The 144,179-nt window shown below is 44.1% G+C and overlaps 1 protein-coding gene across 4 annotated transcripts; it reads right to left on the bottom strand.

Annotated features, from left to right (window-relative positions):
- Positions 1–32,200: 32,200 nt before the first annotated feature.
- On the bottom strand, positions 32,201–132,782 carry LOC142584350 (uncharacterized). Of its 4 annotated transcripts, XR_012828769.1 has the most exons (5): positions 132,597–132,782; positions 129,973–130,161; positions 127,332–127,575; positions 73,997–74,126; positions 32,201–32,524 (listed from the first exon to the last, which is right to left on the bottom strand). XR_012828769.1 is itself a non-coding variant. In XM_075694504.1 (4 exons), the coding sequence occupies exons 1-3, from the start codon at positions 132,631–132,633 to the stop codon at positions 127,379–127,381; spliced, it is 423 nt and encodes a 140-aa protein (XP_075550619.1). In that variant the 5' UTR covers positions 132,634–132,781; the 3' UTR covers positions 32,201–32,524; positions 127,332–127,378. The 4 variants fall into 4 exon arrangements, 3 of the variants coding, with proteins under 3 accessions (XP_075550619.1, XP_075550621.1, XP_075550620.1); XM_075694504.1 differs by lacking the exon at positions 73,997–74,126 and having other exon boundaries at positions 132,597–132,781; XM_075694506.1 differs by lacking the exons at positions 32,201–32,524; positions 73,997–74,126 and adding an exon at positions 56,174–56,226.
- Between the last annotated feature and the right edge of the window lie 11,397 nt (positions 132,783–144,179).

Below are 144,179 nucleotides of genomic sequence, written 5' to 3'. Positions count from 1 at the left end.
ACCATTTTTGTTGTTTCGGGAATGAAACTTGCGCTGCTTTCTCTTCTTTTTATGCACGAAATAATATGCGAAACTTCGCATATTATTACGTGCGCCATATATAACTCGATGTAATTTACGGGCGAAGTCACGTAGTTCATTGGAAGCGCAGAAGGAAGAGCATGAATGAAAAAAGAAAATATATGGCTACTTTGTGCTGGGAAGCTAGAGAGACGTCAAAAAATATCACAACGCTGTGAAATGACAAAGAAAGCTCTGTCTAGTATTGAAAAGCCTTCACAAGCCATGGGAGCTCCTCCGCGAATAATACAGCTGCAAAACATTGAGGAGTTTCAACTGGTCGAAACGACGCTGGACAAATGAAAGCGCGCGTGTGAAGCTTTGCCATTAAGTGCAGGGACGCGGAATAAGAACTGGGATTGCGCTAAAGCACTTGTGACGTAAATGAAGCGGACTTGCTGAAACGGAATAATGCTGTGACTCTCCCCTTAGGAGCATAATGAGTGCACGCTGTAATCTGAAGCGCATAGAGCTGTTTTCGCGCTTATTGGGGACAGATAATGGTGCGCGCATTTCGTAAACCTTGTTTGAAAGTCGACAAAACAGCTCTACAATCTTTCCTTGTCCGGGCAAGAGGCTTGGAAAGGACGTACTCGGCGGAATTCGGGGCGCATCTCAGTCTGTATCGCGATGGTTGCGACGGCTGCAACGCAGGGACGAAGGGCGGCGTGCGGCACCGCTAAATCGATTGAATGACAAGGTTCTGCTCCATTAGGCACATCGTGCTGGTAGTTTCAGTTCTTCGCCAAGTAAATCCTTATTGGAGTTTTCATTGCGATGCTGGATGGTCACCTGACAACTTCCGCTTACACGAGAGATCGTCACTTCTTAATATAGAAGGTGTACTTTTGCAATGAAAATTCGAAACCACTTCCCCGTCCCAATACGTCTGATCACTCCCATGTCTGCATCTGTGGTAGCACAAAAGACGCAGGAAAAAGCGCAAAATACTTCAGCAGCCACGGAAGGCTAAAATGAAGGTCACGAGTTGTCGAATCGCTTTCAAGTATTTGGAAACTCTGGGTGAACTTGGTTTCTTTTTTTTTTTAGTCACGTAAAGATAGCGGTACATCAACTTCTTCCAGGCAAGGTACTTGTTGCAGGTAAAGAATTGCACAAATTGTTATTCTGGATTTCGTACGTTCTATTGATAACGAAACGTAAATATACGTTAGAAAGCAAATAAGAAAAGGAAAAGCTCTCAGTTTGGCGAATAGAAGCTCCGTTCCCGACTTTTTGTTGCTTTTGTTGTTATCATTTCTACTTCGACATTCCTGGGCCTGAACGGCAAGCAGTGCGAAAACTAAGTTGCATAATGAATAAGCCGGGCTTTCCTTCCTATCAAAGTCATTGTTAGCAGTTTCTCTAAAAGAATAAGTAGTCTAATGAAAAACTTATCTTTTACAAAAAAATGCACAAAGCTTTAGCAATCAAGCACAAGCAATCAGAAACACGTATAGCTTTTATAACTCAATAGGTGTGATGAAAACGACTCTTCTTCTTTCGAGTAGAAAAGAATGACCTTCCGCTTCATGCCTGCAATACATTGTGCATCTAGAAGGAACAGTAATAGCCCGTAAGGAAGCTTCATGCCTTCTTGGAGTCTTTCCTGTCCTTGCTCTCTCTCTCTCTCTCTCTCTCTCTCTTGGAGTCAGAAAAGACACTGCATGGTTAAATGAAATTGGGGTAACGTACCAAAGCACAACTGTCAAGGAAGCTCACACGGAGCTAAATGTCGACCTCGATTGCCCGACTAAGCCCACAACCACTATCTCAAACTCTAACGTCTGTAGATTTTTCAGAGAGCATGGCACTGATCAAGAGCACGTGCTGTGCTTTCAAAATGGTACACCTCGTCGTTACAAACCGGACGTTATCAACCTTAGGATGGAGGGGCGATGATGGTCGAGACTGGAGAGAAGGTCACGGCCATCCTCACGGTCTGCATTTATTGAAGAAGCGCCGTGTGGATACGTTACAACCAATTCATTCTCAGGAGCACCACCAGCTGAAAAAGTGTGTCCGTTTCCATTTGGCTGGTTGTCGTGGTCCTCTGCGCAGCCTTTAAGCTTGTAGAGGCCACCGCCACCAAGTTTTGTTCATGCCTTCACTATGCTATTTCGGGTGAAGAAGACGCAAGTTTTCCACCTCTTGAGTAGGAGGTGTTAAGGTTCAGGCCGCTCTGCTTCGTTGGGGCCATACAAGCGAGCTTGGGGGGCGCACATAGAGTTAGACCAGCTAGATGGTTTAATGTTTACCAGCGTTACTCGCCTGGACAGAAATATTTATGTACTTCTCATGCTTGAACACAACACAACACAACACCTGGCAAGAGCTAGCTGAAGCTCACAAAGCCAGTCAATTAGAACGACTAAAGCTCACGCCCACCGGAAAACCAGTGCTGCAACGGCTGAACTACGGTGAAACCTTTATAGCCACCACGGACCGAAAAGACAGAATTCCTTCAAACCTCCGCGAATCCCTGTGCATAGCCCCAATTCCACGCAACATGCACCCCACGTACCACAAGGAAAGAAGACAAGCCCGAGTGGATGCTCTAAGGCGAAGACATAGGCAAGATCCGGACGCCAGATACACCGACGCAGCCAAATACCCGCGCTTATGCCCTGAGCGTCGTAGATTCTCAGGGCAGAGAGCTAGCGTCTGCCACAGTCCGTGCACAAAACGCCGAGACTGCAGAAGAGACGGCGATAGCCCTAGCGACTACCACGTGCATGGACGCAGCTGTCATCTTCTCCGATTCTCAAGCAGCCGTCAGGAGCTACGCTAAGGGTCGCGTGTCAACACAAGCACTGAAGCTATTGAAGCACCGCAGTACTCCGATCCCCTACACCTGCGTGACATGGGTTCCTGGGCCCGAGGGGCTGGAGGGGAACGAAGCGGCACACGCCGCGGCCCGAGGCCACACCTGCCGGGCCAACCCTTCCTACTCTCGAGATGCCCGGTCTGCGCCAGCGGAGGCAGACACCGTACCCATTACGTACTCAGGGATCCTTCAACATCACAGGCTGGAACGCAGGGTGTACCCACCAACTCACCCAAAGCTCAACAAAGAAGAAAGCACTACACTCAGAAGACTGCAAAGTAATACGTATATCCACGGAATCATCATGCATAGACTGTACCCAAAGCGACAAGGTTACCACTGCCCAATGTGCGGCGTACCGGACACCTTAGCGCACCTGATCCTCGAATGTCCATGGCATCTAGACAAATATGCGTTGCCTTCACCGAGAGTCTGTTGCAACGCCAGAGAAAGCGAAGACCTCATAGAAACGTGGGAGGCCAAGCTCGTCTCCGAGGACCTGGAACAACAACGACGTCTCGTCGCCAGGGCCAAGGAAGCAGCGAAGGCCAGAGGTTCCTGGAATGAGGAGACCTCCCACCGAGAGTAGAACCGGGGCTTACCCCGGAATACTGTTTCCAAAATAAAAGTTTATTCCTCCTTCTCATGCTTCACGTGATAATGATGCCTGCAGTAGCAACCATCTTCTATCGTCTAAGATACGGAGTCCCGCAGAAGATCCGCACCAAAGTCCTAAGTAGTCCGTTGGACTTGCGGACTTGCGGGAAAGAACGTTTTCCAAAAACCGACGACACAACGACGCCGTTTTCTACGAAGCACACCATGAGAACCCTCGACGCTTCACATTTCGCTGAGCGCAGAAATGTTCTAAGAGAGGCACGTGATTAGTTACTAGCACCTTCTTTACTGACAATCTTTAGTGGCACCTGAGAAATCGTGGCGTCGAACAAGAGTGCACAAGTATTGCAACCGGCGCGCCAATCGCGTAACCTGGAACCAAATAATCAGATATGCACCAGATACGGCCTACATCGTAGGAAATTTAGGGCCGCATCATAGCACCCGCAATGCTGAAACAAATTCCTGTGATTGACGAACGGTGCACTAAGTTGATGCGAAAAGTGCAGAAATAATGCAAGAGTGCGTAAAGACGTGGAGAAGTGCCTTCAAGGCTACCTGCAAATGGCCAGAATGAGCATGGGGATGAATTAAAAGCCAGCAGCAAACACAGAGCTATAGTTCAGCGTTTGCTCCTTTACTCGACGCTCTCCTACCGGCAGAAGAAACCCCACCAAATTACCTTTTCAGCGCGCATGCGTCACACTCCTATATAGTACGATCTTCTTTGTCACCAAATAGCACCAATGTTTCGCATAAAAAATGGTACAACTGCGTTAGCAATGCATATAATTAGCGGAAACTCTAACCTCATGCCCCTTAGCTGCTGCGCTAGGCCCCGCGACAATTCTCTCCTCAAGCAACAGAACTCTCGCTTACCTCGCTACTGGGAAGCGGAGAAAACTTGCAAGGCTGCTTTGACTCATGTTGACGCAACCCTGCAGAGTTCCACCCAGCACAAGCTTTGCACTGTTTTTGTTAACAGCCACATTTTACATTGTTTCTCAAGATGGAGGCCGCGGGGTACAGGAAGCGAGAACCGGGCCGAAAAGCGTGAGCCCACTTGAGTAGCTGGCGTGCCAGCAGACGACGCACTTGAAACGGCTTCAATCCCGGCCAAACTCAACTGTCGCCCATGCAGACGGCACCATAATAGCAGCCGAAGTGCATCGCGTCACTCACACGCCAGGAAAGTTGCGCTGTCATGAAGGCTCTCTTTCTATTGAGCGTGTATGCACCCGGAATTCGATGCTCTTTCTGTTGTCACAGTGGGTGAAAACGCCAAGTGTGGGCCTACAGTGACGCGGCACATTTCTCTCGCCGAGCGTCGGCTGCAATGGTGCACGCATCATGAGCTCGATAACATCGCTCTCGCCTCCTCTACATATCAGTGATATATAGGACTCACTGGCAGCTACGTATTGACCGCCAACTTATTCGCCGTCGCCGATATGAACTTTTCATTGCGTCCACAGCTTTTCCAATGTGGTTACAAAGAACGTCGCGGCATGAACTTCGTCTGCTGCCTCCACGCTGTTCATTTGCTGTGTGGAAGGGACATTGCTAAAGTTGTTTCGAAAGCTCTCTGTTTCGTCAAGGACCTTTCGGTTTAATTGGCAGGAAGCGTCAAGAAAACTGCGATGCTATTTCGATGATACTACAGGCGCCAAACATTCGTATGTGAAGGAATACATTAATGTTACTTAAGCTGTGGGCAACGCATCACCAGCCGGCTTTTCTACAGCACCTTTTTCAACTGTACGCCCAGGACCTGCTAATCTGGAAATGCCGAAAGTAAGTACTTTTCCCATTAGCTTTGAGATACTTAAGACACCAGAGCCAAATATTATAGACGGTAATCCGTGAGGGTGTTTGTTCCATAATTGAACTGATTTTACCAATCAAATATAAGTTTTGAAGTGGTTCGTGTGATTCATACTCTTATTAATATAAGAACTATTTCAAGACAACTCCGGACCTTGGTGAACCTAAGTGAACCTACCTGTGGATGAACTATTGCAGCAGCTGAGAAACCGTTTCGCCGCAGGTGTCAGCAATTTGAGCGCTAGTTTCAGATGAACAATAGCTTGGTGCTTATTTTAAGTCGGGAGGGAATATTTGGCCGACAGCTGGTCAAAAAACATCGCTCATAGTTACCCGCGTAATGCTAAGACATGGGCTCGGGCCCTACATGCGGTTAGTTGTTCTATCATCCATTTTTATTTTCAGTAATAAGTACGAGTAATGTACCCTATGCTGCCTGCATAGCCTGCAATGAAAAGTGTCATTTTTCTCAGCGCTCGCTAACACTTGCCGCATGTAGCTCGCGAACAGCACACAAAAAAGCAAATGGAACACCGCACGGCATTTGCCTCCTGCGCGCGCGAGGAGTCGCTCTACTGCAGAGCTGGAATATAAAGCGGACCTGTGTGCAACTCTGCTTCCTGCGGGAGCATATACAGGGACACTACATGCACGGAGACCTGAGCTGTCTTATGGTGATGCAAGGAAAACAGCGGTGGTGACGCGTGCCTCCTCAACTGTGATTGGTTGGCCTATTCTGCGACAGAGCCACCGCGCAACTGCCGCGGTTACGAAAACTCGGCGATGTTCGCAAAGCTTCGCGTTAAAGGTGTGTGTGTGTGTGTGTGTGTGTGTGTGTGTGTGTGTGTGTGTGTGTGTGTGTGTGTGTGTGTGTGTGTGTGTGTGTGTGTGTCCATCAAGACCAACTTGATAGCTTTTCCGTTTCCCCGTCAGCAGCTCCATTCCTCATTCACAACAACAAGGCTTAGAATGTCAGCAAAATGTGCAGACTGACGTTCTATCTGACGGGGCTGCTGCGTGTTGTCAATGACAATGTAATTAACCGCCATCATTTGTCGCTGCGAAAGCTACACCACCTCCACCCTCGGCTGGAAGGGCTCATTACGCTTTCTCGTAATAAGTTCGAATTTTCTGTGGACTGAAAAACTTGCTTCACAGAATGGCGCCCTGGCACAGGTACCAGGGGAGGTTTGCAAGCTTCGCAGAAGCTACAGATCATTTATTAATAATGTTTGTGGCTACGGCTTATGGTTTTGTGGTGCGTTCAATAACAATGGAAGATTGGAAAAATAAAATTTATGGAGCACACTTCTGCACGTTACAGAAACAATGCTAACCTATTGCGATTACAATTACTCCTTTAAAAAATATAATCGATAAGAGTAATCAATTAAATCCCAACAAAAGTAACTGAGCAATTACTAAAAAAAAGGTATTGATTGCTTTAGCATTAGTTTCCAACCCAGTTTGATTAACATTGCACAAATTAATTACAGCGAATTGTACTGGCTCTTTCGATGTTGTTTACCTTCGCTAAGAATTGCATTTCGAAATGTTATAAGCTTCCCTCGTTTTCTTTTGAGGACATCGGCAATGGCACAGAAGAGTCACTCGATCTGCGCGCAGCAGGGAATGCCTATGTTGTAACGCACAAGTACTTGCCCGCAAAAGAACGCTTGCTAATACACCAGCATGTTTATCTAAGACGGGGCCGTATCATGTCTTCGAACTGTACTGCATGAGACGTTACAGGAGATGTTGAACACTTTCGGTGATGTTGTTCAAAATACCAAGATGAAAGAGAATCATTGTTTGAGAACCTGCAAAAGAAGGACCCTCCGCATGCGTGCCTGCAACACCTCTTCTTTCCAGAAGAGTTATCTATGGGACTCAAAGAAGCTTCAATCTTGTTCTTTTACTCATAAAAGCGACTGGTTTGATAGACATGTGGTAGCATACCGCAGTAACGTTGTAAGAGATACTCTGGCGGAGAATTTGCTGGCCTTGATTTCTAGTCTAAACCCACTTGTTGATACAACCCGCCACACCTCTACCACGACCACAAGACTCTCGTTACTCTCGTTACCTGGGTTCTCTACGAAGCGCAGCGCTTCAGTGTTTCTGGGGTTAAGGGAAGGCGCTCTGGACAAGGCCAGCGAGAAACTTAAATATCATCTATAGGTGGTTCCCTGGCATCAACGTCCGAAGGAACCATTGCTATCGTGCCATAGAAGCACTATATTGATTGGTCAGCCAAGATATGTTGGAGGTGCTACCGGCGGCCTTGACTCGTTAGCCATTTAGATATAAACGACTAAGTAGAACGGACGCCAGCAAAGGTCCTTTGAAAAGGAGTAACTTGTTACGTAATTGAATATATATCTGGATAATATTCATCCCTCAAAATACTGTTCGTATGCTACGGCCGCGAAAATAAGCGTATATGAGTCACCTATATATCAAGCCGAAAGAAACATACGGGTTAACGCCAAAAGCTTCTTTCGATATCGGAGAAATCGCACACTGCGCTAAGCGAAGAATAATCGAGCAGCAGCTCTTACCGCCTATGAAGGCCGCTTAAAAGCGCTTGCAGGAAAAAGAGAGCGATACATTTGTTATAGGATAGAAGCTCAGAGGTGTGCAAATCTGCAAGCCTCCATCTGTTCAGACGATCCGAGGCGTAGCTTCAGGACGCTGATTGAAGAAAGGAAGTAACCCACGCACATGTTTTCATCCTTTGGAACACTGTAGTTCTCGCCAAATTTGAGGTGCGTTTGTGCCACACTCGTTCCAGTATGCAAGCAGTATAGGCACTGTTGAACAATAAATAATTTATAAAATTTTAATGGGAGATACTAGTCTCGTGTCCTAAATGACGCTTCATTCTGAGGTCATCGCTCAAAGCTGAAAGATGTAACTGGTTACATGTAATTGGTTGCGGAAAAATTAATTGAATTACAGTGAGCGTTACCGAGAAAACAAAAGTAACCGTTAAATTGCGAAATTGCCAGAAAATATTGCGCAGCCCGAACTAAAATGTCTAGAATAAGCATAAAAATATTAAAGTGTGGGGCGCCAAATGTGTGCATAGTCAGCTGTAGACTTGACGACTTCTGCGAAGTTTTAAACAAGCCGAGATAGAAAAAGAAAAAAAATATTGCCTCAGCGAATTCCCAGCAAACTAAGTGTCTTCCCGCAGTGAATTCGCCGAAAGTCGAGTCTCCCTCTGTGCCAATTGATTGGTGTCGCAGAGAAATGCGACCCGAATTGTGACCTGCCTATGTGCTCTCCTCACAGGGTTGGGACTCTAAGGAGGAGGGAAGCTGGCTCTTCAAGATGCGAGAGAAGCACTTCTCATTAGGGTGCCGGTCTCGTTGCGACTGTTCTTTTTTTCTTTTTCCTTAGCGTACTGTGATGACCTATGGGCGAGACGGTGGCGTTGCGTAAATAACCGGGGAACCTCACCTATGTCACCAATTTCGCGCTCAATCGATACTGCATGTAAAGAACACGGCGTGCTCAAAGCTCAGGATGCCCGTCTATCGTGTGGGAAACATTTGTGGACACGGATTAACATAATACCCTTCTGCTTGAATTGCTCGTAAGATCAAATCCTGTAGCCAATGATAGTGTTGAACGTACGTTTTATTACTGAAGGCCGCCTGTCATTGCCAAAGAGAACTACGAAGTAAAAGCTTTGTGAACTCGACGCCTAAAACTAGCCCTTTAGGCGTCGAGTTCACAAAGCTAACGTCATTGTACTTTCTGCTATCTGTGCCGTAAAAGACCCGTAGTCAAATTTGCCCTGCTTGTGCCTGTATTCTTGTACAAAATAAATAAAAAAATGAAGTTGCTCTTTAGCGTGTATACGGACTTTGCAGCAATTTCTTGATTTTTTTTCTTGATTATTGTTGTCGGCCAATTTCGCTACACTGCTGACTGGATAAAGGCATTTCTGTAAATATATAGGGAAATATGAAGTAACACGAGAGAGAAAGAGAAGAAAAATAATAAATGAAAGGCAGGCAGATTACCCACGACTCAGCCCGGTTTGCTACCCTGAAAAGGAGGAATGGGAAAAAGTGGAGGAATATATTAAGAGTAGAAGAGAAAGTCCACTGTTGATGTCGCCGATGTAGTGACAGTTCTCTGCTTTATATCACAGATAGTCCCTGAATCTGATAGCCTTCATAAATTGCAGCAGCGCTTTTGTGAGCTTTTGTTGCGTTAATATACGAGGCCGCGGTCCTAAGTTCTCTTTTAATATGAAACGGTTTTCGAACACTTAGGGTGTGCGAAGGCCATCTATTTAGACTTCATAGGGCAAGCAGTAGCACAGGAGGTGTTCTATAACCTCTCCGACACCGCAGGCATTGCACTCGTCGCTATCGTCTTGCAATCAAAAATGAATATGCAGATTGTTAAGTCAGCAAACCGACTACAAAATGTAGTGGTGTGGATTGGAAAGCAAACTCGGGTAGCCCATGCTGTACTGAAATCAGGAGGAAATTAGCGTGATCGATAGGCCATGTAAGGCGTCGGGCGGATTGCGGTTCATCTATTAGAGATGGCGGATAATTAGGTAGCGGGATTAACCTAGGTAATGCGCAGGCACAAGATAGGGTTAGGTGGCGCAAGAAAGGGGTGTTTGGAGATCGCTGGTCTACAACAATGCACATAAGCAGAATGATGATAATTATGTTAGGATGACTATCATCATCCTAATGATATATGTGGCATCATATAATTACGATTGCTATCATCATCCTAATCATATGATGCCACAAAGGCAATCATAATCGTAAGGCCACATCGTAACGCCGATCTCGTAAAGTCACATATTAATCCTATTCTGCGTCCCCTGCAGGATGAAGCGTTTGTATCTCCCCTGAAATGCCGAATATGAGATCATGATGATGGTGATGATTGATGGTTTATTAGTATCTCCTTTGGATCGTGGCGGTTGCCAAGTGGCCTAGCGTGCTTGAATTATTCAGGTATGATATACGTGCTTTTCATTCTAGAATTTTTTATACATCTTTTTTTTATCTCTTCCTCAATATTTCTCTATCTACCCTGTACCGCTACCTATGCCTCTACTGGATGCGGTCATATCAATCCCTTTACTGTTATTTTATTGCCCCCATACTCTAAACGCCTCCGGCTTATCTAGACTGCTGACAGGTTGATGCTTCCGTACACCTTAAATCCAAGCGCTTCTGGAAGGTGTACGTTACCTACGGGTATCACTAGGTCAATCCCCGTCGTATTCCATTATGATGTCCTGAGCGGTATTCGTATTATTTCTACAGCAGACACATGCCTCATCTTGTTGCGAATATTTGCTCCAGTACCTTTTTCTTCTTAGGCAACCAATTCGAGCCTCAGATAGCAAGGCACATCCCTTCGTATTACTGTATGAATTTTCTCTTCTTATTTCTTCCAATTTTGTAAATTTCTATGCTCTTTATTTGTTTGCATTGTTTTCATACAATTAACTGTCTCTGTTTTGCTCACTTTCATTCTAATGCCTCCTGGTTGTCTTTTTACACTTTCAATTACCCTGCACTTGGTTTCCAACTTTCTTGACCTCTTCATTGTGTGTCGACGCTTTTCTGATACGGATACATGTGCACTTTATTCGCCCACTTATTTTTCTCCATGTTGTTGAGAGTTTCTTCAAAACTAATTTTGCTCTGCTTTTGTCTGACTTCAAAAGAGAACTGACGACAAGGTGCTCGAGACACCTGGCGACCTCTCTAGGCGGTAGCCCACTTGATGATGCCTAATAGAATCGGAAATGGGCATAAAAATTCCAAAAATATGTTATCTAGAAACATAGCTATCAGGTAGGATTTGATTGAGTATGAAAACCCCCCAAAAGTGGAAATTGTGGTTTTGGCGCGTCAAACACCAGAATTTATTTCAATTCAATAAATTAGGTCTAAATGGTTCCTGTATGGAAGCTTCCTTTGTTCTTTTATTTCTCACACCACACCTGCCTTTCCAATGCCGCAACACTTCACGACATTGTTTGCAATTTATGCGTAAGTATAAAAGCTGTAGGAAAAGTTTTCAGAGCGATCTAGAAAGTAAATAACTTTCTTGTTCCCCTCTTTCACAGCCAGATTTATCTCCTACAGGCTGCACAATCCGTCGTTGTAGAATTTGCGTCTTTGAAATGTATTGAAAAAGGACACTCCGACAAAACACGCAGGGGTGTGGAATCAGGTCTCATCTACATATGAGCGCTTATGCGCGCGAGCGTATTGATGGGCGTTTGTTTGTGTGCATCAGGTCGTCAGACGTGCGACTGATGGACCACTGAACACGAAACAGCGGCCTTCACGGGGAAAGAAGAGACCAATTATGACGCAGCACAGATGTCAACTGGACTACTTGTCATGGCGATATTAGTGCGATGCAGTGATAATGTTCAACACGGCAAAGAGTGCACACGATAGGACACGATGTATCCGAATGCTCTAATGTGTGGACTGTCGTTAAATGAGAACTCTCTTAATGTTTATGATGTTTGCGCTTGCTTTTCATTGAATTCAGGTTTGCGCAATTGCTCAGGGAATGCTTGTGAACCAAACACAGCTATGGTCAGGTTGGGGAATTCAGTGGGAACGTTTCAAAAAAATGCTCTAGGTGTTGAGAGATACTGTTGTGGTGGTGGCTCCGGTTTCGTTTTCGCAGACTGGGGTTCTGTACTGAGTAACCAAAGCTTGGCGTGCGAGCGTTTTCATTCCGCTCATATCGGAATGTGGCCGCCAGGACGGGGATTCGAAACCGCGATGTAGTACGCAGCTGCTGCTGCACACCTCAAACAGTGAACCAACGCAGCAAATGCGGCGTCTGTGTAGTTGGTTCTTATTGACCGCTCTGGGAGTGTTTGTGTTCACTTTGTCAGACTTAGCGGTCATGCAATGCAGTGTGTTAGTGAAGCGACAGGCGTCATAACGGTGCACTGAAGGATTATAGCACCAGCAAAAAAAGGTGGGGGGGAAACGAGGAGAGGATTGTAATTTTATTTGTCGCATCTTGATGGTCAGGCTTCACCAACCAAACCGTTCTTACATGCATGGAGAATACGGCCAGAGATCGCCCATCTGTCAGGTTCCTGTTAGGCTTGGTAACGACAAGAAAGGTCGAATGACGTGCACGAGTCAAAGGCTATTCCAGAAATTGCGGCGCGGCGCAGCGGCGGAACCCCTCACACGTGACACGCATTCTACTTCAAAGCGTGTCAAAGCTGCGCATTCATTAACTTGCAAATCGTCTCCCGAGAAAATGACACTGCCTTTTTTTTTTCTTCTAGGGCCTATTGATTAACCATGATAAAAATATCGTAATTCTTCTAATTCAATGGCAGTGCTGTAATTCAATCATTATGCTTTTCCTGCTTCGTCAGTGACCTACATGAACGGCGCTCTAATTACGTTATCACCAGGACCGGTCGGAACCGGTCCGTCATACGAAATGAATAGAATCGATTGAATACAAGAAGTGCATCCTATTTTCCTGGGTTGATATTCTTCTTGAGCGCTCAAAGTTCTACAAAATCAGAATTATCTTCCAAAGCGCTTCTTCAAAGGTTCATCACGGTAGGGGCTGCAATATATTCACACTAGCGCTCATATTCACGCACACACAAAAAACAATGATTGCGCTAGAACTGTTCATAAAAGGAGCTAGATGTCAGCCAATCGTGACGTTTGGTAAGTTTTTCGCGGAGGTGGCCAACTAACGAAAAAGAGCACTTACAAACGAAAAACTTTGCAAATTTGTCCCCTTGATACCTAGGAGGCTACGGAGAGGTTCTCTTCATATAAGTAAAATGATCGCCGAAGTAACGCCAGTGTGTAACTCAGCACTAAGCACAGTTATCAGAAAGTTTGCATAAACAGAGAAAGACAGGGGCCGGGGGGGAGGGGGTGAAGTGGTCGGGAAACTGCAGCGAAGTTAACTAATAGCCTGGTTGGCTACTCGGCGTCGCAGAAGTAGGTAAGAAGCCTGAAACATAAGAAGAAGAGGAGTTCACAGTACGCACAGGCACACATGAAATGGTACACTCATGGTTCAGAGCAAAAAAAAGCACTATATACATACGGCTGGTGTAGCAGGATCCGTGATCGTAGCGGCTCTGTGAAGTTCACTAAGCGCAAAACCGTGCCTGTCAAAGGACGTGTACGAGTTTTTGGCTGCCAGGCTGTGTCCCTAATCCTTTTTCTTCTGCTTCTACATGCTTATTACGGCTCGATACTCCAGCGCACTTCTGCCGCTCTTCTGTCCGGCCTGATTAAAACAGAATTGCTACTGAGAAGAGGCAGCGGAGAGGTTCTGCCATCATATGTGAGTCACGGGCAACACGCGATGACGCGGCAATAGCCACACGCAGTGACGTGGCAATAGCCACACGCGACGATGCCTCGGGCAACGAAACGGAACGAAGAGGAACTCATCTGCAAACACGGCACGATGGCCAATGTGGCTCCTTCCAGAGAGGGAGAGCACTCTGGTCAGCGATCGTCGTTGTTGCCCTGGAAACGACGGCGAAGCCCTGGGGCTCTTGCGAAAACTGGAAGCCTCATTTACACCGAGAGGGCGTATGGGAGACCATTGTGCATGGAACTGAACGTTGTGAAAGGGTGGCCCAAGCAGAAGTCACATCCACGAGTCTTCCTGTTCGGAGCAGTAGCGCGCTTGCTGAACCATCGCGGATTCCCTCGGTGCCCGTATATTAAGATGTAGACAGGTGACGGGGTGACAGTGAGACTTCGCACGCTGCGGTTGATTGTCAGCTGGACATGAATTCGCTGGCGCAGTTCAAGAATAGGATTCGCCCAGTCATCGACGGCAGAAACATTGTAAAGTGAAGGCGTCAGGACAATGTTAGGTGATTACTGATTGGTCTTTTCCATTGGGATGTCATAGCAAAGTTTACACTTTCACTGTCCACATCATTAGTAGATCGTGCTAAGCGCAGTCATGGCCGTATATCGCTGTGGCTGGTGAAAGAGAGTGAAAAGACACTTTGTTCTTTAACGATGATATCAGCCATAAAAAAACCTACTAGAATATAGATAATTTAAGTGTCGCTATATGTCGACGGTAAATTCTGGCAGCAAACCTTTTGTGGAAGCATGATGTGTTTAATCATTAAGCAAATCACGTGATTACCCCGGATGCCTATATATCTCTAGTTTGACCGGCTGATGAGCCGAGGAAAAAAATTCGTGCTGCAATACTTCTTTAACAGAACCATAAGATCAGCGTAAACTATAGCCACAGCCACACACACACATGCAGACTTATACGAAGATGTGCAAACGAACGTGTGCAAAACGACAGAATCCATTAAAGAGATGACATGAGCTGTAAAGAACGCATGATCAGTAAATCACACGCGCATGGGTTGTTGAAGTAAACTAAGTAATTGTAAAATTGTTTCTTTCCGTTCCTAAGGTTATGCCCTTTGTTCGAATTTTTCTACTCCATGATGAAGACTCCATGAACGACGGTGTCGTGTTATTGGCAGCAGCGCCAAAGTAACGGCGTAAAATCTAAAACTATCCCGTTCCCCATAAAAGCTCTCCTGGAGCAATTTTTCTTGCCCATCTTGTGGCACAAGACTTGAGCGTTTTCGAGACTTCTGACGAAACACTTTTCCGCGCTCCTTGCCAGAATCTTTCGTATTTTCCTCCTCCGCTAGCGAAAGTTCTCTAGCCACTGCCATGTTATGGCGACATACTCCTCTACGTGGAAGAACATTTAGGCAACTAAAACACTGTCAGTGTACGTATATTAACCCCATATGGTGAGAAAACTTCATTCTCCCAGCGATTTCCTCTAAGCAGGCTGTCACACAATATTGCGCTTAGCTATTTCTACACACACACACACACACACACACACATATATATATATATATATATATATATATATATATTCGCCTTTTGTGTGCTCTTCGCCCTAAACTCAATTTCAGGACTCTCGAGCGTAATATATTTCCCTGCGTGTGTTCGTGTCACTTAGAGTAGGTTATCGGGGATGCTGCGCTAAGAAGCTGTCAACGGCGTCTAAAACAGTACGGCGTAAGTGCGACCTGCTATAAGCGCACCAGCACTGTGAAAAACGATCTCTTAAACTTAAATGTTTGGTCCCTGCTATTTGCTTCGGTGGGGCCTCCTGGCACCACTTCGATGATTTCGCTTTCTTTTTAGTGGTGCCTACTCACACGCTTAGTAGGATGTCACGTTGGCAGGCCGAGTGGCGCGCGAATGCAGCGATTGCAGCAACCAACCCCAACCAAGTGAGCTCAGAGGGAGCAGAAGCAGAGCCAGTCCCAGCGCCCAGCATACTTTAGTTAACAACGTTAGATGTACTACGGAGGTGCAATGTTAGGTTAAGGCCCAATGTTGTGGGAGAGGTAGAAGGGGGTAGGGGCGTATGTGGCAAAGTTGTTTCATCTGTGTGGGCGGCTCCCGTTTTGTGTGGCTTTTCGCTTATTGAGGAGCTGTCCCAGAATTTTCGCGGTCAATACTGCGGCGAGGGCTATACGGCCTAGTATAGCGTTACGACTAAAACAAAGATATTAACTAAATGTTTAGAATAGAGGTGGGCGGATATAAAATTTTCGAATACGAATCGAATGCTAATATTAAGCATCATATATCGAATATCGAATAGTCGAACGCTGATGCTTATATTTATTGCAGGAAGCGTTATGGTCGGTGTAATTGGGTACCGAGCTTGTAAAGTCTATTGAATAAGAGACAGCCAACTATCACGGGCAATTAGGGTCCGTTTTAAATAAAAGACTACTAATTTTGAATAAAACGACTACACCAGTAGATGTACAATGACCTCACAGCCCGATTGTAAGCAAGCTTTCCAACAATAAACGTCGGTCGTATAACTAGCTTAAACGGTCGTTGAGGAAAGATCAGAAGTTGTATAATAAGAAAACGCTGCTAAAAGAATTCTGGGACGTAGACACGTGTAAAATGGTCTATTTTATAGAAAACAACGCTTGTTGTAGCATAAAACAGACGACTGCTACATCGCTCCGCTACGAGAAACCGTACATTACCGAGGAGAAGGAAAATTCACAGATTAATATGTAGACTGCTGCTGCGAAACGAAAAAGAAAGCTTGCATTACCCATTGTGCTTAGTAATTGCTTAAAAAATTGCTGTCGTTGTTTCAATTATTATAATTATAAATTGTTTAGCAGAGGAATCACAGTAACCCGTGTTCGACAGTGGGTTGTTGCGAAATATTCGGCCAATTTCGATATTGAGGAATGCCGAATGGTTCACTCTCCAATACGAATGTGAATAGTTGGTGCGTAATATTGGATTCCTATTCGAAACTTCGAATATTCGCCCACACTTGGTTTGGAGAATAAGAAACTCTGGCGAAAACATTACTGTAACCCCGCTATATACGGCATTTATCCGCCGTGGTGGCTCAGTGGTTATGGCCTTCTGCTGCGAAGATGAGGTCGCGAGGTCGATTCCCTGCCGAAGTGACCGCAATACGATTGGGGAAAACGCAAGAATACTCGTCTACTTAGATTTTCGTGCGCTATGAATCACGACAGATGCTGGCAAGTAATGCGGGGTAGCTCTCCGCTCGAAAGTCTCTTTGGGGGGGGGGGGGGGGGGGGTGCGTTAAACTACGTGAATCAATTTAAAATATATGTATAGATGTTGTGTTTTGCAGCTTTCCCTTTTCTATGACCTTATAGCGTGACCAAGACGTAGCTATCTGTTTCCATGAGACCCGAGGAGTAGTAACGATTGTTAGGGAATATATATATTGTGAATCCATATGTCCGTTTCCCTTAGGTACGACGAAATCTTTTGTGGGGAGACGTTAATGCGTTGTATCGTGCCGTAGCTTCAGGCTTTACGTCACCTGATAAAACAAGTTTATTTACTAGCTCCGCGATCATGACGAGGAGCCACGCAAATTATAAACCTTCTGGGTTATGCGTCACTTCTCCTAGCTTTAAGGAGGGCGCTTTCTTCAGTGTCACGATAAAAATGTTTATATTATTGCGAGTGTTCTTTTTATCCGCTCGTATTCTAAACATGATATTGTGCAAGGAGGCTGATGTAGTATTTATGTAGTATCTGAAACTATAGGCTATTTAAATGCAGTCGAAAAAAAATTTGCTAGCAGTTTGTCTTTAAACAACAAGAATAATGTGACAAAATGCTGCCCGAAGCAGATCAAGATACGTATCCTGTAAATGCGCGCAAGGCGGTGACATACGTTCGCAATATTTCGCCAGTGCATATCCTTGTCCTTTTATTCCTCCCTGTGAAATCTAAACACATGAAACCAATTGTGACTGAGAGTCGTTATAGCGTGTAGGAAGTGTATTCGTCAAGGTTTTGCCGGATCGCTCGTAAGCCTCGGTGCTGGCGAATGCTTCACCATTGCATCTCGTAGGCGGTATGTATTATTCAAGGAGGCGCTTCTTCGGCGTAAAGTGTTCCTTGATCATCAAGTCATGACTTCCGCGGCCGAGTTTCTCGTAGAAAAATTCATAAACTATGCAATCGACGTTAACGCGCAGAAAGGAACGGACTGCCGAGAACTATCTAACAGAGTGAAACATGCCCGAAAGACGAATAGGGACAGTGTCATTTATAGCTGAGTTAGTCGGGCGCTGCCGAAGGGCATCCAGTCGGCGCATTCTTCCGACAATGACAAAGAAAACTACAGGAATGCAGAAAAACGCTCGTAATCACATCATAGTATTTGCGCGTCTCGGAGCTTCGCCATCGTATAGGAACCCCCCATAAATGTTTAATGTAAAGAAGCACATGACGTTTTGACTCCTTTAGCTTGCTCTCTCTAAGAGCGTCCACATCTGTGGAGATCGTGACTTGCGTTCAAATCAAACAAATCCTTGAACTGAGCCTCAAAAACACTTTGTTTACTAGTTCCACGCAGTGTCTGGGAAGTCGGGGATGAATTTTTCATGCAACGCTATAAGAGCACACTAGACCAATAGACGAACGACACGCAGCAACTTTGACACCCTAGAAAACCAAGGCCCAAGTCACAAAGCTTTTTGTTCGTGAGTGTTAGTTGCGACAGCCGGCCACCTCTTTAAATAATACGTCTCTTGCGAGGATTAGTTAGCACGTGCTCTTACGAACAATTCTAATGTAATAGCTATTTCGCGATTATGGTCGCCTTATCCAGATGTACCCAATACGAACCCATTGATACGCGAGCGGTGGAGCGTGTGGGTTTTGGCGCAGGCAGCGCAGTCTAGTGATGAGCAAAAAGTTCGAGGATCCGTTGCCAACCGCGATCTGCCTTAACAGCCAAACAATCTGCCTACGAGTGTCAGTGCCAACCGTCGGCGCGAGGCGGGTGCTGGCGTTGCATTCGCGCTCGCTCTATTTTAGCTCCTCGCATGCATTTGTTCAATGCGAGATGAGAGCTCATTCATGCAGTGCTTTTTGACAATTCTAACGGAAGCTCAGGCCTGCCAGAGCATTCGGCATGCACGATTTTCGGTACGATAAGTAAAAAAGAATGAGTTGCCGTGACAAAAGCGTCTTCCTCGTTCCGACTACTGGTTCCGCTGTTGCGAACGTGATTTCAGTCGCCCCTAATTGTTTTTCGAGCCTAATTAATTTCGACGGCAATACGAAGGCACGCAAGACAAAGCACAGGGGTTTACTGCCACAGCATTTAGCATTTACGAGGTGATTAAGCCCACCATTCTGACTAAGCGGACAGTACGGTAACGTAAAGAAGGGCCCTAACGAGGCCTGTCGTACTTTTCCTCTTTTTGTTTCTTTCGTAGGGTGCCTGCTTTGTGGAAAACGTGTGGAATTCTCTTAGTGTCACCTTGCAATATAAAAATTCCTAAAATGCGCTAAAGTGTTAAGAGCCCAAGCTAAACATACTATGGAAGGAATAGTGCGAGAATATACAGAAATTTGAATAATGCGGAGATCATTGTTTAATGTTGTGTCAGTGGACTTTGTAAATCCTATTTATTGCGAAATAAACGAGAACGCCTCATAGCCGTTATGTAATCAACTTTTTGTGTGTGAGTTTCTCTCAACCTTATTACTACATTTTTGTAACTTGTTTTTTTTTTCCCGCTTCATTTTAGGTTTCTGTACTTGACTGACAAAATAGAGTATCCGGCGAACGAAAAAGTGGCAGAGTAAAGCTAGCTACTTCCCTGCATTTCAGAAATCTTCATTTCTGAGTAGAATACTGTGTATATTAATATGATGTCTTCGGAAGACTCAAAATAAAGACCTCGCTGTTTAAGGGGAGTACGGTAGCGCGATTAAAAGACGGGACAAAAGAAGACACATAGGGACACACACAGCGCTGTGTGTGTCCCTATGTGTCTTCTTTTATCCCGTCTTTTAATCGCGCTACCGTACTCCCCTTGAAGATGCATTACCAACAATCCCACATTGCAACCCTCGCTGTTTATTCAAGATTACCAAATGCTCTTTCTTTTAAATGCCAGAGTGACACGTACGCGGCATGTGTGTCTGTAAACAATACAAGCGACATGAAAAATTATTCACTGGAGCTCACAATATCTGCAGAGGAACTTTTGGGCATACCTCCGAAGCATGTACGTCTACATGGCAGCAAACAGCTGTGACGCCTGAGGCTGCTGTAATGGCACAGTGGTGTTTTATTTAAGCATAGCTGTTTTCATTCATCTTTGAATGCAAAATGATGATGCAAATCTATGTGATAGGCACCAGTGAAATATCACTGAAATTATTTACAGCGAAGCTGTTAAGGGCTACTTTCCCCACTATTGTGTTCGCGTGTTGGAGATAAATCTCTGAGATAGTGCAATGTCGGGAAGAACCGCGGCCCAGGTGAAGCAGGCGCTAAGCACTCCCCATACGTGTGCCGATCCCGAAGATAGTGCAATGCCGACCGACCCGCGGCGGAGGTACAGGTCGCCATTAAGGGGCCCACATTACAGATATTATCTGGTCATCCTTCTTCACAGATTGGAAGGGCACTGTTTTACATGTGCACAAATAGCTTGGTGAGTCGGAGGAGGGAATTGCTATTTTATTCGGAGCTTTGGTGCAAACCATATGCAGTAGAGGTATTGAATAAATGTCGTAGAGGTTGCAGCTCTCTAATATGCAGGTATCGCAACAATGAGTTTGAATTTGCTGTCCATTATATAACTCTTTCTTCGTTGTTGGTGTTGTCCACACCGTTGACATCAATGGTGCATCTTTCACCAGCATCCGTGCTTTCCTCGGCTGAACTACATTTCACTTCCACGTGCTTCTCCAGCCTTCTTACAATCTGGTACATTCATTGTAGCCCAAATCCCGATGGAGGCAGTATGATTTATTGCTGCTTTTAAAGGTCACTTAAATCTCAAATAGGAAAGCGCAGGTATAGTACCATTTTTGTACTCCTCTGCTTCTATATTAACATTGTATTTAGTCATCATCACGTGGATCCCGTCATCACTATTTGCCCCGGAGAAAAGACGCTAGAGCGTAGGAGACACGGGTAGACATGTTTTGGCGCTGCGTGTGCTCGATAACGTATGAGGTCACTTCAGGAGCTTAGGATGCCATGGAATGGCACCAAAACAAGGGCTTTACACGACAACTAGTCGGCTGTTATATATCTGTTATGATTGAAAAAAACAATTAAGGCATATCTAATTGCTTCCGTCAAGGAACGAAAGATATCTGCACAGCCTTGTGCGTAATTTACAGAATAACAGAATGTGGCCGCGATAGCATAACTAGGGGGTGTTATACAATAATGTTGAGAGTACCCCAGGACATGCACGAGAGGCCTTGTGCTATATTACAGATCCTTTTGGGGAGGTGACTAGCGTACACATTGTCGAACAAGTATTGCTAGTGCACACCAACAAGCCTCCTTACTTTTTCCACACTCCGGGTTTTTATATCTTGACATAAGAAGAATGCGCACCACCCAAGACCTGCCAACATAAGCTCTAAGGAATTCGCGAACGGACAAATGTCAATGGAACCTATCGGATTTACATTGGTAAGCAACAGACGGCGCATCAATCTTTACGAATTTAGGCGTATAATGCTCCACATTCGTAAAGAGCACTAGACTTAGGTCTGCGAACCAACTCAATTTTGGGAGGTGAAGCTCTTGAGGTTTCCTTCTGCATTTCTGCGCATTATTGTCCGATACGACACAGAACCTCCGCAATTTGCGCATTTACATTCAGGTTACTTGGCATCTTTCACGGCACTTGCGCAGCCGTTGGTAGCACCTAGCTGCCTACGACAGTCTCTGTCGTAATGCGGAAACCTTTATATATTCCTGCAGGTACGGCCTTCACGAATAAATTGAAATTATTTTTCAGGGCTTCCTAGAAGAAAGAAAGAAGAAAATAAACTTGAAAAGAAAGAATGGTCCGCAAGTAACTGTTTCTGTAGAAAATTGTTCTCCTGCGCTGTCATTGGTTTGCTTTAGGTAAATGGTGTTCTTGTGCTGAATATCATTACAAGCTGCCTTTCTCATTCATAGAACACAAAGATTAAAACACGCTAGTCTCTCACATCGTTATTTCTCTAATGTTATCATAAATATGAGGCAGTTTTTCAAAAGGACGAAAGCTGCGAACGGGCTTTCACTTCTAATTTCGTTTCAGTGTATTTACTATTCTTATTAGCGCAATAAGTTTGGGTTTTCCACTTAGTTCCCCAACATAGCTCGTGAACGCTAGAGGGCCAGAACCCTTGCGAAACCGGTAGCAACCATTTCAACAGCTCTTCTCGAAGCGTTCATTATAACGAGAATGCTCGCTTCAGAAACAGATAACCCACCTGCCCAGTCTCACTTTTCTTCACTGCTTGGAGGGGCGGGAGCTACGCTCGCGAAAATAGCAATCTTTAAAGAATGATGAAGCTAGGGTTGGGATGTGAATATAGTTTCTAGGAAGTCAGCAAAGAGAACCATATCCTTGATATCCATGTTGGCAACAGAGATTAAATCGGAGCCATTACGATCGTGAATCGTAATAATACTCCTATAATTAAAAATGCTCTTTATTTGATCTAGTCCTCACAGCTTCTTACTGTGAGGAAACGTCCGGTTGATTTGCGTCTCCGACAGTTAGGCCGGCGCACTCTGGCACAGGAACTTGATTAACGGCCTTTTTAAATCTTGTTTAGTGGTTTAGTCGTATAGATGGCCTGCATCACCACACACGATAACCGATTGAAAAACACAGGCCTAAAGGATCTCAATCAAAAATGAACAGCAGGCGATAATACAGCGGCTACGGCGCCTTAATGGGCGCCTATCAGGAGACAAAGATGCGCAGAAGTGGCAGCAGCGTGGAAGGCACGACACCTTTTTTCTCTTATCTTGATGGCAGTGGATTGAGCGAACGCTGTGCGCCATCCCATCTGTCTCCAAGAATTTCGACTAGCAAGGCCTGTCACACAGAGGATTCGAGGTGCTGTAACCATCGAATTTATCGCCTTACATATACAGAAGCCATGCTATAACCCTTACTTCCCAAGGGACATTAGTATGTAAGTCTGGTTGTGCAGCTGTGTCAAAGATTTAGGGTGAAGAAGAAGCTAAGTTGACACTTTTTCCGGCGCGGCAACATGTATGTAAATTCAGTGTGGAACGTTTTGTACGCCGCATCTTTTGAAATATTGTTTAGCTGTAACAAAAGCTGCGCTTGCAGAGGGAATTTCTTGGAAATAATACATATTCTTCAACATCTTTTTTAAATTTTTATCGTGTCCTATATTTACACTTTTATTCAATATTTGTTTGATATGTACTAATATTTCTTGTGTATTTTGATCTGTCTATCATATCATGTTTGTTTGTAGATTAAATATATGTAATTATGAGCACTATATTGTCCCTTCATCTTCTTCATCTGTATATATTCATAATCATGGCCAGCATCATCGTCTTTAACCGCCCGACCTGCTAAATAAGCCGTCCAGGCTTAACATCTGTCTCGCAAGTGTCTCGCAAGCCGCAACCTGACATATAAGCTCAACGGCGAAGGAGGGGCGCAGCTCGCAGCGCAGGTCATGGAGGACAGCTCCTCTTTGATGATGTTGCGCGGGCCAGGCACCGAAGGTTGAGGCTGGAGAACGGGAGGACTGAGCAGGACACACGCTTAGAGCTCTTCGCGTATGAGAGTCCGAATCAGCATACGCAGGTCCGTATCCGAGGGAGGAGTCACGACACCGGCGACAGATTGTAAACGGATGGGCTGCAGTGCGTCCAGGAGTTGGCAAGTCGCGATCACATCCTTAACTGTATTTGGATTCTTGATCGCCAGTGCGTTGAATGCGACGTGGGCAATGCCCTTTAGGATATGATGAACACGATCAGATTCCGTCATGGTGGCGTCAACACGGGGACAAAGGGAGAGGACGTCCTCGATCATCATCATCATCATTGTCGTCGTCATCATCATCATCATCATCAGCCTGGTTACGCCCACTGCAGGGCAATGGCCTCTCCCATACTTCTCCAACAACTACGATCATGTACTAATTGGGGCCATGTCGTCACTGCAAACTTAATCTCATCCGCCCTCCTAACTTTCTGCCGCCCCCTGCTACGCTTCCCTTCCCTTGGAATCCAGTCCGTAACCCTTAATGGCCATCTGTTATCTTCCCTCCTCATTGCATGTCCTGCCTATGCCCATTTATTTTTCTTGAGTTCAACTAAGATGTCATTAACTCGCGTTAGCTCCCTCACCCAATCTGCTCTTTTCTTATCCCTTAACGTTACACCTATCATTTTTCCTCGATATAAGAGGTCTACGTTTCCCCGGGAAGTTGCGTACGTCCATCAAGCTTTCTCTTAGCGACCTATATATATATATATATATATAAAGCCCACTAACTTTTTCTTATACGCTAGGTTCTTCAGCTCTGCGTGAAACTCACAATTACAAATACTTAGGTGTTACTTTGACTTCCACATTGTCATGGAACATGCACATTAATGATATTTGTTCTTCTGCTTTCCGCAAACTCTGTTTCCTAAGACACAAACTGAAAAATGCCCCTCCTAACGTGAAATTACTGTGTTATTTTACATTTATTAGACCAAAGTTAGAGTATGCATGTATATCATGGGATCCTTACACTAAATCAAATATCGTGCGTCTTGAAAAAATACAAAGAAAGGCAGTCAGGTTTATATTTAATAAATTCGCAAGACTGGACTGTCCCTCTAAAATTATGACAGAAAACTCCATACCTACTCTTGAATCGCGCCGAAAGCTGCTAAGACTTGAATTCCTTTCCCTTCTTCTCAACAACAGGCTTGAAATTAAACCATCGACTTATATAACGCCTGCACTAACACGGCAAACAAGACAGCATCATCCGGATTCACTAACACCCTATTATGCTCGAACTAACACGTTTAAATTTTCTTTTTTTCCCAGAACAGTATCAGACTGGAACGACAGTTTACAGACACAGTGTGACTAAAATTTGTATAAATCTGTATTTGTTTGTTCTTAATTTGTTCTCTTTTGTTTGTATACGTTCTATTGCCCCTCTGCTTGGACCGAAAGGTCTGTAGTATGTACTAAATAATAATACTAATAATATATATATATATATATATATATATATATATATATATATATATATATATATATATATATATATATATATATATATATATATATAGGCCCATCGCTTACTCTGAGCAGAAAAGAAAGCGCAGATACGGAAAATGTTGGATTGCGCGTGCAATGATTTCTACTCGTTTTGTCGCTATAAGCGGCATGTTGTCCTCAAATAAAATCGGTTGACAGCGCACGTCCTGTCGTGTTTCTTATCCGTGTGAATGCTGCGCTATGACTTCAAATATGGAGTTTTAGGACAGCAGTCCATACATGGCACTGCAAACTCTTGCAGGTTTAGCCGCCAATTTCATTTCGCGAAAATAAATCGTGCCTTCTAAACCGAGGGGTGAAACGCAAGCTTCCACAGGAGCACGCATACTCCGCGGGTCTATGTGTATGCGTGTGCTCACTTTCTGAATATAAGCGTGATGTAGAAAAGAAACACAGGGACGGAAACTTGGCTGCAATATTTCCGGCCTGTCTAGACGAGGTTTGACTATACCGCTTTTATTGCCTATCTTCCTCGAGAGAAAGCCCTATAATGATTACGGTTATGGTCTTTCTGATCTTGCTTTTGTTCCTTAAAGAAGATAATGTTTTCGCAGCGAAAGCGATAAATTACAGCGCTTTCATCACGGGAAGTGAGTTGTCCAGAGCCAAAATTGAAAATTAAAATTGAGATTAATATATCAAAAGAAATCTGGAACGCGCTTTTTTCCCACAAGTTACGCACTTCCGAGAAACGAATTTTTCTTTTTTTTCTCATGATATAAGGAGATGTGGACGCACAATTTAAGACGCCGGCTTCTATTTGGGCCTTGAAAGGGTCTACCTTATAACATACAGGTTGCAGGAATAAATATCACATAACATTTCATAGAAGCACGAGGACTTGTCAAACAACGTGTTCATAGTGACACTATGGCATAAGAAACAGATGGTGCATACAATATACAAGTTAAATGAATCAACAGATCTGTGGAAAAAAGTATCAAAAAACAAAAGATACTTTAGCCTAATAATGCAGTCTGCAGTCAGCGGGTGGCGCATACATCTTGCAAATGCATTATCACATACAGTCACAGCAGAACAGTCAACCTAACATAATCTACAAACACATGCATATATGCAGCGACACTGAAATGAAAGGAATAATAAAAGTGTTAATAACAGCGAACAATACAGCTGTCTTCAAGAAAAGTCTTTAGTGCTTTTCAAGCGCTCTTCTTCAAGGACGTTGTTGGCCAAAGGCCCAACAGTTTTTTTGAACTGAAGGGTCTGCAGTTTAATGTAATTAGGGTTGATCTAAGTCGGCGTCTTGGTGTGTCGTGATGTGGGCAATCTACGAGCAGGTGATGTATATCTTCATTTACAAATCCACATTCATAACTGGGGGGTTTCCGCACGGCCAATTCTGTCTAAGAAATGTTTTGTGTAGGCAGTGCCTAGCCTTAATGGATGAATAAGGGTTTCCATTTTTCTGTCTAATGAGAATGAAAATTTGAGTTCAATAAACGGATCAATATGATTCAAATATGAGCTCTTAGAATTCTGACCAAACACGTATTTCTACACATTTTGAAAGACGTTATACCTATATTACAGCGTAATTCATTCCTTAATATTGGGAGTGGAACCACATTATCTTTGAGGTGTGCTTGTCGTGCTGCTTCATCGGCTGCTGAGGTGCCAGGAATGGTACAATGCCCTGTTATCTACTGGAATGCTCGTTCATGCTTTGATTGGCTAGCCTTCGTGAGGTGTTTAAGTGTTTTGTATATTACACTATCACTGATTGTGTTTTTCTTTTGTGCTGCAAAGTGGTCTTAGAGCCGCCTGTGAATGACTGAAAATTACCCATTTTTGCGAATCGCTTACTCACAATATAAATTTTGTCGCCCATAGGATTGCGAATAGTTCAGCCGTTGTGGATGAAGTCGCACGAGGTAACTTAAATGTTTCTTGTTTGTTGAGGTGCGGTATAATGAACGCTAAAGTTGAAGAGGCTGCTGTACTGGAGCCACTTTTTAGACGTGTATGTATGCTGAATACTGCATGTATATTTGGTAATGTGCTAGTTGTTGATCAGCTTGAATGAACATGTCTCTTTTTGTGAATATCTCGTCTACTAACAATTCGATTTTTGGAAGTGCAAGCAGCCATGGAGGATATTCGACATTTGAGTTCCAAAATTCATTTCTAGGCAATATATGACGTTTTCTGGAATGTCTTTATAAACATAGCTTCTATCTCGTTTCATTATGTCTAGAGCCAATAGTCAATCGCAGCTTTTATGCTGTGATTGAAGACGGAAATAATGTCGGCATGTATCTGTAGTTCTCATAACTGGATTGGCTAGCCTCAGCCATTACAAGACAGCTAGAAGTCGCTCGTGGAACTCCTAGACATACGCGCAGTCCCCTAGCTAAAAGCCTTTGAAGTCGCTCTTCTGACGTGTGGGAAAGTCCGTCAAGACGGCCGTGGAGTACGCAATTTTCGTCATATTAATGCGTTGTAAACAGTCAGCATGGACGATACTGATCCGCCCCATGATGTGCCTGCAAGCCTGTGAAGTACATTCACTATCGCATTGATCTCGTTTTCGAGTTCTTTCATGTTTCGAGTTCTTTCCAGGATAGCTGCCTGTGAAGTGTTGTGCCGAGCAATTGATGCTATGTGACAAGAATTAGAGGGCGTCCTTCCAGATTAAGAGGAAAATTTTTTAACTGCCCCTGAATAAAGGGCAATACAGCTGTCTTTGCGTGTGATAGAACCATTACTGTCTCTCTCAAAAATTGGTTAATGAGATTTATGCCGTCTTGCAATGCCATTTGAAGGAATTGAACATTAGTCCCAGATGTCCAAATGCACACATCATCTGCATATAGTTAAACCTTAACTATGATGGTAGTCTTCTTGTTAAATCAGCCATGACGTAGTTAAAAGAAAGGGGCTGAGTACGCTTCCCTCTGGTACTCCCTGTTTGACAACATGTTCAGCGCTCGTTCCTTCACCCGTCTGAACAAATATTTTGCGACCTGATAAAAATTCAGAAATCCATCACAAGGACCTGCCATACATTCTCAGTTGAACATACATAGCAGAACATGAATTTGAGTAGCAGTGTCAACTGCCCTCTTGATACCTACGAATACTGCTATCGTCAAGTTTCTACATGCACGTTCGGGCTCTACAAAGGTTATACTATATCCAATATTGAATACATTGTGCATCTCTGTTTTCTAAAACCTGCTAAGTAGTTGGAAAACACATCCGTTTGATTACACCACCATTGAAGTCGCGCATCAATCATTTCTCCATCACTTTGCTTAAACAACTTGTTAAACTAACTGGGCGGTAGGATTCAAGGCACAAGGGCGTCTTAGCCGTTTTTATAATTGGGATGATTCGAGCCACTTTCCAAGAGTCAGGTACAGCTTCTTCTATCCATAGATAATTATAGATGTATAGTATAGACCTACAGGCTCGAGGTTTCTTAGCATATTGTGTGTAATGCCATCTGGCCCAGCAGCAGACTTTGGCGACATGATGCAATCGCGCATTCAAGCTCGCTTGGACATGAGGATGTTGTGTCCAATGCCAAGCAGCACTTTTCTACTTAGCTAACACCACTAAATTTTTCTTCCTGGTCATCGAGCGATACACGGTGGCCGAATGCATATCTCTTGCAGAAAGCTCATTCTTGTACTAAATGTGGCAATACACTGAGTTAAGTGATCGACCTTTTTGTGTATTCAAGAATTCAATTCGAGCTGTTAGTCTTCCGCGTACTCACGTCGTTAGAAGCATATGCGATTACTGGCTGGTTAGGATGCTTAAAATATCGCATACTTCAATGCCACGTCGATTTGCGTGTATGCAGCCACCGTCAGGCTTAACCCAAACCACGAATACACGTTTATAGCGGTGAACTTTACAAGGACACAAAAAAAAATTATCAGGCTGAGTTACTGTCGAAAGCCTCTGCAACGAACACGTCTACAACCAAATGACCTGTATAACGAATAAATAATTCTGTCCCAGTTCTACTCCGACTTGTGTGCAGCGCGCCCTCTACAATGAAATGACCTGTATAACGAATAAGTTCGGTAGCCGCAAGCTCTTCGCTATAAAGGAATTCGCCTGTAGATCGATAAAATATTCGTCCAGAGGTCTGTGAATGTTTTCTGTAACCAATATATCACTTCCAAGCGACTAAAATTACCAGCGAAGGTGACACTGATGCCGCTCAATATGAACCATTCGTTCCAAAGCGGACGAGTTGAAGTAATCCCATGTGACCTCCCGTCTTTGCCAGTTTCTGTTATTCAGCCATTACTCATGTCACGTGAAAGGTACCACAGTACAAGATAGGTGGCGCCATGCTGATTTTGCATTTTCGCGACTTTCTCGCTTTCTAAAGATCTGTTCTTGCTTCGAATAACAAATTTGTTATTACAGAAGCCTAATTATTAGGTAGGGCTCAGCTTAATATTGTCATTTAATGTCCCTTTGGCAAACGTGGCCTGTAAACAGCAAATAACGTTTAGTGATTTGGAACGAATACGCATTACTTAAAGTTTATTAAAAAAAAAGGTAGCACAATGAGAACACCCCCCAAAATACTTAGTATCCTCCACCGGAGAAGCAAAAAGTTGTTGAAAGCGGCATTCGGTTAAGCATGACAATGAGTGTAGTTGTGACAGCCCTTTGGTGTAAGAAAAATGTTACCACCCAAAAGGTTAAGCAAGTCTTGTTCCGGTATTTATTCGTTTATTTGTATTTTTATGTAAAATCGGGAACAACTTTCTGGAAAGATTCCGTAAAACATTAAGTGTAACATTTGTGCGAAGCCTTAGAGAAAGTGAATAAATTTCACAAAAAATATTAATATGGCAAGGCAAATGGTACGAACAAGTTGACGAAAGCAATGCTGTACTGTAATTGCCGCCCTTGATTGCGAGGCTAAACCCGCCTATTGCTACAACTCACCACCACCGCCAAACCGGGCCGAGCACAAGCCGGAAGAGCTACCGCACCCGGTTACAAGCTTTCGGGACATTGCTCAGATGTACCGAGAGGAAAGGTGCAGACTGCCAGAACCGCACCCCAAACTCACCAGGCAACAACAGACGATCCGGCGTCGAGCGCAGGCGGGATCGCTTTGTGCATCCCGTACTGATTAACCACATGTACCCTGCGGAATACGATATGATCTCTCCTTTTTGCAGAAGAGAAAATGGCACCCTGCCACACGTCCCTGCCGCACGTCTATTTATCGAATTTATTTCGAGACCCAATAAATGTTGCTTCTTCATCATCATCATCATCATCATCATCATCATCATCATCATCATCGCCGTCGTCGTCGTCATCATCATCATCGTCACGACCATCACCACCACCACCACCGATAGACGTATTAACCACTAACATAGAAAACAGAAAAAAAAGAAACATCGACGACACACTGCCGCAGCCAGTACTCCGTCACTGTCACGTCATTCTTGCTTTTAAGCAAACATTTATTTAAGCTAATACGTACTAGGCAAAGAAGCAGTTTTCATTAAGGACGAAATCTAGTATTAAAGTATATCTTCCCACTTCCTCTATCTACAAGTTTCTGTTTCCTGAGGCTGGTCAAACACTGATCGCCTCTTTAGTTCTAACCATTCTAAATGTGTGTTTAATAAATTTTTCTCGGCGTTTATTACTGCGTACTTGCCTTCTACATAGAGTCACATAGTTATCATGATATTATTGAACTGGAATTTCACAAACGCAACATAAATTTCTCGATAATAATCACCAATCTGGCACGTTAACAACAAATTTTAATAAATCTACTACATTCCTTCGACAGTATCTCTAGTGTGGCGGTAACATTCCCACCACCACGAATACTGGCTATAGACACGACATATCCACTAACATTTATTACGCACAACGCCAAGTGTCAATAGTGGGTATACACGGCAGTTTTTTTCTAGTGGCTGAGCAGGCACGTTGCTTGTATGGCTCTCGTGCATCCGTCACCATTATACAAAGTGGCCAGACATGTGACCCTAGTGAGATTGAACAGGGTCAAACCTTCTAGCATGCGAAAGATCGGAGAATTCTGTTACTGACGCGCCCGTTCATGCTCTAGGTTGTTCGCGATAACATTGAATGAAAGCATAAATACATCTTAAATCAATATAATCTTTCATCAGCATAACCTTACACGTTCGATAGCTATTCTGATATTACAGCGGTGGCACAGTGGTATACAGATGTCTCATTACAGTGAAAAAGGCAACAGGAAAAACTCTTTCGTAGCTTGAGCAGAATAAACCTGAGGTCATGCGTTCTGTAAATAAAAACCTAACCCCGTGTAGTCTAAACTTTCATGTTGAGACAAGTAAAACTGTCAGAAGTGTTGTTTCATTTACACGTCACGCTGAAAATAAACTGCAAATGTAATTCATACTGTTGTCAGCGGGAGTTGCTTAATGGTAAAAGGACATACAGGAAGAGTGATAAACAAGACGATGAGAGAGAACAAATTGCATTTGAAAAGTCAACGACTCCTGCGAAACATACGAAGTTACACACTAAAATTATTTATCGGTTTAATCACTTCCACCACCGTGGCACGTATGTGCCCGTTCTATTTGCTCAGCTGCCCAATCACATCCGATTTCAATAATATAGCGTGCGATCCTCCGGGGCTCTAGGCACTTCAGAATATTCCTATTCCCGCGTGAAGGAGTGTTGTCAACAGGTCTGATGACCAGAGATACCACGAAAAATATTTAGTGCTATCACGAAGTATACATTTATTCTAAGTGGGTTCTTTGGCTTCCTTCTTTACAAGCACCCAATTTTTCATTTATGTTGGATACCTTCGGTGAATGAAGGGGTGAATTGTTTCTATAGTCGAGGAAGAAAGCTCGAGAAATTGTACGGACAAACAACGGACAAGTTTTGAACAAAGGTGGTTAAAATGAAATTTATTTTATTTATTGATTTATTTATTTCTGAATACTGTCAATCCCTTCGGACTTTTACAGGGGAGGGCAAAACATTCAAATACAGGTTCAGTGATAATATATATATATATATATATATATATATATATATATATATATATATATATATATATATATATATATATATATGTATATATATATATATTAAGAAGAAGAAGAAGACACTTTATTAAAGAATAGTCCGGCAGTTGTTGTTGTGGTGGCCTCAGGTGGCGGCTCGAAGTCCTTGGACTTGCCGGACGGCCCAGAGGTGGTCTGCCAGCTCTGAACTTTTGATAGCCGCCTCCCAGCGGCGGCGACGCCTACGGAGAAGGTCCCCGGCGGTTCCCGCGTCCGGGGTGGCGTCGGGAAGCAGCGAGCTCGAGCCTTCCCGTACTCTGGCAATGGCCGCGATTATGGACGCGTCGCTAACACGGCTGGTTTGATTACCGTTGTTTCCGGCGCATTCCCAGAGCACGTGTCGCAGCGTTCCTCTCTGTCCGCAAGTTTTACACGCGTCTGTTGGATATAAACGCGGATAGCAGTGGTGTAAGATGGCGAGCCAAAAATAAAGGCCAAACATGCAATACACATGACAATAATAAATAAAACTAATGATGGCACTTTAATACAATAATTACACTGAGAGGAACACTGTAATATAAGATTATGAAGAAGGTTATGCTGAGAGGAATGTAAGCACAGAGCTCTCAGCGAGGGTAATAAATTTTTCTGTGGTGCGCTGGGCCGTGACTGATGGATGCAAGCGATTCCGATCTCGGACAACTTGTGGAAAAAAAGAATATCGGAAAGTATTACTGTGACAGAAATATTCTTTAAGGGTGAGTGCATGCTTGTGACGTGTTAGTCTTGTAGTGTTTATACGAACAAAGTCTGTGGGAGACATCTTTAACGCATTCTTAAGCAGTAAATACAAAAGCTTTAGACGGTGTAATTTAGCACGGCTGGACAACGTGTGAAGCCCAGCCGTGCGTAAAAGATCTGTGGGTGAATGCATGCGTCCGTAGCAGTTGAAGATAAAGCGCACGGCTTTCCTTTGAACCATTTCGAGTGCTCTAACGTTGTTTTTAGACTGGGGGAACCAAGCTATGTTAGCGTATTCTAGGACCGGACGGATAAAGGGGACGTAAGCTAGAAGTATTGTATCAGGTGTAGAATGACGAAGGGCCCTTTTAAGAAAAAATAACTTGTTCATTGCTTTGCTAGCTATGCTTCGAACATGCGTAGTCCAGTTTAAGTCAGAAGTGATGACTACACCCAAGTACCCATATTCAGTCACACTACTGATATTCATGTTATCGCAAGAGTATACGTAATTTAATTTACACTGTTTCCTTGTAATGGACATAAAGACGGTTTTTTCGAAATGGCTTGTTCTTAAATTATTTTTTCTTTATTGCGCATTTCTTTTTAATGAGTTACCTTTCGCGTAACATACAATAACAGCTATGCAATAAGTAGGCCAACTTGTACACTGACACTTATAGTGATCGAGCACTGCCTTGTGATGATTCATATTGTTCACTTCCTGACCTGACCTCTCTTTATCACGATACCGCTCATGGTTGTCGCAACTCATGTGTAAGCGGATGATCAATGATTAAATGATTTAACATTATTAATTCCTTGTGATTTTAAGTTCATATGGTGAAATGTTCAAGAAAAAGATAACATCAGAAAAGAATCCTCGATTTCTATTTCCTAGAATCTCAACGCTTACTGTCAATATCAAAATCTTCCCTTGAACTTCTACATCTTTCATGGCTGTTTGAAAGCGCAAACACACACAACTGGCCACGTAGCCAAGTGGCACGGTTATCCACTCTCCTACAATTCTATATATTTTTTGTCCACAGTATGATAATATTCTTCAACTAAATCAAAAGCACAGTGAAAGTTATGAGATGAAAGAAAAGCAGCAAGACTACAAGGCGAACGGCTCAAATAAGCTGCTTACAAATTTGAGCACGTATTTTACTCTAATACTTGATTCCTTACTTTTACTGCAGATCCTATCTTTCTTTCACTCATGAAAATGTTCGCTTCGTTTACCTGCTATATCTTGCAGGTAACTCTCAGCAAGCTTCTTCTCCATCGAAAGTGAACAATTCGTGCCGGCGTTTAGTGGAACGGTCGATTGCGTAGCCCACGCCACCTCTGGCAAGCAGTTGGGATTGCGCATAGGAACTGCTCTCCGCAACTGAGAAGAGAGTGAAGCCGCATTGGAAACCGATATGCGGGGGATCGGAGACGAGAAATAAAAAGTTTAGTAAGGCGTAGTTTTCTTATGGCCGACCCTTGCAAGGGTTTTCCTGGAGGAATATCCAGATATCGAATGCGTCGAAAGTCTGCGTGATCATGCGTGCGCAGCCAGCGAAAACGAAGCTCTCGCGTGTAAATTTAAGAGCGGTGAAGAGCGGTGATTCCCTCGCTTTTTACTCCATTCCTCCCTAGGTAGTTCTCTTTCCGTTTAATACATAGCACAATCTTGCCTGAGGGCTGGCTGGCATTTCGCAGCAGCTTTGAAATTCCGCTAAATTTTATACAGAGGACTTTTCGAGAAGTCACTGCATGCTCGTTTTACTTTTTTCAGATGATCGCTTCGAACGAGAATTAAAAGCAATATCTGCTGAACAGAAGCGAATGAAATTTCATTTCTTTAATGGGAGAGCTGTCATGAGTGGATTGTGAAGAAATAATGCATGCTCTCTATTATAAGGATACCGCAAATTATAATCGATATCTGAGTGCAGCTACAGGAGCCGTTTGACTTTAGCATAATGCAAAAATTGGCAGTTTCGCCCGAAGGGAGAGACAAACACTGCGTTAGCAAAATTCAGCGTCACGTTTGAACACCTTAATCAGTGTTCTAAATATACGCGGGTGCGGCACCTAGGCGGGTGCGCCAAAATTTCTGGCACCCTTAAAGTCTTTAACACGCCACGGATGGCCTTGATGGCACAGCACAGACGCTACTGTGATGCCCTTAAAAGAGTGGCGATAGAGAAGGCACACCAATTTTTAATTATGAGCATTAATGTTTTGCACCTATTGACAGCCTGGGATGATTTGAGATAAAATGAGTGCGCTGTGAAAGAAACGTCTCATGACTTTTGATTGCGCGGCTGCAGTTCTAAAAAAAGTATGTGGATTAATTTACTCAAGAACATGAGGCCAAAAAGTGACGACATGAGCTGGATTACTCGAAGACGAGAACATTACTGCCAGGCGTATTCGAAACGCCTAATCGCCTAATTAACAAATTTTCACAAATACGTTCCTCACTGATTACTTTAGGGCACATATTTCAATTCACGATTTGTAACCTGGGAGTTCGCAACGCAGATCTTCCTGCTACGAGTCCTGAAGATGGCCAAAGTTTTGAGACACCATTAATTTGCATAGTGTGCAGTGAAGTACATCGGGGTTCCATTTTATCTTGCGTTGTGTTCAATGTAAGTGGAACAACCGTGCATTGTGCCCCGAATTTACGATGGTCGATTCCTGACCTTGTAATCGATGACTACGTTCCCGTTCTTGACTGAATAACTATTTTTTTGTAAACACACCCTTGTAATACTCATCAGATGCGCCCGAAGAGCACAAGCGTCCTCAGGTGCGGGAGCTACATATACCATGTTCACATTGCATAGGTGCACTTAATTAGCCAGGAGAAGACCGCGACGCATAGCGAACGGCCTCTCACCGCATTCAAACGTGCAGCTCGTCTTGAAGGACCAATGTGCGGGCTTAACATATTCACTACTCAATGCTGCGCCGTCATTTTAATTCAAATTGCCTGACTGCATAGAACAAGAAGTGTGTGCGACGAGGAAGCGGCACGTCTGCTTGATTGCCTTTCGTTCACCAAGGCTGCACGAGGAGGACAAATGGAACATTACAATCGCCTCGCAAAAGCGAAATTGAAAAGATTATGTAAAAGGCAGAGTGTTAATTCCTCTGAATGTCGTTACTGCTTGAGCCCTGCAGGTAAGAAGAGGGCTGCTGTTAGTCTTATTTCGTTTAGGCAATCAGCGCTCCATCACGCAACGTTCTTGCGTGGTAGTACGCACTTTGAAAGAAAAAATAGCTGCTTCCACTACAGTGTTTCTTGTGTAAATTATTTATATGTTTACTGCTAACAATATCAGCGCTGTAATGTATGTGTGTGCTAGCAGACATGTTTACACAAACATGCACGCACGCACGCACGCACGCACGAACGCGCGCACACAGCTATTCGTATGCACAGAAATAACCTAGCTGATGTAAAACGAAAACCATTTTTTTCTGAATATTGGCACATAAGTCTGGAAAATGAAGAATAAGCAATCGATATTACCTGGTCACCTTAAGCTAGAAACAGCCATTACAGAATGCAGAAAACTGACTCCTATCGTTAGAGCGAGAACATCCATATCTTTTAAGGTGTTTTGTTTTACACATAGACATATATTTTTTTAAATATATCACGTTAAATATAGCACAATTGCATTCCTCTTATATGAGAACTGAACGGTGGTCACTTTACTTCTGCAAAGTATTGAGATACGTATTTCAATAACTAATAAGCAAAAAATAAAAAAAATATCTTAAGGAGGAACTTGTTCAGTGCATATCATGCCATTTACATACGTGAAGCCGGTGTGGTTTCAAGGCATGCCCACTTTGAAACAAATTTTGAAATTAGCGCCAGCTTGAAATCTGTGAATGACGTCAAACTTCCGAAAGTATGCACCGCGTCGTGAGCTTTCAACGAACTTGGACACTGCTATCGATGTGTTTGCACAAATTGGGAGCCCGTACACTGAATCTGATGCCAGCTTCATAATTCCATCGAAGTGCACATTCCTTGCGCACTAAGTGACTGCGATTCGTAAGTTAATTACAGTGTGCGCCCTAACGTGATTCCTTTAGTGTCCAGCAGTGGAGATTGTGGAATAATAAATTACGGAGATAAAATTCGAGTAGAAGTAATTTCCGCTTCTTGGAGTGATTTAGAGCATGCAATTTAATTGCGTTATAGGTCACAGAAGATTCCTTAAAATAAAGCCAACACGTTTCGAAAAATGCTGTATAATACATGACATAAGGTTTGTTATGAGCTCCAAAAACACAATTTATTGCTCCTCTTTGTTTTCAACCGAAAATGGTAGATAAACAAAAGTACGTTTCTCATTTTCGTGCTATAGTATCTGGACACTTATTTTGTACCTCGCACTCGGAAGCAAACAGCAAGAGAAGGAAGTTGGTCTCACAGAAAAACCATTTAACATCGGCTCGGGGCGACTGATACTTAGGTGGGAAGAAACATCTTGCCGGCGTGACAGCAAAATTGATCTCTACCCGCTCAGAGAAGTTCACCTCGAGGCGGGGCCGAAATTGGTTTCGGTGGGAGCCGGAAGTGCCACTTTCTAAATTATTTCCGTGACTTTGATAGAACACGGGATCGAAGAGTAAGCTTGATTACGTTTTTGTTCGTGCGGGTTTCCGCTAAAGAAAAAAAAGCGGAAAATAGATATTACTGCCAGTAAGTTCTTTCACATTGCGGATATCGTACGGTTTCCGCACGATCAATTATGCACGTAATCGTGGGCTTCTTAACTTGTGTAACCTATTATAATCGGTGGAATAAAATCAAATTATGTATTTCCAACTGCTTCGAACGTCCCAAATTTGCGTTTAATTGAAGTGTCGTGTTCCCCATAAAGATACAGGGAAAGCGAACTTAGATAGTAGGGCCACAAATCGTGGGAGCAAACACAGCAAATGGCAGCACCGCACAAGTGCGCTAACGCTCACATTCGTATACTAAAAGTGAAAAAAAGAAAAGATGTGTCTCTGTCTGTACAAATTACAAATATGAGGTCACAAGTCAGCATTTCTGTACGAAGACCAAACTGAATAAATATTAGCCAGAAACATTATGGAGACTGAGATTATACTTATCAATTTAACGTTATACGTAAGGAATTTCTCTTCACAAAAAGCAAAATTATGCAGACTCCACGTAAAGACGTCATGAATAGGACGAGAACAGTGGGTGTTTTATTTTTTTTAAATGACGATGGCTTGTGATGCATTGATTAAAATATATAAAATTTATACGTAAGTTCTTCTGTGGAGCTTTTAGTTTCATGGAACACCTAAATGAAAGACAGGTGTGTTTAGCCCCTACAGGAGTTTAAGAAAACTTAGGTGTTCCTTTTCATATTGATGACTACTGTACATAGTAATTGGTGTGGGCGAAGCTTTCTTGAGCCAGAAGGGCAAGATGGCGCATTACGATAAGGGAAGTGCTGCAGATTTCGGTGAGGAACGCCTTCTTCAGCAACCACAGTGAACCTGGCTGAGAAGAATGAACTTTTCTTAAGCATTAAAACGTCTACAATCTCAAGGCAAGACGTGTCTGACGTTGTGCAAAAGCCCGAAAGAGCCACAGTACAATGGGACATGAGCTGCGAAACTACGGGAGTATGGACACCAAATTTAGAAGCTAAATTTACTATAGTAGGAGCTTTTTAGGCTTACAAAGAAAGCTTGAACAAAATATGAATGATAGCAGACGGCTGAAGGGTAATTTATTTACATTCTGAAGGTGGCAAATGAAGCGTGTCTACCTTCTCCGGACTGGTTTGCAGGGGTGGTTTCGACAGTTGTACGTTTATACGGACTGAATATGGTACTGTGTTGAGCCATGCCTGGCGCGATGTCATATTTTCCCTGAGGCGGAAGTCGGTGGGAAACTTTGAGGAAGACCACTACTGCGGTAAAAGCTAAACCACGGAATCACGTTGATAATACCAAGGAATTATTGGTACACACAATCACGCTGCTAGCACAAATTATATTACAGAGGGGAGAAAACAATGTTTCCAAGTGAAATCCTAGCTATTTAGCCCGATTTTCGCTAAGTGATAATAGTCATTCGCTTTAGGTTAGCTTTGCACCAAAGGACGCGCCATACAAGACGAAAATGCTCCTAAGCAACTGCTGAGTGAGGAAGGATGAAATATGTCACGCTACTGATTTTTTTTTATTAGGCCGCGCCTCGAACATACATTTGCTGACTACATAAGTTCTGCCGACAGTGACGAAGAGATATTAATGAAGGTGACATGTGTTAGCGAGTACTGTATTGTACGAACTGCACTCCCAAAAGATTATAATGCGGGCTAGCTGGTTTTCCGACACAATTGAAACAGCAAATAACGGAAGGGCTGTTCACATTTTATCTATTACTTCGAGAATGGTTTTTTGAAGAAAGACTAAGCTTATTCTTAACTTATAAAAGGCATGAATATCGAGCAGTTTCGCGAACAGCCGAATGGAGCGATGAAATAACTGTTTTCATCAACTGAGGAACATTGAAAAAAGAAATCGTTTCGTGACCCAGAGCCCTGCCCTTCGGTCTGGAGCTCTGCGAGCATTACGGAGAGAGCGTCCACAGTTGCAAGAAAAATTCAAGCGCGTTAAGGTACAACAGCGCTTCGCAGCAGGCGAAACATGTTTACGAATTACGACAAATCTTTACCCGCGTTAGTTAGTATCCGTGCTAGGTCAGTTACGAAGATATTTTACGTCTAATTTCGGCAGAATGCTTTGATACCGACGATGTTAGTCATGCCTATATTTTATTTATTACCTCGAACCGAGTGCCGAAAATAAGCAAGACACGGGTTGGTCGCATTGGGGGCGCATCAGGAGCTACTACGTGGAGCAGCTACCCTGTCTATAGGAAAAGCATACTGGAACACCAGGCCTTTGTGACCTCCTAAGTGCACAGCCGTGTCTGTGCCAGCATAGATCACTCGCATATAGAAAAGAGTTCCTCCCTCATTGTTTGACCACGGCAGCCATTCTGTGGCACTGCTCGCTGACGCGTGCTCTTTGCCCCCGGACAGGATCGACTTCCAGTCTTCGTCGGCGCCATACTTGTTTATTTACCAGTTGCCCTGGCGCCTCGTGTCCCTGCCTGCTTTCATTACCAAGCATCGCATGAGAATGCGTGGCCGATTTCGCTTCTTTTTTGTCTGGTACCCTCGCGCCTTCGCACATGCAGTATTTAGTAGTGGAAAAGAGAAGCGATGACTTCCTGCAACCGTGTCCGCATATCCCGTGACCGTGTTTTTTTTTTTTTTGCTCTGGTAATATAGCAGTTCTTTGTCAGGATCCACAGAGTCCGTCGACTTCGGGGAAGACTTGCTGGAGACGCGCTCTTGCTAGTTATGTCTGGCGCGTTGGTCCTTTTTTAGATACTCTGCTTTCGTCAAGCACTTCTGAAATCACTATGTACCAGTTCTTAAGTATCCTTACCCATTTGTGGGAGGCTCCTAAACGTAACGCAATAAACTATACCCTTTAACAATAACATTCTAAATACATACATCATGCAGTAAATGCACTAAAGGTTATGCAAGGATGGGATATTTCAAAATTAACTATCTGAGTTTTGTAATATATAAGGGTAGTGTCATTAATTTAAAGCAAATGGTAGTGAGTTTCTCTGGGAGAAACTGCTGAAATAAACGATTAGCATGCCTTGGCTAGTTCGTACTTTTGGCCAGATGAGGTTCTCGTTAAGGGGAAACTTTCCGGGGTTAGTGATGTCTACTGAAGAAGACAGAATGAAATAAAAGGGGAATCGATTCTAGATATGCCTTAAGATAGCCAGACATGCAATTTATACTTAATTATGTCGAGTACTCTAAGGATAGTGACATTCGAGTTACGGACTCACGTTCGCACGCCAGCCTACGCATGGGCCCGCATGCGCTGACAGGTTATACATCAGACCGAGCATTAGGCTTACTACCAGATTGAGCGCCAAGTTGTAATATTTTTTTTTGTTGTGCGGCATGAAATAACACGCAGAGGAGCGATGAATGTCTATAGTGCGCCTTCGTGTTTTCGCTTCCGCATGCGCGCGCGCGCGCACACAAACACACACACACACACACACACACACACACACACACACACACACACACACACACACACACACACACACACACACACACACACACGCACACGCACACGTACACGCACACGCGCACACACACACACACACACACACACACACACACACACACACACACACACACACACACACACGCACACACACACGCACACACACGCACGCACACACACGCACGCACGCACGCACGCACACACACGTACGCACGCACACACCTGTTTCGGTGGTGGTGCATTGCCAGAAATAGTCCGCGAGAAAGTGTCGAGCATTATTCTCGCATTTCTGCTAGAGACAGGATTGATTGACACATGATGACATATTTGGCGCGGAAAGAGACGCTCGGACGGAGCCATTGCCGTCCAGGTCTACCAGGCTAACGCTGTCCATAGTGCCGACAACCTCCACCAGTACCACGAAAACGCACAACCCATCGATGACTCTTATCATTACGCTTCCTTACCACTTCCTGTGGTCGCTCAGTGGTTACAGTGTTTTGCTTCTGATCCCAAGATTGCGGGACTTATCCCCGGTCACAGGGACGGCTTCACATGGTTAGGCAAAAATTAAATTAAAAATGAACTGCGGGGGTTTTACGTGATAAATCCATGATCCGATTATGAGGCACGCAGGAGCGAGGGACTCTGAATTAAGGTTGACCACCTGGAATGTCGTAAGGTTCACCCAATGCGCGGTAGACGGTCGTTTTTCAGTTTTATTCCCATAGAAATGTGTTTGCCGCGGCCGGGGTCACCATAATGTAAAGCCATTCGATACTTTTCTATTCCAATTGTGCAATCAGTCCTCCATAATTGGTCAAAAAACTTTCGGGCCACCCCCGCTTCGCTTGTTTCTAACGTGACGTCGCGAAAACCGCGAAAACGCCCCATCTGATAGGATGTGTGGATACTGATTATGCGTGATTAGACCGAACGGAAGAAAAAGAATTATTTCTGCTTCGACGCTTTTTTGACAATAATACCCTGCCATTGATCAAACGTTTTCGGGCTGCGCCCACTTAGCCTGTCTGTCACGCGACGTCACAAAACCGCGAATACTCACCGCGTCAAAGTGACGTGTACGTGTTAAAGACGAATTAATATGAAGAACAAAACTGAATTTCTTTTCCGAATAGCCGGAGGCTGCCCTGTTCCGAGTGGAATAGAAGATGGCTGCCCCACGATTGCTCTGGCGCTGACTACTCGGATCAGCCGGAGAGCATGGATTTATTTGCCTATAATAAACATTTTTAGTGGCAGTATAACGTTACCGAGCCCTTTTGGCATCTGTACGACATCACTTTGCCAACTCTTTGTACTGAGGATCCGTTCTGGCGGTATCTACTATCACTGTGCTGGCAGGGCCTCATCGAACCCCTCTCCGCTTGAGCGTGCTTCTCGCCTCTTTTCAGCCAATTCTATAAAAACAATCTGCTCAATGTAGGCAATACTAGTCGCTTTCAAAGAAAGAAAAGTGACCTGCTACAAACGAAGAGCGCCTTTTATTGGGCTTCTCAGACAACGCTGCGGGTTTCCGACTGATGCTTGCCTCGGTGGTTACGTAAATTTCATATTAGGAGATTGGAATAAAAACAGATTAGAATATATTTACGTTATAGGGCCCAGGATACGATTGCGCACCGTGGGGCTTGGTAGCGCAACGCCTTAGCCACTACGATACCACGGTGGGTTTAGGCACACGACAACACAGTTCAGATGGTCGAAACTGAATCGAAGCTGATGCCTTGTGAACCTGTATTAACCAATTTGCTGAAGACGTCATCCAATGCAAATTATTGCTATTGCCTAAATTTCCCGAGAAAGCAATAAAACACCGACACTTATCCATGAACATTTATTTAGCTAAGCCGAGAGGGAGCAGTACGTCACATAAGTATTCCGTCCGCAAGGAGTTTGGCAGTTTATCTTTAACTCCTTCCTTTACCACTAAATACATTTAGTGCAGCATTTTATGGGGCTTCTTCGTGGTACGAAAGTTTTTAGCAGTTTGTTTGCTTACGGATCTTACATGGTTAATTAGAGTTTGCTTATAAGGGGCAGCAGCGTCGGAATTTGTCTCTCAGCGGCATGTAATGAACCTAGTAATGCCGCTCCGTTGCCAGACAGCGGCCCCGTTTCGAGTTTATTGGTTTCCTCTGGTTCTAAGAGGCCCAAGGGCACTCTAAGCCGCTTGACATCTCCTCAGAAAAAAAAAAACAGATGCTCCACGTAATTGGATTCCTGCCGATTCTCATTCATTGCACATAAAATTCCGAACGTCTCCAATTGGTACGTCTTGTAGTTTCTCACGGCAAACAGACTAAATGAAGGGTAGAATGAACGTAACTGGCTTCGGTGTAAATGGATTGCGTTGTGTTCCTCGTCAAAATTGTTCCGCGGCATTACATGTGGTATCGACTCACATTTTTTTTCTACTCTTTCTCAGGTTTCATTGTATTTTCCGGCGTTGTAGCCACAATTCTGATATGTTATAGTAAATTTAAACTCGGGAAGGAGATTGTTGACATTTTGAAGCGGTGAATAAAAACCTCACGGCTCTCACAACTCTTCAACAGAGAATCATAGGCACCCCAGAGACACGAGCTGAAGAACTGCAGCTTCATTTGCATGCTTCCTCACAAATAGCGGTGCACCTGACTAAGTTAATGCATCGCTTAATGAAGCGCATTCCGCTGAGTCGGCTAGTTTTAACACAAAACACTGATTAATAACCTAACAATGATAGGCTTTAGGTTCCAAATGAGTAAACCTAGCCATGGCTTGCACAAAACTCGGTTAGTGTACGCTTAGGCTACATTTGTCGCACTGTTGCTGAGCCCCACTGTTTTCGTTGAGCTAGAACAATATATCATTAAACAAATTAGGTACAAAAGAGTACAGATCAATGAAAACAAATGCTTAATTTTACATGGGCTTCATCTTTCCTATTGTATTCTACGTCGTGAAAATCAAGCGCTCTCATAGCTGCTGCCACTGTTGTTCTATTATTTCCGAAAATCTGCAGATCTGCAACTTTGTTATAGCACCTCGACAGAAAGCTAAGCGGTTCTTCAGCCAGTACCGAATACTTATAGAAGAAATTGGTTTCCTACTAGAGCGTTGCAAGCAGCTAAAATCTGTGAAAGAAGTTTTGGCAAGGATTAAGCATGGCCACAGTACTAAGATTGATAAATAAATGATTTTGCAACGATTGGGGCTTCGTACAAACACTGACCGACACGCCGCGATGTCAATCTGAAGCATCTGGCATCAGGGAGACCACACGGAACGATAAAGAAAGGAGAATTGGAGTCATTGCCAGAAAGGAAGTTTCATGAAACAGGTAGACTGGAAATTGTGGATTGTTTTTGTCCGCCTGTATCTTTGTAATGTTCGTCGTATTGCTTTTGAAGATATTTATCGTGCGTCTTTTTAATGTAGCTTAGTGTTAGGTATAGCACTTTTCCCATTTCCATGTTAGGGCACAGTTGTGCGACCTTGCATTCCTGTCAGTTCCGTTGTGCCTTTTACTGCACAAGAATTGTGGCTAGAAATACCTTACGTCACCTTCATTTTATACCTGATTAGCAAAAATAACGACATTACTGCGTTTTGTGCAAGGGAAAGGTGTACCTTATGACCACATACAGCGTAAATTGCGAGCAACTATACAGGCCTTAAAGGAAGAATGTACCTCTTTCTTCGCTTGCGGAAGATACGATTCCGTTGTTTGGTTGTGGGAATTTTAAATTCGTCCCGATGCGCGTTTTCAATGTACCTATATATAGAGATAAATCAGAACGAAAACAAGCGGTGGTTAACCAGAAGAGAGACTTGCGGTTGGTTACTTACACTGGGGAAGAGGTTAGGGACTAGCTTCAATAGTGCCCCGACGACTTCCCTCATGACGGCCGTATAGATTTTCTCGCATATCATTACCACGGGAATGAATGAAGTGTTTCTACAACGTGCAAGCGCATAAGACTACCTCGGCCTAAATAAATTATTTAGTATGCTAAATACAGCAGTCCTAAAATGTATCATACGTACCTGACATTCGTGAGGTCGAAAATGCGGCAGCTTGCTTTTAGCTTTGTTCAGATAGACCCCACTGCAAATATACACTCAGTTTTTTCGAAAGCTCTCCTTAAATGCCAAGCATTCTCTCTCTATTTTTCTTTTTTTTTTGCCTTGTTGGAGCCAAAGTCCGAGCAAGGTCACGCGCAAGGATGGCACAATTCTCTCTTCGAAAATGTGCGCCAATACCGAAGATAGTGCAGGTCGAATATCCGCCGGACCCAGTGCAAAGAAACACCCGATACAGTGTGAAATAAAGAGGCTGGATTAGCCAGTGTCAGACACGTTCCAAACAAACACCAGATACAGTGCGAATTAAGGCGGCCCACTGCGGCAGGCGATGCATGTGAGCGCAGACGAGTGCTCCCACCCCAACATTCCGGCGTCGTAATTTCATTGCCGTGTTGCCATTGTGGTCATTCTTTCTTTGTCAAGTCAACGTCATCTTTGTGCCATTTTCACTCTGTTACTGCCACTGCGTCGTCATATCGTCATTAGTGAGCCGTCTTCGAAATGCGTCGTCGTCATATTATCCTAATTATATCGTGGTCCTGGCGTTGTCCTCATCGCGTCGTTATCGCAATGTTGCCGTAATGCTTCGTGGTCGTTCAATTGTCGTTATTTTGTCGTAGCGATTGCAGTTTCGCAAGCGCATTGTGGGTCCTACCTTTGTCCTCACCGCCGTCGCCGTGATTCTACTTTCGTCTTTCTTTTGTATTCATGTCGATGTCGATGCACTATCGTGGTCATGCAGTCGTTGTCATACCGTCGTCGTCATGCCGCAGTCGCCGTACCTTTGGAATTGCCATCGAAATGGATTTAACGTCGTCCTCCCATCGGCATCACTCCAGCATCGACATCACGTTGTCACAGCGCCATCGTCGTCACACCATCATCATCATAGTATCATCGTCGCAAAATCGTCATCATACAATGGTCGGGATGCCACCGATGGCACACCATTCTCGTCTTACCATCATAATCATCACTCTTATGCCGTCGTTCCATGGTTGTCTTCTCCTCCTCGTCAGACCATTGTCGCCCCTTTTCGCGCACATTTGATTCGTCTATTCTTGTAATAAATGCTTCACATGACATAGACAATGATGAAGGATCGTTTCTGATTACATATTTTATTTCTTTTCTTTAAGCGCAAATTACGTATTTGTGTAATTCCTGTGTGACTGCATTTTGCTACAATATGGCCTGCGAACGCTGTACAATATTATAAACTCAATCACGTAGCCAGGCGCTATGCCAGGTTCAAAAATCAATGCCACGAATTGCAATTGCGTAAAGATGTTTCGCAAATCTAAATCCATGGCGAGGAGCCTGTATATAAACGTGCACAACGGAAGGAAAAGGAAATTCAGCCAGAAACTTTCCATTACCGCTTGAAAAAGCATGAACGCGGCCGTTGCATAATGCAACCTCTGCGTGACACCTTAGTTAGTTAGGCTTCCCGTGCATAACGCAAACACAAATAGCTACCGAGAACAGCGTGCTCCGACGGCAAGGTACGATGTTACGCTCAGGGGCACGGTTGCGCGCAAAGGCATTTCTTCCTTAATGAGATCAGCGACGCAGGAGCTACTGCCTGGTAAATGCAGCGCTTTGTGCATTTATCGGGGTACACTTACATTGGCCTGCCGTAATGGCTGCGGCGGGCTTTGTCGAAAGGCGCAAAAATCTTTCGATGCGAAAGAGAAGCGCAGCTTCTCCTACGTATTCTCAGTTTTCTTTCTTTTTTTTGCTGCTATGCTTTCTTCCTGCAAGCATGAAGCACCCAGTCGCTTCGTTAATTAGGTCCTTTTCCTGCTGTTTGGACGGCATACCGAAGATGAGAACGCACTTGCCATGTGCTTCTGCTCTGCCTCCATTTTCTTTTTTTTTTGTTTTCGATACATTGCCTCAATAATGACTGCTTCTACAAATGCCGCCATTTGTTCTACCAAACTTGTTGCCCAGAGTATGAACGCAGGCCTTCCCGGCTGCTTGTTAGGAGGAGCGCTACAGAGAGCCAGTGCAAAGGTTAATAAGGCGAACGCCTTAAATGGCTCATGCCCCCGATGGCCTTGATAACAGCGCATCGTTTGGTCCAATGGTACAAAATCTTTCATCAGCAGCAGTGGCTCATATCCCCCTATGCAAGCAAAAAATGCAGTGGCTCGTCCCTCTGGAAATGCAGAGTCTACAAGCACTGATCAAATTGAAGCGTACAGTGCATACATCAATTGAAATCACGAATACTACATACAGAAACACGGCGTGTAGCCGAGTGGTAAAAAAAAAACACGTGACCTTCCCAATAACTCAGACCCCGTAAGAAATGCCTCATACCACCGTAGGGCTCAGCAAAGTGAAGCGATTTAGTAAAGCAATGAAGGGGGCTAGTTGGTGAACGTTCATGGTTATATTGCACTCAGTTTTACACACAATATTAAGGAAGTACATATATATATATTTGCGCTGCGTCCGTCCACGTCCTGTCCTTCCTTAATATCGTGTTTGTAAAACTGAGCGCAATATAACCATGGAAGTGAAGCGAATAGTGCGTAGATTTATTGAAATCATTTAGACGACACACAGAAAAGCATACGTTTCAATCCCCTGCTGAGAGGATGCAATAATGCATTTATTGAAATCACCCATACAACACACAGAACAGCCTATGCTTGAATCCCCCGATAAGAGGATCCAACGTAAAGTCAGAGAAACGTCGTTGGCATGACTCTGACCCCGCTATACGGGCACGCGAAGCTGCAGCTAAGCGTCGAAAACCAGCCGAAGAAGCCCAACTGCGAAAAAAGCAACGCGACGACGCGAGACGATGCATTACCAAGTGTGCAGCAGGCTTTCGTCTTCACATGTTACAGGGGCGCTAACACGTAAAACTATTCCAAACGTTTCTATTCAAATTGTGCAATAAGCCCACCGCGATTGGCGAAAATCTTTTTCGGACCACCCCCACTTCACCTGTCTGTCACGCGACGTCACGAAAACCGTGATAGCTCCCCATCTGATATGACGTGTACACACTAATTATGCATAATTTGACCGAGCAAAACAAAAATAGTTACTTCTGATTCGACGACTTTTCGCCATTAGCCCTCGGGTATTGGTCAAAACTTTTCGGGCTGCATCTACTTCACCTGCCTCTCACGCGACGTCACGAAACCGCAAAAACTTATCGCGTCAAAGTGACGTGTACGCGTTAAATATGTATTAATATGCCGAACAAAACTGAATTTTCTTCTGAATATCCGCAGGCTGCCCCGTTCCAAAAGGAATAAAAGGTGGCTGCCACCGATCGCTCCGGCACTGGCTACTCGCCCCTGCCGGAGAGCATGGGTTTATTTGCGTGTAATACAACTTGTTGCGTGGCCGTGTAACGTTTTCCAGAACTTTCGGCACGTTTGCGACCTCGTTCTGCCAACTCTTCTTGGCTGAGGATCCGTTTTAGCGTCATTCTTAAGCTTCCGTTGCATGCCGCCGCGATTGTCGACGAGCCACTGCAAGCTAAGTAAGGGAAAGCGTACCAATCGTAGACGCCGGCATCGCCCTCTTCATCCTGTTGTCAATATTCAGTGCAGTGGCTCGGCCCCATCGAATCCCTCTCCACTTGAGTGTGTTCCTCGGCTCTTGTCAGCCAATTAGACAAGGCAACCAGCTCAGTGTAGGCAACGTTATTCGTTTTTCAAGCAAGCAAAAGTCACCTCGTATGAACGACGGGAGCATTTGATTCGTTTGTTCAGACAACCCTGCGGGTGACCACCTGATGCTTGCGTCGGCGGTTACACAAATTTGACGTCAAGAGATTCGAATAAAAACATATTGGAATAGTTTTACGTTATGCGGCCCCACGACGGTAGCATGCTGTCAATTTTTTGTGTTCTCTTGTGTGCTGCTTCGTATTGTTCTTAAACGCTCTTTCTTTGTAGTACTTTAGATGCGGCGCCTTCTGGTGGAAGTTCTTGCAGAAAGTAGCGTCTCTTCACGATCACAGACACTATCTTTCTCTCTGCAAGCCTTCGTAACCGCTGCTGCTTCCGCAGTCTCTCTTCGCGAAGGACGTCCGTGGCATGCGGCGTTGGCACAGCAGTCTGCTGCTGCTTGCTGGCTTGGGCGGGAATTATCGCTATGGTACATTAATCGCAGCACTAAAGTCGAAGGTTCACTCAGCGGCGTTCAAATGGGTATTAATGCTTTCACGTTCACAGCTCATAAGAAGTGCTTAGGGGACCTCGGATTTTGCTTGTCTACTTTATCATAATCTGAACAGGGGCTGTCATCCTGCTTTCGTTACACACGTACGTTCGCTTAGAACAAATGACGTTGGTCCACCTGGTATCGCTTGGCGCAATGCCAAATAATCTTCGATAGACACGTACCTGGAAGATGCTTGACCTAACACCCATTCTCCCCGAGCTTGAGATCTGTGTACTTCTAACGCGATAGCGTTAAGGGCCCGGTGTCACAGAAAAACCGGCGTCAGCCATCGGCGGTGTCATCCATCAGAAAAATAATCTCGAACCACAACCACGCAGGCCCTCCGCATAGCGCATAGGCATTACTGAACTAATTGAAGTTCTAAAGGTAAAAATCGTCCGATAACTCGTAATGTCCGACTTACGCACAACCAACAGACGTGATAGCGTAGGACTGTAATTTGAATATACGAGAAAGCATTATTTAGTTACTCGGAAACTCAAACACAACCCCCCCCCCCCTTCTTTTTTTTGTTTACGGGATATGAGCCCTTGATAAGCCACCGTTTGTAGCCTCTGATTTACGGGGGTATGAGCCAATGCTCTGCCCTACACAGCCGCCGAGATCGGCCCAATATTGTTTTCTATCGGTGATCTTCCGAAAACTACAGACCGGCACATTCCCGCACGGCACCCTGCTACACGCAAGGTACCCTACGACCTATACTCACAAATGCGCCTTCTGCTCTACGCTTAATACCCTCTACCACATGGTATGGGAATGTCAACAAAATCCATCGACACCGCCCATCACCGGACCAACCGTCGAGCAGTGGGAGGCCCAACTGATAAGCTCGAGCCCTGAAGACCAATAATAATAATATAATATTTGGGGTTTTACGTGCCAAAACCACTTTCTGATTATGAGGCACGCCGTAGTGGAGGACTCCGGAAATTTTGACCACCTGGGGTTCTTTAACGTGCACCTAAATCTGAAGACCAGCATCGCCTGGTGAGCAGGGCCAAGCTGTCAGCTCAAGCCCACGGCATCCTGGACTAGGGACGCCGCCCACCTCGGACGATTTTACCGTCGGCTCATTTCAACTAATAAAGTTTATTCCTCCTCCTATCGGGCCCCGTGTTGCAGAATATCCTGTGTCGCCGTCAACGGGACCCGGAAAAGCTATCACGTTACACTCTTAAAGGCGAAGCATAAGCGTCCTTCAAGTTCTTTTATTATTTTTGTCCATTTCCGTTTTCGTTTACCCTGTAGACGTTTGTACCCACACTGCCAACACCATCCTACTTTGTGTCTATTGGCCATTTGCCTGCTCCTAAATCCGAGTACTGTATGACGCCTGTGGTCGGAAATATGTTTCACATCCACTGCCGTGGCCATGACTGGCGCTGGCTAACACTCCCAGGGCTATATCTAGTACTCATGCACAAGTACCCATGAAAGGGGACAGCAGGATGTTGCTGCTGTACCTTAATGACAAAGTACGCATAATGCGGGAAATGTGGATTCATCCGTGAGCTACGGCACGTTGTCTTTTCATCCACATTCATTTACGGTCTCTTCATTATTCTTGCTCATCAAGTAAGCATATTATTTAATTTACTTCATGATTTCGCTGGCTTCATTGTTGTTTGTCAGTCTGTTGCTGTGGTATAGTAACTAACTCACCAAGACAAAAATAACAAATGCGCTTAACGCCTCCGCTTCTGACGGTATAAGTTGATTTTCTAGAACGGGGAGATCATTTCAACCACACGTGCGCGAGAGCGCTGAAATTTACTTGCCGCATAATCCCGTGCAGGGCAAAGCCTTCTAAATATGGATGCTACAATGCCGTAGCGAACGAGCCTTATTTTCTTTCGCCAACCTTGACGCGCGGTCTCTAATCCAGCCGCAATTTCGAGTGCTTGTTCGTAAAGCCTTTCGCAGATTTCAATTCATGCTTGCCCGATATCAGATTTTGCTCTGAGCCTAAGTCTTGGTTGTGCTCTGACGTCGCAATAGTCTCGCCTTCCGCTCTGCTGTGGCATCCGCTTCATTCATAAAAGAAAAAAATAAGTAGGGGCTGACCCCAAGGCAAGGTAGCGCAGTTTAAAAGAGCGTAAGCGGTATCGCTATCACGTGGAACACACGCACGACAAATAACGTACGCGCCACTCATTTCGAATAGCGGCTTTGGCACGAGAGACGCACGAGTGCGATCGTGGCTTAATGGTTAAAGCACTGGATGGCCGTGCCAGTACAGAAAGGTTGGATCCCACCATCGGCCGCGCAATTATTTATAGCTTTAAAAGCGGCATTTAATAACTTTGGAAGTCTCCAACAAAAAAGCTCGCAGTGTGCTCGAATGTGAGCAAAAGTGCATGTTCTTAAAAGAGAGTTATTTCCTTATGCCTCCCCGGCTACTGACGGGACACTAACGCTCGTGGTTGACAGCTGACGCAGGTGACTGCTCATTTGACCAAGGCTTGACTCTTTCTCTTACCAGACTATGGCTACATTTGCTGACAGTAGTTGCATTGATCTTGCTCATCGATTGGTGTAGCAGTCTGGCGAGGGAGATTATCGAGGCTGGTCGGATCAGCCAGCAATCAACCACGTTTGTAAGTGCCCCGTCGGTGGCAATGTTGAATCAGAAGAAAATAACTTATCTTAAAAGGTGTTAACCATGCTTTTCCATTGCCCGTTTTTAACTTTTTTAAAAATTTTCGCACGCTCAGACTTTGAATATGCCTTGTATTTGCTTTTGCAATACACATGCCTGCCTCTGCTTCCGTCTAGAATCTATGAAAGAACATAATTTGTAAGTGAGCTACTGTACTGTCCTCTTCGTTTTTCGCGTCCTTATTTCCGCGCAATAATACAATATACTGCACCAACTGGCCGAGCAGTCAATTGTTTCGAATTACATACAGGCTCAATCAGATTCTACAAAATTGCTGCGATCACGGCTTGGTGCCGATGCGGGAAATTAAAATTCAGGACGCCGTCGTTTGACCTTGTGGGTGCCTACGCTCGGAATTCAAGACGTGTGGGCACGTTCATAATCTCTGTGCCTGCCTTGTTACCCGAAGCGCATGCTTTTAAAATTGACTGTTCTAGCTGTGCGTCGCTTGCGCTCCGCTCCATCCAGGTTTCACGCACGTAGGCACTGCAAGGAACTGCTTCGATTTCGCATTTATGATAATCGCTCTTCTCCTTGTAGCGTTCCCACTGAGCAGTCGTATGCAAATTATTCGGATGCACCAGTTTGACCAACGTTCAAATCCAAAAGCGCACTGTAAACGCTCAGCTAAAGCTCCTGAATGCCTTACATTAGACTTAAGACATAATTAGGTTTAATTAGACTTCACATATTTTCCTATTTATAGTGAATTACACTTTGAAGCGCCGACGGACAACTCAAGCGCCGAAATCGGCCGATCACTAAGCGCAAACTTACCGACGCCAGCATGCCGCAACAGCAAAAAAAAAAAAAGGACAGAAAGCAACTGTCAGTGCAGCCATCTTTACGACTTCAACGGCTCTATTCCTTTTCACTTGTCACTGCCACAAAAGAGACTCTGAGGCACTTTAGAAAGTAGTCTCCGAGTACCCGAGACAGACTTACTTGTCATGAACAGAGCTTACTCCCATTAGGCGATATCAAGGCGCAGGGAAAAAGCGTATAGGGCGAACAAAGCGAATTCGACCCGCCGAGAACCAAGATCAGCTCTTTTGCACCAGAACGAGCTCCTGCTACTACGGTCGTTGTGCGTTCACAATGGGGACAAAAGCGAACCGTGCAGCAGCGGGAACGCCGAACTGATGCGCACTAGCGGCACAGATCTTGTCTGCACGGAGAATAGGCCCTCTTGTTTTCGAGAGCAGAGCGCAACAGGGAATGCGAGTGCGCGTGGGAGTATAGATGCCAGAGCACCGTCACTTCGAAAGCAGTAACGTCAAGCGTAGTGGCTCTCATTAGTGCATGGTCCGCATGGGGCGGGGGAGGGAACGGGGAAGGCTCTCTATAGAGGCACACTTTTCCCGCTATGCCTCAGACTCCTGAAGGGAGATTTCAAGTTTTTCGTGTCAGCAACCGAATTTAGTAATTCTTTGGAATATAGGACGCTTTCGCGAGCACCCATGCGCACATGTAAAGCAACGGAGATTGGCCACAGAAGTACGTGCGATACCTTCTTGTAAAATTTATAGGGAAAAAAGCATATCGTGATAATCGAATTTGCTAGCACGCAGACAAATTTAAACATTACAAGCCATACAGGCGATGTAATGCGTAAGGGAGATAACCGGTGGACCACTAAAGTTGAAGAATATGTGCCATGGGAAGGGAAGATCAGTCGAGGACGGCAGGAAATTAGGCGAGGCGGTAGAATTAAGGAATTTGCACGCGCAATCGTTGGAACCAGCTAGCGCAACACAGGAGTAATTGTAGAGTGCTTGTAGAGGCCTTCGGTCTGCAGTTTACTAAAAAGAATAATAATAATAATGCTCTATGATGATGATGATGACAACGGCAAAAGGCATACGGCAACCATACAAGTGCGAAATGGTTTTATTCGTTCAGTTAGATCAAATGAAGAGAGCTTTCGATGTGTATGGAAGAAATTCACTCTGTTGCGCTTAAAATGTGAGCTATCTGGTAAGCTCACCTGCTTAGCAGCAGCTCACCTGCGGCCAAACGCTGTCAGTAAGATATGCTGAGTTCATATAGTCAGCGAAGAGAAACCCCTATCTTTCACTTTAGCCGAGAGCACGTTGGGCCACCTCCCGCTTTCCCTTATTCGATTACTGTTTTGTTGTTGAACGTAACTACAACAAAGCGCTTTCAAAGCGCTGCACAGGCCTATATACAGTGACTTGCTACTAACGACGATGGTGGGTCTTGGACCAACAACAAAATTTCAGCAGAACGTTGACTGCATCGTATCCACAGTCCGCTTATCGCTGAGCTGTGGTAGCTAGGGGCGAGTGGCGTGTGTTGGGGGGGGGGGGGGGTGAGGGGGAGACTAACGTGATACAAAGATAAATCGCAAAAATGGGCCTAATTAGGATCCGCAAAATGCGAACTGGCGGTGTTTCTTGCAGCGGCTTTTTCATTGTTGTTATGGCTGAGCTGGCAGGGTTTCCCCCTGTTCCGTATTCGTCGCCAGTGGCAGCCCATACGCCAGGCGTCCTCGGTCTATCCTGAGAAATAAGCGCATATACGCCTTGGGCAAAAGGGAAACTCATCAAGTGGTTCGGCCACTTTCTTGCTTGGCGCACATATGTCCCGTAGCGGCAGTCTCCAAGAAGAACGCGCGTGTCGGCCATCTTGTTTGTTCCTAAGGAAACGACCGTGGGACCCAAAAGCTGATAATTATGCTGCGAAATCCTTTTCAAGGGGAAAAATTTGTTCCATAGTTACATCGATCCATCGTTGTGTCTTACAATCCAGTCATAGCATCAATGTTGGTCGCGATCAAGCCTGATGCGGTAATCAGTTTCTCGTTCACGATTGACTTCCTTCTGCAGCTTGTGCAAAGGACACAATCGAAATGGAGAAATCTGAACTCAGTCCAGCCCGTGTGGCATCGGTATTAATCTTGCTTCTTGGACACACCGGCAGAATTGATGCTTACATACCTGTTTTTAACTAGTGACCTCATCGAATAGTTAAGTAGGCTTTAACCGTGGCTGTTCTAACCAAATAATGACCGTAAGAATCTGCTCTAGTACTCCACATGTGCTAGTAAGCCAAGGAAAAAGGCAGAAGGATATTTTCTCTCTAGCTAAATTTTTAGATGGTGAGATCGCTTCAGCCAAACTACTGAACTGTGTAGGTGCTTTTGTTATAGTGATAATAAAAAAAATTGAGGCCTTTGTACGGGAAATATTCCACAGCGGAACAAGAATCGCTTGAGCCAAGCACTTTCAAATAATATGTCGCAGTTGAACCGTTAAACAATACGCTACGTTATAGCAATCAGATAAGCGAAGCCATTCTCCATGTATAGGTTCGGAACGATTCTTGCAGACGCAATCAAGGCACCTGGATAGCAAGTATTCATTTTCACCTTTGTTGTGAAGTGGAATAATGAACAAAAGCGGCTACAGGGAAGCGTGAGGGCACCCAGTCCGCCAGATGCACTGTTTGAGAAACGGGCGCGGGCAGGTTTTACAAAAGCAACATTACACGACGCTGTTACAAGAACGGAGCTGAGCCGTGTTAGGCAGTAAAATGCGGCACCAGATTACAAATCTGCATCTATCTTGTGACTAAAACCAGCACTAAGCACAGAAATTTCAAGGCATTAACAACAAATCTAAGAAGCTCGAGTATGATAAAATTGTTAATTCTAAATAACACCCGTGGTTGTACCACCTGTGCATAGGTACAGTATATAATATTAGTAGCTGTTTATGAAAAAGACAAAAGAGCTAGGCGTCTATCTCACTAACTGTGGACATCTCAGCTGTGCAGTAAGGCAAAGGTAAAGTAGGGGAAAATGGAGAAGGAGAGAAAGAAAGTTGCAACGTGCTGGGATGTCCGATGCACAAGGCATCGAACACTGAGCCGGGAACAGGTCGTGCTGGGCATGAGCTCTGCTTACTCTAGGCTAATCATCATATGTTTAATTCTGAAGCGCAGGATTTCTGTTTTTCTATTGGTTATTTTTGTACTGTGACAGTGATAAAAAGGGACACTATAGCCTAAAAAGAGCATAAGGCATGTGCACATATCCATTTCATTTACCAGTTCTGTACTGCATCACGCAAGAGATGGCTGTGCAAGGTACACTTTTTTGTTATAATTTTTTTATAAAATACACGGCAATAACATTTTGCTTCTCACAAAATCCCCGAGAAGGAGGTTGTCACGCTTCATGAAAATGAAATTGCCATTCACCGGAGAGCATAGCACACAGCTGCACATGGAGCCCCTGCGAGTTTCGCAGACAAAAAAAAATCTTATCAGTTGAAGAACTGCAGTTGATCTCCTGCTGCTGTCAAAATACATGTTCAAAGCAAAATAAATAAATAAATAAATAAATAAATAAATAGCAATGATGCGCGATTTCTTTTATTCCTATTTATTTCAGGCGCACAGTCAGGAAAAAAAATGATACATCCATCAAGTTTCTTTCGCATATCTTCTTGGGCCACAGGGTCTATACGTTGCTCTTCTCCTGCTCTTGTTAAAGGTACAAAAATATATTTTCCTAAGTTTCTGGGCATTTATCAGCATCTAAGTGCTAGCCTTCTTATTAGTTTCATTAATTTGGTTAATAAAACAATAAGTTGATTGCGCCAGTTATGTTTACCATCATCGTCACAGTAAGGTTTAAGTCAAGTGCATAGCTGAGCCAGCGCTGTTACTCCGCGTGTTTTGTGGCACTGCTGTATGATGCGCTCTTAGCAGGAATAAAAATGCGCTTCGAAATTAAAAAAAAAAGGCAGCCTCATTTCAATGCTGGGACAGTGAAAGTATTGCGATTAAACCCACAAAAGCTCAAACACCGTTCCACATGAAACAAAATTAAAAATGCTTGCACAGATGCTTTTTTTTGGCCACGCAGAGTATAATGATATGAGGAAAACAGGGAAATTATAATTGAAGAGCCGTTATTTATTAAGGTAAATCTTTAACTAGTAGTTCATTTGGTGAATTATTTATAACTAAAGACTCCCTCTAGAAGATCAAAAACGCTAGTATGTGCTGCAAATTGTGTTTACAGCACCAGATCAGATTTATCAGGCATCAAACTCGGTATATCAAAAGAGAGAGAGATACAAACGAGAGAAAGGCAGGAAGGTTAACCAGAGTTAAAGCGTCCGGTTTACTGCACTGCACTCGGGGTAGGGAAAGGGGAAATAAAGACGGAAAGAAGAGCGAGTACAAAAAGAAAGGCGTGAAAAAAAGGGGGACGGCATCATTATAGTCGTTCTAATAGACCACTGCCACGTAAAAAGGTCAACAAAAACCTTGACCGACTTTCAGTGCGGCGACAGTTCATGTCGGCATACCCAGAGACTGTCTGCTCTGAAAGTGCCCTGTCGTCGAGGCGTGCCAACACGGCCGTTAGCGACAGCCGGTGCGCGCTGTATCGAGGACAGTGGCAAACTACGTGTTCTATAGTCTCCTCGCCGCCGCAGTGACTGCAAGCCGCACTCTCGTCCATACGAAGTCGGAAGGCGAACCATTGGTGTCGCTTTCACGAGCGTATCAAAAGGGATACGTTGGGCTTTCTGTAGTTAAATAGAAAAAGGCAACCTGGAACAGAAATTGTTCTGTGTTTGTTCATAATCCATTGCGAGCTGGCCACCAAGCCGAATTCTATATTCATCTCGCTTCTCGTCATGTACAGTCAAAGACAAGATTGCTCTTGCTCCTCTCGCACGCGATGAAAGTGGGTCTCGGCATTCAATTGAAAAAGTAAGAATCTTCTGCGGTGTTTTTTTTTGTGTGTGTGTATGCTCACACAACGATATGATCGAGATTCTCTGAAGCGCACGCACGCACGCACAAAGAAAGACAGAAACAACAAAACAAACACAAAGAATGCACCGGGCATCTCTTGCAAGAGACGACTCTGGCTATATATGCGCGGCCGGCATTCATAAGTCATCACTCGGGAGCAAAAACTTTCCTGTTTGCGATTCTGCGAAGCAAAATTCTACCACAAGCGACATTTTCGTTTCTGACAAATCTGTGGAACAGTCCTTTGCCGCATACAGAGCAAATGAATGATACGAAAAAGGAATATTGCTGGCCCGCTGCCAGGATGAATACATCGCCGTTCTTTGCGACCCACGCATAAACAGGACCACCAGAGGCGCCGACATGCATATGCGCATCTCAAATGAAAGTAGCGCTGGATGCGTAACGCAGTGCCGACATATCGATGGAACACGGCAAAAACGAAAGATAAACCAACAACAAAACTTTAGGAAGCCTCACTTGGCATGTCAGACACGACGGAATGCAGATGAACGCCTGTTTACAAAGCGCAGTGCCGACGAATAACATCCCATCGTGGCAGCTCAGTGGCTTTGCGCTGCGCTGGTGAGAGCGAGGTCGCGAGTTCGATCCCTTGCCGCGGTAGCCTCATTCAGACGGGGGGCGGAATGAAAAACAAAATTGCGTGTGTAACGTGCATTGGGTGCACGTTTGAAAATCACTCGGCGCGTGGTCAAAATCAATCCGTATTCTCGACTACACGGCTTCTCTCTAATGCAATGTTGCAGTTTCGGTACGTTGAACCCAACAGTTTCACTAATAAAGGAGCGAGACAGCTGAGTAATAGCGCCTCTTTAGAGATAACGCATGTATTTATTTCTGCGTAAGATTTCTTAATGTTAAGTTTGCCATTTTCATGCTACTGCTAGCGAAGTACTGGTTTGTTGGAGGCATCTCATTTTATCTGCCTGAAACGCAATGTAGAGGTATTATACTGTGGACATAGGTTCGAAAGAATCTAGGTTTGCGCTTCCTGAACTTAGGGCAGTATTTTTTCTAGTTCAGCACGTCCCTACTTCATGCGCTCCACCACGCCCTCTTTCAAGGATAAAGAAAAAAACAACATATATTTCTATCATAGAGAGAGTAAGAGAAAGTGACCAATGAAATGGGGGGAGGGAGGGGGGAGCGACAGAGGTTGACCAGGGCTTTACTGCGGTGGAGCGCCTGCATGTTTATTAACTTTGTGTGCTGTGAGCACTTAGTTACCTGTATTTCAGCATGACGACAGTTTCATTGACCCGTGGCAGTTCTTTATTTCGTCTTAGCAAATAATTTTACAGCAACAAATAATGTATTTTCGTGCATTACAACGATGATTGTTTTTAGATGATGTTTCCTAATGCGTCGCCTAATATATGAAGATTCTTATTATAAGGGTTTGGGCCCTCTAACGTAAACTATTCCAATATGTTTTTATTAAAATCTCCTGACGTCGTATTTACGTAACCGCCTACGCAAGGATCGGGCGGTCACCAGCACGGTTGTCTGAACAGACCAATCAAGCGACCTCCTCGTTCATAGGAGGTCACTTTTGTTTGCTTGCAAAACGAATAACGTTGCCTACACTGAGCTGGTTGCCTTGTCTAATTGGCTGACAAGAGCCGAGGAACACACTCAAGTGGAGAGGGATTCGATGGGGCCGAGCCACTGCACTGAATATTGACAACCGGATGAAGAGGGCGATGCCGGCGTCTGCGATTGGTACGCTTTCCCTTACTTAGATTGCAGTGGCTCGTCGACAATCGCGGCGGCATACAACGGAAGCTTAAGAATGACGCTAAAACGGGTCCTCAGCAAAGAAGAGTTATCAGAACAAGGCCCTAAACGTGCCGAAAGTGGTCGAAGACGTTACACGGCCACGCGAAAAGCTTTATTATACGCAAATAAACCGATGCTTTCCGGCAGGTGCGAGTAGCCAGTGCCTGAGCAATCAGTGGCAGCCATCTTTTATTCCTTTCAGAACGGGGCACCGTGGGGCTATTCAGAAGAAAATTCTGTTTTGTTCGGCATATTAATCCATCTGTAACGCGTACATGTCATTCTGACACTGTGAATTTTTGCGGTTTTCTGACGTCGCGTGACAGGCAGGTGAAACGGCTGTCGCCCGAAAACGTTTGACAAATAGGTGAGGCTAATGCTTAAAAGGCGTCGAATCAGCAATAAATAATTTTCTTTTGTTTGCTCAAATTATGCATAATCAGTGTGTACATGACATATCAAATGGGGAGCTATCGCGGTTCTCGTGACGTCGCGTGACAGACAGGTGAAGTGGGGGTGGTCCAAAAAAGTTTTTGACCAATCGCGGAGGGCTGATTTCAAAATTCGAATAGAAAAGTTTGGAATAGTTTTACATTATAGCGCCCCTTCTTTCTCTTCATTTTGTTTTAATCGTAGTTAGGCGCATAAATACGCATGCACGCATGCGCGCACACAGAGACAAACACACACAAGCCTACACAAGCACACACGCGCGCGCACACACAAACGCGCAAACAAACTCAGGCGCACTCAATACTTTTAGTTTTTTCCCCCATTCACTGGATGCATCCCACACAATTCTCATGCCTGTTCCGGTTCTGTGATATACCGGAGGCCCACCAAAACATGGTGTTTCTGTGCTCACATCGCGAGAAGAAAATCTCAAGATCAAGCTTCAGAATCGCTACAAGTTATCGAAGAAACTTGGGAGGCAATGTTAACGGCACCGAGCCTGGAGAACACGCGAAGTCTGGTGAAGCGGGCCGTGGCAGCGACGTTAGCCAACGGCTTAGCTGAACTGAGAGAGCCACCCACGAAGGGCGAGCAGAGAACACTTCCTCGCTGTTTCGTACAATAAATGTTTGTTCCTCCCATTCATCCCCTACGCTTCTCCACAGAAAGCAGAAAACTAAGCCAAGCTGCCAAAACTATTTCCTAACCCTTTTCTGCATTCGGCACGTGGAGTGTGTTAACTCATGTTTAACAGCCCAGACTGAACCAGCCCTTCTGTTTGTTCTTCTAATGACCGCGTGACCTAGGCGGACCTCAAACTCTGTGTACACAAAGTGGTTAGACAAACACGTGGAGAGGAGTTTTTAGTCTGTGTAAACACATCACAGTATGCAAATATTCATTGCTCTGTGGAACATCTCCAGGGGGAAAAAAACTTTGGATATTGCAGTAGCACAGGAGAATGCGTAAGCGGGAGCCATTTAGAAATGTTCTGTTGGGTGCTCTCGAAATGAAAACAAAAAAAAATCAAAAATGCCGGGAGTATATATTGCAGACTGTGCACACAGATGGTTTCCAAACAAGCATTCAAAAATAACTTATTTGTTTTCGGCAACCCAACTTGACATCACAACTCACATTTTAAACTCACACAGTTATTTTTGCGAATGATTGGCACATCGTATGCACTTTGCGAAATAGAAGCCATAATCAGCAAGTTCCTTCCTTGCGGTCTCACGTTCCCTTATTGTATGTATGTATGTATGTATGTATGTATGTATGTATGTATGTATGTATGTATGTATGTATGTATGTATGTATGTATGTATGTATGTATGTATGTATGTATGTATGTATGTATGTATGTATGTATGTATGTATGTATGTATGTATGTATGTATGTATGTATGTATGTATGTATGTATGTATGTATGGATCGATGGATGGATGCATGGATGGATGGATGGATGGATGGATGGATGCATTCAAAATGCCTGAAGGAGGCAACGTATGCTTTTTCGCGTTGATACCACAGACATGAACTTTCTCAAAAAAAGCTAAACGCGTTAAATATGGTAAATGAGAAAGGACCTTGCTCTCGGCGCAGGCCCACGTAGGAAGAAAGGTGCTAACTAAAGAAAACTGACTCCAAACCACGCTGTGAAGGCAGGTAGACAGCAAATCTATAAGCGACAACTAGAACGAATACCCATTGCGACGTAGGCTGAAATTATCCACTTGACGAGATTCACGTGTAGTGTGGGAGACGGTATGAAGAGGTAGCCACCGTAGCAAATTTATTTACGCCGGCCAGCCAAGGTGATGCGGAGTGTCTGGAGCGGTGAATACCGCGGCCGCTGAGGTAACACGTGTCAGCGTCTTCTATTCTTGCCGTCTATGAACGTGAACCGTCTTTTTCTTAACCGACTCTGGAAGCGATAGTACTGATGGTACAGTAGTTTACCTAATTATTAGCCTAAGACGCTTCAACGGACCGCCACTTGGCTTGCGCCTCTGCTTCGCGCTTTTACAAAGAGTGCAACTGAAAGAAGAGAAAATCGCCACTCCTCGTATGCATGCTGCATCTTCAGGAGTCCTTACTATACGTGGCCTTTCCATGGCACTGTCACAGCGCATATCATTTGCGAAGTAGGTTCGTCTTTTATGTACGAAAGTGTAGTTGCATAACTTCCTGTTTCGTATGCTGCAGTCAAGCTGCCGTCGCCGCAGCAGCTTCCGCAACAGTAATCTTTACCCGGAAACCTATGCCGGGAGCGCTACGTGCTTCGCGTTGCATATAGGTGCAGAAGTGCCTCATCATCAATTATGGGGTTCGGATGGTCATTTTCTGCTTGTTCATCATTCAACCGTAAGCCGTTGTGCATGCTGTATGAGCGATTCCAAAGAATTTGTGCACTGTTCGTTTCACTTCGCTGAGCGCTTGTAGCCTCCGCAGCCTTACGGGGGTATGAGACTTTGCCTTTAGGAGTATGAGCCACCGGTGATTTTAGTTTTCTGTCGATGTTACGCCACGACGATATCCCCGCGATGCAAGCGATAGACAGCCTGGCTGTAAAAAATCAGCGACGATCAAGTTACTCTCCATTGCGAAATTTGAGCACAGCTTTCTAATTGCTTTAATTTCGTGATATATCGATTGTCGCGGACCAACCTGGCTCGTGCGAACACGTTGAAAACAGGGCGGAGTGTGGCGTGCGGGAGATCGCGAGAAGCAAGCATCGCGTGGATGACGCGTGGGCACGATTCACAGCAGCCGCCGCAGACAGACCGCCCAGACGCGCGATACTGTGGCGCCATCCCGTGGCATTGTCGCCGCAGTGCGGAGCACCTCAACGCAGCGCAGGAGCACCTCACGGGTAACGACATTACCCCGAGGTGTCAGTGACTGGCAACACCGCGCACTTCGAGCCAATAGCCACTCACGCTCGGCGAGAAGTTCTATTTTTTTCCTCGCCTTCGTGCATATATTTGGCCGCCAGCGTTTTCGCCGCCAGGCACGCAGTGTCGTACAACATCACTCCTGCCTCCAGACAATGCATCCAGAATTTGAGCTGTCCGATGCAGCCCAGACGATTGGAACAGGTAGTTGAGAGACGTCGTTGATTGATTCGAGGGAGAGGCTTTGCCGCTTTTTCTGCCGATGGTCTTCCCTCCTGCTTGACCCACAGAAGATGCACTGGAATGAACGAGAATCGACAACGCCAGACTATAACACTCCGGTGAAAGCAGGCACACGGCCAAAGGCATTTCTGACTGCCAGGTCAAAATCAATAAAGAAAGGACTTTCTGAAATCTGGCTACGTTAAACGAAACAAAAAGAAAGGTTCCTGAACAATACGAGATACGTATCCGAAGTACAATTCGAGATACAGACCTTTCCTTGATTGTCAACGCATGACAAAGTTTGTTAAATCAGAATTGTTTCGTAAGCCATTTAGGACTGTAATATGGGCAGGTTGGTGAAGACCAAGGTTGCCGAATGTGACTTAATTTTGCCCCCGAAAACCATGACGTAATCAGTGAGCTTGGGTGCCAGTTCGCAAAAGTGTGGAATGACATCCGACAACTGTAACCGCCAACCGTAATAGCTCTCCGCTTGCACACAGCAGAACGAGTACCACATTTGTGAAGCCAAGAATCGGTCCTGTATCGCGTTGTATCGCATTGGGTGGCAGTATGTGCGCTGGTAGTATCCGGAACCTCAGGTCACTGAATGGTTTTCCGTGGTGGACAAGGCAGCGGCTGGTGGCTTTCTATGACATAGTTGAGAATAGTATGCAGAATACAACTCATGTCTGGCAGCACATTTCCATTGGTAGATCATATTTCTGGGCTAAAAGACAACCACGTAGGATCTGCAAACCTGGAAGAGGCGCCGTTCGCAATATAGTCCCTTTCTGGACCATGGTGCTCGAAGTGCTTGGCGTAGAACCTCAGTAGCATTATGTATAAATGGCTCCTTTAACGAGCTACATACAGAGCCAGTCGTAGACGAAGCATTAAAATGATGAGTACATGAAATGCCTTTAAGACCCGCCACTGAATACTAGCGACAGACGCTTGGACCAGGTTGGCATCGCAATGGTTCTGCCATGCGCCTGAAGGAACCAACTATGTGGGAATCTCAGTGAGCAGCCACGGACGCCTCCACGAGAGATTCAGGGCGACACAGCGCAGGAGCACCTGGTTTACCCTAGGTGTCGGTGACTCGCGACACCGCGCACTCCGAGCCAACAACCACGCACGCCTCAGCGAGAGATTCGATTCGGGGCGGCAGAGCGCAGGAGCACCTCACGGGTAACGATATTACCCGGAGGTGTCGGTGACTCGCGACACCGCGCACTCCGAGCCAACAGCCACGCACGCCTCAGCGAGAGATTTGATTTGGGGCGGCAGAGCGCAGGAGCACCTCACGGGTAACGATATTACCCGGAGGTGTCGGTGACTCGCGACACCGCGCACTCCGAGCCAACAGCCACGCACGCCTCAGCGAGAGATTTGATTTGGGGCGGCAGGGCGCAGGAGCACCTCACGGGTAACGATATTACCCGGAGGTGTCGGTGACTCGCGACACCGCGCACTCCGAGCCAACAGCCACGCCTCAGCGGGAGATTTGATTTGGGGTGGCAGAGCGCAGGAGCACCTCACGGGTAACGATATTACCCGGAGGTGTCGGTGACCCGCGCACTCCGAGCCAAAAGCCACGCACGCCTCAGCGAGAGATTTGATTTGGGGTGGCAGAGCGCAGGAGCACCTCACGGGTAACGATATTACCCGGAGGTGTCGGTGACTCGCGACACCGCGCACTCCGAGCCAACAGCCACGCCTCAGCGAGAGATTTGATTTGGCTTTTTTTCTTGCCTTCTTGCACAGGTTTCGCCGCCAGTTTCCCGGTAAACATGAAGCGTGAGAAGCATTCTCGTATGTTTGAATGCTCTCGCATCACACTCTTAAATGAGAAGCTTAAGCGCGCTCCAAGTATGTTTTTAATTCGGTATCTAACTTTCTATGTATTAATAATGTTCTTCAGCCTACTTCGGATTCCCACAAAATAAAAAAAATGCCACTTGGCATGCCTGCTTGCGGCTCGTGACTGCAGCGCTCCCAAACTGTCCGCGTACAAATGAACATACCATCTACCTGGGCGGGCTGTCACTTAAAAGGCGACGGGGCAGTCACGAAGGCGTTGGCTGTGCGATTTTCACCAGCCATGTGCTTTCCTCGCGGCGGTTCATGATAGCGATAAGCAGACGCAGCGGCAGCCCACCCGGCTAAATGCTATGTTCGTTTGTGCGCCGAATGCTTGGGAACAGTGCAATCATGACGCGCAAGCGGGCATGTCACCTGGTGTTTTCTGTGTTTCGCGGGAACTTGTAGTAAGCTCAAAAACACTAATGCTTAATATATAGAAAGACAGAAACTGTTTATTCGGACATTTTGCAAACCGCTCTGCAACTTTCTAATTGGAATTTTTTCCTAGCTTCGTTGCTTCAGAAGTTAGTTAATTAATCTCGACTAATTATCTATCTAAGCAAAATATAAGCGTGACACACTACATACAAAAGTAAGCAACATGTATTTGGTCTCGTGGTATTATGCATCGGAATATTTTTAAACTCTGGCTAAAGTTGGCTACAGTAATATAACAGTTATAACAGTAATATAACAGTTATAATATATATAATTGATGCAATGAAGAACATGTACGGCATGCCTGAATAATTCAAGTAGGCTAGTTGACGGTGTGTCACCGTCGCGTTTCAAGGAAAATTCCATAAAATTATCATCATTATCACTAGCATCGTTTCATCTCTCTTGATGCGCGGTGTGACATGCGCGCCGCATTGCGTCAATACGCCCAAACCTTGCATTGCAGTTCCCCTATATTCGACCAAGTGCCCCGATATGTAGCAGTTCCATATAACACTTACATGCAGCATGTAGCTGAACCTGGTTAAGTCAAGCAGGCCAGGTGACTACTTGTCACCACCCTCTTTTGAAGGAGGTGCCAAAAAACCGTCATTATTATCACCATCATCAACAGCAACGTACCGCGCCACCAGTCAAGGTATTTGACATGTGCGCCTTGTAGTCAGGATACCTGTGTTTACTCTTCGGTACGCGTTATCGAGCATCCTCGCAAAGTATGAACCACTGCTGAAGAAGGGAATCGTAGAGCTACGCTCGCGGCTGCAACCAGGCAATATTGAGCTCAGCAGACAGCTGTGCCGAAAGCAGGACAAGCCGCCGCTCGCAGCTGACGCCAGATGGACAGGTCAGATCGTTCTCGTGAAGACAGCGCAAACAGACTTCGCAGCGAAGACCCTGTAGTGTGTGGTTCCGTAAATGGAGCTGCCTGCGCCGTGCAGCACAGTTAGTCGCGTTCTCTTCTCTTTTTGTCATCGAATGCACGCTCGTTTTACACGCTTAAGATTATTCAACGTCAGAAACGTATACATTACTGCGGCGTAATGCACCAATTTCGACGCATTGGATAGGTTGCTACTATACCTTTACTCGGAACCTTAATGTACGCACGGCGTGGGTGGATCATCATGGCCATTTCATCCCTTTTTGCTATTCGGAGCCACTGAAGCAGTTCAAGAAACACGGCTCGTTTAGCCGAAGACAGCGCAATGCAACATGTCAGAGTTGTTACGACACAGTAGAAAGAAAACAGCAAGAAAACACGCAGCAGGTTCGTGCAACTTTGCAGTTCCTATTACAGAAAACCCAAGAAAGGCTTTGCGCGTAGCACGACCAAAAGAGAGAAGGCAACGTCCCGGCTATCTCCAATTTCCAAAACTACTGTTATCTTGACGGGGGTCGAGTTTCACATCAAGGTACAGGCTCTGTTTTACCCGTTGGGAGGAACCCTTTTTTTTTCTGGTCTTGTTTTCTGCCGTTGACCATTAGTTGACTTTTTTCTTATTTCTTTCTTTGCGGACACAAAGCTAAATCAGTGGCACAGCAGTGTCACGCTAGTGATTACACGCGGATCGTAGAAGAAAGGCAATTGGCGTAGGGAGATCAAGTAAGATCTATGGTATCACGCTACAAATTTTCTAAGCTTGCGCTTACGAAATACCCTAATAAGAAAATGGGTCGTGGCAATAGCAAAACCACTACATCTTTTGTTTCAGGAAGCTGCATGTATTGCCTTTGTCTCCGTATACATATCGCGTTGCACTACCCTTTCCTTCTTTGCCTTCCCCTGTGTAAGTTAGCAAACCGGAAGTGCTTCTGGTTCACCTATCCACCTTTCCTTCCTTCTTTCTTTTCTTCCTTCCTTCCTTCCTTACTTCTCCTCCATTTCAGCTGCGCCGAGTAGCGCATATACGCTCCCAAATATGTTTCATATTCACATGTGTCTGAAGCCACGCATGAATCGTTCAAAAGATCCTGCGGAATGAACTTCGAGGTCTGAATTCCACGAATAGAATAATTTCACCGGAAGGTATAGAGTTGAATTCATCGACAGCAGCCATACAAAGGAAGTTCGTAGGCAACGTTCAGACCAGGGACATTGCAGTACTCTTGTCTAAACATTGCTTCCAGGCTCAGACTTCCGTTCTTCCCCTGCTGTCAATCACATAGACCTTAAATATATTACCTTCCCATTTCAAAGAGAGGAGGTTAAAGCACATAAGCTCTAATAATTTCCAACACAATCCCCATTCGATTGAAACATACAAATGTCGCGGTTTCTTTAACCCTGCGGAAAATGTGATTTATGTAATCCACGGAGGTTTGAAGATACACGGAACCTTCTTACATGGTTATGACGTCATCTCTGATTCACGGGCTCGAAATGTCTCTCGGTTTCTTGGTTATTTCGATTAAATGATATTTCTTCCGTTGTCAAGACTACATAAAAACCATTCCTTTAGTTCATTTTTTTTTTACACAAGAGTAAAGTAGAAAATTTTTGCATTTATTGAGGCCCTCTCCCACTTTGATGAACCCTGCTGCTGCCTTGACAATCACTTTCTGAGCTAACCGCTTTCTGCTGGAAGCATCTTACCACTTCCGTAACGTGTTCAGGGTGTTCAATGAACTTGTGCTGGGCTTTACAAAAAGTAAAAATACTAAAAAAGTGCCAGCTATTCGAATGTAGTCACCGCAGTATTGACTGTTTTCCCTTGAGTACCTTAAATAATTTTCTTCTGTGAGCCTAAGTCACATAGAAATTGTGCCTTATTTACTAAAAATACTTACACGCTTCAAGAGCCCTTCAATGCAAATGTTGTAGAACGTATTGAGAAAGAGTTAGATGAATTCCTTTCATGAAGAAAGCTGTTGTCCCTTTATTCTTTTCGTGTCTCCAAATACAGTGCCCAAAATCTGAACTAGTCTCATGGGACTTGGTGCTTGCGCAGCAGCAGTTGCATTGAACTTCAATTTGCGCTTAGGGACGGATACTCAACAGATTTAGCAATAATATTACTAACAGATAACGTTTGGCAGGCAATTTACGCCTAAAATTTTGCTGGTGCATTATTTATTGATCTTCTAAAGCGTTCCATTCACTTGTTCATAACATACTTTTTACAAAATAAATATCTATTGGTATAACTAGTCCGGCACTGTGATGTAAAGAGAGACCTCTGTGTTTATTAGAAAAACTCTGTATTTATTAAAAATACATAGGTTCTTGCCGGCGAGTGTCCGACAGGTGGCATGCTACTCTTTATAGAGATGGGGAATGGGATTCAAAGATTCCCGGGGAGTGTGTGTATATTAAATGTTATTTATATTATACTAAGAATACTCCTAAACCTCAATTCCTTGTGTTGGTTCTGTGCCCACCGGCGTATTTCATGCCTTCTTTATTGATTTTATATAAAAATCAACGAAGAACGTTTACTGAGTTTATGTGCGACTGTGTTCTCGTAAGCGGAACCGATCTTTTCTTTATGCTTCTTTTCTAGGATATTTACTCTGTTAATCGATAAAGCAGGCCTTTCGCCTATGAATGCTGCAACGTGCACCTTTGACTTCGTCATCTTTTCACTGCAGCCTTCTTCAGAGAAACGGACTTGCTCCTAAATTCCTGCCCCATTACAGGCTCATTAAGTTCGCGGGCTTCCTCATTTTACATGTCAGGACCTCTGCATACGGCTCTTGGTATTTGTTCTCTTTATAGAGGTGGCGTGTTCGGTATTAGTACTGACCGTAGCCTTTAGTCGCTGTGAAGATAACACGCAAACATAGAATTATTTCTTATTTACAAAAGCTTATAAAGCCGGAAGAAGGATAGGAGACATTCTCGTATTTTTTTGTTACGCTGTAGAAATTATAAGCTAAAGCGAAAATAACGTTTAAGAAAAAGCAACGTGTTGCCATAGGAACCCGAATCCAAAACCCCCGCATTACGCGTGCATTGAATTATCAATTGCGCTATGGACGCAACTGTTCCCACATTCACATTTTGTGGTATTTATCTTTGTTTGTATATTTTATAGGTATAGCCGTACAGCGAAACTATATTTTTCTCTTTATACAACCAAGGATTGCAGCAATGGAGCTACACAGGATTCTGTGGCATACTGTTTGTGCTCTAGGTGACCTGTGACAGGGCTCTACAAAAGCACGAGTACCCTGGCCTTTCATCAGGACAGCAGCCTGATTAATTTTTCACATGCGGGCACAGACAATACTGGATCGGCGAATGTGTTTTCATAATACCAGGGATAATTTGTTTTGCTCTGTCCTGTGGCAATTTGCAAAATGAAGTGCTCGACGCGTTCGTATGCGTTCATTTTGACAGCCCTTAAAGAAAACAAAAAGTACACTTTTTTTTTCTCTCTATCACTCCTTATTCTTTATAGAACTTGAGGAATTCCTTCCTTTTCAGGTCTCCAGTAAATGAGCATGTCGAAGAGGACATGACTCCTGCATCTTGTAATTTCTATTTTATTTTGGTTTAGTTATCCTGCATTGTTACGGTTAGCGTCATTTTGAGCGCAAGGAGGTTCTTCACATAAATAGCCATCCTGAAAGGTTTCCTAAGAAAAAGGATCATAGTCCAGCACTTCGACAGAATAGGAATTGTAAAATACCGAAAAGGCAGGATGTTTAAGCTGAAGACGTGAAAAGTTGCCAGTGGTAACTCTTGACGATAAACATGTCCCCTTGAAACGGCAAGTACATGATCGCACCAGCGTACGCTATTCTTATAAGTATCGGTTCTGACGAGCGAAAGTGCTACCCAGTCCTACAACATGTTCACTTCCAAATGCACTACCGAAGACTTGTGCATGTAACGTGCAATTCATTTGCTTTGATTGAACTTGATATCCATTTCATAACTTACTAGCGAGAAATATAGTTAGAGGGTGCTAAAGGGGAAAGAAAAACTCAAAAATTAATTATGACATAAACCACGATCAAGGGTAATACGATGATGATTTTTGAAATTTATTGGCGCAAGGGCCAGGGAAAATGCCGAATCATAAGCGTAATGTGGTAAACTCATTCGATCTAGCGTGAAGAGGTGATAACTTGCTTTCTGATACAACTGTTTTATTTCTACTAAAAAAAGCGTTTGACTTGTAAGAACATTGCTAAATGCACAAAATGTACGTACACGTGCCTTTAAGCAATCGGGGCATGGGCGAACCATCCTTCAATAAACAATAACGGCTAACTTATGCGGTCCTTTCAAATACAAATAATGCACTAGTAAAACAGAGCGACATTTCCACGTGATATTACGAATAGGAGCTGCCGGAGGTGACACACGTCTGCTACTTATTAAGGGTAATTACGAAATCAGTGCAATTCTTAGAAATTACAGTGTGGACACTGCGCTAAGGAAAAAGTAATTCACAAATATGAGGTAGGATGCACGGGCATAGGGAGCGGTTTACGACCCTGAATAGGATGATCTGCAGTCAGAGGCCAACATATTCTTAAATGATTTTTTTAGCATACGCAGAGGTAAATCAGCGTTAGTGATAAGTTGTCTTTTACAGTAGCGGGCGAAGCCATCCATCTGTGCTCTCGGTTCAGAGCCAAAGGAATCGCTGAAGCCTGCTGACTTCTTTCTATTTTTCTTTATACCATATAGCAATGGGGCAGCCTAGGTAACTTCTATCTCAATCTCTTCAAAGCAAAATAATCTTTAACATAACAAAACAGAGGGTCGGCTTGCTATATACTATTAGGAATTGAGACAAGCAAAATGTTCGACCCAACAGTGCATGACGAAGTTAACTCGGCAGAATTTCTTGCTGTTTTTAAAGGAAAAGTGAACCACAGCAATATGTACCCACTCTGTAGCTAGCGACACGATTAACGGTAAATAGAAAAAAAAAGAACAGGGACGACCACTCGTATTTCTTTTTTAAAGGTGGAAGAACGCCTAGGAGCCAACGATTTCTTTTTCCAGCTCCAAGCTTCTTATGGCTGCTGTTCCTGGCAGAATGCAACTGTAAGAAAAATATTGCATTTTTTTTCTTTCTCACGCCTCTTCAGGCGTACAAGAGAAACGAGAGACTTGATTTGCTGCCGCTAAGGAGAGTTGATCCAGGGGTGCTGTTATTCCTGTGCCTAAGTACGGCTGGTCGCAGCCGTGTGTCCGCTGTTTCCCGACATGAGAAAACGGACAAAATCAGGCGACCAGGAACTAGTTCCGCCATCCTGGCAGATATACGTTATCCAGCCAGAAAGTAAAAATACTACAGAAGAAGAGCACAATAGTCTCTATCGTGGTTAGGAGGGCTTTCTGCGGCTTTGTGCTCCCTCACTCGCGCCATCCAAATTGCCAGTTATCCCATGACGCTTACGCGATTTATGTCAATGTTTGTTACATGGTCGTTTTCTTTTTCATCGTATGGAGCAACATTCCTTTTCTTGTAGTGCTACCTATACTGTACCTCTCTGAAGTACCACATTCGCGGGTAGCTTCTGTGGTATGTTTGGGTAGCTGGTGTTGTCATGAGTTGTTCATGTCTGTTAACGTCAAAGCCGCATTGCCGTCCAACTGCTGTATTCGCTTTTGACTGGACGAAGGTTCAGATGCTCTTGTTGTGCTTATTTCGCTGTATTTTTCTTACCGCAGCTGTCGTTAATTCCATGTCACGTTGTGGCTACAAGATCTTGTATTTGATGGTAACAGGAGGCATTGATGTTTTCGCTGAAATACAAAATTTCCAGTGTTCGTTAGCTAACAATACTTTGAAAGTTACAAGAAGCAACGGTGTGCGCTTTCCCGTTTATGAATTTTCCCCAATGCTACCGCCTTGCATGTGTGAGGTCCTTACCACTCACCGTCCGTTGTATAGACGATTTTGCGGAGCCTGCGGATGAATTGCTGTAGTGACGTGACGCCGAAAAACTGAGTAACCGTTGCCGCCATGTAAAGTGCGGGTCACATCCCTATACCTTGGTACGCGGTGCCCTAAAAGCAAAACCTCAGCAGTTCTGGTTCCAGATATCACTAGATTCAACTTCAATTTGAGCTGTTTCTGACTCTAAAGTTTCTATTTATAGATTCTTACCAAAAGGATAGTAATGCCATTAGGAAATACAACTGTAGCCATCCACGCCAACGTCGCAGAAGGCTACAAAACGAACATACGCGTATTTCATAATGGGAACCACGTTGGTCCACATCAGTTTATTTTTCTCTTTCTGTGAAAAAAAATTAAATTCTGGAGTGTTGCGTGCCAAACCACGATCTGATTATGAGACACGCCGTAGTGGGAGACTCCGAAAATTTTTACCACCTGGGGTTCTTCGATATGTGCCTGAGTCTAAGTACGCAGGTGTTTTCGCATTTCTCTCCCATCGAAATGCGGTCGCCGAGGCCGGCAGTCGACACCGCGACCTTGGCGGGTCTTTTTTTATGGAGTCGTGAATACAGCCTATCGTGGCAGTCTATTGTGATCTAACTGTAAGCGCGAGAACACACACACATTGCTGCGAAAGTATGAGCCAAAATATTGCCAGTTTCACAAGAACGACGAAGCATGGACAGCTATAGCGCAATTTAGTGTTACAGTTTAACGGCTCGAACGGTGTTGTAACTAGACGCGGGTGCAACGCGTTGCCGCGATGCGACACGCAAGGAAACTCCTGCAGGGAACAAAGAACAGCGCCGTAGCAGCAGACAGGTGTCTCACAGCGCTAGCATGATGAGTGCTTCCAGTGGCCTTGCAGGAGTTGCACCTCAATGGTGCACGGGATGAGAGCAACAGCAAACCGTCCGCGTTAGCCAGCGCCTAGTCAAGCATTAAACGTTACCGAGGCGTTTACTGTTCAGATCAGAGCATGCACTCGGCAGCTCAGCAGGAATTCTAGTCTGCTTAGAGTGTATGCGTGCACCAAGCGCGTGCCAGCCTCGGAAGGAAGACTGCTGTCCTGGCTCCAACGCCGCAGCGATTGACCTTGATGGCGCGTTCACTTCAATGAGCCGCTTTTGCAGCCAAGTGCACTCCGCTTCTCTGCAAACACGACAGTAAATCAATACGCACGGGCCTCCAATGGGTCGTCAGCTGGACAGCTCAACAAGGGCGGCGGTGCTCCTCACGTTGTCAATGCACATCGAGCATCTGTATAATTGCCATCGCAATAACATCGTGTTAGAAATGTGCCAGCCGCACACTATAATTCTTGACCTCTGTAGAGCGTGCTCTGCCTCACATAACCTGTTTCTGAGGTGAAGCAGTAGCCTTGTGAAAAGTGAGGGCCAGTGGATAAACAACAGTGTATTTAAATACACGGACTTGTTTGGTGAGTTCAGGTCGATTAGGAATTCATAAAATATTGGTATCTAAACGCTGTTACCTTGCAAATTAAGCCATTTGTGACCGTCTAGCGCACGTAGAACAGCAACAAAAAAAAAAAACAGCCTAAAAATGGAGCTTGAGAAAGAAGCACCAAGTTAGCAGAGAGCTTTGTTCTGAGCACTACTAATGGATAATTAGCGAAGAGAATATCGAAGTGAAACTCACATTCATCCTTTCAAACTGCGTGTGCCTAAAGCCGGGACCGGAAGTTCGGCTCCACGCGACGACTAATATGAGCCGATCCCGGAAATATTGAAGCCTAGAATTATGCGCAAATTGCTGAAGGTTGTACAGTCTGAAAAGAAAGAATACAAAGTAAATAAAAGCAAATGTTAACTAAAGGGTTCGATGCAAGAGCAAGATGATACTAAAGCGATGTAATTAAGGTGGAGTAAGTAACGTTTAGGCGACTTAAGAGCGGTTGAGATCGAAGAAAAGACAAGGTTTTTTGGGTGGCCTCCCTTCCATGCCGAATTGCAAAGATGGAAAAATATGGAACAACAAACTGTATGTCAAACTAAAGCAACCCGGAAGACGTTGTGTTATTTAATTTCAATCACTGTTGGTTCCTCTTTCCTTGACAACTTCTCGGTTCTCTTTAAAAGGTTCCCAGTCCTACATACCACATGTAAGGGGTTCTGGAACATGTTTGCGCCAGCGCAGTGCCTGCATCTTGAAAATATCGAGTGCGACTCTGTAAGATAGGGGGCAGCTGGGGTCTTTCTCTATAGTATGATTATAATTAAAAGAAAGCCACTTCGCAGTAAACGTCGTGCGACCGAATACGGCCGCGTAGAACCTTTATACCACCTTGGTAAAATGTAATAATACAGCCGATCCAGCTTGCTGTTCACTGTTGCCTTAATTCTGCATTACTCCATAAAGCTTTAGTTATTTGTAAGGACCTCATCTCCTGTCCATACCACAAGACAAAACTTAACTAACTCTTCTGTTGTGTTGTTTAATAACTGCACAGCGATGCGAATGTTTATCTATATATACCTTCCCACCCCATACATTATATATGATAAATAATAAAGGGAAAGTGAGACATCCAGCCAAGCGTAGCTAAGTGCTACGTGTGTGGCACTAAGTGTAGCACTTAGCTACGTTTGAGTGGATGTCTTCATTTTCCCTTTATTAATTACTTCTCTCTACCATGCAGGCTTCCGCAGAACTATTCGTCAAACTCAAAAGTATATGTCATAGAACCGTAATACCGTCATCAGGCACGCCGCAATGGGGGACTCCCAATTCGCTTTCAACACCTGGGGGTTCTTACCGGGCACGAAATGCACGGTACAGGGGCGTTTTTGCACGTCGGCGCGTGAGAAATGCGGCCGGCGAGGCTGGAATTCCTTCTCGTACCGTCAGGCTTAGCAGCGCAACGCCAAAGCCACTAAGCAAACCAAAGCGGGTAATATATAAAAAACAGAAAAGAAGAGACAAGAATGTGTACATGAGCAGGAACAGAACAAGAAAAAATGGACTCAAGAAAACGAAATTTCACATTACATTTAATAACAACCAACATGCACAATATCACTATGCTTCGTAACCATGCGTGTTTTGCTCTTTTTTTGGGTCTTGACTATGGCTTCTTTAACATCTTGATTGATATTCAGCTGCCGAGGTAAATTTCATTTTCTTTCGGCCGCCCTTCCTTTGTTTTCGTTATCATTTTCTCTCTGTAATTTCTATTGTGTTTTCATGTTTTTGTTGGATATAGAACCAATAAAATGAATTGGAAGTTAACACTTGACCGCGTCGTTTGTTCCCTGTCCTTCATTCGTTTTGTGCGCTATACTGAGCCAACGGGGCACAAACTTGCCCAAGCCTATGCGTTGCTGAAGAAAAACTTCAGTAGCATTTGGTAATCGACGCGTTCATCGTTATTCGCTCATATCACAGTCAATTTGTTTTCGTATTGACTGTTTTCTTATACACCGACACATACATTCAGGGGTCTGTCTATTTTTTTTTGCCGATGGGTACGGCGGAAAGACTGCAAAACAAAACACGCATAGCGCTCGGCTAACACGAAAAATGAGTCTTCTCGCAGAGTCGATGTCCCCCTCCATCCCGCCCTCTTCACTCTCATTCATATTTGCCCGACTTTTTGTTGCCATTCTTCCTTCCCTTGTAGTGGGCGCGTATCTCTTCCTGTGGCTAACGAATACTGACGATTAGGTTTTGAGACTTATACAAAACAAAACAAATACTTCATCTCCTCTTCCAACACAATTTGCCTCCACCTTCTACGAACTGGTTCCGAGCTCTCGCGGCAGATGCGAGGTGCCGAGAATTCATCGCCCAGATTGAGACAACATTTGTCACCGCTAGACGGGCTATCTTTCTCTGTGGAGCATTTGCTTCTTGAACAACGTTTTTTTGTGTGAGTGCGTGTCCACGGGGCCTGTGCCCAGTTTGCCTTATAGCCGGCATACCGAAAGGTGTGAAGAATTCGCCTGTCATTTAGAAATACGAGACATAGTGTCGGCAGCTTTCTATACCCTGTAAGATGAAGAGCTCTGCATTTTTTTCAGAGCCTATATTTCCTTATCACCAGTGTTCTGGAGAAAGCACGCAGAGTTTCACATCGTGACGCGGTGGAGGTTAAATCCAGGCAAGCGGGCGGCAATGCAGGACGAAATCTGACAATAAATTCCCTCAATTTCGCGACCATCAAGGCTTACTAACATTACTAATTAGCCCAGCAGAAACACACAGCTACACATAAATGAACTGTCACACATACCTAATGGTGAACGTACACAAGACATAAGATTGTGTAAATTGATGACACGGCGACACAATTTCGAATAATTATTAGTGATGACATGAGGCGTGCTCATACGAAAATTGGTATCCATAATATCCATACTAATTGCATCCATAGCACACACACATAGAAATCACGAATATATGCATATCAATACGCATTCATTAAATACTTTTGGTTTCCTGGCTACAACAACCAGGCCGATGGAAAAAACAAGCCCTACGTACGCGTCCATCAGCCGCCGACAGGCAACATGACCACTGCTGCAGATACTCGCATTTCAAGCGAATAATAATTTCTCTCATGAAACGAGAGTAGAAATACCAGAAGCGTGCCATGTATACTACATGTTGAAATTTGTTTTTTCACATTCTCCGCAACCGTTGCTGTATCTGGTAATAGCGTTTGCTTTGGTACCCAAAATGAGGCATATCTTTTGTAACAGCGGCTATCCAGTCTCCCGCGTTCCTCCTTTGTCTGTGAGCTGCCACGAACAAAGAGTGATAACGCTGTTATTCACTGTTATGCACATAATCTCTCTATCCACTATACTTTTCAATCTATCTCCCCTCTGCACTTGTGCTCGTGAGTACAAGTGTAAGTGCTACAGCTCCTGCAATGCTTTCGCGGTGGACTCATGCGCGATTACAACCATGCAGAAGTCATTGTATCGACGACGAGAAAGCGCTTGTTGGAAAGAGGCGTGCTTTCTGACGTCTCGTTTCTCCTCTCCCGCATTCCTGCCATATAGATTATACAGGTTCTTATCTGCTGCCGCGTCGTGCAAGATTGTAGCAGCAGCAGCAGCAGTACTGGAAAAGTCGAAGGACCAGAAAACCACTTCAAGAGACGCAGGGTCTCCAGGTGACCAGAGGAGCAGCAGGGGATCAAATCTGGCACCAACGAAGGCTTCATACTTAATGCGCGAAAAGCTAGAACACAAGAAGGAAGAACAGGACATGACGAGAGCCTGCTGGCGCTTTGAAAGGAAGCTTTAGCTCGGGTGCTCCTATGCCAAATACATGTAAAAGGAGAATTCGTTTTTCTCGGCAACCACTGCACCAAATTCTATGAGGTTTCTTGCATATAAAAGAAAAATTGAAAATGTAGTGACTCTTGTTTCCAATTTTCGATTTAGATAGTGAATTTTTACTAACAGTTGGCAAAAATTACAAATTTTCAGAAAACTAAACTGTCAAGTTTACAACTCCGTAACTCTGCAATGAAAAACGATATCCTAATTCTATGGATTGCTTCTTATAGTACACCTAAAGCGGACAAATTTTATATGTTACACATGAACCTAAAAAAAATCTGTAATATGGAAATACAGCGTTTGCAGGACCCTTGTACACAAGGTAACAAATTAAGGTAACATATCGAATTTGTCCGCTTTGCATTATCTAATGGATGCCGTTTACAGAACCGCAATATCTTTTTTTTATGCAGAGCAACTAATTTATAAACTACGTGCGTTTTTTGTACTTTCAAATTTTTGAAAATTCTTGCAATAAAATTCAAGCTCCAAATTGAAATTCTGCTTCCAACACTCACTAGAACTCAACTTTCTTTCTCAACTGCAACAAATTTCATTAATATCGGTCCAGGGATTATCTCAGAAAAGCGTTTTTGCGTTTTACATGTATATTAGTAGGCCGCGTCGGAGTTGGGCTCGATCTAAAGCTTCTTCTTAAGTCAAGTATGAATTTTTACAAACTCGCCCAAAGTACAGTTCTTTCACCACTAAGGCTATTGCTTGGTTTCCACCAAGCCCGAACCGTGCCTTTGGGTGTGTTTGCGTACAAAATAAACTGGCCCCTGCCGCGAACAGCCGAGTTTATACACCCCTGGCACGCGGCGGCCCTAGGCGAGCCACTTACTCACAGACCAGTATTGTTTGCAACCTTGCTCTCACCGTGGCCACTTTGGTGTCCCCAGGCGCCGATTAAGCTTACTAAATATTCACACCCTCTTTGCACTTCGTAGATGCGCAAATGCGAATTCACGCGCGCTCTTGGGCGTACTTCTAAACGAGGCCTGGTCCCCAAGGAGGAAATGGTGAGCTTAGCTACCCATTTGTGTGGTAGCGCTGCAGTCACCGGCTGTACTGGGAGCAGGTTGATACCTATACTCCTGTACTGAAGTGCTCTGATTCTGCAAACGCCAGGTAACACACTATGTTTATAGCATTATTACTTCAAGATTTTTAGGCATTGTTCCAGAGGTCACAAGCTCATTACAAAAAAGGATTAAGCTGCTAACTTTAGTTAATAATTTATGAGTAAGTCATTAAAATGTTTCCGCCAATTTTCTGCGATTTCTTTAGGCCCTCTTCCGTATCCTGCAACAAGGTATAAAAGCCTAGTTAAAAGGAGGATACAGCTTGATATCTATCAATTCAAAACTAAGGCTTTCTTGCACGCAAACACGAACGGCCAAGGTGCAATGCAGCGCCGAATAACACGATGGAATCGATAGCAAGAAAGTCGCCTACTCGACTAGGTTAGCGAGTTAGAGTGTCTTCGAAAGAGCAGAGTGTGACCGATCCGTAAGCAATTGGCACGAATTGGGGTAGCTCCACCAAAAGTGGGCGAATTTTGGCATATTCTAAATCATGCAGCATGCGCTTTTTGACTGTGTAGCAACAAAGGGCGTGTGACACGTGACTTCAAGCTTGCGCAAACTGTCCAAGGAAACACCGTCTGTTGGCTTTTGTTCTTAACTTTTCGCACCGTGACAACACTGTTGTGCAGTGGATGTGCGGGACCAGCCACAACATGTCGAGATTCCGGCACCAGAAACTCCGCACCATTATAATGAAAGACCAAGCTGAACAACTATACACAAAAAAATGAAGATAAGTTTCTTGGGCAATGACACATGTGGTTTTTCAGCATTTGAAGTATTAGAATAGAAATCCTGGTATCCCTATTACTCCTTCTTTAGCGATTCTTTTAGTACGGCTGAGCAACTGAAGTATGTAACCTTCCAAGCGTGGTACTATTTCTTGTCTATGAGATATTGTTAAAATATCAGCCTTCGCATTAAACAAAACGAGCTTGAAATAATTGGTAGTATGTATGTAGCGTATCTCTCTTTTAAAGTGTTCTTGTTAAAATGAAGTTCCCTTAAAGTTCTTTCTTTTTTAATATAGCTCATCTGTACTGATGCCGTCTTTAGTGTTTTATCCCTAGCAGTTATTAACGACAAGTCAACAAATACTACAGGACCAACGTCTCGGAAGAACACAATACGCTCCCCCACACAAAGCTCTAAATAAGCTCCAGGCAAGGGACTGGCGCCGCCTGCAAACGAACACATACCCACACTTGTCTCGTCTACACGCAATCTCCCCAGACACTTATACGTCCCGGACATGTCCTTGGTGCAGCAACCACACAGCGACACTCGCGCACATAACACACGAATGCACCGACCGTCCGGGTGACGCAATTTCGCCACGAATCACAACACACACACTCAATACGTGGTCTTCGGAGGACCTGGGAAGCCAACTGGCGACAATCGACCAGGCCCGGCGAGCCGCCATCGCCAGTGGAGCCCTGTCAGAGGGAACCACCCAGGAATAAACCGCGCAACGGCTTCTGCGGTAATAAAGTTCCTCCTCCTCTTCCCACTCCTCCTCCTCCTCCCTAGATGTAGAATTTGAGGAGCAAACTTATGGATCGGGGGCCTTTGTGGCAATATCTAGGAATATCTAAAACATGTTTAGAACTGTGAGCGTTCTTCCCAGTGACGCGTATATACACCTGCGACCGTATTTTCTAATTATTAATTTCAATTTATGCTCTTTCGCCTTCGCAGTTAGCTGGGTCTTTAGGCTGTTTCAGATGGCGCGATTGGGGCTAAAAAGATCGTTCTGCCGCGCACGTCACAGAGCGATTTTCGCTGAAAGCTTTCACACGCGTTTGCGGCAGCGCGATTTCCTTAGCAGCAATGCGCAAGGTTGCCCCCTGCTCACGAAGTATCTATGCCTGCATAGTTAAATAAAAACGATATGAAACTAGTCAAATATTCTAATTTTCCTCTTATTATTCGACAATAGAATAAGCACACCATTTTTTAACGTTTAAAAGCGTTGAGACTTTACGACAGCTTGCAGATGCGGTGAGTGAGACGCTGCACAACACCGAAAGTATGAGCGTGTGGCTTGTGCGGCGTCGGTGTGGTGGTTCCATTTAGTACAATCTAGCTTCGTTGTTACTATGGAAGCCACAACTTCTTTTCCTGGATGAGTATTTGCTTTTGCAGAAGAACAAGCTACTATTGAGTGTGCATGTATAAGCAGCTGGCACAATTTATACCGATTAAGACGTTGACGATGAAGGCGATCAAGTGGGTACGTGCCTTATGTTGAAGCGGCGTCCTTCTCCCGACCTGGATAGCATGCAGCTTCTCCTTTTAAACGAATTGTGTAAGCGGAAGAAAAAGAAATGTTTATGAAGCTCCGAAGCCGCAGGCGCTGGTGGGTATGCCCCATTAAAACATAACTAAAAAAGCAGGAAAGCGCCTATTTTGACTGCGCTTTGTTTCGTCACACGTTGCCCCTCCCACATCGCGCCAATCACTGCGACTCAGCGGCGGCGTCACCAACTTATTGGAATCCAGTCGTGGAGAGCCCACGTCGCGGCGGTCGCTGAGCGACGGAATTCGCTGTGTCGCTTACTGAAAATCGCGCCATGTAAAACAGCCTTTTGGCGTTATCACGAGGATCAGCCGTTCAGAGCAACAGGTAGGATACGAAATGAAAAATAGATTGTTACAATATGCACCCTCGGCAGTCGGGCCCTTCTTAATAAGCTCATATTAGTAAGCGAGAACAAGTAGAGACTGATGCACATTTTGCTTCTGTGTTTCTAAACGAACTGTAGTTCATGGTAATCTGCATCAGTATTCGTTTTACATGTTCGGAAGGCAGAAGTAAAATTAATCTTGAGTCATAAGTGCTCTCCAGATGCTCTCCAGCGTCGCAAAGGAAGAATATTATAAGTGGAGGGGAATATCTCTCATGGCCTCTCACAAAGTTTCCTCCATAAGGCCTACGTCGACCGAAAACTACGATATTACCTCCCGATCCTGCACAAAATGTCTCCCACACGCAAGAGAAAACTTGAGGCAGCACAAAACAACTGCCTGCGCGTATGTCTTCGCCTTCCGAAGGGGTCGTCCCACTCAGGAACTGTAGCAGAAGCTGGATGCCTGCCTCATGAAGCGCTATCTTCGCAGGAGACACTTCGGGTTACCCTCCGCCACGTTATTCATACGAAGACTCACTTTTTACAGGATATTTCTAGAAACCGTGCTACATCTAGCTTTGGGCAGGCCGTCGGAAGCATATCAATTTCGATTCCTGCTCAGGCATCAGAAATTATGCCACGAAACATTTCACCATGGATACTGTCCCCATTGGAAATCGTGCCATATATACCTGGAATCAGTGCGAAAAAGAAAATGCCCCAAGCAGCGACTTATCAGATATCTTTGGAATATATGCACAAAGAATACGCAGCCGCAACGCACCTTTTCACAGATGGCTCTACAACTCCATATCGCTCATCGTGAGGACATTTCGTTCCCTCTACAGGGCAACGATTCTCGTTTCGTCTTGAGCGAGCGCCATCATCTACTTTAGCGGAGCTATATGGCATTGAGGAGGCCCTTGTGTATGTACATCGACAGCAGCCGCCAAAGACATGGGTGGTTTTCACAGATTCAAAAGCAGCCCTACAAAAGTATGTGGAACAGGCGCAAGTGTTGCAATAATCAACCCGCAGCATTTGACATTGCTTATCTTCACCACAGGGCTAAGATTGCTGGGCATTGCATAGAGTTCCAGTGGACGCCTGGCCATGCCGGCATTTCGGGAAATGAAAGAGCGGATGAAGCTGCCAGAAATGAACTCCAATACCCCAAGTTCAAAAGAACATTTTTTACAAAAGCCCACGCTTCAAACATGGCAAAAAATATGCCTATCAAGAAAACGACTGCATCTGGAATCGACCGCTACACCAAGATAACTTCCTGCGTTACATTGACCCAGAAATGAGACCAAAAATTCTACGACCACTTCCTCGACACTTAGAGACATTGTACCATCGTCTTCGACTGAACGGGGCATACACGAACAATTATCTGTACCCCATAGGGCTTACCACTAACCCATACTGTGATAGCTGTCGCAACTTAGAGACAATTGAGCACATATTACTAGAATGCCCCGCGTACCGCGACGAGAGACAATTTTTGAGCAACAAATGGACATGATTTGCCACGTACCGTTAACGTTACCGAGCATCTTAGGTCCAATGCCCGGGTTTTGCATTTATTGTTTAAATACCTGTCAGAAATTGGTCTAATAGGAAAGTTTTAAAGATTGCACACTTCATATACAAAAGCGTAAATTTACCCGCCATGTTACCTGTAAATATTAGTATCAGGTCCACTCGGTCATTTCATATTTATTTTTATCCTCTTTTTCGCCCACTCGCCTCTGGAATCTTTTAATCCCATTCCCTATCCCTAAACTGAGTAGCATGCCAGCGGTTATATACGTGCCGGCAAAATTCTCTGTTTTTCTAATAAAGAGCCTCTCTCTCTCTCTCTCTCTCTCTCTCTCTCTCTCTCTCTCTCTCTCACAAAGCTTCTGGGATTTTCGCGTTGTTTGTACTCATGTATTTGTGTCAAACTGAAATCAGTGCAGTAGAGTGGGTTGTTGAAAGACGGTTCACAAGAGATAATTGCTGAGGAAGGTGCAACTGCTCAGGCAAAAATTCATAATACTCTAGTATATGGCAGATGTGAAAAAAAACGTATTGTTTAGCAGTCTTCTTCACCGGCCTTGATAAAAACGTGCAATTGCCTAAAGCTCGCTGTCATGAAAACCAAAGATGCAGTAAAAAGCAGCAGCTACTCTAACCACCAGAGCAATAAAGAACCAATACAAAGTTGAAAAAGATTGAGTTGATTCGTAATAGGTTTCACATCATTAGAAGAGTTGAGGTATAAATGGTTAGCCCGTGTCGTTTGTTCTGGAGCTGCTGTCTTCGTTTTTAAGCTAGTAGCGCCCTTATTAAGGGTGGCTTAGTACTCATAACAAATAACCGTAAAAATAATAATTTAGGCATTTTAGCTACAATATAGGCTATTTGTTAGGAGTGTTTCTATAGATATCTCAGCTTATGAAGTTGGCATCAGCGCCGATATGAACATCCGTCCTTTAATTGGTTCAAATGTTTCAGCACAGCAAGCTGGCCGAGTTGGGGACTGAATATACAGGTGAATGACCATATTGGTGACTGGGCTAGTATCGTGCACTTCCTTTCGTCCTTCTTCCGGTTCGCGCTTCCCATCCCTAGGAATCTGGTCAAATATTTTGCAGTCCAATGGGTCAACTTCGCAGCCACAAGTTATCAATATAGCGCAGTCTCCAAATTGTTATGTTTAGTGCCTGCCAGAAAATACTTTCGTTTCTCTTTCTACGGTCCTTGCTTTCGAACATGCGTCAGTTCTCGATTGTCATATTTCTTTCGCGACTTCTCGATTTACAAAGGCAGACGTTATTGACTTCTACAGGGGGATAGGAAAAGTATTCGCTTTAAACTGCATTTACTTTTTTCGAAAAATTGCGCTGGGGCCAATGCAAGTCACACAATGTAATCATGTGCGTGCGCGCGCGCGCGCGTTTGTGTGTGTTTTAGATGCCGGTACCAGGGTTTATGAGGTTCTTGATGGGGTCCGTCAGATTGAAATTTACGTTAGCTGCATCGCCTTTTTTGGCACCTTTCACTACTGGGTGCACACAATCACGAGAGTGGAAAGAAATTTGCCTCAACATGGTAACGCAGACCACCGTGTAGCATGCTGGAGTGTGCTTACATGCCGTGCGCCTTTGCGTATTTTGTCTCCAGTTCGTCGCATCCTCAATAATTCGCACTGCTGCGCGTGTTCGTCCTCGATAAATTACATTGGTGCACACCGACCATTCTCTTTAAACACCACGCACCATGCTGCGACTATATTTATTGCGATTAGAATTCTTAGGATACTTCTCGCCCTTTCCAGGGTCTGTCTGTCTGTCTGTCTGTTTGTACATACATACATACATACATACATACATACATACATACATACATACATACATACATACATACATACATACATACATACATACATACATACGTACATACATACGTACATACATACATACATACATACATACATACATACATACATACATACATACATACATACATACAGTTTATTTCATGAAAATAGAAATTGGTATTCGTGCTCGCGGAAGCGTAAATCGCTTGTGGACGGTAGACGACAGTCGCTGTTGTGTCTATTCAACATATGAGCAAGTTAACGAAGAGGTATCTATCTATCTATCTATCTATCTATCTATCTATCTATCTATCTATCTATCTATCTATCTATCTATCTATCTATCTATCTATCTATCTATCTATCTATCTATCTATCTATCTATCTATCTATCTATCTATCTATCTATCTATCTAACCGTTGTTTCCGCCATAATGTTATTATTGACTTGTAGGCTTATGCATCAGAAGCGAAGGAGAAGGACAGCTGACCCGAATCAACGCCGGAAAAGAACTGCGAGCCGTGGCTTGGCGTGCCACGACCAGGCGCCATCTTTATTTGCTTCCCATACGGGCACGCGCTATCCGGGTTCCAGGCGCCGCCCAAGGGAGGGCGCCAGAGCCTCCACAGCCGCCTTATCGCTCCCACTAGTTTCTCAGACACGCCGTGCTCGCGCCAGACATGTGTATCGGGAACACTGACGTTATCTTTTCTATCTGTCCGTCTTCTAGCTTCTCTTGGCACCTTGGGTAGATTGTGCTTTCCAATTTCGACTGCCCAGAGAGTTGGAGAATGGTGCCCCAACTAGCCCCTTCAGTAGACAAATCAGCATGTTGTAAGATCGTGTGTCATTGCTAGTGTCTCTTGTTGAGAGGTGCGTGTCGGATTTCTACGTCTTACAATACATCGTTTCATTCCTTCTGGTCATTCTTTGCCGGGTCGCTTCGAGCTGCGTCTCGTTGTTGGCGTTGCATTATTCCTATGGCACAACCGCTGAGAGGCGGTTGCTGGAGGTGGACATCGCCGCGCTCTTTTTGTCATTCTAGAGACGGCTGCGCTTCGAGCTTCTATCGGTTTAGTCAGAAAAGCTCTTCTTCCTCAGCGAAGAGGAATTACTTCGGTAACAGTCCTGCCCCTTTGTGTCGATATCTGACGGGAACGTGAAACTGTTTATTGGCCTGCTTAATGTTGGCAGGATGATGTACCAGTTGTTATTTGCAGCAATTGCGTGTATACTTTACATTGCACGTACAGTCGTGTGCGATATGAGCTAAAACATGGTGACCGTGGTTGAAGGCAGCCCAAGATTACATTGCGGCGCCGACATACTAAAAATTGGTTTCAAAAATACTTGTAGTCTGAATGGCGTTCAGCTGCCTAATTTTTTTTATTTGTCGATGCAACTATGCTACCTGGGGCCCCTTCAACCACAGACATCGCTTTGCAGCTCATATTGCTTTCAAATGTGCATATTCGTCCCTAATTTCTTTAATTGCCGCTATAGAGCACACAATGTACATACGCGAGCGAAAGTTTGGAACCCAACTTTTCGTACATTGTACAAAGTTGTTTGGAGACAGTAACTGGTTTTGTCTTGAATAATACTCAAAGTCACGTGTCACTGTCAGTGACGTCACAGCATTGCAAACTACGTAGGCGTACTTGTGCGATTGGCATCGGCTCTCCGGCTGGGAGCACGGTGCCCGCGAGAAGAAGGGTGCAGGGCGTTTGATTTGAAATTTCAGATCTTGTCTCGGCGCGTAGCGCTGTAATACTTTGCAGATATGACCGTTAGCGTGTATATTATGCATTAACTTGTTAGTTCAACATGGCCAGACTTGGTGAGAGGCCCTTTAAGAAGAAGCTTTAACTTGGGAGGTCTTATCTAAATACGCGGAAAAAGAACAATTATTCTTTTGACAGATTTGTTAAAAGATAAAGTTAAAATCTAGTAATTCAAGGAAGTGGACTTTTTACTTTCATCGGCAATTATTTTATAAAAAATCTTCATAACTGCTATATTCCGAAAAAGTAACGCCTTAAGTTTACAACTCTGTGACCCAGCAATAAAAGACATCAGAATTATGTCAGCTGCTAAATGTAATACTAATATTACATTTAAAGCGAACAATGTTGGCGAATTGTACAAAACGAAAAATGTTGGCGTATTGTACGCCGCTCTACATTGTATTTATAATTTCTGAGTAGCACTTTTGCAAACCCTCGTAGCAATTGTAAAAATTTTATGTAAGCTATAATCTCACTCATAAGTTGGTGCGCTTCAGATGCTCAACAGAGGCAGTTCAGGGAACTGCGATGACTGTTTCTATGGTGCAAGGTTACGAAATTCAAATCCTCGTGCTTATATTTTGTGTGTAACTTGCCAATTTATGAGAATTATTCTGAAACATACAGGTCTTACGTAAAATTTCTGCTTCCTGGAGTTGCTAGCGTCTAACCTTTTAGTTAATGTACAACAAAGTTTAATCAAATCGGTTCACCGGTTGGCTCATCAAAGCATTTGTTCTGTTTAGAGGTATTTGCGTAGGAAAATTGGAGTTGGTGTAAGCTAAAGCTTTCCCGCAAATTGCTTTGAGTAGTATTGAAGCAACCCATGTCTTGATCCTGGCTATAAATGCTTGGCAAAATGATTTCGTTTCCTTTTTCAGTGAGAACATGTGATGAACGTTCTCACTGACTTTTGGCATTGCGAGCGAGAGCATTGAGACACTAGAAGTTTGTTGGTTCTTTTCTAAGACTCTTTGAGATGTACCATAAGTAAGGTGAAAGCTTTCTTAAAAGCTGATCAGGGTGCCATTATAAGCGCCTTGTGGTAATAGGCATTTTTGCGAAGGTACCGGAAACTCAAACGAACGCTTTCCGGCGACTGGTTCTGCGCCAGGTGAGTTTATGGCTATTCGTTTGACACCTGTAGCTTCTGTATCTTCTCTTGACTTGCAGTCATCTGCGCACCATTTGTTTAATATATTGCTTGTCAAGTCGCTAGAGATCATTGATAAGTTAGACAACGCAATGGGTGCAATCAATTCCACCGACTGGCAATTCAAATATGCTGCTTCTCTTCGTTAGCACATTGTGGAGCCAGTTCGCATTTCGAGTGCGCCGTTGTCTACACAAGGTCACTTAAGAAGGTCACCTTGACGGCCTACTCGTTAGGAGTGCCACACTAGCACATAATGTGCACGGCAGAGAGATATTGATCGCTCGATCATATCTTGTGCCTGCGCCTTTTTTCATGCTTGTTTGAGTTTTTTTTCATCGCCGTTTTTATTTTCCCGAAAAATAGGATAGCAAGAAGAAGATAGATGACGTGCGTAGATCAAGGTAAATATTACGTGCTTGAACTGCTGAAGAGGAATGCAATATACTGCAAGACGCAGGAAAATGCGGGGGGTCCAGATGGTCGTAGTGTTAGCGCTTCAATTTGACGACGCCTCGGGAATTGAGTAAAGAGCTTCTCCCATCGATTTCCATTAAGTGTCTCTGCCGAGCAGAATAAACGTAGCCCGGGAAGCATATCCAGAAGCAAGTGGCCCCTGAACCAGACATGTTCGTTCAGTATGGATAACACTCTGCGGGATTATGTCTCGGCAAAAAAAAAAGTATTGTCGTGGCTGGCAGGCGCAGTCGATAGCGCACTTATATGACGGGACTGTCCCCACAGCTGTCCACTCCTGTTTACATTTCTGCTCGGTGGAAGCTCATGCAAACGAGTCAGCACCAACCAAACTCTTCCGCGGAAACACGCAAGGTGGAAAGAAATTATTAATGAAGGAAAAGTCAGATCTCCACTAAATCGTTGCAACTGCTGCAAAGGAACGAACTCCACCTTATAGTATGTTAGCATTTTCCATTCTTGCGTGTTTTTCCTCTTATCGGAGTGGAATTTCGCACAAATTAATATAATAATAATAATAATAATAATAATAATAATAATAATAATAATAATAATAATAATAATAATAATAATAATAATAATAATAATAATAATAATAATAATAATAATAATAATCTAATTTTCACCGCGGAAATAGCTAGTGACCATTCATTATTATGACTAATGTGCCCAACAACAAATTCCACCTGTTCTCTGTCTTCCTTTCTTTTGCGATTTGACCGTAGTTTAGAACCTGTAAAGCCAGCCCAGCTTTTAGTTCTGCCTTAGCGGTGAACACCGCATTAAAGGTCAGGTATTCTTGGGTTTCAGGGAGCGCGATGTCGGAGAAACTACACAGGCAAGGTCACTGCTTAGTACTAATCATGTGCAGGTGAAAGAGAAAATTATGGCTGGTAATGACTCAAAAAGTCGGTGCATATTATATGAAAACACATAAGGAGGCCACTTTCATGCCTGCTGGTTGTCAATTTCACCTTTAAAACATCGAAAATGATACCGAAAACATTAATCCATGTGCTGCAAGACGGCTGCACGACCACGTTGCAACCTTTATTGCAAATATTTGAAAACGGGCAGCTGGCAAAAAAAAAACTGTTCAGTAAATGAATGTAGTCAGAGAAATTTTTTAATACACTAGGATATCATTTAAATATAGAAGTAATATAGATTGCCTGCATCCGGAAGCGAAACTGGGTCATCGCGGTGGATATAAATGAACACATGGGGGCTCTAAATGAAAGAGCCACTGACCAACTAGCTAAGAAGCAAGACCGAGTAAATGCTTCATTACCAAATGCAGGGCATTTGCATTTAGACTGATTCTTCGGGGCCGTTCGGTTCTAAAAACAAATTTTATTTCATGAGACCATTTCCCCAAATGCATCCGCTGCCCAACGTTGAAGTCCGTCGATACAGGGTCGCGTGTTGATCTAAACCAAACTTTAATATGAAAGCCATAACTTTGCGTTTCCGGTAAACATTGCGCGAGATCCAAGGGAAAAGAAAATCCCGATAAGGCATTCCCTGAGGTAGACTGGATAATGTAAGGGTTTCGACATCGAGGAGGATGAATTCGTGGTGACACTTGGTCTTGCTGACTTAGTGCTCGACGTGGCGGCAAATCCTTTTGATGCGACGGTTAAGGATGGCTGCGGCTCACCGCGGGAAGAATGGGAGAGCTGCATCTTCTTCACCTTCACGCACGGCTGCCCATGTGTCAGGAGATTCGACTCCATTCAACGAGGACTCTCCTCCACGTAGACACGTGGCATTTTCCTTTTACTTTCGTCTCCCTGCAAGCCCGTGCAGTAGTTTCCACGGAGGACACCGTCTCCCGCATAGCTTCTATACCTCAAGCTTGTTATTTCTTGTTTCGTGATTTGGTAGGGCTGATGCTGTCATGGTGATCTTTTATAATGGATGGTTCAAATGAATATATCTTCCTTTTTTTAAGGTCCATTTTACGTGTAATCGCGTCGCGACCCCAGCTACAAAGTTATTGCTGTTACTTTTTTGTCGAATAATTTCCTCCTTTCGCTCATTCTTTCCTAGCACATGTTCAGTATGGAACCCCCTTCCCGCCTCTATCTCTTGCATTCAAGACACAACTTTAAATGTAGCTGTTACTGCCTATAACTTAAGTTTTGCGTGTTATAGAATTTAACAGTTACTTGTCGTTGTGTGACTCTTTTTTTTTTTTTACGTATATGAACCTGTCCCCTCTGTAACGCCAAGTTGAATCTTGAGGGTTCAACAGGACTGAAATAAATAAATAAATAAATAAATAAAATTTTTATATAACTGAAAAAAAAATACGGATCATCACTATGTTCTTCGCTTTCTGTCTGGTGCAGAGACTCAGTAACAGAGAGTTTAGCGGAAAATTTTCATACTAAAAGAAATACTTCTTGGAAGCACGGTTCATACAACTTGGCACGTATTCTTAGATTCTGGACATTGTTCATCTATTTCTTCAGAAGATTTCCATTGCTTTTCTTACCGTTTAATACAATTTTTTTCCCTAAAACATTCCAAATCATGACCCTTCACCCGCAATTAGTATGTGCCGTCAGTGAGCTAAAACGAAACAAAAACAAAATTAGGCTAGAAGAAAAGGTTTGGCCCTTTACTTCAGGCGTTATAATTTTTATGTGGTTTCTGTATTTGCACTTGTAAGTTTTACACCATTTTATTTTATTTTTTGTCTCTTGCCGGCATAAAGCACTTTCGGCACCGAGGGACACATCCCACAAGGTACTTTTTTTTTCTGTGCCCGTCTTTCCGACAGCAAAGGCTCTTTTTTCCCATCATTCGATGTATATGAATAAGGCGATGTGTTATCGATATCTTGATCCGTGCCTCAAGTGCTTCTGGTGCTTGAGACCTAGATAAAGATAATCGAAAACGAGGCTTTCACTTTTTTTCTTTCAAGCTATCTCGAGACAAAAAAACAAAGGTTACCACGAATGAAGAATGGACAGGCGCAGACAACTGCGCAAATTTCTACCAGTTCCTCTACTTGAAGAACTCTCTCAAGATGATCTCGGTAAATTCCCTTCTCCATCTGTTCTTTCTATGAACTCAACTGAAACTGTTAACAAAGCTTGAACTGGCTTCTTTTTCACTTAGCTTTGCTGGGCTTTTGTTCTCCGCTAGCCTGGTTTCAACTTGATATTTCTCACAGAATTTCTGGTGATTCTACTGGCCGTCAGAATATTGGGTTCTCCGAAATCTCAAGTAACTGTTACAGATGCGCTTTCGGACGGTACACATTCAACTTCTAATAAGCGGTCGCACCTTTAGAATATATTTTCGACAATTGTGCCAGACAGTTTGTCTAAGTCAATTTTCTCTTGACTATTTGGGAATGATAAAGGCGTCTGTTGCACTCTCGTGGCGTATTTACTTCCAGAACTTCAGGTATTTCGGTGCATAAAAACTTAAATGCAAGCACTGAAAACGTTTCCGCTGTGTCTTTCGTACCTTCCATCTACGCGGTGGCCTCCTTTGTAAAGTTCACTAGTGGGTACTTGGTTTGGTGATCTAACCAGATCGTCTAACACGCGTTACTTGCAGGCGCTACTTTGTCGTGTCGTCGTCTGAAGGAGTTTCGCTTCCATTGAAAATGAGAAGCTGTATTGCGAGCCGAAATTTTCTTGGAAAAGAAATTGATGCCAACAGTACCAGGACAACGCTTTCTTTTTCCCAAACAGCTTAAGTGCTCTTCCATTCTTCGCTACGGAAAAGCAAGAAATCCCTCGCTTGCCATCTGGTATCTTCTGTGCTGTCTTCTTTATGCCGTCTGCCACACAAGCGATTCAATCAATATCTGCTGGAGGAATTACGTCTCGCAGAATTCCTGTCGAATCCGCCGATTTCGGCCAAGCAGTCTAGACTGGTCCGCGGGGCCATCTAGGATTGAGATCAGCTCTCGATCTGACATTGGAACAGACTTACTTCAAAAAAGAGCAGATATATTTGGTGCGGGGGCGCTCCACATGGGCCGCTGTAATTCAGCATATATAGGTCCGCTGACTCGTTCGCGTTGTTGTCACTGAGCCCAGTTCACAATGGGGCAGAGTTATGGGCATAGTTAGTATAAGGCGATTTGGTTTAAGGTAATTATGACGAGAGTGCAATCAGGACGGTGATACGGAGAAAAGGAACACCACAGGGCAAGTGGCGAACTAACAACTGACAGTTTATTGCTATCCGCAAGGAATCAGTAAAAAAAAATTCGTCTGCATGCACACCTTAATACTACAAGCATAGGCCAAATCTTTGGCGATTTCTAGATCTAACGACCATGGCGTGGAGCTTCGGGATAACCTGGCAAATTTCTTTCATTTTAGTGCTTTCGCTTTGTCTTTTCCAACAAACCTCACGTTTTGCATATAGATTTCAGAAAAAACAGGCAACAAATAACACCTGCCGATACCAACGCGGCCTAATCGAAAAAAAAAACTCAAACGAAATGAAGGAGTAAATATTTAGATGCCTCACGCAAACGAGTCCCGAATTATTATACAAGTGTCCAGAATTACCCATTGATGAAGCTTCAACACTTTGTTTGTAATACAAAAAATAGAACAATAGTCGGTAACGTATAACTATTTTCTTCTACATACGTCCCTTCACAACCATGCTCATGTTCACTTCAAAATTTATACTCAAGAAAAGGTAATTTGTGCTTTATTTTTAGTAACCTTTAAAACAAACGTACAGATGTATCTGAGATGTATATCATTTGATCGATAAAGGCATAGTCTCACTGCCTAAATCTGATATGACTCCAAGGATTAAACAAATCAATTATTAATTCTGCTGCTTCTTTTCCTTCCCCTACTGTAGTAAGCGGCGTACACAATGGCGCGCACCCAATAGGCGATCGTAATGGCAACACAAGAAATTAATAACTAATGGTGCGGAAGATCAAACCAAGAAAGTCATAAATCGTTATCGTACCGACGTCGAATGCGCACACTATCAACACTTCCAAAAACTTCGAAAGCTCATCCTCAAAATGTAATTATCTGCTTTAGAGATGCGCTACATACATGTTTATATAAACGAGAAGAAAGACAGTTAACCGAGCGTCCCGATTTTCATGATCATACCACATCGGCCACCAAGGTTTGTGAGCAGTGGCGCTGACTAACACTCCCAAGATTAGTTCTAGTAGTAAAACATAAATACGCAAGACAGTGGATAGGAAAATGGCGCGGCGGTAGCTCAGTTGGTAAGAGCATCGCACGCGCAATGCGAAGACGTGGGAACGCTCCCCATATGCGCCACGTTGTTTTGCATCCAATTTCATTTCCATTTATTTATCGTTTCTGTAATTGAATATGCAAGTACAAGTAATTTCCTCTAAGTTTTCCTTGGTGTCATTGTTTAGGTGAATATATATATATATGTTCTATTCAGTACCTTCGTGCATTCGTTTTATCAGGTAACAATTTTGCGATTTGAATAAATTTCGAGGATACAACTGCGAGCGAACACGATGTTGCAGGCTAATTGTGACACAAATATTCATCCCCTCCCCCTCCCCTATGTCCGCAGCCTTATAATTATTGAGCAAAAATTACTGACGTAATACTGGCATGACGGTTTGGTAGCTAACACACATGAGATAAACATATTGCAGTGTGCCCTTCATTTAGTCTATCACACTTCATTTGTCCGAGCTCTATAGCACTTTACCTTGGCCGTGCGCTCGGAAACCAATCAGTCGATGCGTCAACTAAAAGTATATGCAGGTGCAGAGGGGCGTCTTCATTTTGTCAAAGTTAAGCGCAGGCGATAAATTATGCCACTTCTTCTGCCTGCTTTCACTCTACAAATGAAGTATGTTTGTCATTGCTATAATAATATGGCTCCGCAAATTAAATATCGGATCTAGTCCGTTTTGCCTGGTTACTCTCTGCATTCTGTCAGAAGTGTTGCCGGAGGGCACATTACGTTATTCGAGGGATATAAGGACGCAAAAGACACGCAAATCACAAAAAATGAGGTTAGAATAATTAGACGGTGGCTAAACAAAAAAGTTAACTACACGCGTCGGTGTTCACTCTTTCCTATAAAACTATATTCCCATTTCTCTTCAAGCGTATAGGCGTGTCGCGCAGCCCTTACGGTCCCATCTTCGACAATATCACCCAGATTACTATCCTAATTTAGGAAGTGGTAGTAACGATTGCCCTAGATGTAGAAAAATGCGATGCGACTGTAATCTGAAATTAACTCTTCTGAAGACTGCATTGTTCTTAACGATGCATTTTGACACTTTCTCTCATGGCGTGGCATGTGTAAGTCAGTATTAGCATCCGCAAAACTGTCTTTATGTCATTTACTAAGTATTTAACTGATTCTGCTTTGTCATACTCTTTTATTTCGTGCTTTTTTTCGTACGTTTATTACTTTCTTGTAGTCCTACTTCATAATTTGTCTTGAATCAAGCATTTCGAAGTATAACTGCGCACACAGGGTGTCCTTGGTAGCTGCTCCAAATTTTAAAGAATTGCTTCTGGTAGAAAGCACAATTTTAGTCCTTGGTCTAAATTAATGAATGAGGCTACTATTACGTCTACAAAAAATCGGAAGGTCTACTTGAATAATTTCCATAATTACACATATTAACGTTTAAATAATTACTTTGCAGCACATCTTTCAGTCTACGAATCGCAGCGAGTGAGTATTCAAGGCATATGGATTTAGATCATATTCTAAGGAATACGCCAGTTTCGAGATTTTAAGGTTCAAAGTGACCGAAAAAATGGTTTGGCGTTCCAATTTCTTTTGTGCTTTAATGCGTAAAACAGACTTTTCATAAAAAAAATTTAGTGGAACGGCACTGAATTTTTAGCGCGAGTTCCACGGGCATAGCTCGACACCGGTGACATCTTCAGAATTCGGTCTAAGTCAATATGCGTTGCATATTCACTAGCTACAATTTGTAGACTCGAATATGTGCCATAATATGAATAAATTAAGAAATAATTCCCGCAAATATACTAATTAGTCAATTCAATATTTTGATGTTTCATTGAAGTAATGGCCGCATCATCTAGTAATTTAGATCAAGGGTTAGGATTCTGCTATCTGCCACAGGAAATGTATAAAAATGTGGTGCAGCTAAAAAAATCACGCCTTTTGCTTGCACTTAGAAGTATTAAGGAATAAATGGATAAAAAGCTTAACTACCTCCAACGCACTCTTCTTGGGGCTCCTCAAGGAACTAAGCTGGTAATACAAAAAACTCTAATCGCCTAATTGTTTAATAGACATCCATAGTCCGCAAGCCTTTTTAAAATATGATCATAACAAGATTGAGTCGATACAAAAGAAAGTGGTACTCTTTATCTGCAGTGGATTTATTAGGGGCATTTCAACTTCATGTAACCTCTCTACTCTGAACCTAACCCATTTATGAATCCGTTGCCACGTCGAGAGGTCGACTCATATGACTGCAAGAAATGGGAAAGAGAGAGATGTAAGGAAAGGAAGTGAAGTTGTCCAGACGCACGTTCGGTTTGCACAAAGAATTGCACCACGCAAAAGAATGGGGGCAACCGTGAGAGCCTACTTGCAACTGTTTTGGGACAGAAGTATGTGGAAATACATCATCATCGTCAACATCGTCGTCATCATCATCATCTTGATCATCATCACGATCATCAACATCATGTTTTTATGTCCACGGCAGGACGAAGGCCTCTCCATGTGATCTGCGAAGTGTCTTGCGCTAGCTGATTCCAATTTGCACCTGCAAATTTCCTAATTTCATCCCCCACCTAGTAGAAATATATATCGTTCTTTTTTACGCTTTCTCTCAGCTGCCACTCCTCAAACTGGGGCTCACCTTTTTCTTCGCTTTTCGAGACACTGGATCACATTTTCTTTCAAGCCTTACGACAGACTGCAGCGAGTGAAATGCCTTTGCAAGAATGTTCTCTTCGATAAATTTTTTAGAAGGTCTCGTTAATGACGCAGATATATAGAGAATTTAATGTTTAGTTTCGCCATTTCCTTTCATTGTTTCCTCTCCGATGGGACGGCGTCGACGGCGGTTCTCTGCCCCTGTTGCTGCTTTCTTTCTTTTCATTGTTTCAGCAGTGCATATACGTTAACCGTCGACGGTTGATACTTGACAAAGGTGCCAGAGAGCGGAAAGTGTACAGCAGTGAGACGACGGGCCGGATACGTTAACCATCGCTACTTTCCCGTTCATTGTAAAGTCGAAGGCGGACTGCGTGTGCGCGCAAGCGTTCATTCGGGAATAACTCGTGGCTCCATGGATATAGCAAGCAATTTTTTTAAACCTTCTTGTTCTGTCAGAAGTCGTGCGGTCTGTGACATCAGGGACGGCGGCAAAATGAAGAGGGCCTTGGAAACAGCACGAGCCAGTGAGCAATATTTTACGCGGTATTGTGAGCTCCCTGCTCCGTAGAGCGGAATTTTAGGTGGGCCGCATGTTCACTGAAGCATCGTCTTATGGTCTTGAGTGCCTTTTTACACTATTCTAAAGATGTTGTAGCGGCCCTTTGATGTTGTCACGATCGTAAAAACAAAGAAGCGCTATTGCAAACCTCCGTGAGTTCCTTGTTTCGCAATGATCTCGTTCAGCAACTCTGCATCATGTTCGAGTATATAGTGTTCAACATCTGGATTCGTGCTAATTAATTCTAACTTGTTTTAGCCCTTTCAGTCCACGTACTTACACTGACCTGGGCGTATACAGACTGTACTGAATTTCTTCCAGTCCGCGATGTGTACAAGAATAAACTCATGTTTGCTGCAGAGAGGGAGAAAGCTATGAAAAGTAATGGGCTTCCTATGGTTCAGCTAAGGTCATAGAAACCAAAGGGCAAATAAGTCAAGGGGAATTTTTTTCCTTTTAATAAAAGGTTGTAAATCATAAGCGATAATGTCTAAATTTGGCAGAATTATATTATTTCCAACAAAGAGAAAGTGAAGTGAAAGAGAAACTACAACTTGACATTGGAGCAGAATAGTCAATCGACAACCGCTGTGGTTAGTCAACTACGGTTTACGGCGGTACCTATAGACATTTTCATCGGGGGAAGGGGAAAACACGTGCCTTTCCTCCTCTCTTCCTTGTGCGAGCCGGCATGGCGCTGATTGAACGGGTTCCCATCGCGTGCAGCAGTATAACTTGAAGATCCTTCTTTCGCTGTCCGTGCAATTTACGCGATGTAAGTTCCTACGAGGTCTTCGAAGAACCACTGTGTAGCCACCTGGTGCAGGGTTAACAACAATATGCGGATATTTCTCTTGGTTGCGTAAGTATGCGGCGCGCATCGTTAGCAGCGGTGTGTGCATGTGCCGTAAACTATTTTGACTGTGTCGGTTTCTACTCAACGACGAGCAGCTGCCTGCGTATTGCCAGCGTGAATCGGAAAACATTCTCACCATCCGAACGCTTACCGCAAGAGCTCAAGCCTAAGAGAGCTCGTATACAACCAAACTAATGCAACCACGAAACGTCTAAGCCCTAATCGTTATAAAATGTTTGTGCCATCCACCTGCATCGTTATCACGCGTTTCAAGTCTGGTAGGCCCTAAATCCTTATGACATGTCTACATTAAATTTCTGTATGACGCCGTTGGCTTTACTCAAGATGGCGATCACTGCGGTTGGTAAACCAGCATAATACATGTAAGTTTTGCGCGTCGGCATTGGCTTTTCGTCCTTTAAAGTAGTAATATTCAAAGGGGATCACATAAAAAGAACCTGACGGCTATTTGTAAGGACGCAAGCTCCGTAAAACGGGTGAGTGTGTCGTAGCGGACGGGATGAACGAGGCAGACCGAAAAAAAGAAAGAAAACATCGATTTTCATTCTCTGCTTCCGGGACATAAAGGGAAGATCACTGGCTAACGTCATAATGAGGCATCACATGGTCATTCCGCAAGCTTGTACCGTGCGCTGTATAGAATAAACAGATTTATAACACCGTGCATATCTCTGCGTCGGACACTCGTGCAGTGCGCAGCCGGTCGCTCGACCACTAAACAACTGGGATTCACACTGTACGGTATGATGTTATTACCGATCAAACTACTTTAGTAGTGGACGGGAACGTCATCCAACAAACTATGCGGTTGCGCATTATATCTAGAGATAAGAGTTTGAACGCTTGTCAAAGTAAACAGCGCAACTTCTTCCGCAGCAGAACAGTGCTCACTCTGTTAAGATCGTCATATGTTTCGTAAGTACTCATTGGTGCTAAACAACAGCTTAGAATTGCAGCAAGAATGCCGCAGTAAGGCAGTTTCGAGAAACAAATTTTCAGAAATCACAACGGATCTCCGGGGCTGATTGCAGGCTCATACTCGCGCGCACACATCTGACTGGGTGCTCCATCCGCCTCAACGTCAGCAGGTACTCCGGCTATGCTGGCTTATATAACTTTAGTGCGTATCACAGAACCGCTTCCCATCTAGAAGACGCTACGTCATACTAAACAGATCATGCGGGCACAGAAAAAACTCACAGAAACAACCTCCGAGCCTATAATACGTGGCATTAAACACGAGGCGCTCGCCCAAGCCAGCATGCAAACTGCCCGGATGGCGGCTATGCTTGCGCAATATGGCGGCGACTATGAAAGGAAGGTCTATACGTCCACTTTCTTAAATAATTTAGGTACATACATGCATAAGCTGCACTAGGAGTTTCAGCGAGCGCCGCTAGTGGCCATGTGTCCTGGCTTTGGCATCACTGCCTGCTCACTTCATCTGTCACTCTCCTTTCGTGTGCTCCAACTGTGTTTATTCTTGGAGCCGCCTTCAATCCGAAACGGCCGGCTACGCATAAATTAGCTCAGATTGATGTTATTCGTCCTGTTTCTCGTTTTCTTTTTGTACCTTATTTCGTTGCTTCTTCTAATGGTTTAATTAAAGTTCTTTGTCTGTCTGTCTGTCTGTCTGTCTGTCTGTCTGTCTGTCTGTCTGTCTGTCTGTCTGTCTGTCTGTCTGTCTGTCTGTCTGTCTGTCTGTCTGTCTGTCTGTCTGTCTGTCTGTCTGTCTGTCTGTCTGTCTGTCTGTCTTAATGGTTTGGATACCTTTGTGTGATTCTTCCACCGCCGCCTCTTTGCTGAAAGTATTTTCCCAGCCTCGTAACATAAATAAACAACCGAAGTATACCAGCTTCAGATTTTCCTGCTTATATAAAATATTTGTGTCACTGCGGCAATGGGATTGCATGCTACGTGTAACCAACACCGGGCATTGCAGCGGAAGCTGCTTATTGCGTCAGCCAACCAGAAAATATAGGCACAAGAAGGGTTTTTTCGTTCTATGTCTCTGATCGTCCTTCACGTGATGCTGGCTCAATATAAGCGTCGTGGAGGGATTAGTCGCACACAATGGGTGAGCCGTCATCTTCCCTCCTCTGGAACACACAGCCGGATCTTGTTTGTCTGACACAAGCCCTAGTCTTCATTATGTATTTGGCTAAATAATGTATAGGGGCTGTCGCTACTGTCGGAAAGAGACGCAAGGATGCAGGGAGGCGAGGGTGATGCGAGCTTCAGGCAAGAAAAGAAGGCTACCTAGAAGAAAAAAGTAATTTGTAGGGTTTACGCTTCAAAACTGCACTTGATCACGATGGTCTTTATTGACATCCTCTTTGAAACGAGGCCGGAACACCTAGCCATTTAGCCTGCTTGATTGATTCAAGTTTTGCTACATCTATCGCCGTCTAGCCTTCTACCTATCTGATCTCGATATTTAGTTGCTATTTAAAACATTTATCAGTACACTGTACCATTACCTGCACTTGCAATGACTCCGATTCTATCAATCTCTTCCATACTTTTCTTTCGTCAATACTCTAACCGCCTCATAATCATGTCGACTGCTCTCCAGTTGATCCTTCCATCTTTGAATCACAACGCTTCTAGAAGGTGGACACTTCTTACGGGTCTCGCTGAGTCACTATTTTGACATTTCATTACGATGTGCCGAGTCATTTCCGGGCTTTTCTTTTTTTCTTCAGTTTCTTTTTTGTTTCTTTCAGCGCACACATATCTAACCTTTTGGTGCATAAGTGCTCCGTTTTTTTTTGTGTCTTTGGGAATCCAGCTCGGGCCTCAGTTGGCAAGCCGAACCCCTTCACGGTATCATACCCATTTCGCCTCCTGATTTCTTTGTTGCCGTTTTTGTATATCTACATGGCCTGTAATGTTTTCATCCTTTGCATCCAATTTGCATCCGTTTCCGCTATACAACTGCAGAAAAGGGTCGTCCGAGTTTGCTGAAAGTGCAGCCATCAAATTAGGCAGGTCTTGCTATTTTATCCCATCATTCTTGAATGGCACCTGTAAACAAAGGCCTTAGCGACTGTTTCTGCTAGAAAGTGCAGATGCGTTTTACGTTCAGAGGCTCAAATTTATGCGCGCACACGCATAAGTTTGAATCTGTTCGACGGCCTGTCGTCAAAGTCGTTTTCTTATTCCTAAAGCCACTCGAATTGCCGTACGCTCGTGCCACTGAAATCCAATTCATTGTTTCATACAGAGTGGAAGTAAGCCTGCTAGGAAACGCCAATCTTGTTTAGCTAGCGTTCCGTAGGTTCTAATCGAAGTTTTCTTCTGACCCAGCTTCGAAAGGCTTGGTCAACGAAATTGGCGCTACTTGTATAATACAGTTGTTTTGCAGTTAACTCGCCGCACTTGGGCTTTGACATCTTTTTTTTTTTTTTCTAAATGGCAGTGCTGCAAAGTTGAACCAAACAGTCGAGAACCGCAAATACAAAGCGCCTCGTATGCGCTCTTCTCGTCTGTGTGGTTAGAATTTGCAGCGCTGCTTTTTAAACACAAGTGCGGCATTCCAACTAGCCCCAACGCAAGCCTTAATGTGTTTGGCGCCTCCCGCATTACAGGAAGCGAAGGAAACAATGCATGGATTTGACATGTGGAGGCAATATCATCGGAGCCGCTGGGTAAAAAAATATAACACGTGCGGAACAAGGCCAACTACTATAAGATTCAGTTGCTAGCGTACAACGCTACTTATAGTTGCACTATTAAGCTCCTTATTTCTTGGATTTCTCAGGATGTCCGTGAACTTATGTAATTTTTTTTTCCGTCGTGTAAAGCGGATAGTCACGCACAAACTGTTTCGCGAATTCAGTTTCTACTTATCGCGTGTGTTATAAGGCTTGTTCTTGGTTCAACATTGCACTCGATACCTTTTCTGATCTTTGTCTTCACCCAGGCATTCACATATCTCGAACACATACGGCTTAGAAGGTTTCGAACGGCCATTACGAGTACTTAGGCTTTCCGTAGACGAATGGCCAGCAGTGCGACGTTCAAAACTTGTTGATCTGGCCTAACGATCGAGCAGTACGACGATCAGTGTCTCCCTCTCCAAACGTCTTTAAACTGGCGCTACTGCGGAACATTTTATGAGTGTAAAGTACTTAGAAAGTGGCAACATCCATCGCTGTCGAAAGAAGCTATTCACTCAGTAGTGCCTATTTAAAAGTGCACCAGGCTGCGTGACGGTGTGTAGTTTTATGCACCGTCATGCGTGCCCGCTGTGTTCATTTTCTTCATATTTTTCTCTTTCTATTCGCATTTCTATTGTCTGCAGTGTTAGGTAGCGCAAACAGGAAGCTCGTCGGCTTGACGTACCCCGCTTTCCTGTTTGTTTATTTATTTCTCTGGAACATATTCAAATAGGAAAAGAGCTTTCACGTCTGAAAAGCGTGTGAAGTACGACCGCATACTTCTCTGTGCGATATATGAAAACGAATTGCATGTTTAGAGGAAGCTTTAGCTCGGGCTCAACTCTGCCGCGGCTTATTCAAATCGATGTAAAACGCAAAAACGTCTTCCTGAGATAACCCCAGGAGCGATTTTAATCAATTTCGTTGCATTTGAGAGAAAAAGTTATATTTTAGTGACTGATGGAAGCGCAATTTTGATTTAGGGACTGAACTTTGCTAAAAAAAATCCGAAAATACGATAGTTCGAAAAAATAGACGCAAGAAGTTTATAAATTACTAGCTCTGCATCAAGAGCAGCTATCGCCGTCCTGTAAACGACATCCATTAAATCATTCAAAGCGGAAAAATTCAATATGTCAATTTATATCTTACGTGAATTACTTAAGTTGTGCACAAGGGTTCTGCAAAAGCTGTATTTCCATATTGCTAAGTTTTTCAGTATTTATTTGTAACATATGAATTTTGTCCGCTTTGTATGTACTATTAGATGCAGTTTGCTGAATTGTGATATCGTTTTTCGTTCTTGAGTTACCGAGTTGCAAACGGAATAGTTTCTGACAATGTTTGATTTTTGCCAATTTTTTACAAAAAATTGGCGATCTAAACCAAAAATTCGAAACCAACAGCCACTAGATTTAAGGTTATTCTTTTAAATGCAACAGACCTAGTGAAATTTAATGCAGTGGTTGCCGAAAAAAACGAAGTCTCCTTTCACATGTATTTAGACAGGAGCACCCGAGCTAAAGCTTCCTCTTAAGAAGGCCTAGCCACAACATAGCCAGAAGCAATGCAGGACGTATATACAAGTACGTAGAGATTTGTTTACAAATTTTCTGCATAATAACTTGTAAGACTTGGTAGTCACATATTTAGCGTCTTCATTTTATGCGGTGTAGTGTTGGCAGAACCAAACCGTAAACGTTTGTTCTACACATCGGAGGCAAGAAATGTTCCAAAAATGCCGCGCTTCGGTGACCCCTTAACATATGAACTCAATTAAGTTGAACTACAGTTATCAAGCTCCTTACAACACATTAGGAAGAATAATATGTGCACCATGGTGGACTCGTCGGAACCCTCAGAAGCGTGAAGCATGGATGAAAAAAAAAAAACAAGATGAATTGAACGGGAGCGTCACGTTTCAGTCTTGAAGCGTAGTCGTAAAAAAAAAAAGAAAAAAAGGAGGAGGAATTCCGGGAAGAAGCACCCGCTCGTGATGACTAGTTGTCGTGTCCAGTCAGCTCGCGCGTTTACGCAGTGCTAATGGTGCGCATGTCAGCTGCGCCCTTCAGAAGTAAAACATGTGGCCGATCGTACGGATGCTTCGCAGCTAGGGTTGCCATTGGAACGGAAACTGTTTTCCAAGGCAGCGAGGTGCTGAACTATAGGCATCAAATGCGCCGAGCAGAAAGTCAGCTGCAAGGTCTGCAGAAAGCGGCGGCAGCTCTGATGTCGAGCGGTCTACTCAAACCTACCGCTCACCATACCATGTATCGCGTGTGCTGTTCGCAAGAGTCAACGCGGTGAGCGGGATGTGCGCATTGCCCGTGATTTCACAGGAGAAAGCAGGGAGAGAACGGCCTCAGTGGAGGTTGCCTTGCGAAGGTTGACTGCCTGGCGTCGTTCTCTCTCCCAATGCTTTTCTTTCCGGGATGCCTAAACAGTTGCTCACATTTTCGGTATTGTAGGAAGCACTAGCTTTGGAAGTTCCTGTACTCTGGTGCGTAGGTTGCGCTACCTCAAGTCGACAGGTATTCGCGAGCGTGGGCAGACTCGGTACGAACCTTTAAAAGTTCTCGAAACTGTGATTTCTCTATATCCTCTCTCTCTCTTTTCATCCTCCCTATACCTATTCCCTTAAAGCAGCGTAGCATACGGGACGCGCGCCTGGTTAACCTGTCTGACTTTCCTCTCTTCTATTTCTCTTTTTCTCTCTCTCTCTCTGTTTCTTATCTTATCTTGTTTCTTATGGTCTCCTTATCGTATGCGTGGCATATGAGCATGTGCAATGGCTTCAAAAAGATATACTATTTCTTGTACATATCACTAGCTTATAGCATGACAGACGGCTCAATTATTCAAAAAATATATACTGTTGCTCAGATTGGCATAATTGCGCCCGATGCATCAACATTGTTTACGACGTGCCTTTCTCAGCTAAACTCGTTATCAATAAAGTCAGCAAATCTTATCAATAACTATTTTTCCGCCTATTTCTTTAACGAACTGCCGGTTTATGCAAAAAGTAGCTGCATTTAGCTACTTATGTAGCTACATCCATGCAGTTCGCCGCACTACTTGGGAACGAATATCTGGAAAAACTGGAGTAATCTTCGGAACTCTCCTCAAGTAGATACGTCTTGCGAACTCAGCTGCTACAATTGGTAAATTGCAATACATACCGTGAAGCCATTTAAATGGTGAGTTAGTGAATTTTGTTTGTTAGCTGACGATGTATTCGGTTTGTCCTGACATAATCTGTCTGTCTGGGTAATCACGCACAATGACTAGAATTGCGCTATCACAGCAGAAATTTAAAAATTCTGTGTGCATTCAAAAATTACGCATATCCAACGCATGTTTTGGAATCTAAGAGAAGCGGAGCTTTCTCAGATGATCTCAGGAAGTCACTGTAAGGTGGTCGTTTCATTTGACATAATTCATCGTGCGAATTTCGACGTGAGAACGGGTATCCGGCACCAATACAGCTATCAACAATTCCTGAGCATCGCATATTGTAAAAGAAGTCTGATAAGTGCAATATATAATGCGCAAGAGGGGGAAACTTTGTGCCAGTTGGTCCGACATGTTTAAAGAGGAAAAGAACCGCGACATCAGACGGGACGTGACGAAGGAGTGGACAGGACGAGCATACCACTCATCCTGTCCACTCCTTCGCCACGTCACGTCTGATGTCGCGGTTCTTTTCCTCTTTAACCATGCAATATAGCGCTATATGGGGCTCAAAATATGCGCTGTGGTAACTATTGCATTGCTGGAACTCATGCAAAACGTAACATCGTTCCTTTCATCAAAGCACTCGCACGGCCGTTGGATAAAAAAAAGAAAGAAAGATGCGGGCTGCCACGTGCATCGAAAACACTGTCACCCGCCACGGCACCACTAGTCAGGGACTGTTGTCTGGGATCGACGTAGAAAATGCGTGAGTAAGGTGCCTCGAACGCCATCGTCCGTGATAACCAACGCGCCCCGTCCCCCACCGCCAGCGCCGTTGGGCCCAGCCAAGCGTCCGAGAATGCAACTACGGCTGAGACATTCGCTCCCATTGCAGGCCGCCTGAGGTGGCAGGCCGGGATTTTTTTTTTTTTTGCCCAGTGGCCTTCGCCCTACCAAGGGCAGCACGTCTTTTAGTACTTGAGCAGGACATGTGTAGCTTCCTCAGGGACCAGAACAAGACAATAACGCTACAACATTTTTTAGGTCTTATAGGTATATGCCCCATTCCTTCAATTTTTTTATGTGTGATCTCGGTGCCACATTGCGCGCAGCATATTTTTGTATTTTTACCTGTTTACATTTGCCTGCTAGTTAGAATGGCTAATTATAGGCTGTTGCAATTAGAAAGTTTCTTGAGCATTTTGACTATTTCTATACCGTTCTGTTGCATTCTGGTCACCGTTTCTGTAACCTTTCTTCATAGATTGAATAAATTAGTTTGTGATCGGCTGAAAAGTCATATATTCTTGTTCAGATTAAATATAGATGCTGGAAAGCATTATTCAAAAAGTCGTTATTATGTAGCATTATTCAAGGAACACTATTGGGTGCATAATACGGATGGTTGGAGCCCAGTTTGTGATAGATTCTTGGGACACACATAGTGCTGTAAGTCAGAAGACAGGAAAACACATGCCCCAAATGCGCAGTGTCATGAGCATAAACGGCCACCTTAACTTGCTCATGCAATTCGTGCTTGGACATGCGACTACCTTCGAAACTTCAATACCATCTCCTATCACCTACATATTGCGAAGCCAGCTGCAAAAGAAGCGCATCACCCTTTAAAAAGCTTGTTGTAGTGACTCAAAGCTTACTCTTCGTACTTGTTTCCTCCCTTTTATGGTTGTTCATACCTGACTTGCACAAGATAGGCGTATCTTTTTAATATTGTGTAATTATCTAGTTCAAAAAGCCATTTCAAGTTTTCTTTGTTTTGCTATGAACAAGTTCCATGAAAGAACTGACACAAGGCATCACAGAGTATGTGATTGTGTTGTAAGCATCAGCAGAACACAAGCTGCATAATTTGGATTTCCGTAAAATTTCGCATAAGCAGTGTGTGTTATGCAATATGTAGAACAAATTATCTGTGGTTTTGAGGGGATCGATACTGATTACACTTAACACCGCACGCTGCTCCTGTATTGCTGAGTGTTCGCTGAACGTTGTGTAATTGAGAAATTGACAATTCAAATGTTATAATAAAGATCTTAATAATAGAGATAATAATGCTGCCAACATGTGTTGTTTTCTATCTTCTCTTTGTTCTGGGTACATTTCCCCTTGGATGTAAGCAAGCGTTTACATTAGACTGTACTACAATTTACATAGGCGTTTCGATGGGGATAATTATGTAATAACAGTAGCAGACGTTATTTCTGCAGCAAGAGCGCCATATTATAGACTGCTTACACTTATTTCACAATCACCACTACATGTAATTTGCGGTGCTATACTGTTCTTGTAAAATTAACAATCAACATTAATTGTGATGTTTAACTACAGGCTTGGAGCAAACTTACGGTAAACGTAACGGTCGCAGATATGAGACGATACAGCTGCGTTCGATACGAATGGAATCAAGATTCTTCCTTTTATTATCGCTTTTTTTTACTGGGCACACCACCTTGCCCACCATCTCCTTGTTTCTCTTCTTTTCTTCTCCCATTATTTCAATAGATTCCGAATGCGAAAAGTTTTCTTCTCATCTGTTGAAGCAAACGTAAGGTGTGTAGATATGTTGTACAAGTCTCCTAACGAGTCTTCCTTTAGTTTTTAAGAGACAGGAGCGTGGCTTCCCGTCAACTTTAGAATAAACTTCTATCGCCTTAGCCAGGTTCCAGAAGGACCTAGGAGTGTGCGCACTGAGCAAAACCATATCTTCTCGGTTCACTGTCGCTTCTTACTTGCTTGCGTTACATTGCTCTTTCAGCCCTTTCAGCTATTCTCTGTTCCATTTTTCCCACCAATCTTTCATAATTCTTTGCTTATTTCTCCACATTTCTTCTTCGTTGACATTTTTTTTGTGTTCGGTGCTGCCTATCAGCCCATGCTTTCAACCTATTATATCAGCCGGTACAATAGGCAGAGGCTCATCCGGTTCGCTGTATGCATTTGTCAATGGTCTGTTATTAAGGACAGCTTCTACTTCAGTTGTGATAGTTTGCATCTCTTCTCTTTATAACAACCTTTTCCCGATAGCTTTCCCCATTGCTGATTTTATACTTCGTACCATCCTTTCAAAAAGCGTCCTCACCAAGGTGCTTGTTCTGCGATGTACTTTCATTTGATTTGATCTGCTTGGCTTGCTCTTCTGGATACTTTTTCCTGTAGTCCTTTAATTACACGATTGATGTCTCTGTTGGCCTTCTTGAGCGTACCTGCGTTGTCACTGTATATGGTACAACGTAGGCGTCGTCTCGCTCAAAATTTTCGGAATGCATGTAAGAAGGCTTCTGTTGTTCTGTTGTCCACAACTTCTTAATGTACAGCTCGTGTAGTAGCACCCACAAATATTGCAGCATACTGTTTTGTAGTAACTTACACTGCATCTCTTATGAGCAGCGGACCCGCGAAATATACACCGATCACCTCAAATGGTTGTCCCTCGTTGCCTCTATCAGCAGGAAGTGGGGCTGTTTCTTGGTGCTGTGCACTGGCGTCAAATGTTTGGCACTTTCGTCACCCATGAATTACCTTCTTCACCAGCTGTCTTTCTTGTATTATCCAGTATTTAGTTCGAAGCTGTGACAATGTGACGCTTGTTCCTCCACGCAGCGTGGTTTGATGAATATCATGTACCAGCGGCTTTGTACCAGTTGTCCCTTTTGGTAGTACAATAGAATCTATTTCGTTGTTTTCTAATCCATATTGCAGTAGGCGACCTTTGTGTCTTAATCAGACCTTGCCCATCTTCAGAGACTTCCGTACCATGAAGAAACATCTTGGTGTCTTCGTAGGAATGCGCTTGCTCTGTACGAGGTCTTCTCGTATGTGTCTTTGTTCTGTGTTTATTATTGTCGTCTCAGCATTCTTCAGCCCGTCAGAACTCAGATCTCTGATGATCGTGTTCCTTTTCCGTATGTTCCAAGTATACCTGAGAACCCGAGCTGTCACTCTATGTACGTGCCATACGTCCACGCCTCAATCACTGCTGCATTTGACGTGCATGTGTTAGTCGCACAACTTTCACCTTTCTCGATGTCTTCTACCGCTTCAGTTCGTTGTACAGTTGTCTTTTTCATAACAAGTCATTTTGGACCATGCCACTATAGTTCTGAATTTATGAAACGCTGTGCGCTCATACTTCTAGTCATCAAATCAGCTGGGTTTTCTTCACTTGCAACGTATTTCCACTCTGACAATTTCGTTTATCTTTTATCTCCTTCACTCTATTTTCGACAAAAATGTCTCGTTTTTACTTTCCGCGTAATCAACGTACAACAATGGTCGACTCTGTCATAGGCCTTGTTTCCTTTCGTTTTCTTACAAATCCACTTCTGACATATTCAGCGAGGCATGCAGATAGCGTAGAAGCCATTAGATCGAGTCTTGGCAAAGACATTTCTTTCATTGGAGCTATTCATCATTTTGCGATGAGTAGCTCATCCTGTTTTTGGTTTTCGTTGGTATCTATCAAGTAGTCTGCTGTTCCTTAACCGTATGGGCTTGCGTTGGAAAATAAATGAAGATCCGTGTGAAGAGGCTGGCTGCCCTAGTTAATATCAAACCATCTAGGTATGTTGAAGTCCTGAATTAATTGTAGCTCTTGAATCCAGTTCGTCCACAGCGGCGTCTCACCTTTTGGTAGTGAGTCGTCCCAAGATGTTTGCTTTGTCCCCATGTTTTGTATTTCTCGCTTAGTTGTCACTGTGAATGGAGGGAAGACGCTAATCGGATCGTGTATTCTTGCTGTTAGCTGTAACATTTGTCACTTCGTAATTGGACTGCTCATAGTTATGTCTTTTATTTCAAAAATGGGAGGTACAGTCTACCTTCCTTGAAATTTCACCTAATGCAAAGTGCCTTTATCTGGGTGTAAGTTTCTATGCCTTTGTCTTTGTCTTTTATGTGTATAGTTCACTGTAATCCAGGCTCATTCGTCTTGAGCTTTCTCCGTGTCGTTGACGCCTCTTGAAAAACGTCTTTTAATTCTCTATAAGCGTTTTTTTTTTTGGCTTTTTCTGGTGATTCGGTTTCAAGTATCACGTCATCGACGTATATGTTGTTTTTCAGCTGCTTAATAGCTTCCGGAAATGAAAAAAAATCTAAGTTTCCAACTTGCTTAAGTGGTTTTGCCCTCTTGCTGCAAGTAAGTAAGTGCTCGGAGCTGTGTCAAACATTACTTTTGACATTCTCCATGTCACAACTTTTGGGTCACTACTATTTGGAATTCTGTCACACCAAAGAATTTGCAATGTATCTCTATCCTCTTCATGCATTGAAATCTATAGAAATGCTTTCTCTAGTTCAGCAGTCTTTGCTATGCGATGGTGCCGGAAGTTCTTCAGCATATGCACCAGATCCCAATTGAGATTTGGTCTTGTTTCGAGGTTATCGTTTAAAGAAAACCCTTTTGCTGACGATGAAAACGCATCAAATACTATTCTTATCTTCGTAGTTTGTCGATCTTCCCCTGTTACCACCTGATTCGGCATGTAGTGTCAGTGTGTCATCGGTCTGCTTCGTTCCTCGGCCACTTCTGGTAATCCACTATTTAAATAATCTCTAATGACACTGTCGTAACGCCGGAATTACTTTCGTCTTTCTGCAGCCCTCTAGGGAGTTTTCGCAACCTGTTAATAGCTGCGTTCTTGCTTTCATCAAGTTCCACGTTATCTTTCCACGGAAGTCTGAATAAATATCCCTTCTCTTCAAATTTTAAGTGCCTCTTGAAGGACGGAATCACTTCCTCTTCTCTCTTGTCTTCTTTTTCAGTACCATTTATGCCTAGTGTTTCAATATGCCAGATATGTCTGAGTTCTGTCTGAAAGTTAGAATTATCCATGTTGACGTGAAGTACCATTATGGTTAATTTTTCCATTATTGTTGCTGATATTTTAGCTTGACATTGTACTGTCCAGACGAATATGGTTTCTGCTGCTGTGAACCTCTATTCTAGTTTTATTAACCCACCTGTCATTATTCCCAATACTGCATGGTCTCATCGAATAAGTATTTCGATTTACACGCAGGCTGTTCTTTTACGTAAACTATCAGCCAAGTTCAATCCGTCGTCTTCATACTTCTTTTGCAGCGAGATAGGCAGGAATGGCACTCTGGCTTTTGAAATTATGTCGACCTTCAGAGCATTCAATAAAGCTTATTTTCTTTCCTTTCTACCGACAATTCCTCTCTGCACTGTGCTTATCTCCTATTTCATCAAGCGCCCAAGAATATCTTCTTGACGTGTAGCCACATTCTGATCTTGTGCTGATTAACTGATCACTTCACTTTGTTTTAACTGGAATGCAATGTATACATCCACTGGCTAAGCTCTTTTGAGGATCGGAAGCAACATTGATGCATTCGACTCGCTCTTCAATCCTAGGGATTCGAGTCCACGTATCTGCACTTGTACCTTTTGTGACAGCTTTTTAAACGGTCATGGTCGTTGCAGCTTCCTAGTATATTTAAGTCAGTTAGTTCCTTCATGTGCATTTCTACCAGCGTGTCATTTTTTCCTTATTGCTTCTTGAGTAGATCAATGGCTTTCCCATAATTGCGGTCGGAAAGTTGTAATCCCTCGACGGCAGCTGCCGCCTTTCCGGTTAATGATGACAGAAGGTACGTAAATTTCAGATTTTCGTTCAAGTCAGTTTTTCAAGTACAGCTGTTTCAAATTGCCGCCAAAATCTCTGCAATTTTCTTTATCACTGTCAAACTTCATTATTTCTAGCTTTGATAGCTTCACTATTGTTGCTTGCTGCGGCTGTCTAGCTTCGACATTAACGTTGGGTTGCTCCCTCGCTGTTTCCCGTACTTCTTGCCGAGTAAGGTATGCGTTGATGCTGTGCAGAGCACTTATTATCTTTAACTCGCATTTAGTGCTTTTCGCAAACTCCGAGTCAGCTGTTTCGGATGCTATGAATTGCTCCATCTGCTCAACCGCTTTCTTTAGCGAGTCTGCAATACCTTTAATCTAGCAGGCTATCAGCGATATCTGGATTCTCTTCCAATTTCTTTTCAGCATGGCTCACTATGTCTCTTATTTGCGTCCTCAGTGACTTTCGCCTCTTCGAAATCAGCTCTCTGTTCATCTTGAATAACTAAGGAAACTGCTGGTCGCTTACAGATTTTAACGGCGAAACGTCATCCGTGTCATAGTCGCTATCTGTGTCCGCACCGCTGTGTCCGAGTCGACCTTCCGCCTCTCCGCCGTCGGTGGGCTTCCGCGCCTCCTCTTCGTACGTCTTTTGTCGCCAGTCCGTAGTCCTTGTATTCCGCAGCCAGTTGGAAGAGGTGCAGCCGCAATGCAGGTCACGGCACCATGTCGCAGAAACGAGAGGAGACAGCTGCGTTCGATGAGAACGATAGGACAGGATAGGATATCCTTCTTCGATGGCACGAACCCACTGCGGGGGGTTGGCCAAGATTTGGACGTTATTAGGAAGATATTCGTATTACAAACTATGGTAAAACTTTCAAGTGGAAACAGATATAGATAATGTATGAAGAACTAAAGAAAAACGTCTGGAAACAACTATGAATTCCTCCACAAAATGAAGATTCTTCCTTTTCTTTACTGCTTTTCTTAATGCGCGCTCATTTGGTGCCTGCCATCTTGTTATTTCTCGTCTTGTCTTCTCCTATGAGTTTCCATAGTAACATTACCAGAGCCTAAATATATACTTCGAGTAAACGGCCTCTCGACTGACGACTATCATCGAGTAAACTAAACAAGTGACAGGAAAGCCTTTCTAGGTGACATGCGTGCGCACGACCTCGGGGGCCTGCATGACAAGTACCGCGCAGCGTCGTGTGGATGCTATTTCAAGTGCTTCTACAAAGAAACGTTCTCATTGCTCTAGCGAGCCTAGATGAGGAATCTCGGCTACTCTCCTTGCATTCTTTTTCAGCTTATTACGCTGCTCTAGCGTCATTGTGAGAAGCCATCTTGCGTTATTTCTGGTGTCAACGTTCGGCCTTGTCTTCCTTTCTAGCCTTATTCCTATATATACGAAGTGCCGCATATAACTAAAACCATAGTCAGTTTAAACTAGAATTTTTGCGAAAAAAAAAACAAATTTTTGTAGTTCCTTTACAAAAGGTGCTTGTTAAAAGCAGGGATTTGGAGTTCCTGATTCAAAATCCTACTGGTAGCTCCATAGGACAGAGTCTGTTAGCACGGCGTTTCCCGGGATCCTCCCGTTTGGAAACGCGCTTCATTTGCAGTCGCCGCTGACGAGACGTTCTTTCCATCGTGGTAACTGCTTGAAGCTTTGCCACATTGGCGCTGTCTCTTCCAGAGCAATACTTCAGTTGCATCTTATCTCTGTTTCGCTTGTTTTGTTTTCCTTCTTTATTTATTTCTCCGTAAATGTCACAGATTCTGCGCAGTGGTTGAAATAGGGGCGCACTTCGCACGAAATATAGTAGTTTAAAAGTTTTGATGAGTGCCTTGCTCGGGCTCGAGAAAAAATTTCGAGACAAATCGCCATCGGAAGATCCGCAGCACAGTATGTTTAGGACATTCCAAGCGTTTTGTTTTTTTATCAAAAGCTGCAGAAAGGAACAAGCGCTGCTACTTCTTTTGTGAGCTCAGGGGGCGGGGGGGGGGGGGGGGGAGGAGCATGCTTATGGGATATTCGACGGCGCTGCGCCGAAGTGGTGACAGCTGCCCCTTTTTCGTCTGCGCTAAACTTTTACACAGTCAAATAAAAATAAACCCTTTTTTTTTCGAACTCGCCGTCGACCTTTATCCGCTAGAGACTTCTGCAGCGGCGTTTGTGTTCTGTACCAACTCTTCATGGCTGTGAGTTGAAGAGCGCATGGTCGTCACCCAAGCGGCAGTGGTGTGTGATAAGAAGAAAAAGAATGTTTTCCGCGTGTTGTAAATGAAGGCTGAGGGTATATTTGGCTTCCACCAAAAATTACGAGAGAACTCTGTGGTATAAAGTTTGTAAATATGAATCAGGTGCCTCAGAAAGGCTGGCCAACGTTTCGATTGGCCAGCCTTTCTGAGGCACCTTATTCCTCCTTACAAACTTTATACCACAGTGTACTATTCCATCTGTCAGCCCCTTTCTTGATTTTCGAGCGATTTCTAGTAACTCCAGGATATACCTCATAACTTTATAAGGTCACCATTTTGGAAAAAAAAATTGCGTTCTATCTGCAAAAACGCGCAGTGATTATGCATGTACGCAGATCCTTATTCTTCTATTGAGCAGGAAAATCTTTATAAGATGATTTCTAAACTTAGTAAAATCTTTATTATTATAATCAAATTTTATTTTCTCTGAAACTTCATTTTTCCCAATGAGTTATGACCCTGTCTTGCGCCAGGTGACCCTACTAATGCCTGTAAATTTCCTGGTTTCATCCCACCCCATAATTATCTGCCGTGCATGACTGCACTTTCCATCCCTTGCCACCCATTCTGTAACTCTAATACACAACCGCGGTTAGCTGCCATAGGCAATGCACTATTTTTTTCCCTCCTAATGTTGACTAGAATATGGGCTACTCCCGTTTTCTCTCTATAGAGAGAAAACGGGGGCACTGCTCTTAGGACTCTGCGCACTCAACACTGTTTTAGAGGGGCATTGCAAAATCATGCCTTTCTAGCGCATTGCATAGGTTTTGTCCTGAACTAATGGCTGCTAGCTTCAATGAACCAACCCTCTAGGTGACTGCTTCTGGATAGCCCCCTCATGAAATAGTCAGTGTCGCCGAAGGCATCCCAAAACGGAAGTCGTCAAAGCTTCCTGATGCCTTGCGGGCTTCTGGTGGAGAGCAGGAGTTTGCGGTAATTCCGTACGTAACCATCTTTTCACATCGACTAAAAAAGATTAGGCAGAAGACGAACATTCAAATTGTTTATTCTGCTGCTGAAAAGCTTCAAAAGAAATGTGCAAGATGACCAATCCTTACTTCTCGCACAAGAATGGGCACTTAAAGAAGTACAAGGACGAGTTCGTCAAATTTGTGGAATCGATCATGCATAGAATACCGAATTCTTGGGGTAAGACTTATGTAGCCAAAAAGGGAGGGTGTGAATGATCGCCTCCGTGAACCCCGCAGAAATGTGAGGGACAACTGCGGAGCTTTCCTTGATCTGCACTGCAGGAAATGTGAATCTAGGGATGATTGCAGTGCTGTTTCCTCTACCGTCCATAGCACACACTCTGCTGTAAAATTGGGCGGCATGCCAATCTAGCAAGACTGCGCGATCGTCACGAGAAGCAGATGCCGACTGACGCGTGAAATTATCGAGGCAGAGATAACTGATAGTTTAGTGGATTACTGTGTGTCCAAGCCGTCGGTTGCTTCAACTTCGGAGGAATTACGATAACTGCGTCGCCACTGATTGTTTTGTTAGCTGCGCTCGCGTGATTTTCGGCCACAATATGCCTTTATATCCCGATCTTCGCAGGTCTCAATAAATGGTTGCAAGTTAGCGCTGGTGCGTCTCAGTCTTCTTTCACCGTCCTCGTCTGGCTGTGCGCTTGATGTTTTTGTCATACTTTACCAATACGCCCAAACATCCACGTTATTGAGCTTTCTATTCTAGTTTGTCAAAAACAAAGTCAAGCCTTTTCACTCAGATGCACTAGAAATAAACACCTTCCTCATACTACTCACAGAGGCACTATTGGCGTGAAAGTATGCATGGTCGAGCGGTTTACCATGAACGCATATGCAGAAAAGGGATGGCTGCATGCGACGAAACTTTTTCTGCACTAACCTATGCTCCCTTTTAGGAAGCACGGTACACGACGGAACCATGCAGGAAATCAGTAGTCATACGCTACAAGCAAGCAGGCTGCACAAGAAACATCAGAGCCATTCTCTTCTAAATTGAAATATTCTTGGAGCAACTTTCTTCGCCTGTTTGCCAACCATTTCTTCAGTATATTATCGACTTATACCATTAACAATTCCTAAAGGCTTGAGGAGCCCCTGCATGTTTTAGGTACTTTTTTACCGTTTATTATTATTTTTGTTTCCAACTTCGTACATTATGTCATATTTCTCAATGTAGAAGACAAGCTGCACGACACTACTGCAGCACTGGCAATTTCACTGCCGCGAGATGTCATTGTTTGTTCTTCCCGCGACGATGGGTATATATGGAGACATTCACTTTTGCACCTGCTTACGCTTTTTTTTATTTTATTTTCAGCGCTTTCATTATACACTGCTTCTTTATATCGAATTCAAGACTAGTCAGTGGAAGATTGTTTCCGCAAATATAGACCTCATTTTCGCTTTAACTTGCGGATTATTTGTATGCTGCTGACAACTGTGATGCATTGGGCACTTTCGCATTGTAATTGGGCCTCTGTATTTAACGTCGGGACTGCCAAGGTGATATTACGGCGAAGGTGTATATGGCTAGCCGATTCGCTAGCTGTCCGTCCGTCTGTCGGCAACTCCATGCGCATGCGCGCAAAAAAATAGAGAGAGGAAGAGAGGCGCGCGATTAGGCGGCACCACCTAGATAGCAAAAAGCCTGGTTACTCCGATCCATAACGTCACGCTACCTGGCCCAACATTTCTATTTACAAGCTTGGCGTGATGAAACCGGTGACGTCAAAACCACTGTTGCCTACTCAGGAGCATCCCCATTAGATTCTATGGCAGGCGGGCCAGGTAACATAACGTCATGGATCGGAGCGAAAATGCCTTGTGCTATCTATAGGTGGCGCGGGATTAGCTGCGCCAGTAGTGACGTCGTTGCTCTCCATTGCAGCAGAGTGCGCGCGAAGCAGATTCTCACCGCCTCCGAAATAGGTAGGACACGCGTCATACGTGCTCCTTAGGAACAGGCAGCTTTCGATTAGCAACGCCGCGAGCAGAACTGAGAACAAGTTCGTCCACGCTGTGCCGATGCTGCAGCCCGGGAACAAGAAGAGGCTCGTGCAACCGAGCGCAAGCAGCAACTTCCCACCGAGGATCCGGCAGCCTACCAAGAAGTCATTTGATGAAGCGTTGGAATGAACCCAGTCAAAAACACCAGGGCCGTACGGTTTCAGCTTCGCTGGTTAACAATCTGTACGGAGTGCTTGGGCGGTGATTTTATTTAAAGCAAAGCTTTCATTGGATTGGCCTCCCCCCCCCCCCCCCCCCCCCATTTTTGCGTGGATTGCTTTCCGGTCAAGTAAATTGGGACGTTCCTGGGGGACAGTATAGGTGAGGCTTGGTGAGCTCAACTGGATAGTGCCCAATATGTGTTACGTAATAGTTATAATGTGCTTTATTACGTGGGCCGACCTTGGAGGCAGTGCACGTCACCGCATTAACGTGCCTCATAGCAGTTAACCAGGAGTGCCAACTAGTTAAGTGTTCCGAGCCCATCGCAACAGGCCTACCAGAAACCCGTCCCTTGACTTTGACAATCACCCTTCGATTTTTATGCCAAACTTTCTTCACATTAATTTCACGCGACTCCAGTGAGAACAGGCACTCATTGTGTTAACTCTACCGTGTGGCGCAAGTACTGTTCTTGAAGCTGTTCAGCCGGTAATAGCTCGAATAATTTTCGAGAATTATTTTTGGCGCCTACCTTCGAGGTGCAGCCGACGTGTGCTCGAAAGGGTGGCGTTGAGCTAAATCCATGCAAAAAAGCTTGCACCACATTGGTCACTTTTTTTTTCTTTTGCGGCAACAATTGTTATATCTGGCGTTCACTGTCTTGTGTTCATGTCCGAGACGTGGTGCCTAAAGCTAAGTATTTGCCTACAAAAGCGCACTCAGCAGTTCACATTGATTTGATTGCCAAAAAAAAAAGAACCAAATGACCATTCAACTGAATAATTTATGTGACACCAATCGACTTTATTCCCACGATAACGCATTTGTATTCAGAACAACGACGGTATACGAGCGGTAAACGTTGCGGAATGCTCAGATTTTACTTTTCCACGATTATGTGTGTTCCCGTGCATTTATCGTAATCTATCAAAGCCGCACATCCAGCTTTCTGAAGTATAGTCCTATATGTTTTTTTTTTTCTAAAGCCTCGGATGTAAGGAACAGCAAGAGTTACCAGAAACCATTTAATTTCAGAGGGCCTGTACTGGAACTAGCTAGGAACCACAGATTGGGGGCACGCTAGAAATTCTCAATCTCACATAATTAATAGGGGAACTGTACACACACAAGCTGCTGTAAAACCAAGCTAAAAGAACTGAAGTCTGAGAACAACCCCAGCTGTAGCAGTAACCTATCTCTTGTATCACTATCTGATAGAGGGAAAGCCCAGCCATCGGCTCATCATATCCTCAGTTCTTTTTGTCAAAGGCCTCGATGCTCGGTAATGTGTAAGTCTAATCTCGCATGAGTTTTCCTCGAATGACGTAAGATATTTTTTTCTAGCGCGAATATGTAAGCACGGATCGCTTTTCTTCTTCTCCTCTACATCGAATCTGCACTTTGCGAGATCGAAAGACACTTAACCCATTTCCAGCTCGATGTCGTTGGTAGCGGTGCCTCAAGAGGTCATTTAGGTCGAGTATTGTCGCGAAAGTATACGACAAAAGAAGCCAAGACACGACGTTGCGAGAGTCCGTCCGGGTAGCCTGGAGGAGATAGAAGCCCCATTTATTCTCAGAAATGCGCTTTCCCTCGCCTTTTGGACATACATAAAGCGCGGGACAATCGAGTTAAGACCCATGCAGTCATTTCTAGACCTGCTGTTTGGCATTCTGCCAGTTCTCGGTGTGTTTGAAAACTTCGATTCGCGTCGTCGCTGATTTCCTTCTGGTGACACATGATTACTTTAGCGATGAAAGTATTGTTATGATATGGGAGAAGAGTTTCTTCTTGCCGCAGCCTTTTCCAGCCATAAACATTTCGGCCGTAATATATCGCTTACCAACTCTTCCCAAATGTCTTTGTTTTTCTATATGGCAAGTGGAAAACAGCAAATGTCAGTTTCTTCTTTCTCAGTTCTGATGCAGACGTGGTAAATGTGCATATTTAGATCAGCATGCGTGGAATATTATCTATTTTATGGCATTCTAAAATGGTGGGAGAGAGCTTCATTACTCATCCTCAGAAGTATAATAAACTATTAAAAGAGCAGAAATTGTTTTTATTTTTACAAAATGGAAACTAGAGTTCCACCCCTTGTTATTACTCAACAACCCGAATTTATCTCAATTCGTAATATAAACAACTTGTGCCTGTGTGCCGTAATGTCAGGGGTGGGGAAATAAATATCGGTTGCTTTACATCCTACAGCAGTAAAAACTACGCTGGGAAGTTTCTTTAAAGTAATTTTCATAATCATTCTCACTGGCAAAACCTGTAGTGTAGATGTTTTACGCCTTCATAGAATCCTGCAGGATTTTGTAAACAAAATATTAAAGCTCGAATGAAGAGATTTTTATACTGCATTTTGAAGCTGGCGAATTCAAACGCACTTTAAATTGTAAAAAAAAAATGTGCCAATTATTAAGAATGAGCGGGTTAGAAAAGGTAAATCCTCATCCGTAATGACTTGACCTCAGACTCCATCCATAATGATCAGAAGTAACGTCAGTCATTGGAGATGTTCCTGCAGCTAACGCTCGACATATGGGCTCATTTATGCTTGTTACATGTGGTCAAAAGAAAAAAAAACGAAAACAAAACGGTAGAAGACACGGATTAGCGGTGCGCAAAAGCGACGTAATAAAAGAAAAGGAGTCTTCAGCAATGGAATAATGTTGGGAAAGAGCTTTGCCAGGTGCCGACATAAGGGTTCGAGTGCGACCCCCCAGGTGCTCTTTCAGTCGGTGTGAAAGTCCTTGATGGAAGCACTCCATCTTGCTTCATTCCTTGGCGTTGAGCGTTTCTAAATCCGTTTAATGCCGCGGCCTGCTCCCAGAACACTAACGGGAACGTTCTTTCGTAAGAGCGAGCATTTAGGGGCCAAGGTATTTCGCCAACACACGTTGCTTCGTCCCGCAGTGATACAGCGGATTTAGGAGTGTTCTTATCGCACGACGCAGCGGTATTTCGTTTCCCGTTCCTTTGTATTTTCCTTTTTCTTTTCTTTCCCCCCCTTTTTTTTACGAATAGCTTTTTACGGCTCTTCTACAGTTTTGGGCGTCGGTGGTTGGCACTTTCACCACCAGTAAAAGGCATGACGTAAAGAGTACGGGTTCACGCTACGAGGCGCGATCGTTTGCAAATGTCAAATATTATAGCTCTTTCAGACTCACTTGCTGTCCACGTGTTAACCAGATGTGCTGGTTAATAGCTCTGCTCTCCACGGAATGACACAACAACAAATGCTACCCAAGTATCTGACCCCAACATATATAAGCCGTCGAGCCCACCACTGACGTGCTGGTTAACGGCTCTGCTCTCCACGGAATGACACAACAACAAATGCTACCCAAATATCCTGACCGCAACATATATAAGCCGTCGAGCGAACCATTCCTTTATTAAAGCGAATAGCTTTGGCGGTGATGGTGGTGGGGGAGCAGGTTGGGTTAGCCTGGCATGCATAGCCGGCAATTATTCCGGCTGAGCCTCCTGTGAGTGGAGATCAGGGTTGTATCACGTGGTGTCGAAAAGCCCCCTGTCTCAAATAAAGGCAATCGGCAGTCGTTGCGCACTCATCTTGCTGCCACGGACCCTCGGGGGAAAACTACTTTTCATAGGTCCTGTGCGAAATACTCTTCTTTTGCAGGCTTTCGACTATCGCTTTTCTTTCTGTGTCGAACTGTGGGCATAGCCAAATAAAATGTTCAGTGTCACCGATACCGCCACAGAAGGCAACATAGCGGGGAAGCACGTCGTCCTGTCTTAAAAAGCAAAGCCGAGGTGCACGAGGAGTCAGTTCCGATGCTGTACAACAGAGTTTCTTCGGGAGTCAGTCTACGGGTCACCCAGCTTTCTTGAGCGTTCGGATATATTCGCCCACATTGACAATCATCATCGACGGCTCTTGCCTAATTTCTTTCGACCTATTGCTTGTGGTATGAACTTGTGGTATCATTAACAAGTAGCCAGTTTCTTCGCTGATGTAGGACGTCGCTAACTGAAAGCTTTGCAAAGGTACGTGGAGGACAGACAGAGTATATTGGTTGCTGCTACACACCTTATACAGTGCTATTGTTGAAAGCAAGTATGTGAAATTACCTCATCGTACCGCATACCTTTTTCTGAATCAGTTTAGCATTACTTGGGAAGCAATCAGGATTTCTTGCGACTGTATAATTGGGTTCGTGGGCCGATCCCGAAGACAGCGCAAAACCATAATAACCGCACGGTAGCACGGCGCTTAGAAGAGTATTCTCGCATTCTCCGTCAGTATGTTTAGCGTTGATGGTTAACGTGAGCTAATGGGCAACTGTACTAAATAAAAGATATACCTTCGTAGCGAGAGCTTGTAAAATATGAAGGCTTATGAAGATTTTTAGAGGGTAACATCGTGCTGAGCGAGGTAGCAAAACTAACTGTAAACAATATTCTCCTTCTTTGCCCGTTCATGCAAGCCGACGATCAATATTTCGCTGCTTCGCGTTTTTCAATATGTTTATACATCTGCCACGCGATCACCACAATATATGCTCATCATTCGTTCTTTGTGAGCACAGGTTCAATTGCCTTGCCATGGACATGCGTAAGGAGGCACACTAATACCTGGTTCTATCTTCGGCCACTTAGCAGCGCTATCTGCAAGCTCACCTAAAAAATGAGGTCACGAAGTTAGCTGGCGGTCAAACGGGGCGCTCCTAATTGACATGGTAGATAAAGAAATCTTTTTTTCAAAGCAAGGAATTCGCAGTACCTCCTCCCATTTATATGCCTGTTTCAAAACATTGTGGTAACTATGACAACTATGGTGTATGTCAAGAAAAGAGGTAATAAAGCCGCTTGACTACAAGATTGGACATTAATTAGGCGATTCGCCTGAAGAACTTGTTTTTTGAAAGAGAAAAAAATAAACAGAAATGCGAAGGAGCCCTTTGCAAAATTCGAAGGCTCCCACATTGTAGGTAGCCAATGGTCAATTGAAGCCTCAGCAAAAGAAACAAAAATGAAACTAGCCACGTTAGAATAAAGGCATAAACAGTCAACGTTGAAATGCTACACACAAAAAAAAATCTAAGCTTTTCTGAAACAGAGGAGACAGGTAAGTAGCCATTTCTGTTTGTTGTACTGGGCACTTTCTTTTCTTCACCTTAAATGCCCACTATAGTATAATACCAAAAAAAGAAGAAGAATTATGCGCGTCCAGAAGCACCACTAATTCCTATTCATTGTTCCACTTCAAAAATGCTTTTACCATACGACTTCCATTTCCTATAGATCATGTGAACGAGGAGCATCAGCAAGCAATCAAAGTGACATCGAACGACGCACCTACTTTCGTGACCATCGCTGATACCGAGTGCTTAGTTAACACCCTGTACAAATGCATACACCTCGTGTTCCACAACGTAATTTTGCGGATGCTACGTCCTAACTTTATCTGAATTTCGATCTCACCTGAACGTCTTGTTTTGCGTTCTTGCTGAAAATGCGGAGGTACGCTCTTCAGCTGTTCTAGTTTCATCAGTATTAAAGAGAAGCCTTCTTTGCCTTTTCCCCCTCAGTGCGTGCTGGCTGCTGCTGCCATGCGCAATAGGCTGGACCCGGACATAGTGAAAAGATGCTGCAGATAAAGTGGAAACCCAGGCATAAGCGCCGACGCGAGCTGCGACACCAAATATACCTCGTCATACTGTCGTCATTATCCCGTTGTCATCCTTCCGTCACATTTAATCCAATGTCATCATTCCCTCGTCACCATGTTGTCATCAATACAAAGACAATGCACTTGATGAGACACAGACGAACACTAAATCGCACATACACGAGCGCCCATTATGTTACTACTTTAGCACAAGTGTTTGCATTATTTAGTGTTTGTCTACGTCTGAACAAGCCCGCTGCCTTCGAGATGATAATAGACAACCGGCTAGCCATCTAATACCTCCTGAGCTATACTATAGTCATCGTTTTCTCGTCTTCACTGCGTCCTCGTCACGTAGGCATCGTCAAAGCACCGTCGTTATTCCATTGTCATCGTGGCGTCGTCGTCAAGCCTTGAAAGCACGCAGTTCTCCTTGTCATTTTTTCGTCGTAATTCCGTCATCATGAGGCCATAGTAATAATTCAGTCATCCTTTGATTGTCATTATGCTTTCGTCTTCTTGTCGTCGTGATCATTCCGTCATCGCTAGGCCGTTGTAGTCGCTCCATCGTCATCATGCCAGTGTTGCTATTTCTTCATAGTTACGCATTCGTCTTTTTCAACTAGTCGTCTTTCTATCCTACTCACTACTTCGTGGTCATTGCTTCGTGGTCATGCGTAGGATCGGCATGTTCGAACGCCACAGTGCGAGAGAGAGCAAAAATTAAAATAAATAATGAACGACAGGGGAGGCTGAACAAGTTCTTGGCCACTTGACTACCTTACACTTGGGGAAGGAGAAATGAGAAAATATAGCTGAGAAAAGTAAAGAAAGAAAAAAACTACAAGGACGCAGTCAGTGTCCACACACTTGGAGAGAAATGTTTCCTAACCGTCACACTCGTTCGTGGAGGCCAGTCAAGAGGCGCAACAGCGCTTTTGTCGCCTTGTGTACACAAAAGTGCATAGGCCCAATTGAAGTCCCAGGATCTTCATCCGAGAGTGACCTGCCATCCACGCGGCTGAGACTAACTCGCCGAGCACATTGTTGAGTGTCGAATAATGGACACCGGGCACAAAAGGAAGAAAAGAGAAAAGCAGAAGGCGGGGAGGTTAACCAGGATAACGTCCGGTTGGTTGCCCTGCAGCGGGGGAATGGGAAAGGGAAAACAAAGATGACAGGGAGAGAGAGAGGAGGGAAAGTGGGCACAGCAGGTGCTCTTTTGTCTCGTCACGCCCCCGAAAATTACCTGCTGCAACTTTGGCTATTCTGATAAGGAATAAAGAAGCATTTGGGAATGCGGTGCCGTACCAGATCCGACACAACCAAGCTGTTTCGCGGCAGGGCAGTTCAGCTGGCAGGTGAAGTCGCAAATGAAGGCCGACTGAATACAAGCGCGAGTTGATGAAACTCGGTTCCATTCCCGGAACGTTCATTCCCGAAGCGTATTGTGGCGAGCAAGCGATCGAAGTTGCGGCGATGCATCGTTTCTCGAACTTGTAATTAGTAAACACAAATCTTGATTTGCCAGCACGCAGCTTCATCGGTGCTGTCTTTGTCGACATTTCCGCCGTTGCTCGGCTGCCATTGAAACAGAATGTGGCGTCTGTTCTTGAGTGCTTGGTGGTAAGGGGGCCTTATTTTGGACACTAGCGGCCCGCCTAAACGATAAATAAGAGTAATCTGCAGGATTCATAATGCTGCCGTGAAATCGCTGAAAATGGCCCAACAAAGCTACCTGTTGTATTCGTGTTTTTTTATTTTATTTAACGAGGCCTGCTTCAAGGAATTACTTACGTCTACTTCATCATCTGGGCAACAAAGCGCTCATTGATGCAGCACCTACATCATACTGAGCAACATACATTGATTTGATAACGCTAGTTGACCGCATTATCCTGAATTAAAAATAACATGGTGCAGTAATTGCACAGCTGCTGATGCACGTAATACGTGGAAACAAGAGGGGCTGCAGGTTCTGCTGCTGTCGGCCTCATGATGCGAGAAAATTACTTTCCATAGATGTGGTGTCCGATTGAAAAACCAGTCTGCGACAGAGCAGTAGGAACTGGTGGAAGCATGTCTGATAATGTGTACGCAGTCAAAAGATGGCTTCTTAACGAGAAGCACAAAGCCGGGGGTGGTGATTCATACGATGTCATCTAAACTACATACTTTAGATCGTAGCTCTTAGGCGTCCGTTCTTGCGGCGAGCGTCCGCGTTGTCCCTCGGCGTCCTCGTAACCGAGCTAACGAGCTCAGCAAAAGGATGAAGGAGCGAACGTGGGGCACGGATGAAAGAAAGCGATGAGGAAAGCGGAAGAGGAGGATGAAGCGGAGCCATGTTGTGTTTAAGAGGGCGTCCCACGGGCATAAACTGGCACACATTGTATCTCTTATGGGTGTTTACAAAGACGCAAGTACTGCTGAACACGTCACTTGTCAGACAGCCGCAAACGTGGATAACTGAAGCATTTAGAGCTCAAATGAAACCGAACCAGATACAGACGTGTCGAAGCAATAAATTTTCAACATAATCCCCCTTTAACCCAACATGCTTGCGCCAGCATTGTTGTAGTACCTTTGACGCTGCTGATCGAGAAACTCTTGAAGACGCGCGCCCGAGAGGGCCACTACAGAATTGATGACGTCATTGCTGGCTTGGATGTCCTGCCCAGCAAGAAATTTCTTCAGGTTTCGAGAAAGTTAAAAGCTTTAGGAGGTCCGATCTAATGAATTGGCTGGGTGGGTGCCACATAAACCGCTTACGTGATGGCTGAAGCGTTGCACGTGCTGCTGGTAGGGAACTGTTTTGTTCGGAAATATTGGCCGGTTTTCTATTAATTCTTACTCGAAGCATCACAATAGAGACGCGATAATCACAGCGTTATACTATTACCCAATCCAACGTACCTCCATATAAATTGATATAAACAGTTTTTAGACGTTCTACAGGTTTCTGAGAGGCTGATTTGCCTTTATGTCGATATGTGGTTTCTATTTTTTACTATAAAAAATTCATATACACCTTTACAGCAGACATTGTTAAGGTATCTAGATATTGCTGGATTCCTAGTATAAAGGGTGACTATAAGCCATAGCAATTGTCTGTAGACGGGTCATAAGTAAATGTCGATAAATATTTAATACCATAGGTCTCTTGGCATTGTATAGGCAAGTCTAGAGAAATTGCCTGTAACTAGGCTATAGAGCTTATGCATAAACATTTATAGATGTTTATACATTCTCTACATACGCCTGTATAAGGTATCAACCAAGAGTGCACCTAGGGAGACTAGAAATATGCAGGACCTTATCACTCTTTAGAGTGGGTGATGATTTGTATTTCCGCTGCTGGTGTTTGTTGTTTGGTGCCGCTTGATGGCAGTGGACCCGAACACAGGGATCGTTGCAAACCGAGCGAGAAGGTTATCCGCTTTCCGTTGAAGAGACTTAGAAATTCTTCAGTGACATGATGAGATGAGTGCTCAGCTGTTTAGCGTTAGGAGAATGTGCGTATGGAAGACGAGAGTAGACGCTTTCGATATATAAAGCTCATTGCTTATTTTAATATCAGCCCGTTCCTGTGAGACGCTCTACTTGTCTGCAACAAGACAAGTTGATCATACACAATCTCGCATAGTCTTGTATAGTACAAATTCAACGACTTCTCTTTCTTTTTTATTTTTTTTTTTATTTTTGGCGATGACAGTTGGTGGTCTTTCCGACCTCGGCTCAACTTGCCTACTCTCCCTAGTATGCTTGATCTCGTCTAACGAGCGGCTGGTGAGGGTGTATCAAGGGGTATTATCACAACAACTATCTAGTATGTTTTCGTTAACTACTGCTAACCTATTATTAGGGCATCTTATTGTTGTATAGCACAGTACCCTCGTTGAACATTCTTACCCAGACCTCTCTCTCGACCCCCATATGTACTGCATCCGTACACCTAAGGAACAGATAAACGAAATGAACTTCTAGTGTTATCTTTTGTCTATATAGAAACAGCACTGTGCTTTAGCTTCTTTCATTTGTTTTATTAAGATCACGCAAATCAGAGTAGTTGCAGGCGGCAACGAAATATAAAACATAGAAACATGCCATGAGGAGCCAACAAACAATGAAACCAAATAAAGGTTTGTGTGATTGTTGGCTTCTTTTGATATGATTATTAAAGATTAGGTCCTTCGGTCTACTTACAGTTTCTTACTTACAGTTAGAAACGTGGTCTCATGCAGCAAATTATAACCATAAATGACGAAATAATAATAGTTATTGTTTGTCATTACTTACTCTCCTTGTTTTGCAAGCTACTCAACATTTATGCGTTACCTCTCGTATAATCTGACGTCTATATTAATGAAGTTATATTGTTTTATGCTCGGCAAACTCTAACTCGTGGCTTGACAGCTGAATATTGTCGGTTTTTGAGCGATTCTCAAATGAAAATTTAGCTTACAGAAGTGAATCGATTACTTTTACTGCGAGCACTGAGAAACATCTCCTTTGCTTTCGTGCTGAAAATGTGTGTAATTGATTATGCGCGTCGTGATGGAAGAAGCTGCTGTCACACTAGAGGAAGTACCTTGTGAAGCAGACTCGATAAGTAAAAACCTACTCTGAGAGCAGCCGTAGCTGGAAATGATAATGTACAGTAACCGGAAGTGTACCGCTGATGTTTGGTGAACAGCAATGGAACCGGCACAGCGTTTTCATTCCTGACATTCTTTTTTTCTTTGCTATGGTGCTGCGATCTTGTTAAACTTCCATAACAGAATGGCAGCAAGTATTTATGCCTAGGTTTCGTTGCACCTCAGGAAACAGCAACAGCTCACTTTCGGTTATTCTTCAGTGCCAGTTTCGGCTTAGTTCCGGTTAGGCTGCCACCTATTGAGCGTACTTCACAGAGCACTTCCTGTGATTCGACAGCTGCTCGTTGCACAAGAGCCTCGTAAATACAATTACGGGTACTGTTTATCGCAAAAATTCACATGTAAGTTATTTCCCAACCCTCGCTGTAAAGGCCGTAGCTGTAAGTGAACAGTAATGGAAGTAGGCCGCTTTTGTTATAACTAAGTTATAACTAAGTTATCGAGATTGGAAAAGGCGGTAGATAGAAATAGAATACACCTCGTCGCGCCTGATTGCTTCAAGATCGTGATTATAAATGTAAACATATGTGCACTTAAGCATCAATGAGCAAATATAAAATTCTGAAACTTTTTCGTTTTAAGCGATATGTCGTTAAAAAAATTATGGTTCTCGGCCTTCTGCGCCCGAGTAGCGTGCGCAAAGGGGGCCAAACAAAAAAGAAGAGCGCCATCTCACCTAGAAGGTCCCCTTGTTCCATGTTCTCTGGCTCCCTCAGGACCGGCTCAAAATCCGGCTGAACCGCGAACACCAACCGCTCCTCTCCAGCCGTTGAAGTTTCTGGGCAAAACGGGAGCGTAGCCTCCGTAGTCATAACCGCGATAATCTCCATAACTACCCCATGGTTCATATGGTGCATATCGTCGATAAAACCGTGTTCTTCTGTCGGGGTACCACCCAGTGTTCGAATTCCACGCGTAATCTGTAAGCGAATAAGAAAGGAGAACGTGTGTGAGTGCGTGTGAGATAGAGCGAGGTAATGGTTTATGTTATGACTAGCACTTCGACCTGATTGTTCAGAGAAAGAAATATATTAATAAAGAAAACGAGGAGAGGTCGGGCTGTTCTAGTGGGCTCTATCCTGTTAAAGTGAAAAGGACAATGGGAAGAAAATAGGTGATGACTGATGTCAGGGACATCATAAGAGAATGCGAGAAGCACAATCTTGGCGCAGTGCCAATGGCACGGGCGCAATTCGATGTTGTGGAAATGTGCGAAAACGTCCCTGAATAAAGGTTGTTGTGCATCTCGGCATAGCGACCAATGACTCAAAGGCGTGCCCTTAAAGCGCTGCCGGATATTGATACAAAACGCAATCTAGAAAACTTTGCGTAGGAGAAGGGAAATAGAAAAAAGACATATAGGCTAGTGTACTGGCACCCTTGAAATGACGCACTATCCTACCCCCTTCCATAGGCAGCAGCCATCTTACTTTTCCCTAGGCTACTCCGGATATGCTCATTACGTGTCCTGGCCTACGAAAAAATGCAAAAGCAATCTGCAAGCTCGGCCCTCACTTCGGTCAGATTATGCAATTCTGCTCCACGCTGCCTCGCAAACAAAAACATTGCACCTTGCTCAAACTTCTCGTATTTTCAGTAATGAGATTTCGTGACTCTGAAAACAAAGAATTTTGGATTCTGCTACAAGTATTGCACGTCCTATAGTTGCAGCAGAGAAATAAAGAAAGCCTTACGACAAATTGTAACATGACTTCAAAAAAAATGAAATTGAATAAAAGAACTTCTTTTGCTGGGTCATGCTTTTGTGATTTGATGAGTTGAAATATTTTATTGCCTTCACGGTCGAAATGTACAAACAACGAAACGATGCTACATGTCATCGAACACGATTCCAACATATTCGGGTGCGCAATACAAGAGTAACCTTTCAAAAAAGTGTCAGGATCAAATATTATATAATATTCTTAAATAAGTTCACTATATTATTCATGTTCAAGGTTTTTGTGTCTGGTGGTAATTCTAGCCAAAGTTCGAAAGCCGCATGTCTGTATACATTTCTTATCTATTTTACTTTCTTTTTCTTCACAAAAAGTTCGTATCACATTTCACTGTGAATTCCGTGCCCTGCACAAGTGCCACCATGGCCTAGCGGATATGACGTTTCGATGCTATGCACGAGGTGGCGGGTTTGCCTTCTGACCGCGGTGGCAGAATTTTGTTGTGGAGTGGACTAAATGCAACACCGCCAGCCTACTTGCATTTAGTTGAGTATTAAAGAACCCTCGATGGCGAAAATCATTCCGGAGTCCCCCACCACGCCGTGCCTCACAGTGAGATCATGGTTGTGCTTTGTAATACCCCACAATTTAGTGATTTACACACACACACGCACACACACACACACACACGCACACACGCACGCACGCACACGCACGCACACGCACGCACACGCACGCACACGCACGCACACGCACGCACACGCACACGCACGCACGCACACGCACACGCACAAACACGCACAAACACGCACCCACAAACACACACACACACACACACACACACAAACACACACACAAGCACGCACGCGCACGCACACAAACAAAAAAATGATATAACGCATATTTTTTACCATCCAATGTTCCTTTGCTTTGACGTTGTAAAATATAATTCGACGGAACACCTAGAAAATTCTGCGAATGCTGTATGTTGTGCTGACCGGCAAAAGGCATGCGCGCGACACAATAGACGGCTAAATTATACAATAATAGAGATTTCAATGTAGCTTGCAAAGCTGTTCACATCTCTGTCACGTCGTGATGCTATATGGTCGAGATAGTGTCCTGTAACAGACGCGTTCACATTGGCAAGGTAACTTTGGGCTACTGGTCAAGCCGGACTTTTTAAGAGGGATAATAGTGCCCAGTTATTGTTGGTATTGCTAGTGCGACTATGACTATTAGATTACGATCGTATAGAACGAGTTCGAATAAATCTTTGAATTGTAGATTGACAATAGATATCTACGGACAGTTTTGCGATTGTTGTCCGCGCTTCATGTTCTTTTTTATTCCGTATTTGAAAAAAAATGTGTACATTTTTTGGTAGCAGACTGTGAGTGCGAGATGCGCTTGTTATTAAAACGACCCTTGTAGTGTACTTAAAACGAAAGTCCAAATACGAAATAGGATTCTCATTGTCTGCACACTGCTACGTTTGATCACAAAATAGTTTTTATCTTTAAATTCATCATATTCTTCATTCACCATCATACCACGAGCTACAAAAATGACAGCCGAACACGGAGACTCGATAAATATAATTTCTTTCCCAGAAATCCTGCTCGGGAATGGCCTTACCAAATCCCGCATGGATTGGTCCGGTTTCGTAGAAGGTACTAAAACTTCCGTCTAGTGATGCGCGGAATGTGGCGCTAAAACCCGGTGCTCCATGAGGACCAACATTCTCCACGCCGGCCGACCAGTGTCCCCTTAGTCCATTGTCATTAAAGCTGCCACCTACGAACTCGTCGGCTCCGGTCAAGCTTGCTGCAACGAAAGTACGAAACAATATAAATGCCATGAAATGCCTGCTCGCTGGAATGCCTTCGCAGGAGAAGGTGCTGCAAAACCTGGTTATAAAGAAGTGGTTTGTGCGATAAAGAAACGTTGAGTATAAGAAGTAATTTGGTAAATGCGAACTGGTGAATAACAGACCTTTATTAACATGTTTAGCAGTTCGTTATACACGATAGCAGAATCTATATATATGCATGACAGTGCTGGAACAACTCATGGTGACCGGACTCTGGGAGCAGCACGCGTAAGTAACGCAGCCACCCCATGCGATCGATAGCTCTCTATCACGTTATGTGCGTGATCGCGTTATAAACATACACAAAAAGCATACGTGGAAAAATGCAAAACCAGTGCGGGTGGTGTTATGGCTTATGTTGTAAGAGCTCGAAGTCTGATATAGGGTCCCTTGAAAGAAATTATTTTGCATGAGTTTCGCCAAGTCTTGACTGTTCAATACAAAGCGTAATTATCTGTATCCAAGTTTGACGTGTTTTGTTTTAAGCGTAAACTTTAACCTATAATTAGGCTTTAGGATTTAAAGACTCGAAGCTGCACTTTGGGTTCCCGCGGACGCCGTAGTTGAGGGCTAGGAATTAATTTTGACCAGACGGAATTGGCTTACCCAGCATTATTGCATTTCATCCCCATTGGAACAAGGTCGCCATGGCAGGGAGTCGTACATGCTGCCTCATGCTGAGCACGAGAACGTCATAGCCATGGGGGACTTATAGCCACCACAGCAGTTGGGTAAGATGTAAACGCGGTAACATTTATTTAGGCGCGTATTTTCGTAGTTATAGGTAACCGCGGCAGCTTTAACGTAACTATTAATGACAACCCAATATTCCTCAGAATTTCGGTTGTTAATTACTTGGTTCGCAGTAGCATCGATATTATGGTACGTCTTCAGCTGAAATATTTTATAGCAACGTAAGACGCGATCTCATGCTTGCTGTGATATCTGACATCTGGCACCTAAATTACCTGTGTTTCGCACCTAAATTTTTTTTTCTCTGAGTGATAACAGCACTCTGAGTGAAAAGAGCTAAGAGCATTTTAGTCCATCCTTCCATGCGTGCATGTTACAGTTATTCAATGTAAGCGGCGCTAGTTACAATAAAATTCTGAGAATAATCGCTATTACAAAAGAGATTATAAGGTGACTACGGCTCTTTCTTTTATTTTCAATTCAATAAAAAAGAGATAAGTTCTTTATAATCGGTGCTGTAATGTTAATATTCTTTTCGGCCGAGAACTCAGCACTACGTGAATTCATGTGAAGAATGGGCATGAGTTTCTTTATGTCAAGGACTTCATGCAACTTCACCAAGCAAAACGCATAAAAGGGAAGTAATATTATCTCACAAATCGTTTCAGGAAGTAGCAGAGTGCGACCTATGCTATCTTCCACGTAGCATTACATGCTATCTATAATGTAAAACATGTGTAACAGGAGACTTTATTTGTCAAGGCGACCACCGTTTTGCCCCCGTCGATCTGTGGGTGCATATCTCGCATGATAGAGGCACAGCGAGCTATATTTCCCATTCTTCGCATTTCTGATCTTGGATTTCCACCAGTTGCTTCGGGGTTATGTGAAACAAATTAGGGAATTTCAGTTTGGTAATCAGTTTATTATTGTACATGACATGTACGTGGCTGGATCTCTTCTGCGGCGATTATTAGAGTGCTAAAAGAAAAGATAACTTTTCATAGGTTAATCCGGTACTTTTACGAAATTTCTTCACTGCTCTTCGAACTCTCTCGATACAGATCAAAGAACGTGTCACAAAGCAACGCATGAGCTCGTTCACAGGCCTAATGAGTTGTCTAAATACGGTAGCTCTGTACGATTAACAGTGGTAAAAACGACTCAGTGGGGCCCTTCCACCTTAAAAGCGAACATACGACTATATAACTTTCCTGTCAAACTAACAGTGCAACGGCCACTTTCGCTGAACTGACTTTGTCGTCTTTCACTAAAACGGGTTAACGCCATCGCATTACAGCCCTACCATCAGCGCTACCTCCGCAGTTCTATATACGGCCTATGCAACGATGCACGTAGGCGGCAGGAGGCACAATCATCCGGTGCTTCGCAGTATCTGTAAGTAGAGTAATGTAACGTTCAACCTCACTTCCTGCTTTCCTAGAGAAAGTACGTTAACAAGATTATGACTGACTCCTCAAAAAGGGAAACCTTAGGGAAAAAGCTGTACGGATCTTCAAAACTTCATTACATGGTACAGGACGTAAATATAGTACCAAGTGACGTTAACTCTAGTGTTTACAGTAACTTTAGTATGAAAAATATTAGTTACCTAAACCTAAGCATATTAAGGAAAGCACGATGCGACAAAAAGGATAAAGACTTTTTTGCTAATGTCCAAATTAAATGACCTTACCAGAGGAAAGGAAGCAGATCGCTAGGAATACTCTCATGGTTGCGCTGTGTACGATGTTCTCAGGGCTGACGACTGCTTCTCGAATAGCATGTTTCGCGAGACGCCACAGTTCTTAGATAGTAAGAGTTCTGCGTTACTTCACTCTACTTTTGTGCCTTTGTTACTAGTCGGCGCATGGTCGAATGATTGCGAGATTTTGCACAAGCACGAAACTGCTATTGTTCGGGGCATTTTGTCGGATTCAAACGGAGAGTGTTAAGAAAGAAAGAAAGAAAGAAAGAAAGAAGGAAAGAAAGAAAGGAAGAAAGAAAGAAAGAAAGAAAGAATAATAAATTCGATGAACCATCTTTGTTCATTTGCAATAATAGCTTGCAAAAAATAAAATCTCGCACTTACGCGTGCCTTCTAATCGCCATAGCTGCAATGCAGCGGCGTCTCTGCATGCGCCTCAACAGCGCTCCGCAGTTGCATTGTTTTATTTCGTTTATTTTTATTTCCTTGTTAATCTACCGCGTCAGCGCTGCACTTGTGTCAGTCTCACCGGCAGCTGTCATGAAAAAAAAATGTAGGCCTTGAACGATTGTCTTGTCTGCGTCTTACATATCGCTTTCCGTAACGCGAGGAATGCTCTTTGTAATACTTTTTCCAGAGCACGTGTACTTGTATGCCTACGTGGAATACCTTTTGGAGCATTAAAAAATTTATGACGTTTTACGAGTCATAACCACGATTTGATTATGAGGCACGCCGCTGTGGGCGACTCCGGAATAATCCGGACTACCAGGGGCTCTTTAACGTGTGCCTAAATCTAAGCACACGGGTGTTTTCGCACTTCGCCCCCATCCATATGCGGCTGCCATGGCCGGGATTCGATACCGCGAACAGGCTTTTGGCCTGGAAGGGCAATGTTTCCTGCAAAACAAATAATATATCGCGTGTTATCTGTGTGTTCGAAGAGAGAGAGAGAAAGCGAATGATAAAGGAAAGGTAGGGAGGTTAACCAGGACTGAGCCCGGTTGGCTACCCTACGCTGGGGAAAGGGAAAAGGGGACGAAAAGATTAAAAGTAGATAAAGTCTACTGGGGATATCGTTCGGTCACTTAGTCCGGATCACAGACGCTGACTCAATCCAGTAGCTAGTTTTCTGACATTAAAGGACCTGAATGGTTTGTAGGACGTGTAGTTAGACAATCAAACGTTCTTGTTCTTCGAAAGTACTGCGAAAGGATTGGAGAAACTGCAGCGCTTGCCTTTCTTCAAATAAGGAAGTACAGAGGGGAGTTAGGCAAAATCGTAGACAGGAGGCGGGATATGACGCAGAGAACGGGTAGAACCGAAGCAGTCACTAAACGAGAGAATAAAAAGCCTTGTCACTCCAGCAGTTCCCATACAAAGGGGAGAGGGCGGGAGAGGTGAAAGAAGACGTGAGAAGGCAGGTACGTTTCTGCTATTTCTGCGGAATCGCGGTCACCTGACGCAGGGCGTGCAGTCTGACAGCCACATTAAAACACCGTTCGGTCTATGCGAGAGGGCGGAAGTGGTGGCTCGTCTAATCAACACTTCTGTGCCCGCCCCAGTAGGTTTGTGGCTACGGCATTGTTCGAGGTCCCGGGTTAGATGCCGACCTCGGCAGCCGCATTTCGACGGGAGCGAGACACAAGAACATTGGTGCACTTAGATTTAGGTACGCGTTAAAGAGCACAAGGGTGCCTGCCTCATAATCCGATTGAGGTTTTGGCATGTACAACCCACATAGTTCGATTAACGTTTAAGTGTTTTACCACGATCATCGGCGGCCGCATTTTGATAGGCGCGAGATGCGAAAACACCGGTGTACTTAAATTTATGTTCACGTTAAAGAACCCCAGGTGGTCGAAATTTATGGAGTCCCCCACTACGGTGTCCCTTATAACCAGAAAGTGGTTTTGGCACGTAAAACCCCATAATTTATTTTTGTTTTCTGCCCGGATGCGATATGCCATGCGAGGCAATGGTAATGCTAAACCCTATCGGACATTATGCACAAATGCGCACAACAACGCCTAAAGCAAACTTGTCACCCTGTGTGTTCGGTGTGCTATGCAGACCAATAGCAGTGATGCATGCAATGTAGCGTTTAACATCAAATCACCGCTGTCGTATTGGACTATAATTCCTGAAGAAAAACATTCGCATGAACGTCACCGCTCATTATCGTCACTCAGAGCAAACAGCTCAGAAAGATTCCGTGACATTGATTCTGACAGTGCGTGAGATCCACATTATTTTGTTTTTCCAAAATGAACTGAATGAGACCCTCTAGTATGAATATTACGACACGTCTTACGACGCTTTCCGGAGATGAAGAGGAGCACTATCGTCTGCTCGCTATCACTTTCCAAAAACTCGCGCAAACATCGGCGACACTACAATGGTCGGCGTAGAAGATATTAGGCAGCACAACTTTTCGCTCACTGAAAAGCTGGCACATTCAGTGCAACGAGCATAATGATGATTTCAGTGTTTGCAAGGTAGCCCCCCTCGTCTTTCCACTATTTAATCAAGAAACCGCAGATTGTAATAACTCTGGCCCGTATTTATCGCTATCATTTCGTTTTCATGCGGGGGGGATCAGTTCTCTATTTGATTTAGGCCTCTTTCAGATTTACCTGCGTTTTACAGGCAAAGTATTTCTGAAAAGGGCTGTGCAAGTGCACTCCCGCCACTTAAATGGTACCTGCCATTAAATGCAAGGATCATTCTTTAAAACTGATGGTAGCGCTAAAAAAGACGAACACGCGGTGAAAAGACGACACGACGACGAGGAAATGGGGAAAGCGTTTCCGCATCGTCGTGTCTTTTCACCCTGTGTTCGTCCTTTTTAGCGCTACCATCAGTTTTAAAGAATGCATCACCAACTGGCCCAGCACCAAGTTTTATTGCTGCAAGGGTCAACTTGTCATATCCTTTTTCAACACCACTTGTGAAGCACTCTCACGAAAACGGATCTGTGCTGTTTCGTGCTCGTCATACACATGTGCCACCTTTTACGCCCTGTAGAACGGACGGGATTTCAGGCCATCGGTTCCGTATACTCTCCTTGTCCTGCGCTTACCTACCTCAAGAATGTCCTGACTTTTCGGCTGATGATTCCGCATTACTAGGTTGCTTCATGCAACAATATGGCCATTTGGATGATGTGCCGAGGTCTTACATATCACTGCCCCAATAGTCACCGTATTTTTTTAATATACCACAGCGCCCGGTGCTCAAACTAGTGCAAGAGACCGAACGGTCAGGGGTAGTAAATACGTGGACACCAAGCTCATAATAACAAAATAAAAAAGGTACATGTTTAGCTGTCGCTACGTGACTTGGCCTATATACATTACGCAATACTTTTATTTACAAGCAATATCTCTTAATGGACAGTCTCTACAGGCCCTACGCTCGCTAGACGGGCTGTGCATTCGATCCTAAATGATATACTCGTCGCATCGGATTCACTTCTTTCACTGCGCTAGCTCACACTATAGGAGACTCACCGCGGTAGCGCTATGGACATGACACTGTGCGGTTGTGCTCGGGGTTGTGGGTTTGATATGGAGGTGGAATGCAGAAACGCTTGTTTGCCGTGCATAAGGTGCAAGTTAATGAATTTTGGGGTCGGAGGGGGGGGGGGAGTCAAAATTATTCGATAGGTTCCCATAACGACGCGCCTCATAATCAGATTGTGATGTTTGCACGCAAAACACTGAAATTTATTTATTTGCTTCTACTAAGGCGGCAAGTATGTTAGGCGCCTTCATACCTATACGAGCATGCATCATCTTCCGGCAATCTGCATGACAGGCATAATCTAAGTGCTTTCCTCGTCACACATTCCTGTGACTCACGGCGACAGCAAAGACCAATGCAGATTCTTTCCGCGCATGCCAAAAGACAGGTGGGATCGGGCGAGGAATTCGGCAAATAAGAAAGCGTTCCTTTTTCGTGCATGCCAGACTACAGTCGATATGCTGCACCACGACTTGATGGAGCAGGAGCAATATTTGTAGCCGTTCAATCATAGCGCACGGATTATCTGACGTTGTTGAGGAGGCCTGCGATCAATGGTCGCAATTCAACCTGTCCACTAAAATGCACGACAATCTTTCTTTGCTTTGAAGCTCTTAAGGTATTTGTTGCTACTATAATTAGTCACAAGCATGTAGAGAAAAGCGTTCCCAAAAAGCGCTTGCGCAGAAAGCCTTCATGCTTATGGCAAGATGACTGAAATTCGGAGGAAGCCAGGCGTCTCCCAAAAAATGAGGGTTTATTGTTTGAAATACAGGCTATATTTCAAGATACACTTAAAATCGATTGTCGCAGTAAATCTTCGTGCCATGATAAGTGCGAATAACAAGTGTGAGGAAGTTTGTAAGGACTTCCTGAAGAAAAGCAAGTATTCTAGGGAAACTTCGGTGACGTCACATGTCTTTAAGATCGGTTAAACGGCGATCGCTTGATAAAACCGAGTGAAACGGAAACACGGTATAGCATTATAGCTGTTATCTGCGTGACCGTACTACCCGCCCGCCTTACTTTGGTATCGCTGTGCAGAAAAATTTAGCCATTTCTCGATTACGCAAGTGTTGCGTACGCAGATGGCGCCATTGTCGCGGCGTGCGTGACGCAACCGAAGCTACATGTAGCTTCACGTGCTGCGTTCCGAGAAACGTAACTATAGGCCGTACGGTTGCCCATTCGAGCAGCAATGGAAGCGTCTAAGAGAGCTCACTATGTCATCGTAGGTATAGACTATCAAACTCATACTGGTGCAAATGTTAAGCGCCTACGACTGTGCAACTTATTGCACAAATTTCAAGCTTGCTCGATCGTGGCACCGCTGCGTTCGATCCGTACGTTTCGTAAATGGCGTGAAGACACTCGGGCAGCAAGATAATTTGTAACCCCTCGGACCACGCTGGAATGTGTCCGTCTTTTAGGGAGTGCAAGAGCAGGAGATTGAGGCACGCGCACGGTACCGAACCACCTGGGAGAACAGCGGGCTCCAGCGGTGCAGGAGCGCATTTCTTTACTGTATATATAGTTTCCCAAACACCTCTTGCAAAGCACGCGGGCCCAGTTTGAGTATAATATATATATATATATATATATATATATATATATATATATATATATATATAAAGTGCTGTGTAGAAGATGCAGCAGCAATGACGCATATGTGAAGTAATTGACGGCTTCATCATCAAATTGCGCAATTTATACACATATCGCACAAAAGAAACGGCAAAGCACGTTTTAAGTATTGCTGTTGTGTACTGTAATGCGTATTGCTGTCCTAGTACACTAGGACAAGCTCGCTCTTCGTATCCTTTGGAGAGCTTAGATGAGGGCGCATTTACAGGAACGATATTGGGGCCGCGGGACTCCAGAATATATGTAAGGTGCAGCGGAGTTTCTTAAGATCCACCATCCAATGTGACCGCTTTTGACTCACTTGACGGCGAATGCTTTACCGTGCGTGCTGCGAAGTTTTTGTTCTCTCCTTCTACACTAATCTTTACGTCTAATTTTGGTCCTCTCCACGTGTCAGGGTAGGCAAGCCGGCTGAGCTTCCTTAAGAGGAAGCTTTAGCTCGGGGGCTCCTATGTAAATACATGTGAAAGGATAATTCGTTTTTCTCGGCAACCACGGCACGAAATTTGACGCGGTTTGCTGCATTTAAAAGAAAAACTTAAACTCTAGTGACTGTTGCTTCGAATGTTTGAGTTAGGTCGTCAATTTCTTACTAAAAATTGGCAGAAATTAAAAATTTTCAAAAAACAGCACTATCAAGTTTACAACTCTATAACTCAACAACGATAAATGATAATACAATTCTGTGCATTGCATCTAATACTAGATCTAAAGCAGACAAAATTGATATGTTACACATGAATGTTAAAAATAATTAATAATATGGAAATACAGCTTTTGCAGTACTCTTGTAACCAACGCAACAAATTCACGTGAGATTTAAAATGACATATAAAATTTGTCCACTTTGAATGATGTAATGGATGCCGCTTACAGAACCGCGATATCTGTTCGTGATCCAGAACTATGAATTTGTAAACTTTGTGCCTTTATTTTTTTTCCCACGGTCGAATATTTGAAAATCTCTTTAACTAAATTCAAGTCCTCAATCGAAATTGCGCTTCCAACAGCCACTAGATTTCAACTTTGTCTCTCAAATGCAACAAATTTCCTTAAAATCGGTCCAGGGCTATCTCAGAAAAACGTTTTTGCGTTTTACATGTCTTTGAATAGGCTCTATCATTTCTCGCTCTCTCTATGCCGTGTTCTTGTTGGGTCCCCTTTGCTGTCTGAACGCAAAAGGGGGTGCTGCGCCGAGGTATTCGAATCGGCACCCAACTAAGGTTCTATTCGCCCGCTTTTGTGATGGTCGATGGTCGTCCCACTTTCACCGCTGATACAAAGGCGTCGATGCAGAGTGTCCGTGCTCTTTCGCAACCAAGTTGGAGGCAAGCGTTTCCAACAGCTATCGTAGTTCTTTGAAAGGCAAACGCAGTGGCGTAGGGATGTTTGCGACGTTTAAAAGAAAATTAAATTATAGGTTGTGCGTGCTAAAGGAACTATATGATTATGAAGCACGCGGAAGTGGGGACAATAATTTTGACAACCTGCAGTTCTTTAACGTGCACCCAAAGCATGATACAGGGTCAGTTTTTTTTCGTTTCGCCCCCGCTGAAATGCGGCCGCCATAGGCGGTATTTGAAACCGCGCCCTCGGGCAGAGCAGAGCAACGCCAGAGCCACTGTGCCATTACGGAGAGTGTTGGGCTTATATTGACACGTGTACTCTGTCATTTGTTCATTCTTTGAAGGCGGGAGCCTTTAGTGGCTCATGAGTGTCCGGACGCAGTCCGTGGTGGATGCAGGAAAGCGGTGATCAGCGGCGAGGGGAGCAAGGAGATGAGGCGCCATGCCAGTAGCGCTGTGCGAGTGGACCCGTGCCAGAGCGCGGACATGCGCGTGGGGGTGCGTGTACATCGGCGACTAACCTTGCAGCCATGTGGCTGTGATTGCATCCCATGCTCGCGGCCACAAAGGCGTCCGTTCGCAGAGCAGCAGTTCAGACAACAGCAACAGAGGCAGTCATAGATAGGCCTTCGCTTATCACAGTTTAGCTTAGCAAAGTGCCATATATTTTTTCGAGAACAACTATTCACCCGCTCACAACTGTTACCGCTCACCGTAAGGCGCGCCGACATGCATCGAAACATTCACGTATGTCATAGTTCATCCTATACTCTTAAGCAAAATTACACCGTTTTGCCACACAACGATAATCGCCATCCGTTCTTGTCCTCATTTCCTTTCTTTAACGTGGCGAGCCCAGTACATCCCAGTAACGAACGGCATGCGCGTTATCAGCATCACATAGCATTCCCGACAGGAAAGCAGCGGGCGCGGCGTTTTGAGGAAAGGAAGCGCAAGCAAGGTAGATGACGATTATCGTTGTGTGGCAGATATACACACCGAAGGGTGTACCTTTGTCTAAGAGTGTACACTTATTGCCTTTGTTGTCGCCGGTCCTTGTAATCAGATTGTATGCGCGACGCCAACAGTGAAGTATTTTCTTCGAGGCACGCGATTACACTGGAACTGCCTATGCAAAATCTCTAAATCACCTACGCGCTTGACCCGCAGATCATATTTTGATGATTGACTAGTGTGCTCGCCGCTATCATTGTGCGGCGTGCTTCTTTCTTTCCTGGGCACAGGTTAGCCCAATATAGAGTTAAATTCGTGACTCAGTTTTCCCGTGCGTCTATGTTCAGCAGCGCTGCTACATGACAATATGCATATGCGCTACAGTTCAGCGGGTCAACGGCTGAGTTCCCTGCGGCATTACGCAATTAAACAACGAACCCTACTTCGATATCCTCACTGCAACAGGCGTATGGAACAAACATTTAGTAGGACCGTAAGCTTTCTTTTTATTTATAGAAGCATTCGACAATTCCCTTACGCTGACAATCATCGTCAGTGGTTTGTGAACAATCTTTCCAATTTTCCGGACATTGTAGGTGACGTACTACCCTCTTTAAACCCGCGCCTCCGTCACGAAATACGGAGTAAAATATGTTGGTACAGTCGGCTGACGGCGTTCAGTTTTTTTGAGAACGCAGTGCTACTTATGGAAAACCCTCCGAACGGAGACATTTCAGACAGATAGGCCGGCACGAACTATAAAAGTGGTGGCTGTCTGCGATGGCCATTCCCACAGCTTCACTCGGCGTGAGCATTGTGAAATGCTTAAAAGCGGAAAGTCAGCAGAATAAAGTAATATCACAAAAGACAAAAAAGCAAAAAAAAGCGTTACAATAAGAAAAGAAGCGGTCAGTCAATAGGTGTCACCCAAAAAATGCGCAAACTCCCCTAAAGCAGATCCGATTCTAGATGTCACCAGCAGCTGTCCGTCTCCGTTGGCGTTTGTAATACGTGCGCACTATGAGGGAAGGAGAGCAATGACAGACTGCTTCAAGCTGTGGGCGCACGTAGCAAACCCAAGCGCGTTTTGTCCTGGTGGCGAAATAGGCGGCCGCATAGCGTTGCTTTTCGCAATGGCCGCTTTCCACTTCGCCGCCCGTGTCTCCGCTGCCCTAGCACATTTCACCAGCGGGTCACGGAAGAAGTCGTATGCCATATATTATGTAAATCGAATTTTATTTTACATATTTATCCCCTAGGAAACTCGGAAACTTATGTAGTAAGTTTTTTTTCTTTATACCTACTAAACATAGATTCATGAAGTGACGTGAAAATCTTTCAATATGATACAACTACATTTGCTGCCAGAGTGGAGAGGGGCACAGCAGTTTGACTTTGCCTGCATGGGCGGCAGAATACCTGAAAACGCTGCTTTTCGCATCCAAGTGTGATTTCCAACAAACAACAATAATTGTTTTCCTTCTATGCCGTTCAAAGTATTGTCCAGCACGTAAGGCAGATGCACTTCTTTTGTTGGTTGGTTAACACAGCGATACCGACTTTAATCGACTCCTAATTGAACCATCTGGACTATCGCTTTAGATTTATGCCCAGCGCACGCTGTCAAGAAGTGCTTTCATCACTAAAAAAATATTAGGTCAGCAAAAGAAACGTTCTGCTGCATAAGGCAGCTTCTGGCAGTATTGACACGCGACTTTAATCACTATATTGTGGTTTCTGTTGTGACCGTCACTGTGTTAGGGCTAAAAAGGCTTAAAAGGCGCATTCACAGAGGCGACTGGCAGGGTTCGCGCGAAAAAGTTAATCGTGGAGAGACCAATCGCAAATGGTTGCTTTTCTCGAATAGCGACCATTTTGGGTCCGTCCCTCGCTGCTCGATATTTCAACCGCGCGACCACATTCGCGGAACAGCTGAACCAATCAGACGCGCAGGAACAGGTCGTCTGCATATGCTGACGCTTGCTTTACGTGGCGGTGGCATTGCAAGCAGACGTGAACGGCATGTGGTGAGAAATTTCTCTATGGCGACTGGCCGTACGGCTGGTGTGAACAGCGGTCGCCGAGAGTTGCTTTTTTGGACGCTACTCGCAATCGGCCGAGAGACCGGCGCGAGGCACCGGTGGGAATGAGTCATTAGAAAGTCCCTCTGACGACTACAGCGATTGTTCTAGCGGACGGTTCTGGAGCGCTCCATTCGAATACTACTCGCTGTAGAATTCGAACTATGTTTTCCCTTTTATATTACCAGTTTCAACGAATCTGGAGATCTATAAATTAATTAGTGGTCTTTTTCTTGTTATCCTGGGAGGGCAAGGTTATCTTTTTATTGGTCCATACGAATGTGAGCAGAACCTGCTGGATGCATCGTAACACTCTCACGCCAGGTTTCCACATCCGGCTTATTCTGCGACATGGGATGATAATTCCTGTGCGTACAAATATTGGTTATTTTGATTGTTTTTGCGTCCCTAGAAGTGCGCTCAGGTCACATCGCTACACACCGATTGATAGAAAAGCTGCTGTGAAAACAAAAAAAAAAAAAAACGCCCCGGCAAACTTTTCACTTTTAGATTACATTCGCGTTTCGATCGCTTCTGAATTCGGAATTTACCGTGAAAGAGGGCAACAAACTTGGATACACCCTAAGCATTGCGGCGAATCATTTTAAGGATCCAGCGATAATGACAAAATATGTGTACTTGCATGATCAACTCCCACATGTATGCGATCATAAACAAGCCTTGCCCTTTGTTGTTGCATTGTCTCTACTGCAATTCTCTACTAAGCACTTGAAATTCATGTAGCTTTTCCCGTACATTTCCACTACGCATCAGCCAACCCTCCCGCCCTTTTGAATCTGTCGCGCGACAACGTTGAGTCCTTATCCACTTTGGCGCATCGATACAAGTTATGAGCTTTGCTTCAGGCAGAACACTGATGACAGCATGAAGGGAATCATGTGTTCCATTACTATTAATCTACTTAGAATGCCTAAATGCCTAAAATATATGCAACAAATATGCAAACATTGCAGTTTCATCAATACCTTAGTGTTCTAATGTAGTGAAGAATACTTGGTTTCCTGCCTACAAGTTGTTGTTTTTTTGTTTTTTCTTATGTTCAGTTCTATTCCTGATGTCTCTCTTTTAAATTCGGATAGAGATGGCCGTCTTAAATACTACTTTGGTATTGTTCGCAGTAATATTACCAACAATCATCAGCTGGTCAAGAAAATAGTAGTCAATAAACAAAAACAAATAATAAACATATAATCAAAACAATAAACAAATAACCATATTTCCTCGGCTTGTATTTAAAAGGCGCAAGGCAGCGCTGCCAATTAGAAAAAGATTAATAATGAGTGCTACCGTGATATCGCATGAACTGTATCAAATGAATGAAATCATCTTGCGTCACACTGGTCCAACGAGATCCATCAATTCACGCGTCCGTCCAAAGCACTTAATCCAGCTTTTGCCTGTAATTAACTAAGACCCTGAATAAGTCTTCCAAGCACGGTTACTATATGTGAACGCCGTTCTACAGTGAAATGACCAATCGTCACTGCTTGGTTTCCTTAAAACTTTAGTTTTCTCTCTAATAACAGTCTTGACTCGAGCTCTCCCAAATGAGCTCCAGCACAATGTGTTCACAACCTTGCGCAAAGCAAGGGAAGCGCGTTCGGCAAGGAGAGCGCGTTGTTTGTTCTAGAGAAGGACGAAAGGCCACGTGCTGTCCAACGAGCAGCCCCAAATAGATCAACTCCCCCTCCCCCAACCCATGTTTCTTTCCACTCACGCTCATAACCTTCTGTAGGGGTCAAAGAAGTATAGTGCGTGCAGCATTGGGCTTATTCCTCGTTTCCATGGAAACTGGCTTCATATGAGGAGTGTGGTTTTGATCCTTCGCTCGGTGCTTGTGCGAGCCGGTCCACAACAAGCAGTCGTATGCGCCTCGCTAGAACTGTCGCGTGGACAAGACGGGCACTGTTTTCTCTTTTCTCATCCGGACCAGCTCGTTCGTGTTTGTTTATGGGAGAGTCGCCCAACCGTACCGTCGCGGCATGGGACTTTTACGTGAA

This window comes from Dermacentor variabilis, chromosome 6 (assembly GCF_050947875.1).
Source record: "Dermacentor variabilis isolate Ectoservices chromosome 6, ASM5094787v1, whole genome shotgun sequence".
NCBI classification, from domain to species: Eukaryota; Metazoa; Arthropoda; class Arachnida; order Ixodida; family Ixodidae; genus Dermacentor; species Dermacentor variabilis.
The sequence above is the reverse complement of the archived record's forward strand: the minus strand, read 5'-3'. Positions and strand labels throughout refer to the sequence as shown.

Bases quoted from the DNA above. Each gene is read 5' to 3' on its own strand.
- LOC142584350 (XM_075694504.1), bottom strand. From the start codon at position 132,633: ATGAGAGTATTCCTAGCGATCTGCTTCCTTTCCTCTG. The intron at 130,162-132,596 runs GTAAGGTCATTT...CTTTCGTTGCAG, and splicing joins GATCTGCTTCCTTTCCTCTG to CAAGCTTGACCGGAGCCGAC. The intron at 127,576-129,972 runs GTAAGGCCATTC...ATTCGCTTACAG, and splicing joins ACCAATCCATGCGGGATTTG to ATTACGCGTGGAATTCGAAC.